The sequence below is a fragment of the Zingiber officinale genome, chromosome 1A, assembly GCF_018446385.1.
Source record: "Zingiber officinale cultivar Zhangliang chromosome 1A, Zo_v1.1, whole genome shotgun sequence".
NCBI lineage: Eukaryota > Viridiplantae > Streptophyta > Magnoliopsida > Zingiberales > Zingiberaceae > Zingiber > Zingiber officinale.
The window spans coordinates 143,034,269-143,163,061 of record NC_055987.1 but is presented as its reverse complement, the minus strand read 5'-3'; the positions used below and the strand labels follow the sequence as shown (position 1 = coordinate 143,163,061).

Genomic DNA, 128,793 nt, shown 5'->3' with positions numbered 1-128,793 from the left:
AAGCGACGTTTTGGGTGAGACGCTATTCACCCCCTCTAGCGGACATCAAGGTCCCAACAACCTTGTCATTCTATCTTGTCCAATGTGTCCTAACCAAGCATGCCAAATTTTAGAATCAAGATTATTATCAGTATTCACCACATAAGACACATGATAATCCAACTCTAATTTAAACAAACCATCCATGAATAAAACATGACCATATATAACATTATTCAAACAAATGTCAACTTGGTTGCTAGCAAAAGAAAAAGAGAAGTCTAATGCCAATAATGATGAGACTGATAGTAGATTATGCTGAACTCTAGGCGCATAGAGTACGTCACGGAGGGTTAAGGTTTGTCCAGTCTTTAACTTGAGTTGATACACACCAACTCCAAGGACTTCCTCGCTGGAACCATTTCCCATGTATACTCTTTGCGATACCGTTGAAATTCGACGATAATCCACGAATCCTGCTCGATCCCTTATTATATGCCTGGTCACTCCTGAATCCACTATCCATTCAGGATTTGTTCGAGCAACTAAAATATGTGAACAAACATGCACAGTTGGAGAGCAAAGAAATTGGAATACCTTTTTTGGTTCAGTGCATTCACGAACAAATTCCCCACGACTTGTCTCTCTTTCCACTGTGCTTGCTGTTGGTGCAACCTTAGGTCAAGGTTGACCCGACTCGAGTTGACTTGACTCGAGTTGTATTTTGATGTTTGACTTGGGAAGATTGTTGATGCAACCTTAGGTCAAGATTGACCTAGTTGAGTTGCATGTTGATGTTTGACACTCGTGGAAGAGTTGTATTCTTGATGTGAGACAAGAATAGATGGTTGGGAGATTATTGGTGCAACCCTAGGTCAAGGTTGACCTGGTTGACCTGAAAAGTCCAAGTATGGAGACTTGGCAAACGGAAAAGTCCAAGCAGGGAGCTTGGCACGCGAAAAGTCCAAGTATGGAGACTTGGCACTGGAAAAGTCCAAGTACGGAGACTTGGCACGGGGAAAAGTCCAAGCAGGTAGCTTGGCACGCGGAAAGTCCAAGTATGGAGACTTGGCAGGGGAAAGTCCAAACAGGGAGTTTGGCAGGAGAAAGTCCCGTGAGTGAAGCCGGGCAGTGGAAAGTCCCGTGAGTGAAGCCGGGCGGTGGAAAGTCCCGGTGAGTGAAGCCAGGGAAAGACCTAGTGAGTGAAGCTAGGCGGTGGAAATCCCGGTGAGTGAAGCGGTGAAAATCCTAGTGAATGAAGCTAGGTGAAAGGGAAAGTCCCGTGAGTGAAGCGGTGAAAGTCCCGTGAGTGAAGCCTGGGAAAGTCCTAACGGGATGTTAGGCGGTGGAAATCCGTGAGAAGTGGTGAAAGGTAGTAAGTGAAGCCGGCAGGAAAATCCAGATGGATCGGGATGATCGGACATCCGGTGTTGAGAAAGTCCAAGTAGGTCAAAGGGATTGACCGGACACTTGGCAGGGAGTTCTAGCAGGTCAAGGGAGTGACCAGATGCTAGGGATGAAGTACCAATAGGTCAAGGTTGACCGGATATTGGTTTGGAAGTCTTGGGACTTGGTTTGGGCCAAACCCAAGCTCTGGATCGGTCACCAGACCGATCAAGTGATACTTGTTTACTCTGATCGGTCTGGTGACCGATCAGCAAGCGAACAGAGGCAAAGAGAGGCAGGCTGATCGGTCCACAGACCGATCAGGCCATGTCCTGATCGGTCTGGGGACCGATCAGGAGACGACGTCGCGAAGGAAGAGCCAGCTGGGATCGGTCTGTGGACCGATCCAGCTATGTCCGTCCACGGACCGATCAGAGTACGCACAGAAGGTTCTGTGCACTAACTGATCGGTCTGGGGACCGATCAGCACAGGGCCTGATCGGTCCTTAGACCGATCAGGGTTCTAGCCGTTGCGACGCAACGGCTAGTTTCTTCGCTGTCTTCTTCGCAGGTATAAAGGGGTCGAGGGCTGCTGCTGCGCGATGACTCTTCTTCTCTCTTCCTGTTCTAAGTGCTGCTGTGCTTGAGCTTTGTTGAGCTCCTCTGAAGCTTCGCGTGAGTTTCATTCTACGACTGGGTCAGCTGCTGCTGCTCGCTCTTCCGTGAAGTTGCTGCTTCGTCAACGGAAACCAGTCGAAGGCAAGCTAGCGTTTGTTTTTACATTCATATTGCTCTTGCTTCTTGCTGTATTTCTTGTACACTTATCTTGCTGTTGCAAGAGACTTTGTGGTGAGGTTTCTCCACCCACAAGGAGTATATTATTAGCCGGTTCTCCGGGGACTCATCCACCGACGGATTGATAGGGCTCGTCCACCTCACGGACACGCCGAGGAGTAGGAGTTCATCTCCGAACCTCGTTACATCCATCGAGTTTGAGGTTTGATTTCTTTCTTTGTCGCTTCTATTGTTTTATTTCCGCTGCGCTAACTCGACATTGTAGAAAGAAACGATCGATTGGGGTCGGCTATTCACACCCCCCTCTCTAGCCGAGTACAAAGGATCCTAACACTTGCCTCTTTAGCGCTTTGGTGTCTGCCCTCTTTGGAAGTGGATGCAACATTTTGCCTCTTCCTCTTGAAGTTCTTCTTTGGACCCTTCTTGCCCTGTTGTCTGCCTCCCTGGGGCAACAAGGGCAGTAGCGCACATAGCTTCCTCGCGCTCAGCCTCTAACTCCACATGACGAGAGATGTCAGAAAAATTCTTAATGCTCTCATTGTGAGTAAGGATTTGTTTCATGCGAGTCCAAGAGTTTGGCAAAGATCTTATGACAGCCTGCAATTGCTGCTCATCAATGAGATCGTGACCTGCAGACTTCAAGTCACGGATAATACTTGACATCATCCTGAGATGCTCAGACATGTTCTGACAGGGATCTTTTCGGAGGATCTCAAATTTCAAAGCAAGAGTCCTTAACCTTGTGGTAGAGGTTACTTCAAAAGCAATTTTCAAGTTATCCCACATATCCTTGGCAGTCTTACACTTTTCAAACTCGCCAATCAAATCATCATGCATGCTTCTTAATAGTGTAAAGCGCGTGCTGCGATCTTTGTTGAACCATGAGTTCTAAGCCTCTTGATCTCATCGGTGTAGAGCAGTGTTGTCTTCTGTAGGCAGGGTCAATGTGATTAAACAACTCTTGCTCGTTCAAGAGATATTGGATGTTTCGATGTCATATGTTATAGTTAGTGCCATCTAATTTATCCTCTTTCGTTAAGTCAACAATAACATTTTTCGAGGCCATGGGTAAATCACTACATTTAAAATAATAATAAGAAGGCTAAATTTACAATTCTATACATCAGTCTATTTGACCCAAAAACTACATTATAATATTAAATATTCTTCATATAATGAGACCGAAAGTAGACTTATAGTATTATAGTCATCTGCCATTTATATAAGAATATTCAATTTTATTAGGATAATTTCGATTAAATAATGTAAAGGGAGAGGAACTAACATCTCTCAATTAATAAGCATGTATCTACTAAACACGAATATTCAAATAAAAATTAACAGCTAATCATGTTAAAAAGATATTCGAATAAGTTTGAATAATAATGAATCATTTATGTTGAAATAACAAGTAATCATGCATGTTTAAAAACTTTCCTTTAATAAAGGGTGCAGCACATGATTTTAAATCATTGGATCATACATAGATTACTGGAATATGAAGTGCATGAAAAATTTTATTATAAGAGCAAACTAACTGAATTTATTGCATGGACTTAAATAAGACAATCTCGTAATGATGAAATTAATAATGATCCGAAGTACTAATAAAATCATGTTTAAAACTGTGATAACATTATAATAGCTAAAGCAATCGTTTGGAGGCGGGTGGGAGTCATAGCACGGTGCCAGGGAACATGTCATATGTGATGCTAGACTTGTCGCATTGCCAAATTGTCATTATGATGGTGACGAGAGACCGGGTCAGTATTCCCTACAGGTCCACGTCCAATAATGTGGCTAAGTTGAGCTCAACCACGAGGCCCGCTCGGCAAAACCACATTAGAGCGACGTCTTGGAAAATGGTCAAGTTCGCGTCGCCGACGAACCGACGCCCTCATGCTGGCCCGTTCCACCAGAAAAATGTGTCTGGTCATGGGTGGACCACCGCCTCACACACCTGTAAAAGCGCCTGGGCCACGATCGCCTCCGCACTCGCTTGGTTGCTAACCTCTTTGCGCGCCACTGGGCCATGGTCACCTCCGTGCCTACGTGCGAGACGTGCAGGACCACTGTCGGGGACGTGGCCGCGGTCTGCACGACCTCTATGCCGGGCCACCTGGTCATGGCCTCTCGCGAGGCCACAGACGCCGCGGCCGTTCGTGCCCGCGTGACGACGAGCATCCGTGGCCTGCCAGCCCGCGTGATCGTGGACTGTGCAAGCTCGCGGGAGGCCGCGGTTGGCATGTTCGTGCGCATTGCCGTGGGTCGCGAGACCTGCATGGCCATGGATGGTGCGCCTGTCCACATGGACGTGAGTCGCGTCCCTCACAAGTTCGCGAGCAGTGTCTGTAGTGTGCTCACGAGCAGTGCCTGCATCCATTTCGCGTGAAGTGCCTCCGCCATGCATGTGAGCGTCGACCGAGCGAGTCGAGGGAGAAGAGCGCAACGCTTCAACATAATCCCTTGCAATCATTAGTCACCGATATCTAATAGGCGCCACAGACTCCTGCGTGGGTGTCAGGCCGTTACCAACCAAGCTATCCCTATTGTCGACGGTGGAGATCTTCGTTGGTTCAAAATCATCTTCTTCCATTGTAGCAAACTCTTGCGCATGGAGATCATCCGATGACATTGTGGGAAGAGCAATGGGAATGCTCTTATATCAATGTTATTTCTTCATCGAGATGATTACCTTATTGGTTCCGGATTCTCGCAGGATCAGGAAGAAGTCTACAAGAGTCTTCTCCGTAGTTCCTCGCTCTAAACACCCTCGGGATCCGGTGGTGATGTCCCGTGAGAGAAGTTTTGTACTCGTGTGATCAAGAGAGAAAATGAGAAAAGTGAGAATCTTGCACCCCTCAAGAGAGAAAACTCTCTTTCTTTTATATACATGGGAAAAGTGTGGTTTGTCTCTTTCCAAAGGTTGCTTTGACAACCTTTGGTCACAGGTTGCTTTGGCAACCTTTGGTGTGGATAATAACTGCCCATAACATAACTAAAATGAGCTAGGAACATTGTGTAGAGCCGATTTACTCACCTTTCAATTTAATATTGATTTAAAATGACCCAATGGAGCAATTATTATTTGCATTTGAATTGATTGAAGTTGGCAGCCCCAGTTGGCTTTAGTGAGTGTCACGTAGTTTGAAACTATCCCAAAACTGTGGTTCATTCAACATATTATGTGTCAGTTGTCTAATGCAGTAATTTGATTTTGAAGTCTAACTATAAAATTTCCATCAGTAGGAGGATATGCTATCGATGCATACTCTTAGACCCAATAGAATGAATCACTATCTTGATTGATGGTCATGCAGATATTACTCTTATATTTCTCTTTGGCTTGTGTGTATGAATACCTGAATAATATTGTGCTATTTGGGAACCAAACTAGCCTTAACAAACCAAGTTACTTCACAAAACAAACTCATTAGAATAAGAATAAATATTCTTATGAGAATATATAGGATGGAGGAGATTTTGATCACTCAGAAACATGACCAAAGACTCATAAGTTTACAAGGGATTAATATTCTAGCCAACTAATTAAACGCACAATTAGCGTTCAAAAGCAAGCAAGCTTGGCTACTTTTGATGTGGCATTTAATAATCTACATCAATTCGGTCCGAGATCAAGGATGAGGGAACTACCAATGAGGAGACTAGTGACAAGTTGGAGATTTTCGAGGTAAATCTTTGCAATAGTCAATTGATGCCAAGGCAGAGACATTGGTACAGTCACTTCGACACTCAAATTAAAATTCGATGATCAAAACAAGAAGAAGCAGAAGTGTTATCTCACAATAAAGTAGTGGCTGGAATTATGAGATCATACCAGTACCCGCGAAAGTAGATTTTCTTGTATACACTTACCCTAGCAGAGGAAGCAGAGGCTATGTCTTTCACTTTCTCGATGTTCAGGGCAAGGGAGTGTCACATCATCCCAAATGTGTGGGCCCACGTAACCACGTTCATAATGAGGGGACGTATCGCCTATCCACATTCTCCACCTTCTACATTCTCCATGTCTTCAATTGACCCCCATCCACCTTGCACAAGGGCCGAATGATATTGCTACCAAAGTCGGGAGTAGAGCGCTAAGTGGTAGTGGACTTGGAGTCAATAGTGACCAAGTGTTGTGAGGTCAACCTTCTATTGAGCAAGGCGTCGAGGAGCCGAAAGTGACTGAGTAATGGGAGGTCGGACTTCTACTAAGCTAGATGTCGATGTTAGATCTTCTGCCGAGCCGCATTATAAAAAAAACCTTGATTTAAGGATGAAATTTAGAGATGAAATTTTTTTATCACAAATCTGTAACAAATTTATTGCCAAAACAAAAAAAAAAAATCGTCACTAATTAGCAACGAAAGAGTTTCGTAGTAAATTAGCAGTAAATTATATTTCGTCGTCAAATTCGTTGTTAATTAGCAACGAAATTTGATATTCGTTGCAAACTTTGCGATGAATTTTAGATTCATTGCATAATTTGCAACGAAATTGATATTCGTTGAAAATTCTAAGCCGAATTCTGAATTTGTTACAAAAGCTTGTGATATGGAATTGATATAGCCAATTCTACGAAGAATCCATGGATTCGTTGCCAATTCTACAACGAATCCATGGATTCGTTGCAGAATGGTCAAAAATAAAAAAAAATATAAAAAAATGTATGTTTATAATGACTGATAGACCCAAAGAGCTTGGAATGATATATATATAACCAGTTTTTTATGCATTCATCTAGTTCTCTTGATTATATGAATGTTCTCAAACATCAATTTGACATAATATATTGAGATCGGTGATTTTTTAATACAAATTTATCTAAAAAAACTAATTCTTATTAAAAAAAATCACTGCTCTTAATATATTGGATCAAATTAATGTTTAAAGGTATTTATATAATTAGAAGATCTAGATGAACACATATAGGAACTAGTTTCATATTATTCCGAACTCTCTAGATCCATTAACCGATCTCGAACACATTTATTTTTTTCTTTTTAATTTTTGACCATTCTATGACGATTCCATGGATTCGTTGTCAATTCTGTGACGAATCTATGAATTCGTAGCCAATTATGTGATGAATATATGGATTCGTCATTAATTCAGCAATGAATACATGAATTCATTGCTAATTCTGCGATAAATATATGGATTCGTCGTAGAATGGTCAAAAATTAAAAATAAAAATAAATATATCCTAAACTAGCAGATAGACCTAGAGAACTCGGAATGACATGAAACCAGTCATATGCGTTCATTTAGTTCTCCTGATTATATGTATACATATGCTCTCAAGCATCAATTTGATCAAATATATTGAGATAAGTGACTTTTTAAACACAAATATCTCTAAAAAATCTAATTCTTGCTTAAAAAATTACTGCTCTCAATATACTGAGTTAAATTGATGTTTGAGTGCATTTATATAATCAAGAGATCTAGATGAATATATAGGAACTTGTTTCATGTCATTCCAAGCTCTCTAGATCTATCAGTCAATTTCTGACATATTTATTTTTTCTTTTTAACTTTTGACCATTCCGTGATGAATCCAATGATTTGTCGTAGAATGGTCAAAAAATAAAAATAATAATAAATGTGTCCAAAACGGGCAAATGGACCTAGAGAGTTAGAAATAATATAAAACTAGTTCTTATATGTTCATCTAATTATCCTAATTATATTCATCCCTCAAACATCAATTTAACCTAATATATTTTTTTCATAGCAAAGTCAATTAGATGGACTTTGATTTACTGATGCCTTAGTAAAAATACTGAAAAGAGTTATTGATTGAATATGTTAGAATTATTTTGATGTGAAAAAATCACTAATTTTAATATATTGAGTCAAATTGATATTTGAGAGTATTTATATAATCAGGAAAACTAGACGAATACAAAGGAACTCATTTCATGTTATTCCGAGCTCTCTAGGTCCATTTGTTGATTTTATACACATTTATTTTTATTTTTATTTTTTTTACCATTCTGTGACAAATCCATGGATTCATCGTAAAATAGTCAAAAATAAAAAATAAAAAATAAATGTGTCTGAAATCAGCATATGGAATTAAAGAGCGTAGAATGACATGAAACCAGTTCTTATATGTTCTTCTACTTCTTCTGATTATTAAATACACTCAAACATCAATCTGACCAAATATATTGAGATCAGTGATTTTTTTAACATGAATATGTCAAAAAAAAACATAATTCTTGTTTAAAATCACTACTCTCAATATATTGAGTCAAATTGATGTTTGTATTGGTGCGGTTAGCATTAACGGTTTAACTCAGATTTTGATGAATGACAAAGTAGGTTAAGTTAGGTTTGTTGTGATCTAACACTTTGACTAAGTGTGCAGGAGAAATCCAGCTAGGTCAATGGGGCGACCAGATGGCTAGTGCGAAGTCCAGATAGGTCGACGGGCTGACCGAATATCTGGCACGAAGCTCAGCTAGGTTGACTGGCCGACCGGATAGTTGGCACGAAGCCCAACTAGGTCGACGGGCTGACCGGATAGCTGGCACGAAGTCTAGACAGGTCGACGGGCTGATTGGATGTCTAACAGGTAAGTTAAGGTAAGTCACTGGAGGGGAGTGACTTGGTGAGGACGTATTCCTAGTCAGGGAACTTAGGCGTCGATCCAACTTAGAACCATTTCAGAAATCTAAGTTGAGATCGTGACTAGATTCTGGTCTCAGGGAGACAGAATCTAATTACTACTCTGTTTGAATATAATTGTGCTAATACTTTATTTTGCAGGGTAGTATTACTTTTATTTTGCCTTAGACTAATATTTTCTTGCAAGAAAATGAGTTTATGGAAAATGGTGGTCCGGGAGCCAGGAAGGGATCCAGACGCTCGGAAGACAAATTATATCCTGACAGCTAGGAGAGCACCGATTGGTCTGATGACGTCACGATCCAGGCGCCCACAAGGGATCCGGGTGCTCGGAGCACTCCTGTAAAAGAAAGCCTCCACCAGAGCTTCAATACAACAACTTCTTCTACGACTGCTCTGTTGCACTCTGCTCCAACGACACTGTAAGGCCTCTCCGACAACCTGCGACTCATTTCCTTTTTCTTGTTGTCGGTATTAGTTAATAATTCCTGTACTTATTTTGTAATCATTTTTGTGAATTATTAGTGATTGCCCAACCAAAGAACTCGACGAGTGCGAGCCTTGGAATATGAGTCGATGAAGGCTCCGAACCAAGTAAAATTGGTTGTGTTAGCGTTGCCCTTACTTTCCTTATTTCGGCTGCATACTCGAATTGATTTTCGAATTCTTAAAGATCGCTATTCCCCCCCCCCCCCCTCCCCCCCTTATAGCGAACTCTACGATACAACAATTTGAAGGCATTTATACAATCAGGAGATCTAGATGAACACATAAGAAATAGTTTTATGTCATTCGCTAATCTGTGATGAATACATGGATTTGTTACCAATCTGTGACAAATCCTTGGATTCATCGCCAAATCTGCAACATGTAAACTAATGTTTCATTGACAATTTGGTGATGGAATACATTTTTGTTACCAAATTGCGACTAATTTGGTGACAAAAATATTTCATCGCTAAAAAACCGTAAAACGCTCAAGTCACCCGATTCGCCCTACCCTATCCCTCTTTTCCCCTCAACGGCGCAGAGGCGGTGACAATTCCTCTCCTACGGCGACGATCTCTGGCTGCTATGCTCCCTCTCTCTCCCCTTACCCTTTTCTCTCCTCTCCAACGGGTAATCAGCCTTGGTTGACCGCAGACGACTAACCTTGGTTGGCTGCGAGTGGCTATAGACGGTTGGCTATTTCTATTTCTTATTGTAATATTGTTTGTGCATGTCTATATTTGATGCGTTTAGAGAGATACTAGTCTTTGTTGGCCGTTGTTAGGTATTCATATATTTGTTACTTTAATAATGAGAGCATTAGTATACTATCTCATGTTTCTTACTTATTTGTTATATTTTCTGTCTATTTGTGTGTGAATTAAGTACATATTGATCATTAGTGTATTGTCTAATTTTTCAATGTCGTAGTTTTTATTAATGTTGTAATAATTAAGAAACAGACAAAATTCAGAATGAAAAAAGTTGGATGTATAAAAATAATTTACCTGACTGTCAAGGTTTAACGGATGAGTTTATGACTAGGTTGAACCAATTTTTAAATTATGCATCTAGTAATGTTGAGTATCTGAATGACAATAAGATAAGGTGTTCATGTAAAAAACATCACAATGGTAGTTTTTTATATTGCGATAAAGTTCAAAATATCTTTGTAAATTTAGTTTTGTAGTGAATTACTATAATTGGACATGTCATGATAAACCGTTTATAGCTAATAAAGATTATAGACAAAACATACAAGTCCTAGTTAGAGGGGATCAAAGTTATTATGATCAATTAAATCCATATCAAATGATGGTAATTAATGCAACAAGTCAGAATTTAATTCCTAAACTGAATGATATAAGTTCTAGTCATCCTCCAATAGTTGAAAAATATTTACTCCTTATGCATCACTGTTGGAGGAGGTATAAATACAAGGTGTTGATGAAAATATGAATAATAAAGCATATCTTCAATTTCAAGAAGTGTTAAGTCTATAAATGGACAAGTGTGGGCTGGTTGTGACAATAACACTAAATTATCTCTCATCGCAAAACTACTGAATGTCAAGGGAGAGTATAATGTGTCTGAAAATTATTTTAATAATTTTATTCAAGTTATTGAAGAGACATTATCACATGATCACATAATATCTAATGATTTTTATAGTATGAAAAAATTTCTGAAAGAATTAAGTCTTTCGGTGAAAAGAATTAATATTTACAAAGATATTTGTATGCCATACTGGGGAGATGATGAGGATGCGGGTATTTGTAAATTCTATAAGCAAGTTAGGTACAAGAGCACTAGAAGAAGTTAACAACGATGTAAATCATACAGCAGTTATTTTATTTGCCTTTAACTCCTAGGTTACAAAGGCTTTATGCATCAAAGACAACTGCTAAACACATGACTTGACATATAAATCATCAAACAAAAGAGGGGCTAATGTGTCATCCATCAGATACAGAGGTGTAGAAAAATTTTGATAGAACATATCCAAAATTTGTAAAGGAGACTCAAAATATTAGATTAGGTCTTTATGCTGATAGATTTGCTCTATTTGGCAAATTAGGAAGAAATTATTCTTGTTGGTCAGTTCTCTCAACTCCATATAATCTTCCAACTGGGAGGTGCATGAAACACCCTATATGCTTTTAACATTGGTTGTGTTTGACCTGTAAAATTCGAAGAAGTTAATAGATGTTTGTATGTAACCATTGATTGCAGTGCTGAAAACAACTATAGGATGAAGATTTTCCTACATATGGTGTTCATACTAATCAAATGTTTATAATGAAGATTGTTCTTCTTTGGACCATAAATGATTTTTTAATTTATGGTATGCTATCAGGTCGGAGTACTATTGGAATCTTAGGATGATCAATATGTATGGAGAGATCAAAGTCAATCAAATTAAAACATGGGAAGAAGCTAAGTTATTTTAATTGTCATAGACAATTTTTACCACCAAAACAAAATTTAAAAAAAAATAAAGATGAATTTACTAAGAATATAATTAAAATAACACCTCCACCATTAAAATTAACAGGTGAATAGATTTGGTTCAGAGTATTTAACTTTTCATTAGTTATTAAAGAGTCAATGATACAACAATGAATATAAAAATACATATAAATAGACAAACAGAGTATATTTTGAGATTTACCATTTTAATTTAGTCATTGGATTCATCATACTCTCGAAATAATACACATTGAAAAGAATGTTTTTGATAATATGATAAATTCAGTGATAGATATCAATGGAAAAAACCAAAGACAATATGCATGCAAGAAAAGATATGTCACTTTGTAAAAAAAACCCACTCTTGATATTGATGAAAGTAGTAGGGGACCAAAGTCAAAGATAATTTATATATTAAATAAGGATCAGAGATGAATTATTTGTGAATGGTTGAAATCATTGAAATTTTAGATGGTTTTATCTCTAATCTTGGAAGATGTGTCGGTATAAAGGAATACAAATTGATTAGTTTGAAAAGTCATGATTGTCATATATTCATACAAAGACTCATTCCTATTACTTTTAAGGAACTCTTACCAAATTTTATTGGGGTGTCATTACAAAGTTAAGCATTTTCCTACATAATTTTTACTCAATAATTTTAAGACATTCACACATAGAGATGTTAGAGAGAGACATTTCAATCCTTTTTTATAATTTTGAAAGGATACATCTACCCTCAGTTTTTGATTCCATGGATCATTTTTTTGTTCACTTGTCATATGAAACCAAAGTTGGAGGATTTGTCCATTTTCGATAGATGTATCCATTTGAAAAGTAAAATTTCATCTCTATACTTTGAAAATCTGGATGTATCCATTTGAAAAGTAAATTTTCATCTTCTATACTTTGAAAATCTGAATGCATAAAAATTTACTTATTTTATTATATATTACTATCTAATATAATTTATTTTATTATCATCAAATTCCTATTTCATTTGAAGAAAAAAAAAATAAGGCACAAGTTGAAACCTCTATTGTTAATGCATACATTATGAAGGAAGTAATAACTTTTGCATCATATTATTTTAAACCTCATGTTAAAAGCAAAAGGCGGAAAGCAGGAAGAAATGATGAAGATTTCAATTTAATTTAAACTCATTCTCAATTTTTAACTATCTTAGTTCACCAAATAGACCATGTAAACAAAGATACTTAACTGGTCATGAATGGTGGCTAGCTAAAATATATATTTTACTGAATTGTCCAGAAGTATCATCATATTATGAGTTAATATATATTTTTTATATTTTATATTTCTTATTTTAAAATTATTTGTGTTATAATTTTTTTATGGTAGGATTTTCTAAAACTTATATTCAGAATTATCGACACAAGAGTTTGATCACTTATACGAAGAAGAATTTACACCTGTTAAAGTGTATACTAAAAGTCTAGTTTTTTGTAAACATTTATTTTGAAATAAAGAATCACATTGGTCAAATGTCTACATTTATATGCTAAGTGCAGTTATTCAATTAATTTATATTGTAGATAACATGGTGTGTGGTGTCACACACAGAAGATCATGTTATTAGTTCCTTATAAGTTATAAATAGTAGCTCACGACTAAGATAGATAGGAACAAACCATTGGAATAGTCGTACTATAATTTGGTATTAGTTTATCTTGACTATAAAATTACACTAGTACACTCTGAGTGTATTGAGCAGGACCATTTAAGGTAGTTTCTTTTTATACTGACTGCATAAAAGAACAAGACATCTGTTATTATGCAAGTGTGTGCTCTTAATCCCAATATAATAACAAGCACATATATTTAGTATTTATTTCTTTAATTTATCAGTGGGTGAGATTTAGTTAGATAAATCAATAGACCCAATAAGTTGGGAAATAATATTATTTATAGTGGGTATTGTTAATTATAGAAGGAAATTGTGTCCTAGCGATCTAGGTTGATGATGCCCCCAAGAGGAGCTCATAAGGATTATCATGTAAACTTTACAAGTGGACTTAGTCCGACATGACAATAAGGTTAAGTGGTACTACTCTTGGAGCTAGACGTTAATTATGTGAGTGTCAGTAACTCATTTAATTAATGGACATTTGATATCTTAAACACAGGGAGACTAACACACTCATGATAAGAAGGAGTTCAAAATGTAATTTGGGATTGGTCCGATAGTTCAATGATAACTCTTTAGTGGTATGAGTTATTATTGATGAACTTGAGTTGGGTGTTCGGGGCGAACACAGGAAGCTCAAGTTCATCGGGAGACCATAATCAATTCCTCCTCTCGGTCCCTATTGTAGCCTCTTATATAAAGTCTTATATCCACCCAAAGCCTAACCTCTTAGCCCATGCTAGGGGCCGACCCCTATCCTTGCTTGGAGCTCAAGAAAAGGGTCGGTCAAGCCAAGCTTGGAGCTAAGGCTAGGGCCGGCCAAGCCTTGCTTGGTGCCCAAGCAAGGGGCCGGCCAAGTGTGAAAGGGAAGAGGGGTTTTATTAAAAATAAAATTTTGATAAAATCTTTCCTTTTATGTTTTTATCCACATGGTTTTAAAAGAGAGTTTTTAATTTTAAGATTTTTTCTTTTATAGATTTTCTACAAAGGATTAAAAGAGTGATTAGATATTTTTCCTTATTTGTAGATATCTATAATGTTAAGAGAAAGATTTTAATTCTTAAGAAAACTTTCCTTTTTTGTAACCATGATATAAAAGGAATTTTATTTTTAAATTTTATCTTTTATAGATATTCATAAAAGGATTTAAAAGAGAGAGATTTTAATTTATAAAACATTCATTTTATAACTAACCACAAAAGAGATTTTTAAAAGAGAAATTTTAATTTTTGTTTAAAATCTTTCCTTGTTTGTTTAAACATGGTGTGGCCGGCCATAGAGAGGAATAAAAGGAAGTTTTATTTTTTGTTATAAAACTTTCCTTTTTTGGATTCACCAAGGATTATAAAAGAGAGGGAGGGGATGCCTTCATGAGACACACAACCTATTCTATTGTTCCTCTCTTCCATCCTTGGTGGCCCAGCCCTTCCTCTTCTCTTTCTCTTCTTCTTTGTGGCCGGCGGCATCATCTCTTGTGGAGCTCTTGGTGGCTGATTGCTTGGAGGTGAAGAAGTAGAGAAAAGAGACATTATTTTCTAGCATCCCTTGGAGCATTGTGGTGGTGGTTGAAACTTAGAAGCAAGGAAGGTTTTGGTGGATTTCTTCTTGGTAGATCGTCACACACACGACGTCCAAGAGAAGAAGAGGAATACAATAGAAGATCAAGAGGTTTTTGTTAACAAAGAAAGGTATAACTAGTTGTCTTGTTCCGCATCATACTAGTTTTCTTTGTACGGATTTTGAATTACCAAACACAAGAGGCTAACGATTCTAGGCAATCGATTTTATGTTTCGATTTTGTATTTCTTTTGTTTTTTGATATTGTGATTCGATTGTTCTTTGTGGTTAAACCTAGGGTTACTGTAAGGAGATTACATATTGAATTTCGTTGAAAGGCTTTGTCTAGGAAGTGGTGGATGATTTCATACCCAAGAAGGTCTAGTGCATCGCCATGTTTAACCTGGAAGCCGATCTTTGAATAAATATTTAATTAACTTTGTAACATGGGTGGATTTGGATCAATAATGTTAAGCATCGTTTGCGATCCAAGTCTAAACCTTTAAGAACAGATAAGTTGAATTTGGAATCAATAATGTTAAGTTCTGTTTATGATTCGAAGTTTAATTTCTAAAGAACACAATAGGTTGTTAGGAAAGATTCAGGACTTGTACAAAATTTTTGTACAGGAGAACCAGTGCGATGTTTCGGGTAGCAACCAACAACACCATGGTTTAAATCATATGTAAGTAAACAATCTAAATTTAGTTTACACATATGCAGAATTTTAACAATTGGCATATTTGACTTTTTATGATAATCAAACTCACCTTGAATATGATTTGTTAATCCATATGTCACGGGGTCCAAAAGCATTGGTATACACTTGATCAACATATTTCATAGATTGGTATAATTTTCATACTCAAGAATATGAAATAAGGAATACTATAATGAATAGTGAGGTTTGTGTTCAACCATCCAATGATGGAGTTGCAAGCATTGATTTTTATAGTTTGTTGGATGAAATTATGGTGGAATACTCTGACCCAGAAATGCGAGCTATTCTATTTATATATCACTGTTTGACCCTTTCAGAGGGATAAAGGTGCATCCATGATATAATTTAGTTGAAATAAATCATAAGAGATTTTATAAGAGATATGAACCATTTGTGTTGACACAATAAGTTATTTAAGTATTTTATGCTTTATATCCTAGTTTGAAACGTGATAAAATTGATTAGTAAGTTATTTTTGTAAAATGAAAGCATGGAAAAAAAATTATGGAATGTTGGGAAGCCATTACATATCAATGTAAGGACGTTGCGAATACATTTCAGACTGAGGAATATATTATTCTAATGTTATGAGATCCTAGCAAAATTGTGATAAACATGGATGCAAGTGAAATTTATGAGAATGATGATGATGAGGAGGAGCTGGATGAACGAGAATGAGAATAAGAATGACAATGATAATGACAACGAGGACTCTGATTTTTTATGATGGATAAGTTTTGTTATCTTAATATAACAAAAATTATGATATTTTATTTTTATATATGGTACTATTTTTTATGAGTAAATTTAATTTTAATCTGTAAATTTATAAAACTCGTAGCTCAATTAGTTAAATATATACTATCTCATTCTTAAATTTATATATTTATTTGTTAAAAAGCTTTGTATTTTTATAGGTTATTAGAGGTGATATCTTATCATCGTATGTTTCGCACACGCTCTCATCTCTTAGATAATATGGCAAGTTTTTTTATATTCTTCATTATACATTGAATTTTTGTTTACTTTATCCTAAATTCAAATTTTCAGAACATCTTTCAATGGGGTGGTCGTGGACAGAGTTCTCATGGCTAGTTTGATTAAGCACCTAGCACTGTAACTACGCACCCCCCCCCCCCAAAGTAGAATCATCCACCTTTGCTTATACCTTCGTCGCTCCAATCGCTAGCACTCCAATACACTTGGTTGTTGAGATGCAAGACACTTGAAAGTCTATAGTCCCTTATGAAGATTCGTAAGTATAAAAAAATATTTTATTTTTTCAACTATCTTAATTATTTAATATTATTTGTTTGTAATTTAATTTTACGATAGGTTTGAGAATTTTATACGCGTTATTCGTGAGATTAATAGTAAGCACTCCAATACTCATAAAAGAGCTCTGGTGGAGCAAGTTTAGAGTATAAATGATTTATTTTATATTTGAAATAAAAGTTAATATATAATGAATTATTTTTTTCTATTTCAACCTTCATTCACTTCAGACCCTAGTGATGAATTAGAAATAAAGAGGGTTTTCAAGAAAAAATGTGACGAACATCCAACATGTACTAAATTATGCTAAGGATAGGGGAAAAAAGCCACCTTGCATCACTGAATAAATTGGACTAGCATCTCTAATTTTTATACAACCAAGGAGAGCAAATAAAGCGATCAACAGAATAAAACAAATCAAGCTTATAATTCTGGAGATTCATCTGCAACATATGCAGGGGACTCTGTTAATATCGATGAGCATAAACACATATTGGTAATTTTTTAATTCTTCCAATAATTTTTTAATCGATTTCAGACTATTTTATTGTTTCTAATAATATTTATTAGACCAAGAAATTGAGAAAGGAGTCTGCACTCATAGATATTTTAATCTGCGTATTTAAAAAAAGACAAAATTTGGAGCGAGGATAGTACTAAATAAATTAAAGTTTGGATTAATATTGGATCTTAATTTATAATTTAAATTCTATTGGTTATGTATGTTCTCTGACTGGGACCGGATCATCTAATCCCCTTGTCCTAGTCCGCTCATGGATCGGGACAAGGGGATTGGTGGGAGGCAATGACCCCCACCTGTTAATAGGTGGGGGGTCATTGCCTCCCACTAATGTAAAAGCTGGACCATAAATTGATCCAGTCTTTACGGACAAGAGGATCCGTCTCCTCTCTAACTTTATATTATATGTGTCTATATTATATCTAATTAAGATTATATGTATTTCCAAAATATTATTATTGTAAATTTATTTTAATTTTTCTTAGTACAGTATAGGATAAATATTGTTATTTTTTTATTTTTTTTTTACGTTTTTTTAACGTTTTCTTTCTGTCTTTCGTTCTTTCTTTCTTTTTTTTAATGTTTTTTTTACATTTTACTTTTTTTGTTTTTTACGTTTTGTTGTTTTTAATTTTTTTTATGCTTTTCTTTATTTTTATTTTTTTTCGTTTTTTTTACAATTTTTCCACATTTTCTTTCTTTTTTTTTTGTTTACGTTTTTCTTTTTTTTCTTTTTTTTTTTACTTTTTTTTCTTTCTTTTTTTACGTTTTTATTTTTTTTAACGTTTTTTTAGATTTCCTTTATTTTTTTTTTTTTACGTTTTTTTAATGTTTTTTACGTTTTTCTTTTTTGTTTTTTTACGTTTCCTTTCTTTTTTTTTTACGTTTTTCTTTTTTATTTTTTTTACGTTTCCTTTTTTTTACGGTTTTCTTTTTTATTTTCAAAAATACAACTTTATTTTTTAAATAAAATATCATATATTTTTATTTTTATTTAATTTTTATAATTTAAAATAAGTTTTTTGTTATAAAAAATTTTAGAGGATATTTTTGGTTAAAAATTTTTGTTAACCCTAGAATCAAGAAAAATCTCACTTTTTCAAGGTTTTCCGATTCTGGGTTGTATGTTCTTTTGTTAACATGTCGGCCATAAATAATTACTAGAGAACCGTTGATTACTTAAACCAAATAGGATTTTCGTTGATAATCTTATTGGATAACCCTCAACCAAACACACTCATAAAGTTGTTTGTATATCTTTTTCCACCTCATCAGTAGTAACGACACATATACATAATTTGACTGAAGATGTTATCCATTTAAATTACATAATATTGGAAAGATATCAGGAAATGAGTGAAATACATTGACAACAAAACTTTATTATGCGATATCTTTAGCTAAGCTCCGTTCTAAGTCAAATCCTCCTGATTCTACATGAATGTATTTTGTTTAAATATTATTTATCTCATAATTACTATTATTTAATTGAGTTTGTTTTTTATTTTAATTAGTACTATTAATTTGTTTCGAACAAGATTTGTACGACCAAGGAAGGTGGTGACAAGTGTAAATCCATCTACGAGGAAGTAAGTCTTTATATATAAGTTAACATTATGATTGAAATTTTTTTTCTAATTTACCGTTTATATATTAAGTTTTTTTTTTTTTTTTCCATGTGATGCCATGTTATATCTTGTTGCAGTTGCTTCTATGTTTTGAGCTTACCTTGATACTTTGCATGTCATGTTTTGCATATTTATGACTTGCCTACTATTAATCCATGTAACGTTACCTATATGTTTCAATGCTTATGTCATGGAGCATTTGATATACATATTTCTTATTACGTGACTTGTAATTTTTTGTGTTTGTTGTTATGATTAGTTTAAAATTTCATGTATGTATATGTTTCATGTAATTAAGGATGAATGATATCTTTTGACATTTAAAGTCAAAACCTTGATTATATTTTACAAGAACTATAAGGTTAATTTATTTATGTATCAAAACATATAGATATAAATGATATGTTATCAAGATAGAGATGGAGCTAGAACCATCTCTCTTATATATCATGAAAATCATCTATAAGTGAATTAATACTGAACTTTTTAATTCTCTTACCATTTTTAAAAATCTATTTTAATATTTCTTTTAATGAAATTTGTGGAACTAATAACTCTATTATATTTTTATTAATGTATAATATATTTTCTATCGAGTTGGTATTACTTATTGCTATATTATATTAAAAATAAACAAAGTGAAATTATTAGAGGAAAATTTTCAAATACCCTGGGCTTTAGTTTCCTTCAGTGGGTATTTTTGAAAAATCTCAAAATTAATAAGATGTCAAATTGGGGCATCATCAAACAGTAAATTTTACGCCTCCAAAAAGGTGACCGTCAGTCGTCGGTCGTCGCTTTCGTTAGGATAAAACACGTCAGTATTTTATCCGCTTTCTCTTCGAGTACTCGCCAAAAAAAAAGTGATAACAGGAGAGAAAAGAAGAGAAAAGAGCAAGGAACGAGTAAACAATGGCGGAGCTGCAGAGATCTGCCCCAACCTTCCGGCGATCGGGCTCGTCGAGACTGATAAGGGTTGGTATAAATTATATTAATAATTTAGTTTTGATATATGATAAATAGATTAAAGTTACATGGATTATTTGTCTAATGTTTTTATCACGTGTGTAGAAGTTGACTAGTTTGAATAATCTGACATCAGGCTGAAATCCAACTAGGTTCGCGGGGTCCGATAGTTGATGGGAAATCCAGTTAAGTCCGCGGGACCTGATAGCTCGTGTGAAGTCCAGATAGATCCGCAGGGTCCGATATCTGACGAAAGTCCGGTTGGGTCCGCAGGACCTGACAACCGACTGAAATTCAGTTGGATCTGCGAACCTAACAACTGACGGGAAGACTTGGTGGATCAGAGACAACTCGAGTAACTACAAGTGGTAAGTAAAGGTAAGCAACTGGAGGAGAGATCCAGTGAGGACGCATTCCTCGTTGAGGGAACTGTAAGTGTCAGTTTAGCTTAGGTCCATTTGGAAAACCTAAGCTGAGACCTAACTTTATTTGCAGGGTAAAATATATTTTTTGATTGTCTGGACTAATCTTTTTGTTGCAAGTGGAAAAGCTGAAGAAAAGGGGTCCGAGCGCCAAGGCAGGGTCATGGGCACCTAGGCAGTTTGGGCGCTCGGACTCGGTCCAGGCTCTCAGATTCGAAAATCGATCCACAAACTTACGTGGAGTGCGTTGATTAGTCCAGCTATGTGGTCTAGGCGCCCAGAGGGGTTCTAAGCATCCGGAACTTCAAAACAATAATTGCAACGACCCGGAACTTCAAAACAATAATTGCAACGACCTTCTCTACTGCTCGGTGCTCCAAAAAGGCTCCCGCAATGCTGCTACACTTCACCGACAACCGAACTTTAGCTTTAATTAATTTTTTTATTATCAGTAATTTTTATATATACAATTCTTGTACTTGCAATTTATAACTATTTCGAACTATTAATAGATTGTTCAACGAAAGAACTCAACGAGTGCGGACCCTGGAGTACGAGTCGTTGAAGGCTCCGAACCAAGTAAAAACTTGATCATGTTAGCATTGCTTTCTATTCTTCCGCTGCATATCTATTTTAATTCCCCCACCCCTCCTCTCTAGCGTTCTTTTCGATCATACAGTATGAGATGAGTAGATCCTCTCTAGGGACCTCGACGTTGATGAAGACATGGGAGGGGAGCTGAGGTGCTCGCAGAAAGTTTCCTCCCTGTATGTTATGATAATGAATTAAGTTTAATTTGCTTGTTATAAATATTATAAATATTAGACACAGATATAAATGATATGTTATGTTGATAAATTAAGTTTGTTTGTTAACAGATAGATACCATAAATAAGTTAGACTTAAATCTTACTTTTAATTTGCTTGGTTTTTTGACGTAGAAAAAAGAAGAAGAATGGAATAAGGAGAAGGAAGTGTGTGCCTACGCAAAAGAGGATGATAATTTCTGTTTGTATCTTTTCGTTCTTTTGATATCCTTCGGTATTTTGTTGAACTATGATATATGTATATTTATGAATCTTTCCGTCCATTTGTAAGCATATGACTTGTATAAATATGTTTGGTTTGATTTTTTTGGGTATGATTTTATTTTGGATATTTGGACTCTTTTATATATATATATATATATATATATATATATATATATATATATATATATGACTTGTTTGGATGAATTATGTATATAGGATGTGTTGGATTGAATATGAATATAACTTATTTAGATGAATTTTGTATATAGAATGTGTTGGATTGTTTAATTGTTGCGTAGAATGTGTTGGAATATTTATTATTGTATTTATATATATCCTGTCTGAAATTAGAGGAGAGAGAAAGCTGGGATGTAGCGCTCACGTAGACCTCTTGTGGACTCCGCTCAGACCTGCAACACAAATTATGTCAGTGCTGAGCTAGGGAAGGGGTCCCCGACGTTGACCCTCCGACACTCAAGTCAGTTATCGACGATGAGGAATGAAGCAGAGCAACAAGAACTGTAGCATAAACAGTGAATATTGTATACCTCCGTCGATGCTTGAACCCCCTTTATATAGGGCTCCGGCAGTGCATGTAAATGCTTCCGAGCATATCTCTGAAGTGACAGTGGAAGTTTCCGCCGTACGATCTTCAGGTAGCCCATTTCCGATGTCGACGGCACCAACTCCCAAAAGGATATCACCGGATATCATCAGGAGTGTATTGTTAGGCCAAGCGGATTGATCGCTCAGCTTCAATTTCGCCACCGTAGTGTCTAGTCTGGTTGGCTAGAACCTTGTTGTTTCTTACTGTGTGTTTGCTTGACCGAAGGTTCACTTTGCTATTGCTGAAGCCTGATGTCAGACTGAGTGAGGTAGTCGCTCTGCAAAAGCCTTTTGCCAGGCCGAGCGGGATAGCCGCTCGGTCGATGTTGAATTCTACACATCAATCTCTATTGTATAGCCGAACGGGATAGCTGCTCGGCTTCTGATTCTGCACATTCTTCCTTGAGCGTCGGTTGTTTGACTGCTCCCCATATCGAAAGCGACGGCGGATCGGAGCTGCCTCCCTGGTCAGTGCGTGCCTTGCTTGATCGACCGATGTCATCTCTGCCTTTGACCTCCTTTGATCTCTACCATGACAGTGGGATGAGACCCTTCATTATCACTGCATCAATATGAAAACATGTTTGAATATGATTTATATATACGATAAAATACATAAATAGATAAGTTACGTGTAAAAAATTTATGTTTTGTGATGAATTTTACAACGAAACTTTTCATCGCAAACTTATCATAATGTTACACTGTGTATCACAATTCTATGACAAAATATTAATCCCTTCTTGTTTCATAATTTATTTTTTTTTCATAATTATTTTTTTTCCATATAGATTTACAATGACTATGACAATAAAAAAGAAAAAATTATCACAGATTTTCAAAATCTATAACGAATCCTAAGTCGTCCTAGATATATGACGAATCTTTATTCATCATAAGTTTGGGATGAACTTTTATTTCGTCACATAGTTATGATGAATATCCTTTTTTTGTCATAGATTTGAGAACCTGGAATTTCTTGACAAATATTTTTATCGTAAATTTATAATGAATTTTATGATAAAAAATTATTATAGATTTTACGAAGAATATATATTATTTCATCGTAGAATTTGATGATTATTTATTCACGATGAAAAATTTTTCATCGCAAATTCATTTTGTGACTATTTTTTTAAACAAACTGTGGCAAAATATCCACATTTTTTTTAGAGTGCCGGATGTCGAGGTCAAGTCGAACTGGCTCGCGCCATCCTGGGCCCTCTTTTAACTTAGTGGGGTCTGATCTTAGTGTTGACTCATAATTTAATTTGACTTTGGACGTGCCACGTTGGGCGGCGACTACCTACCACATCACACATGACAAATTATATTCGAAAAATAAGAATCACAGTACACATATTGAAATTTAGGTAAAAATTTAACATATTGTTATTTTTCAAAATATCCTTATTAGGTGTTATTGTATCAGATTACAACTGTTACAACATATTTTGTTTTATAATCGGGTAATAAAAGATATTTTAAATATAAAATTAAATTAAGGAGAAATGAAGTATTATTTTAATAATAAATAAAAACGAGTTGTAGATCATTCTAATAAAAAGGCTGTCCTTTTGAATTTGTTCCCCTGAAATTTAATTTGTCACATAATCACCATTCATTACTTGCTCGCTTTGATAGTTTGAACTTTGAACCCGCTGAATGATCTCCACGACTTCATCCATGGAGGGACGACTTCTGTGATCATCATTGACGCACCTCTCAGCAAGTTTTGCCACACCGAGAGCGGCTTTCATGGGACACTTTCCCTCCAATGCAGGATCCATCATTTTTGCCAACTTTTTACGATTGGAGAGATGGGATTTGGCCAACTCTACCAGATGGAGTCGTCCAGATCGATTCGCATCGATGGCTCCTTTACCGGAGAGCAAGATCAACAAAACTACACCAAATCCATACACATCGGCCTTAGCAGTCAAATGACCTGCAAATTAATCGTGTGTCTCTGTTATCTCTCAATTCACAAAGAGTTGAAGCGGTTAAAGAGAAATGTATCCGTATACGAACCGGCCGCTATATATTCTGGCGCTGCAAATCCATACGTCCCCATGATCCGTGTGGAGAGATGCGAGTCTGCTTCAGTCGGGCCATCCTTTGCTAACCCCAGACCAGAAATCTTCGGATTGAAGTTCTAAGAAAGAACGAATTATATCGATCGGCGCGTTTACATTACACACAAATCGATTTCAATAGGTTAATTTTGCTGTGCCGTGCGTACTGAATCAAGAAGGATGTGGGCGGGATGGAAGTCGCGATGGATGATGTTGTTCTCCGGAGAATGCAAAAATGCAAGAGCTCGAGCAGCGCCGGCAGCTATGTGCAACCTTTGCTCCCATGAGAGTAGTGCCTTCGCCTCTGCTCCTCTTCCTGTCCATGGTCGTGGTTAATTAATCGCATTCGATCAAATTATAATTCGCAGATAATTGAAATTGGCTCACTTTCTAAGAGGCGATTCTGCAAGCTCCCGTTCTCCATGAACTCGTAGACGAGGAGGAGCTTGTCATCTTCCCGGCAGTAGCCGAGCAAAGCGATGAGGTTGGGGTGGGTAATCCTTCCGAGAACGCTTACCTCTTTCTGCAGCTCCAATTCATAATAAGAACAAGACAAGTAGTAATTAATTAACGGTACGCGTGAAGTGTTAATTAATTAACCTGCCATTCCTCGGATCCGGAGAAGCTATGAGGTTTCCTGTATTTGACAGCGACGGCCATCCCTCGGCCATTGTTGGCCGGACCGAGCGTGTCCTTGTGGAGCCAACCCTTGTAAACCATTCCAAATGATCCTTCCCCGATTTCATTTCCGCCTTTGAAGTTGCCAGTGGCACTCGCCAGTTCCTTAAATGTAAAAACCCGAAGGGTTTCTACGGTGTCATCGAGGTCTCTGCCCGTTGACAGTGCAATCTCGTCGGTGCAGACTGGTACAGAATCATGAGACAGTCCAATATACATTTAAGATCATTCAAAAATTACGATAGAAATTAAAGATGCATGGTAGAATTAATATTCCGTGGTCTGGAAATCATTCTATTCTATGGACATATGCCAAAAATATAATACCTGTAGTTGGAGGCCGGTTGAAGATGCCAGGGCTGGAGGTAGAATTCGCAGTGCTACTCAAGCAGCTTCCCATCTCTATTTGCCTTGGCACGATGACGGTTCACTCAACCTCGGTCTCTTATAAATTGAGGAAGCTTCCTCAGGTAGCCAAAGTGTGTCTTGACTCCTCCTACGAGTCTTCTGACCTTTTCCTCCTCTGCATTAATTTTGTTGAAATTTCGAGCCACTTTTGACTGACTGGAGTTTTGATAGCTATCTCTGTCTCTATTTGATTGTTGACTTTCCTAGCTTTGCTTAAGGGGTTGGAGACTTGAAGTCACCCCTCATTGTAGTCAAGGAACAATCTTTCTCAGCCCGATTCGTAAAGGAATAACAATTATTTATGTATTTATTTAAAAGTACTTGTAAACTCGCAATCATGTTGAGATGGCCGAGTTGGTCTAAGGCGCCAGATTAAGGTTCTGGTCCGAAAGGGCGTGGGTTCAAATCCCACTCTCAACAAAATTTCTTTTTATTATATATTTTCTCAATATCCAATACTTTATTATAAAAACTGAATGGTGAACCACAATCCATCACCATGGGCATGGATGAAATTGAAATCACTTCTCGTTGTTGTTGTTGTTATTTCCTCGACGTAAATTTCAGATACATGAACCGAACAAAATCACAGATTTAACACCCAGCTGCATAGGCAAAAGCTAGCTGGAAACAAAAACCAACAAATTGCAATCAGTTTTTTTCTTCTTTAAAAGGTCGGCCAATCAATCAATGCTCTTCATCCGCCTTCACTTCCTCCTCTGCTTCGGCTTCCGCCGACACCGTCGCCGCCGCCTCATCCAGCGACGACGAGTCCTCCGATGCTCTGCGCTTCATTGCGACCTGGGTCAGGTGGTTGTAGCTTCCCTTCTCCTTGAACAGCTGCGCGAAGTGGTGCTTGCAGTAGAGCACGCCGTCGAGCGCCGCGTAGGACGACGGCGTCAGGGTGCACCCGCCGTGGAAGCACCTGAAGCACGTCTTGTGGTATATTTCACCTTCCACAGAAATCTGCCACAGGACATCGCCAGAGATGAAAGAGATTAAACTGAAACAAGCCTTTTAACTGGACTAATTAATTACCTTCTCCAGTGGGTATGCAGTTTTATTGCAGCTTGCACATTTGTCTTGAGTTCCAGAGAACATAGAGGAGACCTTGCTCGGGGCCTTACCCTGTAAATTCTCTCTACTTTAGCTTCACAATTAAACAACGAAATCAAAGATTAACAGCTCAATTACCTGTTCCTTCTCACCAGACTTTCCACCTTTGCTCATTGAAAAAAAGAAAAATGAAGGATTAATTCATCTGATTTATTAGGTTAGAAACAGAGTGATTGCATATATAATCACCAGATGCCGGGAACTTTTTGCTGAAGGTGCCTGTCTCCTTGAAGAGCTGCTCGAAATGCGGCTTGCAGTAGAGGACGCCTTCCATGGAAGAGTAATTGCACACCTGTCCATTCCATGGATATATATCATCAAAGAATGATCGATTCGTTATTAATGTTTCAATTGTGTATTGTAAAAATATATTAATTATAAGTTAAAGAAATTTGATCAGTGAAACACACAGAAAGAGTCCCTTTGCAGTGGCTGCATTTGAAGCAGGTCTTGTGATAAGAGACTCCATCAGCAGTCAAGAGGTCGATGAAATGCACGGTCTTGTCGCAGGCCTTGCACTTGTCTTGGGTTCCACTGAACGACATGGTGATCGATCGATCGATGTCTCAGCTTCTGTTCGATGCGTGCCAAAGTTGACAGACCTGCGGACAATTTAAGCTGCTAGGAAGCTGCTATAATTATTAGCTGCTGTTCTCCAGCTCCCTCTCTGCAACCAAGTTTTTAAAGAGTGGAGAAAGGAAATGTGAGACCGGGCTTTTAAAGAGTGAGGAGGAGAGGAGGTCCTATTTTGGTGATGAATAATCAGTGAGGAGCAAAGATAGGAAAATCTCTACGTTGACCTTCAAACCTCAAATCTCATGCTATTTGAGGAACAAATTGATTGGCCATTGGTGATGGAAATCCAACTTTGACTAAAATCATCTTCCATTCAATTGAAGGAGATTTATATATGGATTGTCTTAGTAATTGTATTTATTAAATTAGAATTAATTTAACAATTCTTTAAAATACAACTTTTGCAGTTTGCTACGTACAATGGACGGACGTTCATGTATTAATTAGTAATTCCCCCTAATATACTCATTCAAACTCTTCACTTCCTGATGTTGCTGTTCTATTATGATTCGAACAACATCCACTATTGAGATCATGCCAACTAGCCTCTTGTCGATTACTGGGACATGCCGAATGTGATTGTCTGCAAAAAAAGAAAAACAAATCTCAATGATGTTCTTCAGTATTATGCAATTAGGAACAATTAGATATTACCTGTCATTAACTGCATTGCTTTAACAATATTTGTATCTGAGTTCACAGTAATGAGTTTGTTCTGCCATCCAAAAAGAAAAACACAAGTCAAGCAAGAAGGTTATTGACAAGTAATTAACACATCTTAATTGAAAGGACGGCAGACCTCATCAGTCATTATATCTCCAACCCTTGTCGATGTAGCAGATTTTCCTTGCATAATAATTTTCCTGAGATAATCTGTAATGAATGTGAACAATAGAACTACAGGTACAAATCCAATCTCATGTCGAATACCTCTCTCAGTGACAATACCAGCGACAAGTTTGTCATCTCCAGGTTTCAACACTACCAAAGCACCAACGTTGTGTTCTACCATCTGCAAATTAGATTTCCACTAAGTGCCATCATTATGCGGCATCATACTTGATATCCGACAGAGTTGAATGAGTTACTATATACATTCTGTACTGCATCATAGACTCCATCGCTTGTTCGACAAAAGTATACCACTTGGCTTTCATCTTCTCCCTTACTTTTAAGAAGCTCAGAAACTGTGATGTTCTCTAATCCTTTATGTGGTATTCTGGGAGTCGAACTAGCAGAGTCAGATCGAGTTAGTAAACTGGGCAAGCCAAGACCGTCTGTGAAATTTAGGTGCTGCAGAACTGCGTGTTTGAGTCGGTTTCCATGCACAAGTAGTGCTTTAGCTACTCCTTGCATTACCTGACGATCGAGTTGCGCTAAGCTTAGTAAAATAATTGAATTAAACAAATACTGCTTGGAGTTTGTGTGTTTACCATGATCCAAAAGACAGAGCAGAAATGATATGTTCCTTCTCTGAGAGGCTGCAACGGTGAAAAAGCTTCTCTTAAATCATGCATGGATGTATATAAATGGACACCCTGCGTGGCTGCTTTAGGTAGGAAACTAATTCTTGGCTTTTTCCTTGAGGCAGGGTTTGGAATACCCATGCACGAAGGCCTTCCTTGGTCGAACACTGTCAATGCCGAGTCTAGAAGGTTTTGGCTGACGTGAAGGAGCAGCAAAGAAGACTTTAGTTAAATAAAAAAAAATCAGTTTGATGGGTTGGGTTACATACAACAATCTTCCCATTGCATACTAAGAATCAAATGCTTGCTCTTATTGAAGGAAAAGAATGTAATGGGGATTGAATACGTGAGTTTTTATTGCTCAAGTTCTTTAGATGGATCAATCAGGACTATGATATACCAGACAGAGGACCTTCTTTCTTCGTTCTTTTTCTAACTTCCTTTCTGTTACCTCTTATTATATATATCCAGAATTTTCTTTGGTAGATTCAAGATGCTTTATCTGTTTGTCCATTTTTATCCATCTTTTAATTCATTTGAATGCAATAAATTGGAAACAAAAATTTCACATACTCATAATTGGTAATTACTAGTGTCAATCCCAGCCTTTAGACATTAGCATTCATATGCCTCATTAATTCATCTTATTCTAACTGATGCGGTGGGTTGTGTGTGGATCTACAAATAATATGAAATCGATGATCAAGATAATGGGATAGTCAAAATCAAGATAAAATGAAGTGAGATCCTCAATATAAATCTTAGTAGACTTTACCTTGATCAGGGTCACACTACAATAAAATTATTTTTCCGCAGCGTGTAATTAATAGTGCACATTAAAAGTATGCCGTTAATAGTATTATTAACGGTGTGTATATTGATATGTGCTGTTATTGAAATGTGTTGTTAATAACATAAATTTAGAGGAAAAAAGAGATATTAACGACACATTAAATACACACCATTAATATTATCATCCATTTATTATTAACAGCGTGTGGACGCTACAAATGGGACTTTGTTATTTCTCATTCTTTTATTTCTTTTCCAAACCCGTCGCGACTCTCTGCCTTCCTCACGCGACTCTCTGCCCTCCTCGCCGTTCGAGTCTCCGCCGCCTCCTCGCCGCTTGAGTCTCTGCTTCCTCCTTGCCGCTCGACTCTCCACCTCTCTCTGCCCTCCTCACCGCTTGACTCTCCACTGCCTCCTCGTCGCTTCCTCCTCGCCGCCTCCTCCTCGTCGCTCGAGTCTCCGCCTCCTCCTTGCTGCTCGACTCTCTTCCTCCTCCTAGCCACAAATCACCAGCTGCAGGGCATTCCTGCGCAGGGGAACCAAATGGTGGCCTCGTAATTCATGCCATTTCACGGAAAAAGCCGTGAGGTTCCCTTGCTTCGGTGCGAGGAATATCGCGGAGGCGGGAAAGTTGTCTAGGGTTTCGAGTAGTCTGTCTCTCATGGCAGCCAACAACAGAAAAGGATAACAATATTTGACGCGATGATGTAAAAACCCAGATTTAGCAGTAGGGTTTCATACTCGTCTTCGCTAGGAGCTTCATCGGTGTCGGATAGTTTGGCGACGACTGGTGCCGAGAGCAATGGGAGGAAGCGGAAAGCGGCTCCAAAGTGCCAAGGAAAAATCTTGCCTTTGTTTTCCCTCAACATGAATCCTCCCAAGGTACCTATCAAGATTTGATCTTTCATTGGAATTTAGGGCGATGATGGTGCATTAAAGGGAGAATTATCTTACCACAGGAGGGAATTTCTGGTACAAAGAAATGCAAACTGCGCGAGGGCGTGAGCAGAACATCAATGGTAGCCGGAAACTGGGAGAAGATGTCAAATTGCTTGAGCCGCTAACCATGTCAGGGCAAGAAGAGGGCAAGCCACCGACAGCCACAGCCTAGCCCAGAGGGTAAGCAAAGAACACACGTTTCTGTAGTGCTTTGCTCTTCTTATCTCCCTCCTTTGCTAATTTGAGATTGTCACTGTCTTCTTCACCAGGTCAGGAGAGAAAAGATCGGTGAGAGAATGAAGCTTCTCCCAAATCTTGTGCCAGGTTGCAGTAAGGTAAAAAACTTTCCTCCTAGTAGTTTGGAGTTTGTTTACTACAAATAACTTATTCTTGATCTAATGATTTCAAATCCATATGATCTTTAATTGAAAGTGATAGGCAAGGCTGTTATGCTCGATGAGATTATCAACTACGAGTAGTCCTTGCAGCGGCAAGTTGAGGTAGAACTACAACAAATGATTGATTTCTCTTCATCAAACTATATTTCAATCTAAATTATGTTCATCTTGTCTCAGTTCTTGTCCATGAAGCTTTCCACCTTGAATTCCCCGCTATTGTTTGATATGGAGACTCTCCTCCTGAAAGATGTAATTTCTTTCACTCTCTTTGCTAAATCTTATCAATAATGAGTTAGGTTGACCATCTTGTGTCTGTTGAGATGCATACTATAAGCCTAGCTTTTGTATGAATATCTGTTTTGAAATATTTTGAAATGAGAATCACTTTGATCAAATGTCTGTATTTTATATTTATATATATATGTCAATGCAGTTGTCTATTTAATTTATATTATATCTAACATAGTGTATGATGTCACACAGAATATCATGTTATCGGTTCCTTATAAATTATAAATAATAGCTCACAACCAAGATGGATTAGGACAAATCATTGGAACGGTTGTAATGTAATTTGGTATTAGTCTGTCTTGAGTATAAAATTACACTAGTACACTATGTGTGTATTGAGCAGGAACATCTGAGATTGTTCGATTTATACTGACTAAAAACAGAATCTCTGTTATTATAGATGTGCGCCCTCTTAATACCTATATAATAACAAGCATGTATACTTAATATTTATTTCTTTAACTTATCAATGGGTAAGATTTATTCGTTAAATCAATAGACCCGATGAGTTGGGAGATAGTATTATTTATATGGTGTATTGTTGATTATAGAAGGAATCTGTGTCCTAATTATTTAGACTGATGATGTCCTCTTGAGGAGCTCATAAGGATTATCATGTAAACCCTACAGGTGGACTTAGTCCGACATGATAATAAAGTTGAGTGGTACTACTCGTGAAATCATATGTTAATTAATTGAGTTGCCAGTAACTCATTTAATTAACGGATATACAATATCTTAAACACGGGGAGATTAACACACTCATGCTAAGAAGGAACACATATTGTAATATGGGATTGGTGTGGTAGCTCAATAATAAACCTTTAGTGGTATGAGTTATTATTGATGGACTTGGGTTGGATGTTCGGGTCGAACACAGGAAGCCCAAGCCCATCAGGAGGCTAAACCAATTCCTCATCTAAGTTCCTGTTGTAGCATCTATATATAAAGCCTCGCATCCATCCATCCACAACTTGGTTTGGTTTAACTTAACTTGGTTTGGTTTAATTTAACTTGGTTTAGTTTAACTTAACTTGGTTTGGTTTAACTTGGTTATAGAAAGGGAGATTTTTTCTTAACAGAATTCTGTTATTTTTTCTTTCTTTGTAACCGACGACAAGCCTATAAAAAGGAGTAGGTGGTGGCTCCTAAAACATAATTTTCTAATTTTCCCACAAAGCCTCTTCTCTCCTTGTGGTCGATGCCCCCTCCCTTCTCCTTAGCTAGGGCCGGCGCACCTCCCCTTCTCCTTTGTTAGGGTCAGCGCCCCCTTCATCCTTGGTGGCTGGCACCCCTCCTCCTTGGTGGCTAGCGGATTGGAGAAGAGGAAGAAGAAGAAGAGGAAGAAGATTAGAAGGTGCCTCATCCTAGAGCCTCCTTTTGTAGCCGACAGTTTGGAAACCGAGAAGAGAAGGAGGGTGGTGTTGTCTTGGTAGATCGTCATCCACACGACATCCAAGAAGAGGAGAGGAATACTTCAGAAAATCAAGAGGTGTTTAGCTACAAATAAAAGGTACAACTAGTTCTTTAATTTCGCTGCGTAATTAGTTAGTTTTCTTTATATAATTTTTTAGAATACCAACACAAGAGGCGAGCGATCTTGTACTTCAATCAAAGTGTGCTTTGATCATTCAAGAACTTGCTTGATTGATCAAACACATGACTGGTCGAACATACGGGTTGCTAGAAAAAGTTCTGTTCTTGTACAATTTTTCATATAGGGATTTACACAGAACAGAATTTCCAGCGCCAACAATTGGTATCAGAGTGAGTTTTTTGGTTCTGTGTGATTGGTTTTCGGTTAAATTATGCACTATTCATATATAATTTAGGCAGGATAATAGTAGGATATGCAAAATAGATTAAATCTGTGGTTGCAGGCATCCTAGTTCCAACTATTATGGCCTATTGTGTTTGTATGTGATTTGAACCCTCGGGCATGTCGAGGGTATTTTGTGTGTGCATGATTGTAATTATTAAATATAGCCAGAGATGTATTAGTTTATTTTACATTTTGTTCGATCTAAATTACATGTACATTCCTTCGTGGAATATAGGATCGATAAATGTAATTTTTTATTTCTTATTATTGCGGATTGCTATGCGTGGTGCTACTTTGAGGACCGGAGGCGCGGCGGAGAAGGAAGCAAGATAGACGCGACGACTTGATCCATTGGTGGTATATTAGAGGACAGCGATCCATTGGCGGCATATTGGCGAACAATGTTGGATGGGGCTATAATAGTTGGAAATTTTATTTTCATATTTATTGCCTTTATATGTTGTTTGTGTTGGAGGATCGGTGGCCGGCTTGAAGGGGGGTTGGATAGACGGCACCCCCAAATCCTTGCTTTCTACACTATTGTTAGTATGCGCAGCGGAAATCTAATACTAACTATAAATAATAATACAAAGAAAGCTTAAGACAAGAATAAGAAATGGCAAACCAAGCTAACACGTTCGTTTACGTGGTTCGGAGATAACTTGCTCCTACTCCACGGCTGTCCGTAAGGTGGACGATCCCTCAATCCGTCGGTGGATTAATCCCCGGAAACTCCGGCTAGCACAATCCTCCTTGTCGGTGGAGAAACCTCACCACAACTCGATCAAGAGCACTTGGATTGCTAGGGCACTAGTTGACTACTAATTAGAGGTTACCCACCACTAATTTCGTCAACTTTTGCCGGCCAAACCAAGCTCCCTCTTATAGAGCTCGGGAAACCATCTTGTTTTGCAGATTACCGATCGGGTCCATGCACCACCGACCGTGCCACCAACGGCATTCCAATCTATCACCGATCGGTGGTCCCATGACCGGTGATCAACCATTTTGGGCATGCTCACCATCATCGACCGGTCCCGATGCCGGTACAACCCTAAACTTAGGGTTTCCCATCCCAAGTACATTTCACTCTTGGACCCTCACGACTCACTTGACTCTTCTTTGCGGCCTTGACCTCTTGCTTCAAGCCTACTTCCTTTGGCTCTCGTCCCTCGGATGCATCCAAGCCCGCGGTTGTCTCAATGCCATCCTTGGCGTATGCCTCAAGTCGCTTCCCTCGGCCCTTGTCCTTGCCGCCTTGTCCACGATCCCTCGGATGCATTCAAGCCCGGCTTGTCCTCAATGCCATCCTTCATCGGACCAGAGCCATCAACCTGTGTCCTGCAGTTCTGCACAACTCAAGTACACATATCAAATAACGAGGGTAAACCTAACTTAAACCTTTTGCCCAAACACCAAAACACATGGTCCCGCGGACCATTGGGATTGCTCCAACAATCTCCCCATTTTTGGTGTTTGGCAATACGTTTAAGTTAGGGAAAACAAATAGCAAATAACAATGCTAATAACAATGGACTTACGATGCCAAGGCTACACACTTGGACTTACTCCGCCGAATGGACTTACGTTGCCAAGGCTACACACTTGGCAACCGCCGAATGAACATGCATTGGAACCTATCACAAGGCTCCCCCTACACCTAAGCTCCCCGTTGAGCTAGGATTTTATCACAGGGCTTTTTAAGAACCTATCCCAAGGCTCCCCCTACGCAAAGGCACTAAAGGTTTTCCCAACTAAACCTTAATTCTCCCCCTTTGCCTAACATCCAAAAAGTTCTCCAACAATATCCCAATTGTTGAAAACTTATCATCTAAATTGACCCTAAACTCATGTATTTATCCCCCATGGATCCCATACATCTAAGTGAGTTGACATGGTCAAGATCAGCGCTGAAAAACGCTTTCAGGCTGGTATCAGTCGACTGCCCCAAGTGCCAGTCGACTGCCCCCTTTCGAAACCACCATACAGAAACATTCTGTGGTCGATTTCCATTGTTACCAGTCGACTGGTATCTGTACCAGTCGACTGGTACCCTATTTCTGAAAAAATCAGCCTTTTCAGGCCAACTTCAGAAATGCACCAGTAATTCCCTAGACCTCCAAAAATTTCCAAATTTTGTGGAGAGGTCTATTGTACCAGTGTCTACTTGGGAAAAATACATTACAAAATGTATCTATCACCAATCCCAAGATTGACACAAAATCCAAAACTAGCTAAATAGTTCAATTGAACCTTGACCTAAAGTCCTAGTTTTGCCTTCCTTTTGATGTATTTGCCCATACCAACCCACAATGCATCCCTAGCATTGGTTTATATGGCATCTATACATCCAAAACCAATTATCATGCTATATGACCCCAAATGTCATATTTCTTGCATGAAACACAAACCATGTGTGCCAAATCCCTAGGTTTGAGACTCAAGTCCGTCTCTAAACCATTTGGCACACTCCATGGCTCCTCTAGACCCCCAAGTAGAACCCACCTGAGATCCATTGGCCATGGGTCCCAAATTGACTCTTGGAGCTCCCCCTAGAGCTCTTTGCCTTAGCCACCTCCCTAGGTGACTCATCCACAATGGCCAGGCCACATCGGTCCACCCCCGGTGACACTTGGCCTACAAACGTAACTTTCTTAACCTTGGACACCTTGTCCTTGGTTAATTTCTTCTTACCATTAAATGGCTTTCCCTTGCCATTTATTGGCTTCTCCTTGCTATAGTCATATGCAACCCTAGCATAAGACTTTCCCTTAGCTTTGGAGGACTCTCCCTTGCCATGATCATTTGTCACCCTAGCATATGATCTCCTTTTGGCCTTGGAGACACTAGATCGGTATCCCAAACGCGATCTATCATTGTTGGGTTTTTGACTCCCCAACACCATACTTAATCCCTTAGATCCAATAGTGAATCTCTTAAGGAATTTCTCCAAATTATCAAGCTTTGACTTCAAAGCTTGATTTTCCCTCTCTAGGTTCCTAACCCTAGAGTCAACATGTCCACCTTGGACATTCCTAGACCTACCCTTTCTAGGCATATGTCTCCCCTTCTTAGGATTAATGCCTTGGGCCTCCTTAGGTCTACCATTCCTAGGTTTTTCATGAATTGGTCTCCTAGGGTTTTGATCTACATTTACCCTATTCCTATCATGATACTTAAATCCAAAATTTTGCATTGCTACATAATGATAATCATTATTTTTCCTAGCATGCATGGGAACATAAGAATTTGAATTTGACTTCAAATTTAAATTAGGGTTTACCTTACCCTTTACCTTTGGAGCTCCCCCTTAACATGAGCCTCCATTCTTCCTCCACTTCTTTTCCCACATCCTTAAATGCCCCAACCTTTTGAGCTCTCTCTTCCTTGGGCATTTGGTGTGGTAGTGCCCTATTTCACCACAAGTGAAGCATCTAATGTGCTTCTTCTCGTTCTTCTTCTTGGCACCATCATTCCTACAACCCAAATTAGTATCTAAAATAATTTGAGTGGGCTTAGGAGTTACCTTCTTCTTACCCAATGGACACCTACTCTTGTAGTGTCCCTTCTCATTGCACCCGAAGCATACAATGTGGTCCTTTGACTTAGCTTCGGTGGAGGTGCTCACTAGGTTGACCTCCAAGACTTCTTCTTCACTTGTCTTGGATTGTTCTTCAGCCTTTGTAGAGGATGTCTCATCTTCCTTATCCTCCTCGGATGTTGAGCATGGCTCAACTTCCGTTTGCTCCTCTTCAACTTGAGCAACTAGACCCATCTCAATGGGCTCCACATCCGATTTGTCCTTCTTCTCCTCTTGGACCACTTCATCACTTTCTTCGGATTTTCTTTCTTCTTGTGTAGGCATGAATTCTTCCCATGGAAATTTCTTCACTTTGCTCCACAAATCATGGGCGTTCTTATACTCACCTACACCATTTATCACATTAGGAGGCAATAAATCAATTAAAATTGCTATTACCTTTGAGTTTGCCTCCGATCGTGAGGTTTGCTCCTCCGTCCAATGTCGTGTTCGAAGTTTCTTTCCTTTCTTGTCCTTTGGGACTTTGAACGGTTCATTTACCACCATCATGGTGTCCCAATCCGTGTTGAAGAAGATCTCCATCTTCTTCATCCAATAGGTGATGTCCCCAAGGCTTCCTCCTTCAAATTTTGGAGGGACAATCAACCCGGCCATCTTATGCTTCCTTGGCGGTTAGTCCAACGGAGAGCGTCCTCGCTCTGATACCAATTGTTGGAGGATCGGTGGCCGGCTTGAAGGGGGGTTGGATAGACGGCACCCCCAAATCCTTGCTTTCTACACTATTGTTAGTATGCGCAGCGGAAATCTAATACTAACTATAAATAATAATACAAAGAAAGCTTAAGACAAGAATAAGAAATGGCAAACCAAGCTAACACGTTCGTTTACGTGGTTCGGAGATAACTTGCTCCTACTCCACGGCTGTCCGTAAGGTGGACGATCCCTCAATCCGTCGGTGGATTAATCCCCGGAAACTCCGGCTAGCACAATCCTCCTTGTCGGTGGAGAAACCTCACCACAACTCGATCAAGAGCACTTGGATTGCTAGGGCACTAGTTGACTACTAATTAGAGGTTACCCACCACTAATTTCGTCAACTTTTGCCAAACCAAGCTCCCTCTTATAGAGCTCGGGGAAACAACCATGCTGTTTTGCTGCGATCGGTCCATGCACCACCGATCGTGCCACCAACCATTCCAGCGGCTATTTATCGATCGGTGGTCCCATGACCACCGATCGGTGATCCCATTTCGGGCACGTGCTCACCATCGATCGGTCCCGATGCGGTCCCAAGATCCGGTACAACCCTAAACTTAGGGTTTCCCATCCCGAGTACATTTCACTCGCACTCGGACCCTCACGACTCACTTGACTCTTCTTTGCAGCCTTGACCTCTTGCCTTCAAGCCTACTTCCTTTGGCTCTCGTCCCTCGGATGCATCCAAGCCCGCGGCTTGTCTCCAATGTCATCCTTCGCGTATGCCTCGAAGTCGCTTCCCTCGGCCCTTGTCCTTGCTGCCTTGTCCACGATCCCTCAGATGCATTCAAGCCCGCGGTTTGTCCTCAATGTCATCCTTCATCGGACCCGAAGCCGTCAACCTGAGTCATATGTGTCACCTGCAGTCCTGCACAACTCAAGTACACATATCAAATAACGAGGGTAAACCTAACTTAAACTTTTTGCCCAAACACCAAAACACATGGTCCCGCGGACCATTGGGATTGCTCCAACAGTTTGTGTGTGCTGTGATGACGTTGTTTTATGTGTTGTGATGTGTGTACATGTTAAAATTCCTCAATTTAAATAACTAAGTAGGAGAGAGATTATTTAAATAAATCTCACAGTCTCCATTACTGGTTTGTAAGTGATGTATTCAAACTTATGTGTTGGCTTTGAGTGTCTTCTTTCATATCAGATGAGTTTGTTTGTGGATCACTAGATCAAACTTCCTCTATGGATGATTATAAGAAATTATTTAGGTATGTGTGATCTTCTCCATCTGAAGGGGCACAATCCTAATTAATGGATCAAGTATCAAGTAATTGTTAGAGTGTATACTAAAAATCTAGCTTTTTGTAAACATTTATTTTGAAATAAAGAATCACATTGGTCAAATGTATATATTTATATACTAAGTGTAGTTGTTTAATTAATTTATATTGTAGATAATATGGTGTGTGGTGTCACACACAGAAGATCATGTTATCAGTTCCTTATAAGTTATAAAAAGTAGCTCACGACTAAGATGAAAAGGAACAAACCATTGGAATAGTCGTAGTGTAATTTGGTATTAGTTTATCTTGACTATAAAATTGCACTTGTACACTCTGAGTGTATTGAGCAGGATCATTTGAGGTAGTTTTTTTTATACTCACTATATAAAAGAACAATACCTCTGTTATTATGGAAGTGTGTACTCTTAATCATGATATAATAACAAGCATATATAGTTAATACTTATTTCTTTAATTTATCAAAGGGTGCGATTTAGCTCGTTAAATCAATAAGCCTGATAAGTTGGGAAATGATATTATTTATATGATATGTTGTTGATTATAGAATGAAACTGTGTCCTAGTAATCTAGGTTGATGATGTCCCCTTGAGGGGGCTCATAAGGATTGTCATGTAAATCCTGCAGGTGGACTTAGTCCGACATGACGATAAGGTTGAGTGGTACTACTCTTGGAGGTAGATATTAATTAAGTGAGTTGTCAGTAACTCATTTAATTAGTGTACATTCAATATCTTAAACAGAGGGAGATAAACACACTCATGATAAAAAGGAGCACATATAGTAATATGGGATTGATACGGTAATGCAATAATAAATCTTTAGTGAAATGAGATATTATTGATGAACTCGAGTTGGGTGTTCGGGGCGAACACGGGAAGCTCAAATTCATCGAAAGATCAAAACCAATTCCTCCTCTCGGTCCCTGTCGTAGCATCTTATTTATGAAGTTTTATATTCACCTAAACCTACCTTCTTACCCATCTATAGGTGGTCGGCCAAGCCAAGCTTGGAGCCCAAGCAAGGGTCGGCTAAGATAAACCTTGGATGGATCAAGTGGTGGTCGGCCTTAGCTAGGAGCCCAAGCTTAGGTGGACGGCCACAATAACAATAAAAAGGATTTTATTTTAAAATGTGGAAGACATGATTTTAAAAGGGAGTTTTAAAATTAAATTTTACCTTTTATAGTTTCTACAAAGGATTAAGAGAAAGGTTTGATATCTTTCTTTATTTGTGAATTGAAAGGAAGATTTTAATTTTGGAGAAAACTTTCCTTATTGTAATCATCCACATGTTTTAATAGAGAGATTTTAATTTATAAAAGTTTCCTTTTATAACAAACCATGAAGGAAATTTTTTAAAAGAGAAATTTTTATTTTAAAAAATTTCTAGAAACAAATTAGGAAGTTTTAATTTTGTATTTAAAACTTTCCTAGTTTAGAGGACTTTAGGGCCTGACCATTAAAAGAATAAAAGGAAATTTTAGTTACATTTTCCTTTTGTTCATTGGCAAGGGAAAACAAAGAAGTTTTAATTATGTTTTAAAACTTTCCTTATTTGTCAAGACCAAAGAATATAAAAGAGAGAGTAGAGGTGCCTCACCTTACAACAACAACACATCTATTTTCTCCCCTCTCCTCTCTCCTACAAGACGTCCGAGATAAGAAGAAGAATACGATAGAAGATTGTGAGGTTTATAAGCTACAAAGAGAGGTATAACTAGTTGTCTTGTTCCGCATCATACTAGTTTTCTTTGTATAGATTTTGAAATACCAAACACAAGAGGCTAACAATTATAGGTTTCAAATTTATGATTCGATTTTTTGTTTCTTTTATTTTTCGATCTTGTGATTCAATTGTTCTTAATGTTTAAACCTAGGGTTACTATAAGGAGATTAAATATTGAATTTTGTTGAAAAGCTTTATCTAGGAAGTGGTGGATGATCCCATACCCAAGAAGGTCTAGTGCCTCGCCATGTTTAACCTGGAAGCCGATCTCTGAAATAAATATTTAATCGAATTTGTAACATGGGTGGATTTGGATTAATAATGTTAAGCATCGTTTGCGATCCAAGTCTAAACCTCTAAGAACAGATAAGTTGAATTTGGAATCAATAATGTTAAGTTCTAGTTGCGATTCCAAATTTAATTTCTAAAGAACACAATAGGTTGTTAGGAATGGTTCGGGACTTGTACAAAATTTCTGTACAGGGGAACAGTATGATATTCCGAGTAGCAACCAACAGTAATGGTATATACTTAGGCGCATTTATAGTATCCTCCCCATCGAAGTCACTGCTATTATTTGTGTGACCGAAGATGAACCAACAATTAATTTTATTTGTCACAAAGTTAGGTTGACAAGATAATAAAATGAATGGGTAAAACCTCCTCTTACAAATGTTTGAATTAGTATACGTCCACACTATCGTGGCATATGAAATTCACGGTGTTTTGAGGTGTTGGTGAATTTAAATTATATTGTTTGAGGAATTAATATTATTTTAAAATCTAAAGTTTTAACTAAATATTTTATTTTGTGATTCTTAGGATTTTAAAATGGTTTTCAATCCTCTTGCTGTTATTTTAAAAGAAAATAAACTTACTGGTCTAAATTATATTGATTGGAAACAGAACTTGGACATTGTCTTAACTGCTGAAGAATACAAGTTCGTAGTTCTTGAGGTGTGTCCTAGCGTGCCTAATACAAATTCTAGTGAAGAGGAGATAGAGAGACATAGGAAATGAGTCAAGGCAGATGAGATGGCGCGGTGTTACATTTTGGCTTCTATGTCAAATGTGCTACAACATCAACATCAGGCCATACCCACTGTCTATGACATGATGCTCAATCTCAAGGAACTATTCGGACACCAGAATCAAGCTGCCAGGCAGGAGGCTATGAGAAACTTAATGACGATCACCATGACTGAGGGGGCACCCATAAGGAATCATATCCTCAAGATGATGACTCATTTGAATGAGATGGAAGTCCTTGGAGCTGGAATCGATGGGGAAACCCAGGTTGATATCATTCTCTAAACGCTGCCCAAGAGTTTTGAGTAGTTCCGCCTGAACTATAACATGAAAAAAAGGGTTTATTCGTTGGCGGAACTTCTGACAGAACTCCAAGCGGCAGAAGGGCTATTTCATCAAAGTTCTCAAGTTCACATTGCTGAAAACGTTTCTGCCTCTAAGCCGAAAGGCGGAAAGAAGAAGAAGAAACAAGTTGGTTCAGTAAAGAAAGGTACTCGACGAGAAGAATGAAAGAGCTGACGGGCTCGGTGTGTCCGAAGGACGAAAGAGTTGCGGAAGAGTACACCGGTGGACAAGAAGAACGTGCACAACGTTCGAGGGACGAGAAGTCGGGTCGGAAACCTGCTCGAGGAGAAGGCCGAAAATTGGGTTCGGGTGAGCCCTATTTCGGTTGGTCGAAATCAACCAAGCGATCGGAGCTTCGGAAGAAGAGGAAAAAGAGAAGCTGGAAACTATTTATACCATGCACTATTTATACCATGCTGTCTGAGGCGCCTCAGACCAGTCCGAGGCGCCTCCAAGGCTGTTTGAGACGCCTCAGACCTAGCCAAAGTTGTCGTTTGGATTCGGATAAAGTTTTATCCAATCAAACTATTGGAGGCGCCTTGGATCTTCGAGATAGACCCTCTATGAGTTATATAAAGGCCCTTGGAACTAGGAAATGAATATCAATTAAACATTCAACTCTGTATTAAGTTCCTAGCAACCTCTGAGCATTCTAAGTGTGTAAAGAAGGCTTCTCCGCCTACAATAAAGGAGATATTCTAGTAGAGCTATTCGACCGCCTTGGATTAACAATCGTTTTGGTTGTAACCAAGTCAAAATTTTGTCTCCTCTTTTATTTCTACTTTTTATTTTATTAGTGTTGCATTTTTGAATTTAAAGACTTGAGGAGGGTATATTTTATTTTTCAGACAATTTACCCCCCTCTTGTCAGTCCCGCTGCACCAACAAGTGTGGGCCGAGTAAATCAATAGATAGTGTTGATAGTATTGGACATACAGATAGAAGTAAACAACTTATTCTAAACGATAGAGAAAAAAGTTCCTAGTTGGAATCGTATTAGTAATTATAATTTCAATAATGTTGATTATTTATTTGATATTAGGAATATGACTTTTTAAAACTTTATTAAAATCTTTTTGTATCTAAATTTTCCATAGATTTTCATAGATTCTTTTATAAAAACATTATACAAACTTTAAACCTTGGTAAACTTTAAAAAATAAAATAAAATGTCATCTATTCATTCTTGAGATTTCTATGGACTTTTAACCCAACAAGTCTCTCTCTTTTTGACCATAGTCGCCTTTCTTTTCCCTTCCTCCACGATTCTACCTCTTCCTTGCTCCTAAATCGACCTCCTCTACTGTTGAATATGAGCTCCATCTGTTAATCAAGCGCTCTCTTTCTATTTCCTTGACTCTTCTTCAATCTCTCTCTCTCTCTCTCTCTCTCGTAGGCAGGTGGGCATCTATTAGTATTAAACTATTTGGCTTTATTATTTTGATGCATCCAGGAGAAATCGTGGCGCTTTGTATTTTTTTAAATCTACTACTGGAAGCATCTACTCTCGTCTAAGTATCGACGTCAATGTTTGGCTCCATTTTAAAGTGTGCGTTATCATATCCAAGAATTCACTAGAAAGGTCGTCACCTAAAAAATGAAAAGGAATTATTCAATCTTTGTCATGTCTCCTTGAGAAACGTCGTTAAAAGAATATTTGAAATATTTAAATCATAGTTTAAAATATTCAAAATAACTCTTCCATTTTCATATACAACACAAGTCAAGTTTGTTTTGACTTGTGTTGGATGACATAATTTTCTTCACAAGGAGTGTTATTCTAATGGATTTTTTGTTGAATCAGATAATAAAATTCCATCATCTTTACCTGAACATGTTCATGATAGTGATTGTTTTGATCAATTATTTGATACTCATGAACAATAACGAGCAAATATCAATGTATAGAAAAATATAATAGAGAATCGAATACGAAATGATATTCAACATATTGACAATAATGAATCTTAAATTTTTTCTTTTCCGTAAAAAACTATTAAACGTATTATAAATCCTTATTATTTTTTATTATCTGGATATTTGATATTGGTATTATGTATCATTAAAAAATATTAATTAATTAATTATTTTTATTTAATTAAAATTTTAATTTCTAACTATAAATTGAATATGACTTATTAATACGTAAAAAAAATATTAAAATGTGTAAAATCAAAAATAGAATGGATAAAAACGATCCATCTACCTTTTTACGTTTTCCAAATATTTTTTTATAATTTTTAAATTAAAAAAAATGTATGCAGAGTGTCTAGACAATGATTTATAAAATATTATTAAATTATAAAATTCATAAATTTTTATGAAAAAATTTATAAATATCTATAAAATCTTTTAAAAAAACTCATAGAACTTCATAGAATTTTTTCTACAACTCTATACAATTCTATAAAAATTTAAAAATTTATCAAAACTCCCAAAAATCTATCACTAAAAAAAAATTGAATGAAAGTCGTTAAATCTATGGATTGAATACAAGTATTATCCAAATTATAACACAAAATGTTTTCATTTTTTTTTAAATAAAAAACGACCCTTGTGACAAACGAAATCTCATGCTGCTGCAACTTGTTTGAGTGAGCCATCATTGCAACTGTTGCAGACAGGAGGCTTCAGAGTAGTTTTAAGGTTTAAATTGAATTTCCAGATACACAATGCTGACTGCTTTTGGCTGAACCACCGTCAGCTTTGGAGATATTATCATAAGCGATTGGTGGAGATACATACCACAGTGTGTACTTTGACCCAAAACGAGCATAAACCCAATTTTACATGAATCGAGTAATTTAACAATTCATGTGACAAAAAAAAATTCGCTCGCCCTCAACGTCCCCGTCAATCTGTTCCTAGGTCAACACGGAGAAGGTAAATCACGGATAACTATTAGCCATTAGTGCAAATGACCAAGACATAGGGAGGTTATGCTCGGTCATACCAAATTTCGACCCCAAAACCTTATGTGGTAACACCCCATGTCTTAACCATCACACCACCCCGAAGGGACATTAACAATTCATGAAATTATACAACAACGTCACAACACAGGCAATGCCAAAAATCTCAATGGCCCAGAATACTTAAGGCCACTGACATCACTTCTTGTTGTAACCCTTTTTAGTAAGCAATTTGCAATCAGTAGACAGTATGCCATTGCTGGTCGCCAGAAGAAACAGCTGAAGGAGGTAAGTTCTTTGAATTGGTGCAGAAGAATAAACAGGATTGCGGCTCGTGCCTCTCTGACACTGCTTTTCCAATCAATTAGAAAAGAAAAACATAAATTTGAAAGAGCTTCAAAAGCTTTCTCCCGCAAATCAAAGTAAGTGGCTCAAGTGAATAAATTGAGGAAATGAATACAACAATCTAATTAGTGTTTTAGCTGGAGTTTCAATTCAATTTGAACATCTAGGGTATAACAGCCATGAATGTAGACAAGTACAATAATAGTCATTAAAGTCAAGAGCTCTCTTTTGACAGTACAAGAAGACACCCTAAGCCTGATGGCTTTGCTAAGGTGAAATGTATCTTGTCCCAGAGAAACATAAAAGATGAGCAAATCTTCTGGTACCATGAATGTAAGAAAGTACAATAATAGTCATTAAAGTCAAGAGCTCTCTTTTAACAGTACAACAAAGCACCATAAGCCCGATGACTTTGCTAAGGTGAATGCATCAAGTCCCAAAGAAACAAAAGAGACGAGCAAATCTTCGGATGACGAACTATAAAGTTACTAGATTCTCCAAATTCAAATAATAATAACAAGCCAACACATAATTCTCATGACCTATCTAAATACAACTTAAAAGGATATAAACTGATTGTACCAATTTATACACTATGTGAAACAAACCACTCTTCACTAGCAGATAAGACAGTTATGGAAGTCTATAAGTTTCTACAAAAGAAATTACAGATTACTTAAAAAAAAAAAGTGAAAACTTAACTCTCAACAGTTCTTAAACAATAATTTCATCCATAACTGACTACTAGATGTTTTTGCTCAAGTCTTAATAAAAGAAAAGAAACATTCTCCAATCCATCATATCAAATTCAAACTTATCGAGATTTTGGGCATGGTTTTTCTTATTGAATTGATTTGGATAGAGTGGAAAGACATGTGCCTACCTGCATGGGTTTTTACTTTTTAGCGTACCTACACGAGAAACACAAAGCAAATTTATCAAATGATACATTATTTCATGAAAATGGTTTATTTTTCTTGTATTCCTAGAATTAATAATTAAGAAGCTCATGCTTAATTACTTAGATTCTCACTCTAGTTTTAACTGCCATGAAGGAAAATATCAGGAACCTTGATTCAGAGTAAAATAAAATTCTCAATACCTTAATCCCACTGAATGAATTCCTTTCTGTCTGCAACAACTTTACCAAGGGGTTCCAATTCTAGATGCGGTAGCAAAGCGGAACTTTTTCTTTTCCAAAGCTGCAGGCTTCAGAATTTGGAATGAACACATCAAAGTTTCATCCACACTCATTATAGCACCAGAATTGTCAAATTCACCACAGTAGTTTGGAGTTGAAAAGATTGTTACAAGCTGCCTATCAGCAAAGAGCTCATATCCATCCTCCACCACCTAATAAAAAAGGTTAAGCTGAACTTGTTATCCATGACTTTCACAAGATAGTTTAAAAGGAGAGGCTGTTTAGGGAGGATGTCAGAGGGAAACTCTTCTCTAACCTGGTGAGCACGACAAATAAGGTCCAGATCATGTTTCTGAAGAAAATCTATCACTATATTGGAGCCAAAGGTATAAGAAACTCCTCTATTGTTCATTCCCCACCCTTAGACCTCTTTACTGGGATCTGACCACAAAAGATCACAAAGCAATCCACTGTCTGGCACATCAGTAGGGTGCGCCAGATTCTGAATTTGGTCCAAATTATGCAAATCTGGAGAAAGACCTCCATGCATGCATAGGATTTTTTCATCAATAAGAGCGGCCACAGGTAGGCAATTAAAACAATCAGTGAAAACCTTCCAGAGTCTCACGTTGAACCTGCGTTTGCATTCATCGTAGAACCCATATATCCTATTTATTGATGCACATTCATGATTGCCCCTCAAAAGAAAGAAATTTTCTGGGTACTTAAATCTTGTAGGCTAAAAGAAGGCATATGGTTTCAAGGCTTTGTTTTTGTCGGTCCACATAATCCCCTAAGAATAAGTAATTGGCTTGAGGTGGCAGTCCACCATATTCAAAGAGTCTTAATACGTCTCAATACTGACCATATATCACCTGTTTAGATGACAAAAGGACATGTCATGTTTGGAAAATAATCAAATCAAGATAATCTATATCCAGTGAAACAACTAACTCTCATTTTAAACCCAGTTTCCAACAACTTGTTATTCAAATCCATAAATTTGACTGTTTATGAAATCAAAGACAGTAGTCTCAAATTTCATAAATTACTAAAAATAGTTATCAAACATGAACTAAAACCCAATAATTGTTCACATGGTAGAACATGCCTATAAAAGAAAATGTGAATAGACTGGACTATTATCTCTATTTTTCCATAACTACAATGATACGGGGTCCCAAGGAAGGATCCATTATATACAGCCTTACCCTGCTTTTTGCAAAAGACTGTTTCCAGGATTCGAACCCGTGACCTTTTGGTCACCAAGCAACAACTTTACCATTCCACCAAGGCTCCCCTTCAAGTCAAGGGAAACCAGTACCAAAACAAAATAGTTGAAACACATAGGAATAACCTAACATGCAAGGTCTTTCGTTTTGTGATATCCAGCTAAAAGAAATAACTCAAGTTAAATGCAATTCAAGTGAAGACTAGTTATACTTGTCCATAGGCTTAAATGGGTCTTACACCATCTTGGCTTAGACATTTTATCATATACTTCAAGCATTCCTATTTTTACAAGCAGATCCTCAACAAATATAATATACTTACTAGATATGACCATACAGAATGGTATATACATTGTTGTCAACCTCACATACATACATACACATATGCAGTGCTTCACTGCATTGTATAGCTCCGAAATACGCATATGGAATTATATATGCTTTAATCTTTAGTTTCATCCACCTAAACTGGTTTATTAGTTCATCCCAACTTAATATCTTTAGAAAATGTTAAAGTTTACCATGAAAAATGCAGTATATGTTGATAAAGAATCAATAAATGGGAAGGAAATAGATGCCTAAGTTGCAAAATGACAGTATGAGGAAGCAAAAACCATTGGTTGGTTAGGATAACAAAGAGATCATGCTTTAATATGGCTAGGAAATGTAACTAATTGCAAAGGCTTCAACACGGAATTAGCAATTTCCATTGAAGATGTCCAAATTCTGTATCTCATAACAAAAAATCAATGGATCATAACTTGGTATGAGCAAGAGACATGGGGAAATGTAATGGTTTTTGAGGAATTTAATGTTAGGCATTCTTCAAGAAGATTATCAATCTTAAACATTTGAAGCATTTTGCAAAAGCAATACATTTTTTGCCTATTGGTAAATGTTACCTTCAACTTTGTTGTCAATTACATCGGTATTCAAATTATATTTTTGTAAAAATAAGTATTTATTAATACATTATGCATATGCATTGCATATTTGCCAACAATTGTAGATTTATCACACAGCTATTCCATCATACACCTCCAGCAGTTGTTTTTGAAAAGTTCACATATATGACAACAATGCAAAACCTCACCTCAATCATCAAAAGAATGTTCAAAATTTTAATGTATTCTGGTTGATAATTTTTTCATTATGCAATTTCAGGATTCTTCTGGCATGTCGAGTAACCAGAAACACCAATTTGCTGGCATCTCCGTCGTACCTTGACTTGAGAAGGAAACCAAGGTATTAATTAAATAATTTAAGCAGGGGGCATTCAAGGAAAAACCTGACCTAAATAATGTGCAATATCTATTCTATTCAACTAACTAGAATTAGAACACATGCCATAACGCTGCGTCAAAACGGCAGTCTTTAGTGCTCAATCTAAGATATTAATCAGATTTCAGTAGCTTTTCCACCCCCCTCGATATTCACGAGATCAAAACAAATTACTGAACTCCCGCCAAGATAACGAAAAGAAGAAGAAGAAAACACTAGAACTTACCACAAATCTTAATAGGCGCCTCAAGCTCCAAGAGATTGGGCTGCTGCAGAAATATGTCCTTGGACACTAGGTAAAGCTGCCGGATCTCTGCCTCGAGAAGTTGCACCTGCTTCCCTGGCTTGCTCCCCTTCACTCCCAGCAGCTTCTGGATGATGCCATCCAGCGCCATAGAATCCATGAACGAACCCTTGTCCCCTCTCTCCTCGCTTGACCAATCCCCACCACATCACCGCCGCCCCGGCCAATAAAAGCAGTGAAGCCAAGAAAAGGAACCAGAAGACCACGCTTTTCTCTTCTGTCCACCGCTCAATGTTCCAAGATTCCAACGCCTAGAGGGACAAAGACAAAGCCTCCCTTCTATTCCGCCGTTCGATTTGCTTACTCGAACAGCACCATCGCGATTGTTTCTTCAATTGGGCACACCAGAATAGATCTTCGCACTCCGCGACCGTCCAGCCTCTCCCTCTCCCTCCTCTTTCCCTGTCGAAGCGGGGAAGAAAAGGAGCTGCTATTGCGACAAAGTGCCGTCGAGAGAGGTCGTCAGGGTCGGTCACTGATGACGATAAATAATATCTTACCCACTCCTGTAGACCCCAAAGAACACCCGAATAGTTACCATCTGGACCGTCGCCTCACCCGTCGAAGTCCTGGACGGATAGAAAGTATTTAGTACAGCAGCGAATGCGTCCTCCACGTGCCTCGCTAGAAAATACAACGTGTTTATAAAGCCCAGCAATTCTTGCACACCAAACTCCCGATAACAGAATTTTGGCTGGCATCTCCCTGGGCATGGTTAATACCCTGCACTTGCCGAATTTTCCAGATGGCTAATAGTCGAACCGTTCACATAATTAATTGGATCGACAGATCTGAATACTTAAGTTAACCAAATAAAAAAAACAATAAACTATCGGCATCGTCATAATTTTTGTTTTCTTTGGACAAGTAATTAACTAGGATTTTTAAATTGTTTTCAAAATTCTGAATCAGACAAAAAAAAAAAGTGCATCTTGATGTAACTTGAAAATTGGAGGTCCAAAGTACAACTTGTAGGAAAACTAACTCAATGATAAAATAAATCAAGTTCTATAGACTCTGTTCATCACAACCTTTCTCTCCACTTTACTCATTCTTTTCAGCGGCCAAATTATGTGGGTCACTCTCCCTCGAACCAAACCTAAAGGAATCTGCACAAGTAGAAAATGTCAAGTCATTGATCTTCACATTTAACTAGCTCAGTAACACTATCAATTTTTTTTTTTTTGAGTTATTAGTTAAATCCCTTGATATCTGCAGCAATCCATGAGTTTTCATGGCAATATCCAACACAAGGATCTTATTCTCCCAAAGCAATTGGCGTTTATTTATTTTCTTAATGGTTTGCTAATCAAAAGAAGAAAATGAAATTATCCTTCAAATATCACTGCAGTACTCTCCTTTTGAGTAATGAAGTTGGAAGTAGACAAATTTAATGCTAGTTGTGTATGGTCTAAGGCAACCTCCTCAATCCTTTTCATCCAGGTTTAGACAGACATTGGATGATTTGATAATTACCATGTAATAGAAGATTTATAGCATAAACAATCAAAAAGTTACATAAAATATAGAGAGAAAACGTTTCTTTTGGTATGTGTGGTGTTCTGACTCAACATGTTAAATTCAGGTCCAACTGGATTACTAAATTTTGGTATTGCCCTATACTGCATACACTAGCATAATCAACATATGTGCTGCAGGAAGAACCCAAGGTACATGCATTAATCTCAAGTTTAGATGTTTAAATCTATTATTTAGCTACATGAATCTCAGCTTAACTAGCAGGGAAAAATAATAAGAAAGAATATCGTGAAAAGATATCTCACAGGGCCAAAATGTCTCGAGTCCAAACTAGAACTTCTATTATCGCCCTCAACCCAACAATGACCCTCTGGTATCTTCACTATATCATGAGAGTTTGGACATTGCATCCAATCACCTGGCAATGCAATTAATCTTTTAACAAATTCCTTCTTGTGATCAGTTGGAGACCTGAAAAAAAACAAAGGGTGAGAATAAGAGAATGGATCAACATGAGATCGCCATGATGGTCAATAATTTATTTCACTAATGCTAGTATCGGAGTAGGTTATAGTTCATCTCATTAACCCTTTCAACATGATAAGTTTGGTATTTCATAATTTAGGTTTTCAAAGTATTTGCCCCTTTGAATAATAGCTAAGGTTCGTTGATATATTGGGAAGGCTATAGTCTTAGTAGATGATATAAGCCTTTATATTTCTTGCAAAAGAAACCACCAAGAAACTTAGATAATGGGGAAAAAGAAATCCGCCTATGACTCAAGATAATGTACATCAGAAGATGTGATAGATCAATGAATGTCCCTATACATAATGAAGGTAAATTAGTTTTCCTTTTGTTGGCCTACGAACAAGAGTCTCAGTTGTTTTTGAAATTGAAGGAAAGAACAGGTTACGGTTAAATTAGCAACCTTGAACTAAGAAATCATATTCTCGAGGACAATTCATTTGGCACTAGTTTATAGTTTAATTTCAGAGGAAAGAAAAAACAAATTATTAATGTATGAATGCCCAACTTATTAACTAGCCCTACATTTACCTGTGGTATTCCAGTCAAAAGGAAAACTGCAGTGAAAGCTAAATGGTGTTCTACGTCTCATAACTTACTTGAAGGTAATTACATCTCCATGCGAAAGTTTATCATCCCAGAACCTTTCAACCAACACAATGTCACCTGTGGTCAAGTTACTGGGTGAGTATCAAAAGGTATAAATCATGAACAATTTTGTGAAATAGTAATTTCTTCAACATTTGATCCTTTGGTTCCACCTAGTCTTTTTCATGGATACATACCTTTCAAGAATGCAGGAAAGCTACCATTGCTCGTTGTAAATGTAGGATGCATAGAACTACCCGTCACAGAATAGACAGTAAAAAATTTATCAGAAATAGTTAGTCCAAACATAATTCCCATGATTGATTTTTTCAAAGAGAACCATAGAAAATTGGCTGCTTCCATGTCAAGATTTCTGCAGAAGAAAAACCATGCCATGAGAAAAAACACTAAACAGACAAAATAAACGAACCAAAACAACATGAAAGAATATCTGAAATGGATGAAGACATCAAATTTGTCAAAAGAAAACCATCAATATCATATGATGCAATAGAATGTTCTTCGAGTACAAAGAAGCAGTAGAAAATTCTTGTTGTACAAAAGGTACAGGAGGTTGAATGCGACTCAAAACAAACTTGGTGGCCAAAGAAGATTGTCAGTAACAGATTTTGTTATTTTTCAGACTCAATTAAGTGAATGAGGAAAACTTCAAGTCGCACGAAAAAAAAAAAGAGTTATTTGTTCAGCAAATACAATGTACATACAAACAACATGTCAAATCAATTTGATATCACATAAGAGGTTTCACATAGGAAAAAAAAACATTAGTAATGGGAGCTCAGAACATATATTTGTCAAAAATGACCTATTGTGAATTAGGATTTAGAAGCGTCTCTAGATCAAATAGATACAATTTGGTTAGTTTATTAAGAAGATGTTAAGTTACTACAATCAGCAAATTGGGAAAAATGAAAACCTGAGCTTAAAATAAATTCATTGAACTTAAACTTACAATGGATAAGCTCAACTATTGAATTTACTCAATAATTGTCATGCCACTGGGTGTAATTTCCACTTACTAGGAAGGTACTCCACTTGATGATAGTATGAAAAGAAGGAACCAAGAGCCACGCACCCAAATACTAACTCAAGGTAATTGGGAAATTCAACAATGTTTACATGGAAGTAAAAAACTTTGTATCTACAAAAAAAAATGAAATAACTCTGAAAACTCAAAATAATATTCAATAATTATAATAACACAAAAATCTATAAATTAATAGAAATTCAATCTCGATTGATCAAATTTTGATCCTGCTACCTAAGTATAATCTCAATTCCCCTCAACTACCATCAAATAACAAATTTATTTATTTTCTATTCTAAACTAGATATGTCAACCAAAAATGAAATTATAATAAAATAAAATATTTACCTTTACAATTTTTCCCGGATGGAACACAATAGGTGAATGAGCCTAAATAGCACATCGTGATTAGTCCGAAATAATAATTATTCTTCAATATCAACATACAACTATTTACTATCTTCACCTTTAATTGGACAGCGTACGATAAAAACCTCGTTCAACAAGGATACCAAAAGGCTAAAAAAAATGAGGAGGACCAACGATCCTCCTTGGTTCGGGCAAAAGACGCCAGAGAAGAAGGATAAGAGTTGTGGACGGCGGCTGGAAAAGGGAAGGAGAGCCTACTGATGGCTATGGACACAGGGGAAAGTAAAAAAGAGGGAGGGAGGAGAGTTCTCTTGGCTAGTCGCCGTCAGCGGGCTCCCTTAACTCCGGCAACAACCAGCGGCGATGCTTGCTGCTGTGCACGGAGAGAGAGAGACGCTGGAATTGGAAGAGGAAGTAAGAAGAGGGATAGCGGTGTCGACGGTGATTGACGGCCGGTGGTCCTCTCCCTAGCCTCAACGGCGGCGGCGCGCGGAGGAGAGGGGGGCGCGGAGGCCGTAAGTAGGGTTTCTAGTGTTGGCTGGAAAAGAGGAAGAAAGAAGAGTTGCTAGTATGAACTTGGCTAAAAAATTAATATGAACTTGACGATGTTATTTGTCAAAATCAAGTTACGATGGTTATGAAGGCCATTCATGATCTAGTCGTACTTGATGTGAACTCTAGTCGGCTTATTTTTGGTCTAGCTTGGTTACCTGAACCCCCCACCATGATTTGAACTACCGACTGCGTAATTTTAGGTTCAATTTTAAAGGATAAAATAGTCAAAAATATATATTTTTTTTTGGAATTTTCGAGAGCATTTTGGAAAAAAAGGTAGAAACTTAATCGACCACTGTGTGCACACATCAAAGATATCCAATCAGAAAGGAAAATCAGTTCCTTTAATTCAATTACTTGCTGGTTTATTATCGAAACAATTAGCTCAGGATATTTGTTATGCAAGTGAAGATTTCCATGAATCAAAGAGGTTGGAGTCTAGATCTACATATGAACTCATCCATGGAGGGGAATATGATATCAATTGTTCAGATGAAAGACGAAACAAGAGTGCTGCTAAAATAGAAGTTACAAGCATAGTATTACTTAACAAACTAATCACAATGCAAAGAAGTGCTAAACGATTATAAATCTAGAATTGAACAAAACATTCCAAGCAATTAGAAAGCAAGATTGCAGGGATTTGCAATCACACACGGTCATCATTTCTTCATAGTTTGTCCATTCCAAGCAAAGGGGGAGCTTAATCTACTTATATTTTTACTGAGTAGGCGTCATCACTCGTCACTTGGGGAGGACTTGTGCGGCGTGAGCGTTGGCCGCGGCCTGGTTCTCCTGCTGCTGTTGATAGTTGAGCGGTCGCCGGAAGAGCATGATATGCGGCTCCGGGCGATGGATCGCATAGTGCACCCATCCCCTGCTCTGCTGCACCCCAATCGCCCGCCACTCGTTCTAATAATGTACCGATCATAACCATTCAATCATCATTAAAAAAAAAGAGACGATTTTGTGAGAAAAAACTAGGGTTTGGAACATTGATTGACTTACCTCGGAGAGGAGGCGGTTCTTCGGCATCGCTTTAGACACCTCCGATGGGAGGACGACATGCCTGCACACAACAAGGAGCGATTGGTGAGCGACGGATCTAACTACTGTATCTACCACAGAAAAAAAATGGAAGTTGTTACAAATCAGGACTCTATTGAGATCGATGGCTACCTGTACTCGTAGATATCGTCGAAGTACTTCTCGGAATACTGGATCTGTCCCATTTCAACCTACCTCTCGGTTCTACTTCAATCGAGATGTGACTGCGCGATTCCAGAGGATGAGAACAACGCACGAGATTTTTTTTAAAGAAAAGAATAGAATCTCATACAAAAAAAACTCCGATGAAAACCAATAATTAGATTAGAGGAAACAGATAGGGGGAGAGGCAAACCCTAATTTGGAAGCGAAAGGGAAAGAATGCGCCCCAGCCCGGAGAAAGCGCTCGAGGGCAGAGATACCGGAAATTGAGAACTAGGGCTAAAGAACGGCATGTATATGAATACATTGGACGGTTACGATTTGATCACGAACGAGATAGATCAACGTTATGGATGCGTCGTTTGAAATTTGAAATGCAACGGCATGGAACTAAATGGCGCCTTCCCAACAATGATTTAGGTGTTTAATTATTGAGCAATTAGTAAAGTAATGCTGGAAACTATACAAACTACTAAACTAGCCCCTTGCCTGCCAACTAGAGCCATTAATATGAGTTGAATTCTTCGTATTAACCTATCACATCAAATAATTTAATTGGATTGGATTAAAATTTTTTCAACTCATTTAAAAGCGGACTTAAACAGATTAGCTCGCACGGGTTGCGTGTCTAAGAAGGTCAATCCGTGGCGGGCTCGAGTTAGCTCACGAGTTGAAAAGATTTTTTTAAATTAGATTATGGATTATGAATTTTTTAAATGAAAATTGTGAATTTTTTATATCAATCACTTTGGCTAACATGTACAAGTGTAATATCAAAAATTAGAAATTTTATGGGGATTTTTTTAGAAATATTTATTCATGAATTGATCAAATTAAATGAATTGTAGCGATTTTTTATTTTATTTTATTTTATCTTTGATGGTCTAGTCCTTCTAACCCACAACCAAGTTTGGGTTTAGTTGGATTAAGAATTTTCAAATCCGTTCCGTCCCATCCTACCTGTGATGAATTTTTGAAAGTCAGCCATCTGACATTTCAAATTTCAACGGTCGCCTTTGTTTAAAAAAACAATATTATTTAAGAATATAAAAGATGTGCATACGATTTTTTTTAAGTTTAAGAAGCTTAGACAAATACAATATTATTTATATGGATAAGTTAGGTGGTGTACTTATTCATTAATCATTACTAGTGTTAAAAAAAATGCTTACATGATCGTATAACCACCAAATACATTTACATACAGCTAATTACTTAAGATAAATTTAGAATATTAGTTAGAGTTCTTTATCTTAATGCAAAACTTAAAAATATACATCGAAGGAACATTATAACAGCCTAATTTGGTTAATGAAGAGGCGCAAAATATAGAAGCGCCTAACTGTATCGTGTCCGATCCAATCGGCAGTTAAAAATAACGATAAAACTCGTGATTTTTGCTGGTTACCAACGAGGCATGCAGTGTTTTTTTTCTGTTATATAAAGTGAATGGCGATCATCCTTCTTCCATCAAGCCTCTCTCGTCGATTGTAGTACTCATATCACAGTCTACAATCTTTTCCTCTCCGTTTCCTCTGCGTCGTCGACGTAAAATGGCGGCGAACGTGACGAATAATAGTGTTCAGTTCCAAGATAACATCTTCATGGACGGGATTTGGAGGGTCAAAGAGCCCGAGATCGCCGACTTTTTCCACTTCAAATTTACTCTTATGATCATTCAGAACCTACTGATTGTGATAACCACCCGCTCCGTCGCCTACCTCCTCAAGCCTTTCAATCAGCCTCGCATTGTCGCCGAGTTGATTGTAAATTCCGACGCTGATATTTGGTTTTTCTAATAATTGGAACATTTCGATCGTGTTTGATTGTTTTTTTTTTAAAATCAATTTTGATGATTCAGGGTGCCGTACTTTTGAGCCCGACGATCATCGACAAACTCGATTTTCGCAGCGAGTCGACGCAGCCGGTGAAGTCGCTGTACGGCTTCATCTTCCCCCCGATGACATTTTCCATGGTGGAAATTTTTGGCTTCTTGGGGCTCATCTACTACGTCTTCCTCGTCGCCGTCCGGCTCGATTGCAAAGTAGTTAGGGAGAGGAGCAAGAAGGTGTTGCCCGTGGCCGCCGCCACCGTCGGCCTCCCGTTCCTCGCCGTCGTTATCGCCATCGTTATCTTTGGCCTGTCCGCCCCGATGGAAGGCAAAAGCCAGGCGGAGAAGGCCTCATTCACTCTCATCCTCGGCTTCGCGCTCTCTGTCCCTGCCTTCCCCGTCATGGCGCGCCTCCTCGCCGAGGTCAAGGTCCCCAACGGAGAGGTCGGCCAGGTCGTGCTCCCGGCCGCTGTGGTCGGCGACGTGGCCTCGTGGATCGTCCTTGCGGTGTGCTTCGCCTTCGACAGACCCGCCAACGAGGCCCTGGCACCGATGTGGATGGTTCTCGCCGGCGCATGCCACGTGGCGGTGTGCGTGTGGATGATCAGGCCGCTGCTGGTGTGGCTCGGGCGGAAGGCGATGGAGGCCGATACCGTGACCATTGAGTTCATGGGCTTGGTGGCCGGCTTCGTACCGGTGGCAGCGCTGTCGGCATCGGCCATCGGCTTCCACCCTGCCTTGGGTGCACTTGTGCTGGGGCTGTCGGTGCCCAAGGGACAACTCAAGGCGGCGCTGACGCAGCGACTCGAGAACTTCGTCATCATTGCTCTGCTGCCTTTCACCATCATCAGCAGCGCCCACGCGACCGACATGCTGGAAATCTTCAAGCAGGAAGAGGGCGAGCCGGAGCACTACGTTCTGAGGTTGGCCTGTGTTTTGATGGTGGCTACGCTGGCAAAGTTGGCGGCCGGCATGATGGTGTCGCCCCTGTTTTCCTTACCCCGAGCAGAGGGTTTGTCTATCGGAGTCTTGATGAACACGATCGGACCCTTGGAGCTCATAATCCTCAACACGGGCAAGGATCGGAAGGTGCTTTAAAATTTGACACAAATTTACCATATAACAATTAATTCGCACCCAAAATTTAACTCCATCGCGGTCATGGAAACAGATCTTCAATGAGAAGATGCGCGTAGTGCTGCTGGTCGCGTCGGTGGTTTCCACGGCGACGGTGAGACCGATTTTAACGGTGATCGAAGCGCGCAAGCTCCGCCGGGCTCCTGCTCCTGCATACAAGAATCGGAACCTGCAACTCTCTGGCTTCGAGTCCGACCTGCGAGTTGTGGCCTGCGTCCACACTTTCCGGAACGTCCCCTCCATCACCAGCCTCCTCTACCTCGCCAACCACTTCCCTATCTCCGTCTGCGCCGTCCACCTCGCCGAGCTCATCGGCTCCGCTCCGCCGATGCTCGTCGTGCACGACGCCGTCGACGGTCAACGCGCCATTCCCATCGACGACATTCACACCACGACGTCCTCTACGCCGGACAACCCGGTGGATTCGCAGCTCATCACTTCCGCCTTCGAAAGGTACCAGCAACGGTCGACGAACGTCACGGTCTCGTCCCTCACCGCCGTCTCCGCCTACGTCTCCATGCCCGAAGACGTCTTCCGCATCGCCGAGGGCTACCAAGCCACCCTCATCGTCCTACCCTTCCACCAGCTGCTGACCGTCGACGGCGAGATGGAGGACATGAACCCCCATGTGCGCGTCGTCAACCAGGGTATCCTCGCCGACGCGCCTTGCTCCGTCGCGCTCCTCGTCGACCGCGGTCAACTAATCGACCACGACTTCAAGTTTGCCATCTACCACGTGGCGCTCCTCTTCTTCGGCGGGCCCAACGACCGCGAGGCGCTCCTCTACGCCAGCCGCTTCGCCAAGAGGCCCGGCGTCCACCTTACGGTGGCGCGGTTCGTGGTGGCCGTGGATTCATCGCAGGCGGCCAATGCGATGCCGGGGCTCTCAGGGGCCAGGGTGGAGCAGCGAATCGACGACGAGTACGTAAGGGGGTTCAGGCAGCTGTTCGCGAGCCACGCGTCGGTGGCGTACGAGGAGAAGGTGGTTCGAGACGGCGAGGAGACGGTGAAAGCGATCAGAGAGATGGGAGACGCGTACAACTTGTACATTGTAGGTAGGGAAGGGGGAGACTCAACTTCGGTGCTGTTGGCGAGCTTGTCGAACTTCGTGGAATTCAAGGAGTTGGGGCCAATCGGGGACTTGTTGGTGTCGGCGGAGTTCTCGGCGACGTCGTCGGTGTTGGTGGTGCAGCAGTACGTGCGGGATCAGCAGACCAGGTGGAACACGGAGGGGTCGAGCCGGAGGGATAGAATGACGCGGCGCGACGGGTACAACTCCCTCCGCCGGTGATCGTCTATGTGGACGATGTGGTCCACAAGCATTCACAAAATTTGTTTATTTCTTTTGTTCTTTGTCTGACAGAGAGAATTTCGTTTTACTCTCCCACATTTGTTGAATTTCCCATGCGGCCAGTAATTCGATCGTCCACTTGTTAACAATATGTCTTCCTCATTAGTTGTTTTCTTTGACCAAATACTTTAACACTTCCGACTTTTCAGTCACCAGCGTAGAACTTCAGTTTGATCAATGTGTCTAGTGACTCTCACTATGCCTTTTCGTCAAAAAAAATTTATCACAATTTTTTTTTTTGTTTGTCATGATTTAAGTTGAGATTTCAATCCATGAGTTCCGCTGATCAACTTGGTCCAGGGAAAAATTTTGCAGACTCCGAAGCTACATAAGGATCTCTAATCCTTGCTCAAAGATAGATGTGCTCAAGACAAATTCTAGTCGAATTTGTTAATCCAACTTTCATCAATAATCAATTGATGGCAATGCTTTTCTACAGAATGAAACTGAAACTATAGCTACCCAATCAATAAAGATGATGAAGTCTCCATTTCAATCAAACATGTTAAAACACTAAAAGTGATCAAAAACTGATTTAGAGATCAGATTGTCTTGATGGATGGAAACATCATGAAACTAATCCAATACGGAATGTGTTATCCGTCTGGTATTTCTTGAGGAAAGGAAATTTTCCAGTTTCTTAAGGCTTATACAGGATTGTCAATAGAACTTATTGTAACAAATTGGAAACTAGAATAAAATCAATAACAATTAGGCCTTCACTGGTAGCATAAAATTACTAGAGACAAGCAATCGAAGAAAACCTAGAACTTGAAAATAGCTGCACCACTTGACGGCTTTGATGCAAACAGATAAAGACCGATGTCATCCTTTCTGATGACTCCTTTCTCAATCCTCGACTTGTAAAATGACTCCTGCACAACAACATATGATTGCTAAAATTAAAGTAATCCATGTTAAAAGTGTTGGTCAGTAATAAGAACATCGAAAGCCCCATAACAAAGCAATCCAGAGGAAAAATCTACAACGGTAAAATATTGGATTACCCTCAGAAGCAGCTGCCCAACATTTAGCACAAACTATAATCGACCGAGGGGCTAGAAATTGGATCAGTACAAGATAAAACAAGATGCAGAGGATAGAAACTCAAACAGTAGAACTGCCATATGACAGGAATATGCAAGCATAGGCGTGCTCTATATGGCCCATGCACAAAATGTACGAAAGATGGCCATTCTCTCTTCTATGAGATAAACAAATTACAGGTGTTTCAGAAAGATACATATTATATCTTGCTAGTGAAAGGTATGAGAGTTTGATAACAAAGCCTCAAGTATAAAAAAAGGCATGACCTTGTAGAGGGATTTTCTTGGGACATTGCAGAGAAATAAAAACATAATTTTTTTTCTAGTAGTGCATGAATGAAGCATATGCTTTTTCCCTTTTCCTTTTTTTTTTGAAAAAAAATCTCACCTTCACATTTTGAATGAACTGAGGAAGGATACTTTCCTTCACCAGAGCAACTGCACAGCCACCCCAACCAGCACCTGTAAGCCGTGCTCCAAGTGCTCCATTATCTCGACAAATCTTTACAAGTTCTTCCAACTCCGGGCAGCTGATTGAAATGTCATTCAGTCAATCATCATTTAATATATTTTACATTGAGCGTGAGAAAATTCTCACTAACAACCTAAATGCAAAAAGCAATGATACATTAATGACAAAAAAAACTGAATATGTATAAAACTAATTGAAGTTTCATATTCTTGATGTATTGGACTATTGGGTCAACAATAAGTTATGATCCTGCAAATGAGTTCTCACATATACATTATAGTACACAATCCAGACCAGTAAATCCACACAAATGAGTGAAATCTTCTATGGTGCAGAGCAGCAAGTTAAGGCTAAAAGTGTGTTCAAAGCAAGCACTTTTAGCCTGTGTTTCCTATTAGGTAAAGAAGTGGGAAGATTAACAGAGTGAGGGAAAGAGCGGTTGAAGCCCAACATAATCTTTGTTTAAAGTATTCCTCCATAACCCAAATAGGACAAAATTTTACATCAATTTCAGACTGACAATTTCATAATTTTTTTTATAAAAAAAAGTCCATCTACTTATTAATTTTTAAAGGTTTTTGAAATTTTTAAATTTGAGAAAATAAAGTAACTTCCCTCTTTCTTTCACTCAAAAAATAACTAAATGGAGGAAAAGACTTCTACTTTGGTTTCATCCCAAGGATACATAAATAAGGAAATTTCTACCGCTTCTCCCTCCATATTTCTTTCCACTCATTCACTCCTCTCATCCTTGTAGGGGAATCAAGGCGAGATTTGACTTCTGAATTAATAAATGATTGGTCATAATACTTCAAAGACAATTCAACAAGCATATAGAAGCAGTGAATTAAGACAAGCATGCAAAAAAAAAGACTAAGCTCCTACCTGCACTCATACAGTACACTGCAGCTACTGTGGCTCTCATTCATTAGTTCACCAAGCTTCTTAAGCTTATCATCATCACTGAAAATAAGACAAGCTGAGGTATCAACTCAAAAGATTAACTGCAAAGAATTCTAATCATGGCTGGAATTTGCAACTTCTTTTATCAGAAGAACCATCACAATATAAATAGAATGACTTGATAAACACCAAAACTTTATTTTCTTGACAATGAAATAGAACAGTATCAAATGCTAATTTGATGCATGGCCTAATATCAAGTTGGTACTGGCTCTGGATTCACGATTGACAATCCAGATTATTCTAGGCCTACAACATCACTGATGTGATCCTTATACACATTTGGGACTACAGATACTCAGATACAAATTAGTCATCAAGAGTGAAGATCTACGCCAAGGCTCAATTGACGACCATAGATTGCTTAGAGTTTCATATTAAAAAGGGTAAGTTGATTCCCATGTGTAGACCTAGAGTAGCATATTAGCCATACCCTAGATGCCATACTCACAATATGATTAAATTTTGCTTCTTTGAGATTGAGTCATAATTGCTTGCATGAAATGAGATAGAAGTCCAGAAAAATAAAGTGAAGTGGCCAAAAAAAATTATTAAGAGTAAATTGTATATTGTAACTATTGACAATTACCCTGCCATAAGAAGAAAAAAAAATTAAGCATTCAACTTATTTGGATTATCAGATACAATAACATACTGGAATAGTTATACAGGAAGGGGAATCACAACAATTTACAGGATGGAACTGTCAAAAGGAAGATATAATTGGAAAGTAGTAGAAAACAAAGAACTCTACAAATTTCACACATAAAAACAGTTACCAAATGCTTATGAAAAGCGATAACAGAAAAGGACGTGGTGAATGAAGATGAAGTTATAAGCAGAGTTTTGTAGTACTGACCTGAGCTTTGACAAGACAACATCTCTAAATGAATAGACACGCTTCGCTTCTGAGTAAACATGTGAAGCACGCTTGACAATATAATGAAAGAAATGTCTCAGACATCAACAAAAATATATATGTATAGCAGATATTTAATCACAAAAGTGACTGGATATACACAATTACGTCACAAAAGAGTTGAACCAGTATTGTTCGCTTGAAATCAAAAGAATACAGTTTCATCTTTATTAACGTCATATAGAGCTATGGGTCTATTCTCTCTCCTAAATTTGAGATCTTTTACTTTTCAAACCCCTGAAGGTGAAGGACACAAGTATTTGTGGTGATGAAACAGCTTCCACTCCACATTCTCTGCATGCAGGATTTTATTAGTGTACATCAAAAATCTAACAGTGAATTACTTGAACTCAGCTGATTCCACAAGGAATTTGTCAAATCAGAGCATCTCGGCAAAGGTTACAACCAAGGCCACAAGTCCAGTCAAGACAGGCTCATGCGTGAATCCTACCATCCAAGTGAGTGCTAAAATAGATACAACACAGAGCATAAAGAGATATTCCAAGAACTGCAAATATACTCAGCTCTCATTAACAATCTATGGTGGCTGTGAGGGGTGCCTAGGGTGAGAGTAATCACCTTTTGCTATAATAGAATTATAAGCGTGAAAACTAAAACGACAGTATAAAGCAACCTGAAAAATCTTAAAATGTTGAGCAGCCTTTAGGACATCTAGTGATGACAGTGAGTTTGCAAAAATGGATGTAAGATTCGCTCCTATGATCTTCTCAATATCTTCTGCTGTGTAAGGCTCCTCCTTCAAGTGTGCCTGTTTAATGGAAAGTATATGAACAAATAAGTAATAAACTTAGAAAATATATGCTACACCAAACAAAGAATATAGCATCAAAATCATCTTTATATGTGTGTGACACAGCACTGATAAATAAAATTTCAAAGGGGGAGCAGAGAAGAGAAGAGAGGAGGGCAAAAAGAAATAATAATTTCAAATTTCTATAAACATAGGTTTGATGTAGCATTAGATATATGGATGAGGAAAAGAGAAAAGAGGGGAAGGGAGAGGAGAGGAGAGGAGATGAGGACAGGAGAGGAGAGAAGAGAAGAGGAGGGATGACAATAGGGATCCAAAAAACTCAATTCAATATATTCTAACATATTAGCAAAATACAATGCTATATGCCTTATCTTGGCATTACAACAACTATGTCCTAGCAAATGTATTACCCACTATCACATACTCCAGGCCTAGTTATGTTACATGCTCATTAGCATACTACAGAAAAAGCAGTATCACCAATTAAATCTTTAATCCATTTAACCTTAAATTTACTCGATTCTTTTCTCGAACCAGGATGAAGAGTACTTAAGTCAGGAGGGCACCTAGTATCAATATAAACTGGAAAATCCCTAGAGTCATGAAGTATGAAGCATAGCTACCACTTACTAATTAGCAATACCATGACAGTGATGTAAGTATACCCATATAGATACTTATATATCAGTATTCAAATAATATTAGAAATTCTTTTGTAAATTTGCTAAACTAATAAAGGATTGGTGTAGCTGTTTGGAGCAATAGCATGACTATAAATTACAAGACTAGCATTTGTTGATTCCAAGAACAACAGTTAAAACTTAAAACCATTACAAGGGAGAATCCAAGCATGCTAAACATAAACAAGAGAAGTAAACAATAGAGATCATATGAGCCAGAATCAACCTTAACAGCAAAACAAGGATCTGAAGATCCATGTTTACCAGCAAAGGATACACATAGCCCCTCAACATCGGACAGTGTTTTCACTTTGGAGATGGCATCATTTGCAGCCATCCCTAACTTTATGGCAAGGACAATCTATACAAGATCAATACAAGCAGGTGAGGTTCGGATTTAAAACAAAGCCTAACAACAAAAATGGAGATTAAAATCATTTGACGGTAAACAATCATGAAACTTAAATATGTAGTTCTTGATCTTTTGATCTGATTCATAACAAAAACAAATTTAATTTCGGAGAAAAATAGTGGAAATAATTTATCTTCTTATACCAATATCATAAACTTGTAACTTGTGCATGTCTGAACGTGTAATTTCAATCTTCACCACTAAAGTAGTAGTTATCAAACCAAGTTTAGATTATTCAAATCCAAGGATAGTGAAATTTAGCATCCTAAATTGGTGAAGTATATGAAATGCAACCAGAGTCATCAAATACATTTAAGTCTCTCTCTCTACTCGGCTCAATAAATCCTGGGAAACACTTACAGTTAAGCAGCAGCAAATTATGCTAATACATAAGATTTGCACTGCATAATAAAATGCACATGCAAAGATATTAGGCATCTTATGCTAAGTTTATTTTCATGTTACATAGAGCATCAAAAATTGCTCAAGTTCAAGCTAATACATAAGATTACAACACAGAATGAAATGCAACTGCAAAGATATTAGGCAACTTAATTTATGTTAATTTTCATGTTACATGGAGCATCAGAATTTTCTCGGTGTTTGATTGCTTGGATACTCTGTTGCTTCACAGATAAAATTACAACAAACCATCAGATCAGCACCAAGTATTTGAGGCATGAAAGTCAGATGAAAACAGATCCCAGTTCCACAAGATGAATCAACATAAAGATGGTGAAATGAACAGACAGATTAGTATACAAAATGAGAAACAAAAATAAACACACCGCTGCCAAGCGACATTCTACAACACGATTGTTGTAGTTTGTTGCAGCTGTCACAGCTTTCTGAGATTCCGCAAGAGAATGTGCAATTACAAAAGTTCCACCATCTGGTAATTTCACATCAGTAGCACGTATAGGATTAAAATCTATCAACTCAGCAAATCCAGTTTTTGCCATGACGGATATCGCCTGCCACAATAGATTAAATGATAGACTAAATTGCTGCGACATTAGATAAACAAGTTACAAAATGGTAAATCCAGTTAAAAATAACAAGGTTGAATATCATTCCATGTTGCAGTTTTGATGGAAGACAAAAAGCATGTGAGTTTTGTATAAGTTGGACAGGGGAAGAAAGAGTATGAAATATTCTCATAGCAAAAAATGTGAAAATAAAATTAAAGATCTACAAATCCCCAATCACCCTTTGTTTTAGAAGTACGCTTCTCCAAGGTAAGTCTATCTCTCTTTATGGAAGAAAATTCAAGCAGATAGAAACTTTGCACTTGAGAACTACCACCGTTTACTATCTCGCCTCTATGCTAGGCCTAGGCAATAAATTGTTGTCCCTTGAAAAGTGAGAAACATCTTGGCAATCCAAATTCCTCCAAATATCACTCCATCACCATAAAACAAACCTGGGTACCCACCTCCCAAGAGGTAGGAGGTGGAAATGGTGGATAAGCCATTGCGAAATTAATTGGACTCATTTACACTGGGTTAGTTTCAAATCCTAGCTGACCAATGGCTAGAAGTAAACCCAGACATAGTCCAATTCTTAAAGCAAATTGGAGAGAATATAGATATGGATAGATGATACTAATCTAGGCCAAAGGATAGCCTAATACTGCAAAACAAAATTCACCAGTTCCCTACTCCCTTATTTCAGTTCTATCACCGATCTAAGTCACCCAAGTTGATATACAACACTATAGAATCTCACAGAATTATGACTGAACATGTGTTTGGGATTCTGATGGTTTTGGCAAGATGGAAACAGTAGGCATATTATTGATATTGACCTACTGTAATAAGTGATATACCAAGGTGGCATGAGTGTTAAATCAAGCACAAAAATCAAAATAAGAAGATTTGACATGTTATTTAAATTTATGATTGTAAAACAGAAAATTGACAGTTTATACCATACAAAACTCTCCTTCAGAGGAAGTGTATTACTACAATAGCAATATTAGATGCAGAATGTAAATAGCAGCAGACAATTTACCTGATCCATACCACCAGATTGTGTTCCAATGTACCGTTCACATTCACATGTAAGTTGAGCAATTTCTTTCTGCAAAATATATATAAGATAAATGGGAATAAAATACAAGTTTACTGTAACTCTCTCGCCCACAACATATATTTTGAACTATAATATGATGCATTAATTCAAGCTTAATCATCAAAGAAGATGGAAAAATGGATTAATAAAGTATTCTTTCACAATTACTGACTTAAAAAAACTTACAGATTTTTGGTTACCTAAATATATTAAGAAAGCAAAATTCTTTATTGAAGTTCAAATTTTGAGCACAGTTATACCATCATTTGTAAGTTAATGCAACAAAAGATGATGATGTTTCAATTGTCATAAGAACAATGAAAGCTAACAAAATTTATAGATGCAAACCTATGTAGATTCTACAATTCTGCAATATACAGCACCCAAAGAATCAAACTTCAGACTCATGCAATTTCAGCAATTAACAAAATACCTTTGGGAAATTATTATCAAGAACAGCCATTATAGCAATCGTTGCTGAACAGACCAAAGCTGCAGAGCTGGAAAGACCAGACCCTACATGAGATTGATAAGTATTTTTCAATGCTATAGAATGCTCATAGGAACTATACCAAAAAATTAATAAATCAAGAAATTGACGAGGGTGGCACCTGTTGGCACAGTCCCATCAACAACTGCATCAAGGCCAAAGGGTAGACCAAAGTCTGTTCCTTTAGATTTAGCATAGTCATATATGCCTTTGTATCTGAAAGTCGAGGGATTTTATTAAGTCTTAGTAAAAATAACAAAAATATGTCACATTTTAAATAAAGAAATGGTTGATACATTGTAAATAGTGAATAAGAAATGGTTGATGCATTGTAAATAGTGAATAAGAAATGGTAGTTATTTAACATGTTTTGTCATGCAAGGGAGAGAAACAATGATAGCATGTTCAATCAAACCAACAAATTATTTGATGAAAAGCAAAATGACCATATTATTTCTTGAGTGTTCATTGTCATCACATCATGTTTGTCTAAGCTATATATAGGTAAGTTCATACATATTAGTAGTTGGTTTAAGAGGAAGGCTTAGTAACCATGGGGAATAATCGTCTACAAGTGAAATGAGTAGAATGCAGCAGTAACTTAATAGAATCATAGATGGGATTGTACAAAAAACAGTTCATTTTTAACAATTATAATATCGTGACTTGTGAGTTCAACTTAATCATGTCTTTGCAACCAGATGGCTTTGGAAGAGTATGGGTGCCCCCACGATATACATGCCCTTTTGTATATGAGTATTTGCAGCACTTGAAGCTATAAGCAGGTAACGTCCATCCCTACCCCTGCAATTAGCACATGCTAGTGAACTGAGGTGTTGACTATTTTGGGGGGAAACACAACACCTACAGCCTCGTCTGCTTATAATGCAAGTGAATTTCACTATCTTGATGTTTTTCCTTTACTCTTATCAATGCCCTAATTGAACCATTAGAAAACACTGAAACTAATTTTAAAAATAATATATGAAAAAAAATTTAATGTTAAAATAAATCATAATATGAAAGTTCTTAATGCTACAGTTAATACTGTAGAAACTAGATAATAGAATTATGTATTCTTCTTTCCAATAATAGCAAGTGAGGAGTTCTACTACAAAAGTAGAATTTTATGTGCTTCTCTTTACAATAATAGTGAGTGACAGGTTGGAAATAAAAATTGGAATTGGATGAGAACGAGGCAGAGTGGTTCAGAGGTGGGGTATTTGTACAGAACTTTTAGCAATTTTTATTTTTTTAAAAAAAAATATCGTGTTTGAAAATTATATACCCAGATGACCATTATGCTCTTTTGTCTTCGATTTAAAACAAAAAAAAAATGGGAAAGGTGATTTAGCGTGGTAACGTGCGTCCATGCTGTCCAGGCAAACAGAAATTAGTTCAGGCTGATTTAGGCCAACGGTCAGGAACTAGGGCCCTCTTATAACATAGAGTTCCATTTCCTCTTATAACTAAGTTCTAAATTCAATCATGTTAACCAATCAATCACGAATTTCAACAGAAATAGTATGTTAAAGGAAATTTAGTAAACGATCAAGTATTATTTTCAAAAAAGGACAAGTATTAACACGATGCAATGACATATGGCGGCAGGTGTCCTCCAACTATAGTAGTAGGAGTAATTTCTTACCCACAGATAAAATAATGGCCCCATTTATGATTCTTCAAATCAACTTCCTGGTCATAAGGAATAAGAAAACCCTTGTTCATCTTCCACATGATAATCACCAGTATAGGATAATGTCATCCAAAGAAAGGACGAATACCTGATGAGGATCAGCAGGATAAGTACACACAGAGTACTTCGGGTTCACGTTCCCAATCCTAACCTCTTTGCTCGACTCGCCGGCATCACGCTTCCCAATGGCCACGATCGTATCTTGCCGAATAGCCATCGGAAGCACCGAATAACCCTCATAATCGATGTGCTCGCCGATTAAATTAACCCTACCTACAGAAGAAACATGAAGCAATAACGATAAACAATACAGATTAATAAACTCCCCCTTGAATCGGAATCGTCATCGCCAACTGACGGTCAAAGAATCCGCGACAAACAACAACGTCACCTGGTGATCGAGCGTAGAGTTGTGGCTCACGGCCGAAGAGCTCGACGAACTTCGCCTTGACGGTCTGGAACCGGATCTGCGCCTCCTCGAGCAGTGACCCATCGCCATAGACAGGGTCCAGAGACGAGTAGAAAGGGATTGGAAGATCCTCGTGCGCCATGATTGATCAAAAGCGACGGCTGGGGATGAAGTTTCTCGCTTTCACAGTAATCTGCTCCGACGATGGACTGTATTTAATTAGCCGTTCTTTGCAGCGAATATGTGACAGCTGTTACATTCTATCCTTGACAGACCGCATAAAACACGACACTCGCGGGCGTAGTCAGAAAAACCTCCGGGCATTCCCGTTCGCCCGTAATGCGGACGTAAGATCTCATAATAATAAGAATTAATAATGATAAACAATAAACAACGACTGGAAGCGAAAGGATAAGGACATATTTATTCATTGTCTTCAAAAATTAATATCATTTATTATTATTGCCATAGATCAAAACATCTGATTGGGAAGTTTCCCGATCGTAATCTCGTGAAATTTTAAAAATAGCACCTTCAATGATTAAATGGGAGAGTAGGATTTTATTTTAGTCCTTGAAAAAAATACTTAATTTTTATTTTTATCTTACAAAAAGTATCAAACGAGATGATTTACCTTTGTTTTTCTGATCGTCGGTATTTCTCCTGTAGATTTCTTCTGCACTGCGAGCGATTTCTTCATCTCTAGCAACTGATGGCGCGACAGTATCACACTCCAATCGATCCAAACATTCCGATGACAAAACAGGGATCAATTAACAGAGATTCAACATGAGCATTCAACACACAACATGTTCTCATGCTGACCAAATCTTTTTCCAACATGTTTCGCCAGCTCTATAAGATGCATGCATACCTTCACATTGAACAAGCGAACTTCAATCGATCATCGAATCAAACAAAGAAGACTGGAAGTGGAACAACATCAGACAGTCATCTGAGTTCCAGAAAAAGCGGCAGTGAAGAAGATCCGATAACTAAAAGCAGTCGGGTCTCACCCACTCGTACCGGCCAGGGAGCGGGTTCTCATTAACAAAGTCAAAATTGTACCTGGAATATCGTATGATGAAGACAGTAAGGGTCTACAGAATGGCGTTGAGATACTAAAATCAGTGAAGAGGAGAATCATATATACTTCTCTTTTAGATTTCGTTGGTGATGCTGCTCGATGTTAGCAAAGAACTCGTCCATGTCTTGCTGCGTCGGAAAGCGCTGGCACACGGTATGCAAAGCTGAAGTGGTAGGTCTGGCTGTAGAACCTTGAGTTCTTATGATCCTGGAGCTCCTAAGAAAAAGTAAACCCGCTGAGATATGAATTTATTATTGATCATCAATGAGATTGAGAAAGATACAATTATTGTTTGGTCATCTTCAATGGAAAAACACCAAAGTTAGATTTTATATTTTTTTACGTGCCACATCCTTACTAAAAAATCTCGCTATTCTCTTACCTAGAAAAATCTTCCTATAACATTTTTTTTATAAGTCTCACACTTAATAATTCACATATCTTTAAATATAAAAAAAAATCTCAATTATTTGTTAATAGACTACTCGTATATCACATAATTTGTTAAAAGGTAACATTGAAAAATTATAAATTTTAAAAGAAATACAACCTTAAATAATAAATTATTATAAAAAATTTATAAAAATTAATATTTTTTACTGATTGCACTAGCGTGTCCAAATATATTTAATCAAGTCGGCATGATATGCTTAATTATCAAGTACCTTGCAATTTCTCCGAAAATATTTTTTAAACTCTAGGATAAAATTCTAAAATATCTCTATTGGAGAATCTTCTTCACCATTTGACTAATTAACTATACATCTCCTTATCTTCAATAATCATATTGTGCAAAATAATATATGTATATATAATATTCTTCAAGTTCTTGTACTAAAATCGTCTTGGACTTTTTATCATTGCCCAACAAGATTGGAACACCCTAAATACTCACTCGGCGTCCTTTCTTACAATTTCTTATCTTTGCTTAAATGTCTTTCTCTTGGAATCCTATGGGTATGGAAAACTCTGGGCAAAAGTAGTCCATTTTGTGTAAATCTCATAAATTAAATAGTACCCTAATCTCGTCCAGAAGCTAAGTAGATGAACGACCAGTGAGGTGGCTGGAATGTTGATAGAAGAGGGATCAAGATCTAGAAACCATGGATCTGGACACACCACCGAGAGAACAAACAGGGTTTTAGAGCGAGAACCAATGAGGAGGCCTTGGTGCAGGTACTCTGACGCTAAGTCAGAATAGTAGTCCGACGAACAATATGGGAAAAAGATGAACAGTAGTGTAGATGCGTGCGTGTGTGTGCATACTTGGCCAATGAAGAGAACCCCTTTTTATACCATCTCTAATAACCTCCACAATAATGAGGTGATAGAAAATATCCGATGTCAGAATATGTTAGGTGATCGAGGATGTATAACAACCTTTCCCTAAGCGAAGGAAGGTTTCATTGTGGGTATATGTCAAAGTAATGGAATATTCTTTAGTGAGCAGCCACTATTCTTTGACAGGTTGTTGTAATTTTCTGACAATGTTGTCTCCAAGAGGGAGCCCGATAGGTGATGTGTCTGTCCGGGTTCATGCTCGGAGTCGTGCCCATGAGAAGTGGGGAACTGAGCCTCCTAGATCTGGCCAGATCTAGGGTCGTCCGGATTTATGGTAGGAGTTATACACATGAGAAGTAGAGATCCTAAGCCTCAAAGGTCTGGTCGGATCTAGGGCCACCCAGGGTTTATGCTGTGAGTCGTGCCTATGAGAAGTGGAGAGTTGTGCCCCGTATGCCCGACTGGTTGTAGGGTCGTCCCGGTTTATGCTGGAAGCCTTGCCCATGAGAGTAGGAAGCTGAGCCTCGTATGCCCGATCGGCTCTAAGACCACCCAAGTTTATACTGGGAGTCTTGCCCATGAGAAATAGGGAGCTGAGCCCTGTATGTTCGGGCGGCTCTAGGGTCGCCCGATTTTATGCTAGGAGTCATGTCTATGAGAAATGGGGAGTCATGCCCTGTATGTCCAGCTGACTCAAGGGTCGTCTGAGTTTATGCTGAGAGTCTTGCCCATGAGAGTGGAGAGCTGAGCCTAGTATGTCCGATCGGCTCTAGGGCTGCTCGAGTTTATACTGAGAGTTTTGCTTATGAGAAGTGGAGAGTTGAGCCTTGTATGTTCGATTAACTCTAGGGTCACCCAAGTTTATGCTGGGAGCCTTGTGCATGAAAAGTGGGGAGCTTAGCCCCATATGTCCGCCTAGCTCTAGGGTCGTTCGGGCTTGTGTTGGGAGTTTTGTCCCTGAGAAGTAGGGTGTTGAGCCCTATATGTCCGTTGGAGGTGGTTCGTTTGGCTACATACACCCTAACTTTGACTACCATCTCGCGTTGACTTTAACTTGCCACATCAGCTTGACTATCGACCCTTATTACTTTTGGAATCACTCACAACCCTCATACGCTTTTATATATTGTGTCATTTATTGTAAAATAAACCTTTGGCATGTTTCCTTGTAGAACATTATTGAATAATGATGATTTATTAAGCACATTAATATCATTATGTAACCCTGTAATTCTCAAAAAAGGGTGTAATATCCACATGTTTGCAAATACAACCGTTTCAAGTATAATTGTTGAGACCCTATAATTGTCGTGAGTAAACTGACCTTTCAAAGTAACAGGATATTTTTTTTATTCTTAATGTATATAATCAAAATTACCTAATATGATAGAGAAGATGTGTCATAAGGCATCCAAAACTAGTCATGGCAAACGATAGGACAGAAACGGTAGGCAAAAATGATAGGGTCAACTATGCCTTTTCACACAAATTCTTTTAGGCCAATGTTTACTGCAAGAGAGATGGGAGAAGAGAGAGGAGCGGAAAGCAAATCTGTCGTTCCCACAGCCTCCAACCGCTCATCCTCACGAAATGCTCGTCCGTCTCTCTCCCACACCGAACACTCACTCGTAGCCTTCGACAGCACTCCCTCACCCGTACCGCTTGACCTTTCCATCGCCATGCACTCGCAATGAGGAGGGAGTGAGGGATTTGCCCTCCAGTCTGTGCAAGAATCTCGCATTGACCCAGTTCTGGGCAGACTTATTTTCGAGCTACAGTCGCTCAGCTTGAGCAGCACTGAGTCCTCACTGCTAGCTTTCCGTGGGGTAGATGAGGAAGAGCTCCTCGAAGCACAAACTCACCTCTCCTCTCGGCATGAAAGTTATGCCCATAGATCACGTTGTCATCAAGAAATTGTAAGGTGCTTCCTAGACAACAAGTGTTTCTCGTAAAAAAAAGGTGTCGGCTTTCTAGGAATTTCGCAACCAAAAGCACTAGGAGCTGTGAAGGGAGAAAAATAAAGATGAACAACAATGCAGGGAAGAACAGAGGAAACTATTCGCTTCGAGCATCTAAAAATAACCAATTAAAAGATGCTAAATGGACCAAATATATATGGCGATAATCATTGAATATTATATGTAAAAAAAAAAAAAACTGCAAAATCTCACCTTTCAGTGTCTTGGACACTATGAATGTTCTCCGCAAACGACACTTCCAAGTCCGGCACCGCATCGACTTCTGCCTCTGTTGCTTCCCCTGCTTCCTCGCGCTTGTCGGAGGCGGTGATCGACTCTGAACCCTTCCTCAGACTTCGGTTAGCTCGCTCCAAGCTAGTAGCTTTAGAACGATGGGATTTAGTAGAAATCTCGCGTGAGTCAGCTGATGGAAGAGGGAGCTTGGAGAGGCGGCGGCTCCGGAGCTCGAGGTAAGCCAGCGATGAGTCCACCGTGGCGGAGGGCGCTAGGCTCCGGTCTCGTGTACAACCCCCGTGGGCGGCCCTATGGTGGGAAACCTCCATGAGCGATACCTCGCCGGAGAGCTTATCTTTCCTCGTAGACCTCCCCGTGGCGTCTCTGTCCAAGCCACCGGGGATGGGGAGGAGGAAAAGTAGGCGAGAGGAGAATTGAAAAGGAAAACAAAAGGTAATTTTGCAGGGAGAAAAAGAGAGAAACTTGCTTTTAAAACTGCACTATTCGTTCCTCAACTTGGATACGTGGTAGGTTTATTTACTTGAAGGCGATCATTTTACTTTACAATTCATCAGTGATTTCAGGAAATACATTTTATGAAAGCTGGAAGAACTGGCTCGACGTCCAAAGCCTTGGATTCTCTTCCCAAAAGACCAAAAGCATTAACAGAGAGATTCACTGCAAGAACCAACACCCTCTGGCCTTTTCTCTTTCCTCATCTCCTCACTTCGGAAGTTATTTTTGGAAGAATCAAGTGGAACTGCGTTTGCTGATCTTCGTCTGCTTGCCTGTCCAACTAAGTTCATCTCAAGGCTGTAAAAAACTAAATGGTATTTTTCATAACAATCCCCACGTGAACTCCTACGTACTTAATTCCCTCGTGGGAGTGTCACCTCAACGCGATACTGACGAACACAAACAAAGGCCATCACTTTCGCAATGGATTACAATACCCATCTGCGCATTAAATAATACAAGCTTCAGGAGATCAATTGAACTCTTGCCTATGTTTCGTTTCTGTCATTCTGTGTTCACAAAGTCTATGCAAAAGTGCCAGCTTTTCTTTTCTTTTCCGAAGATCCACCTTATGCAGGATGGCGTGCCCTTCCAAAAGGAATCCTATGTATTGTTTTCGCATGAAGGGCACGGTGCGCATGAGCAGCAGCCGTTTTTTTACCTTGTGAATTAGATTTGATGCAGTAATGATATACATGACTCTTTGTTTTTTTTTTCGGCCCTTTTGAATCGGAAAATTAAGACAGTACTCTGACGATCACAGGGGCCATGCCATTGGAGTACGCGCAAGCAATTTTTTTAAAAAATATATTTTGCCTGGCATTATTTTTCTAAATTTAAAAAATTTAAAATCCAGACTTTCGTCTATATTATTTTAATTCAGATAATTAACTTTTTCAAACCAATTAATTTGCAAACGATCAACTTGGTTGACTGAATTTTTCTACCTCAGCTAGCAGAATAAATTAAGAAGTACTACGGAACCCGTCCAAACAGCCCGAAAGCCTATCCAAGTTATCAATGTGCTTAGATTTATCATTCCACTAACATCTTCTCTTTATACTTTTACAACTCTTCGATGATCAATTAGAGTGCTAATATATGGATATTATAACACTCGAATGGTGTTATACTAATATGAGTGGATGTTATAATACCAATATATTAATTCAATTCTTTCAACGTAACAAATTTTATTAAAAATTCAAAAAATAAAAAAATAAATTTTGTAGAGAAGTGAAACTTGGTTTAATGATAGAAGAGATAGCAAAAACTTAATACATGAGAAAATATAATTACATTCATCTTGGAGTTATTGTTTTTGATCTACGAGGCTTAACAAGGGCAAAGTTAGGAGGAAAAGTTTTATTAATCTTATATAACATCCATTTTTCTGATACTAAAAACACCCCACTAGCTATTGTAATTTCAGATCTTGTTATCGTCAAATATATTAAACACCTCACAATCTATTTGTAAAGTGTGGCATCAACTTTCTTTCTTCCAATATTGTTATGTAACTTCACTCCAAATTCAGATGGAGTATTAACGGGATTACAATCTTTCATTTAAAACCTATCCAAAATTTTTTGCATGTATCTTCTTTGAGAAATAAAAATTCTAATGAAAGCTTACACCACTTCAATACCAAGAAAATAATGCATCATATCAAGATCAGACATTTCAAATTCTTTAATCATAGATTTTTTTTAAATCTCCAAATATAAACATTTCCAGTGTAGATTAAGTCATCTACATATAAATAAACTATCAATATTTTTCCTCCATTATCAATCTTAATAAAAAGAGTAGGTTCATAAGAACATTTTTGAAAACCTTCATTCAAAAAAATAAGTTTCTATATGATTATATCAAACCCATGGGGCTTATTTTAATCCAGATAGAGCTTTCTTTAATCTATAAACTTTATGCTCATTACCAAATTTCACATAACCCAAAGGTTGATCGATAAATATCTCTTCTTTCAAATCTCCATGGAGGAATGATGATTTTTACATTTAATTGAAAGATGGACCATGAATTTTGTACTGTCATAGCTATCACCACTCTAATTGTATTATGCATTGCTACAGGAGTAAAAACTTCTTTATAACCAACACCAAACTCTTGCTTATAGCCCTTTGTCACCAAACGTGCTTTGTACTTATTAATCTCACTATGTTAATTTAGCTTTGTCTTGTAAACTCACTTTGCACAAATTGTCTTTGGCCTTTTAGGAAGATCATATAACTCTCATGTATTACTTTTTTTAATTGATATAATTTCATCATCCATAGCCTTTCTCCATTTGATTCTTTAATAGCTACTTCAAAATAGTAGGGCCACAATTTGAAAACAAAGCAAAATGTGTAAGAGGGTCATCGCCTTGATCAAATCCAATCACCTTGATCAATTCTAGTCACCTCATAATTAGACATTCATGTTAGTCTTCTTTGAACACATTATGGTCTTTGTGATTCTGCTTCAACTAGACTTTAATATGCTATAGGAATATTTTGAGAGACTTTCTCATGTCGCTCATCCTCTATAGGCTATTGTACTTTCGCATCATCACCAAAATATACAGGGATAATTTTTTTAAAGCTATTTTGATTCCATGGCCAAGTGTCTTTTTCATCAAAAAATAACATCACGACTTATAATGATTTTCTTAGTGCAGAGATTATATAATCTATAAGCTTTTGATGTATTACTCATACAAAAAAAAATGCATTTATCACCTTTGCTATCTAGCTTCTTTCTCCTTTTATCTAGAATATGAGCATAAGCGATACATCTAAAAATTTGAAAATGATCAACAGTAAGTTTACTTCCACACCAAGTTTCCTCCAATGTCATATTTTGAACATATAATATGGGACTTCTATTGAATATTAGACCAAAATTTTTTAGGAATACCACTTGTCGTCAGAAGATTTCGCACTATATTCATAATTGTGAGGCTCTTCCTTTCACATATACCATTTTGTTGGGGTGTGTAAGCTGTTGTAAGTTGCCTCTTGATTCCATGATTCTCATAAAAATTTACAAATTCATGTAAGTTATATTTTCCACCACGATCTGTAAACAAAATTTTAATAGAGTTGTCAATTTCTTTCTCGATAAGTACTTTATAATTTTTGAAAGCTGTAAAGGCTTCAGATTTTTCTTGCAACAAATAATCCATATTACCTCCATTATAATGCAGTGTTATTGGCCCGCAAATATCTGAACGGACAAGTCCAATGTCACCTTTGCTCTCCAAGATTTTCTTTGTGAGAATTGATTACGGTGTTGTTTGCTAATAATACATTCTTCAAAAATTTCAGAAAGAGTTGCAATTTAAGGAAGATCGATCACCATATTCTTCTGTTTTAATATTTTCAATCCACCAAAATTTAGATATCCATAGAAAAAGTGTCAGAACCATGCATCATCATAAAATTTTGTTGAAAAACATGAATGAGATATAGTATGAAGATAAAGGAAAAACATACAATTTGTTGTCATGTTAACTTGCACAATTAAACTCAACTTCACATCTTGAATCAACAAACTTATTCTTTAATAGCAATTTCATATCCCTTTTTTGTAATTGACCCACACTAAGCAAATTAATTTTTAAATCTGACACAAAAGGAACATTAGAAATAGTATTGGTAGAATCCCCTTTTTCTTGTATGGTTACCTTTCCCTTTCCCATAAAGTTGTAGAGTTGTCGCCAAATTTGACATAACTGCAAAAAGATTCATCTAAGTCTGAAAATGTATCCTTCTCTCCACACATGTGATTGTTGTAACCTGTATCTAAATACCATATATTCTGTTGAGTTTTCTCTTTCTCATGACATACCATTAAAAGAGACACTTCTTCTTCTTGTTTGCTGACTTTATTTTATTAGTTGTAGAATAATGGTCTCCACATACTCTATCTTTTCTTTGAAAATAGCTTTCCTGATGTTGTTTTTGTTATTGGTTCCCATGATCATTGTTGTTTCTACCTCCTCTTCCTGACTTCTACCTCTTCCTTGTCCTCTATCACTTATACCAATTGTAGAATGATTTTCTAATAAAGCCTTCAATATTTGCTCCTCTTTTTCATATTAATTGATTTTCTGTTCATGAACTAATAATGAACTTTGTAATTCTTCAATTGAAAGTAGACTTACATTATTTGTTTCTTTAATGGCGCATTCAACAAAAATTAATTTTGGTGTCATAGATCGAAACATTTTTTCGATGGTGAGAACATTCTCTGTCTTGTCGCCAAGGATACACGTTTTGTTAATGATTGTCATCGTTCTTGCAAAATAATTTGAAACTGATTTTCCTGATTTCATTCGGAGCATTTCGAATTCCGAATGAAATGCCTGAAGTTGCTGCCTCTTCGCTCTTGTCATACCTTGGTATTTTTTTCATAGAATCCCAGATATCTTTGACGATATTCTTACATAGAATGATTTCCCAGATTAAGCGATAAATAGCTTTGAAGAGATAATTCTTTTGTTTTAAGATCTTTCAGCAATATTTTTTGGATCTTAAAAAATTCTTCATGAGCATGCTCCGATGGTCATAATGACCATCAAATCAAGGAATGACCGGCTGTACAAAACTTTTGGAAGAGATAACTCTCTTCGAAATCTCACTCGGGTACCACTGATGAGAAAAATAATAAAAGAGTCAAGGACACAAGAAGGATAAAATCAATTTTCACACACTATTTCATTGATAATTAAACATCCTGTTTATAGGCTAATACCTAACACATACTAAAAAATCCACTAACACCTCAAAGTTAACCACTAACACTTTATGGTCCTCATATCCACATCATCAATTAAATATCTCATTCTTTAAATATCTTAAATTTTACAATTAAATATTTTCCAACTAAATATTTATGAATTCCACCTATTAAATATCTCCCAATCTCATCTATCCAAAAAAAATAGAAGAGTCACCGTTGTAGAGAAATCATCGAGCACAAACTCATTTTGTCTCAAGCGTGTTCACGTTGTTGTTCTGCACTCGTCAGTACAACCCATCACTTCAGATTAAACATGGTACTGGCCGCTTAGGGCGTTAGCTGAAGAAAAATCGGTGTACAACTCCAAAACATCTAAAAGCCTGGAAGAGTTTTTGATCTCCCTCTTAGGACCCTAAATGGATTGAACATTCGTGAATAATATTTGGTTTGCTAAAATTTATTTATATTTGTTCAATACATAAGATCAAGTAAATAAATAAGCTTCAACAACTCATTATACTAAACAAACAATCTTGAACATATGTTCAGCTTGTTAATATTCATAAATGACATTTATAAAACATATGTTCAGCTTGTTAATAAATGACGTTTGTAAATCATATTCATTAATAAAAACTTTTATCAACATGTTAATTAAAAATAAATAAATAAATTTGAATTAACTAAACTTAAGCTCATAAAAATTAAATCATATAAATTTGAAACTTAATTCATTTTAAATTCTGCTCGAGTCAGCGGACTAACTTATGCTACAGTTTTTTATCGAACCCAATAGATAAGTTTCTAAAATATCCAAATTATATATTATAGTTTCAAAATTACTAAATCATGTACCCCACTTCCCATTTTACCCTCGTCCTCAAATCAATTCAACTGGAAAAAAAATCAATAGACTAAATTTTTTTCCCAATCGAATCGATTTCTTTGTGTGTTTGAAAAAAATTCATCAATGTTTCAGTCAAAATTGGCTGATGGACCTAGAGATTTCGAAATGATATAAAACAACTCTTATGTATTCGTCTAGTTTTCTTGATTGTAAAAATGTTATCAAACATCAATTGGACCGAATATATTGAGAGCACTGATTTTTTAAACACGAATATATCAGTAAAATTAATTTGTGTTAAAAAAATAACTGCTCTCAATATATTGTGTCAAATTAATATTTGAGGGCATGTATATAATCATAAGAACTCATAGGATCTGGTTTCTCTTCATTCCGAACTCTCTAATCCCATCAATCGATTTTGGCTGAATGAACCTATATTGATTTTATTTAGGTTCATTCGGCTATAGTTTCAAAAAAAGCATTGCTCTCAATATATTACGTCAAATTGATATTTGATTTATTTTTACAATCAGGAGAACTAGATGAACATATAGGAACTGATTTCATGTCATTTTAAGGTCTCTAGGTCCATCAACTGGTTTCAACTAAAATCGGCTGATGGATCTAAAGACCTCAGAATGATATGAAATAAGTTCATATGTATTCATCTAGTTCTCATGATTATTAAAATACTATCAAACATTAATTTGACTCAATATATTGAGAACAATGATTTTTCAAATACGAATGTGTCCGAAAAATTAATTTGTGTTCAAAAAATCACTGCTCTCAGTATATTATGTCAAATTAATGTTTGATAGTATTTTAATAATTAGGAGAACTAGAAGAATACATAAGAATTAGTTTCATATCATTCCGAAGTTTCTAAGTCCATCAGCCGGTTTGAGCCAAAATCGACTAACAGATTTTTCTAAATACACAGAATGAAATCGATTCGACTGGAAAAAATATCAGTCGATTGATTTTTTTTTTAATCGAATTAATTTAAGGATAAGAATAAAATGAGAAGTAGGTACTATGATATAATAATTTTGAAACTATGGAAGATATTTCGGTAAAAAGCTGCTTATGCTAACTTATCAAACGAGCGTTTGGTTCTCTCCTAGGAATCGGAATGAGAATGGGTATCATAGTATTATGGAATGGGAATGGGTATGAGCTTGGGTATCATTCTTAAAAATGATGTTTGGTTAGTTAAATATTTTCAATCGGAATGAACCTAAATTTCCTTTTTTACCCTTACAGGAAAATAAGAGAAAAAATTATATGGGAGAGAAAGTTGATTGTGGGAGAAAAAGTTGAATGTGAGAGAAACATATGATGAGAGAAAATGATGAGAGAGAAAGTATGATCAGAGAAAATGAGGAGAGAGTGCATGATAGGATAGATTGAGAAGAGAAAAGGTATGATGAGAGAGAAAGAGTGATGGGAAAAAATAAACAGAGAGAAAGTATTATGAGAGAAAATGAAAGAGTGAGGAGAGAGAAAGTATGATGAGAGAGAAAGTGGGTTGAGAGAGAAAGAGTGATGGAAAAAATAAAGAGAGAGAAAGTATGATGAGAGAAAATGAGAGTCTAAGGAGAGAGAAAGTGGGTTGAGAGAGAAAGAATGATGGAAAAAATGAAGAGAGAGAAAGTGTGATGAGAGAAAATACGAGACTAGGAGAGAGAAAATATGATTAGAGAAAAAGTGTGATTAGAGAAAATAAAGAGAGAGTGTGTGATGAGAGAGAATAAAGAGAGAGAAAGTGTGATGAGAGAAAATGAGGAGAGAGAGTATGCTGAGAGAGATTGAGGAGAGAGAAAGTATGATGAGAGAGAAAGTACAATGAGAGAGAAAGTATGATGAAAAAATAAGTAGAAAATGTGTAATGGGAGAGAAAGTGTGATAGAAGAGAATGAAGAGAGAGAAAATAAGGAGAGAGAGTATATGATGGGATAGAATATAGAGAGAAAATGAGGAGAGAGAAAGTATCTTGAGAGAGAAAATGTGATGATAAAATAAGGAGAGAAAAAATATGATGAGAGAGAGTGTGTGAAATTAAAAAAAAATTGAACAAATATACTAAGGATATTTTTGTTTAAAACTTAATTCACAATCCTATTCCATCAAAACCCAAGGGAGGGGGTGGGTTTCATCCATACCCAAATTTTTGGGTTTCATTCCAAAATCTTGATTTCATTCCTATTAACCAAACACAAGGTTTGAGAATGAATCCATTCCCTCATTCCCAAACCCATAAACCAAACGCCACCTAAGTTTAACAAACAAACGCACAGCTTGTTTACAGCCCTACTCCCTCCCTACTTTTCTACTTGCAATACATCACGATTCTAGTTTACTCCTCCTCCTCCTCCTCATCCTCGGCGATCTCAATTCGCCGTTCCCTTTAGTCGCGGTACTGTAAACGGCGATGAGGGAAGAGACAGCGTTCTGAAGGTTGGAAACATCAGTAACTCAATTGTCATGAAAGATTAGTGTTTGCATTTTTAAAATGATTGGAAGTTTTCCTACGCGGTGGTATTAAGTCAATTTTGGTTCCTTTTTTCAATCTGATTTTTGCCTTTTTGCGGTTCATTGCTTGGATAACTGATGAGTTTCTTATGGAATGGTGGTGAAGCGTCAAGACAACCGGAAACTTACATTGATCTCTTCGGGTATCAACGCCTGGAGGTGAAGGCATGGCGCAGATTAATTGGGCTGCGGAAAGATGTAAGTTTTGTAAATTCTGCTTCTTCTCTTGGTTATATTATTCGCTGGGTTTTTTTTTCTAAAAAAAATTCAGAAATCATTGGTTTATTGCCATTTGTAATGTCACACCGATTGATCTCTACACGCTTCGTGTTATCTGTCTGGACTCAACAAAAACTACCCTTACAAAGATCAGATGAGAAGTCCAGAAAAAGGACCCTTTTCCCTATTGATGGTCTACAACTGCAAGCTTGTTTGAATTTGGGGCTTCAAAGTTGATTTTGTCTATGCAAATATGTTATATTGATGTGATGTCATCATCTCTATTAAATTGATAATAACAGAATTTGTATAGAGATAAATTTTGTTTATATAGAATGATACAAAGTTGTGGAAAAGACAGACTTCCCCTATGAATTTTTTTCCTCGAGTGTCTTCAATTGGATGAATACTCTATCAGATGTTGAATATTATATTTCAAGGGAAAGAATTTAAATAAGCATGTAATATTATTGTGTAACTAGAAATTTATCATATGCTTGCATTTTGTAGTAATTCAAAGAATCAAAATTGGCAATAGAAATTGTATTTGGAGGAAAGCAAGCACATTCTTTTGAATGTAATTTCACTTCTGCAAAAAATTTCATTTGTCTGCATTTGTTATTTTTAGACATCACTATAGGCAACTCAAAATGGCTACATTGATGTTATTCAGGTTGATAGTTTTTTAGACATGGGATCCATTTTAAATGCTGCTCATGGTTTGGTCATACAAGTTGCTCTAGCAATTCAACTTAAATCTTAGTGTATTTACTAACAAATTTCATTATGTTCTAGTGGATGTTTTGAAAATTATTTTATACTGCTTGTTATTTGTCTACATAATTTTTTGTTGTTCTCTGTCTAAATAAGATTTTCAATTTAAATTACTAATGTTTCTGAATTCATATTCACTATCAATATCTGCCACAAAACTTCAGATGGTTAACATGCAACTTGGCATTAACTAGTAAAAATGGTGTAATATTTTATTATTTTCATTTATTTATTTATGTTTTATAATTATTTTTTTTGAATAATAGATTAATTTTCTTAATGAATACTATTTTGGTGATGCTTCAGACACCTACTTATCACTAGATAGTCATTATGTGAATTTGGCATAAGATTGTGGATAGATAAGAGATATTGAACCTTATAGCTCATTCAGTTGTATCATACTATTTTTGGTTGACTAATAAATTTTATTGAACAAACTGTACTGTTTAATTGAAATCCCAGCTCTTCACAATCACTAGGAAAATTGTTATATTATCATCAAATAACCATTTTAGGCTTTACTCACTTTTAAATAATAGACAAGGAAATAACCATATGAAAACTGAAAAGAGAGTCGAAAATTATAATGCAAACAATCTTTCAATCACTAAAAAATTGCAAAATAATCATATACTTGGTCATATTTTTCGGTCAGGTTTTAAATTTTTTTTTCTTCGGGATATAACTGAACAAACATGTTGAATTATGGCCGGCATAAGAGATGCACTTGTCCTTTCAGAGCTTAGCTCTATTTCACGATTCTATAAATATTTTTCAGAATATGTTGAATGAGGTGGAGGACCAGTATGCCATTATTCGATTAATTAACGATATAACACCTTGATGCTTGTCCTGATTCCCATTTCTCAGAATTTTCTCTCTTCTTCTTTCACATCTTTCTCTTCCTTTTGCTTTCTTTTATCCTGTTATAGGCGATTGTTTTTCCCTCTAATATTTAAAGGTCCTTTAGTAACAATGAAAAGTCAAATTTAACTTATTTTCCTTCCTATAATGTTAAATCAAAATATAGCTAAAAGTTTCTTTTTTTGTTGAATATTATCATTTGCTAAGATGATTTTAAATACCCTACAAGAGTTCAATTTAAGTAACTAAGGTAAAACAAATAGTTTATTTATTGGATCACTGACTTAGGTTTGAATTTCTAGAGTTAGTCAATCAATCTCTGAGTTTTCCTTGGCATCTCATGCCACCTTGATGAATCTTGACCAAGTTTAAACAATCAAGCTGCACTTTATCTGACCTTGATAGTTCTTAAGAAATTCCTCATCCTTTCTGATTGGTACTAGTTTGATGATCTGATTTTCACTGGGTTAGTTTGGTATCCTGAATTTTTCCAGATTCATTTCTAATATTCTGAATCATCTTATTATCTTCATCGTGCTACATGATAATACTCCGCCACCAAAGTTCTGTAGATAACAACCGATTGTTGCTTTAATATTTTGTGTGTTTTCTTTCTTGTCTTCTTTGGAGTAATCTAGGAGATAAGGTTAGATTTATGGATTGTCGTTGATCATTCAAACCCCACATCCTAATTTTTCATGTTCAAATGTATGATATGCTATTCTGCATTTTGGTTGATGTGGGGTTTGAATATCTAGATTCTGAAGTTGTGCTTCTCCAACCATGTATGAATTTCTCTGCAAGCTTAGATGTAACTTATTGACATGTATTTATTGAAAGATTCAGTTTTGTCTAATTCACAGCAAGTGATGCTCCTGGTGGTTTTCTTTTTGAGTGGTGGTCAGTGTTTCGGGATATCTTCATAGCAAGAACTAATGAAAAGCATTCATGGCGGAAGTTATATTCCTAGATTTTTAGGATTCAACGTATCAAACTCCAAGATAATGAGCTCTATAAAAAAAAAACTTTTGTTATCTATTTTGCTTAACAGTCATAGCGAGCAAAAGCAAAGGAAGAGCATCAAAGACAGTTACACATGCACTGCAACAAAGAGGTGTCAACCATCCTACTGTCAATGGGACTATGAATTCTACAAACACAAATGGCATTTTAGGGCCACCTACTGCTAGTCTATTGGCTGCTAAACTGTACGAGGAGCGAATGAAGCAACCACAACCTGTCAATAGTGAAATATCCTCACAACTTATTGATGCTAATAGTGTTGCACTTCTCAAATCAGCAACCAGCCGCCCAGGGTAGTTTTTAGTATCTGAAGTCTGAACCTGACAAATCTAGGTTTTTTATCGACCTATATTTCCTCCAAATCTGGTGGTGCAGACAATTTATCCAAAGCAACAAAATCAATGGATCTTCTGCTACGCAGCTTGTTCAAGGGCAAAATCAACAGACATCAGTACCATAAGTTCCTTGCATAATATTATTCATTTTATGTTTTCTCTTGTATATGTACTTCCTTCTATGAGCTTATCTGTAACTATTCCAGGATGTTTAAGGCATCATGGGTGTAGCGCAGCCACAACAATCTTTGAATATGGAGCCCTCTTCATTGTATAGCCATGGAATAATGCAAGCAAAATCTGGACTAAGTGGTATTGGTAAGTAATTCCTAAATGAAACAGAAAAATCATATCCATGTAATAGGATGAAAATTTGGCATTTTTGAGTGACTGGTTGTTGGATAATCGGTCGGAGATTTTACGGAATTAGCCGAATTGAAATTATGCCAAATCAAATTCAATTTATCTATCGAGATGACCTGAGCATATAATCTTAGATTGCCAGCGAGACTAGTTTCTGCCAAGTGCTAAGTGCAGAGTGGCTGAGTGCACAGTGGTAGAGTGCAGAGCAACCGAGCTGCTGAGTGAATAGCGGCCGAATGCAGAGCAACTAAGTGCAAAGTGGTTGAGTGGCCGAGTGGCTGAGCAACTGAGTGTGGAGAGACCGAGCGGCTGAGTGCAGAGCGACCGAGTGGCTGAGCAACCAAGTGATTGAGTGCAGAGTGGTCGAGCAGCAGAGTGACTGAGTGCAGAGTGGCTGAGCGGCTAAGTGATGAGTGGCTGACGATTCTGAGGTCTACAATGGACGCGGTTTCCTTGAAACAGATTCACTCCACCTCTAACTGTGCTTTGAGATTTTCTCAAGTCGTTTGTTTCCTATGATACAATGACTAACCGTGATGCACACCAAACACTAGTGGTCATGACGAACTGAGAGGTACCTGACTGCTATCACGAGTACACCGTCGAGCAAGAGATGCATGACAGAGAAGAGCGAGGGGGAACGTAGATAGAGAGTTTCAATTTTTTTCTTTTTTAACTTATGTGTTCGCCTTTTGCCACATCAGATCAATGAACAATGTTTAATGATAGATTAATGATTATTACTCATTGAGTTTTGAAATGCCAACGTTTCACTTGACCGTTTATAGATTTTGCATTATTTTTTAATTTAATGCATCCGTTACACACTTAGATAAGCAGCAAAATGATTTATGTGACAAAATATTGGTTCATCCGTTTGGACAAGTTTTGTCCCGACTGTCCCAATCCGGCATTCGGCGTGTCCAGGTTGTGCTCGTACACGAATCAACTTGGTTCAGTGCAATTCGGACCTTGGATTTGTACTCTTTGTGCACCTACGCGTGAGAGAGAGTCTCTCACCATACATTTATTCATATCACCAATACATGCAAATTAATATAAACCAACCAATATACCTTAAAACTCCCAATGTGGCCCGCTCTGCACTCAATTGCTCGGTTGCTTAGTTGCTCATCTGCACTCATCCGCTCGGCCGCTCTGCACGGCAACTCTACAGTTTACACTCAATACTTGACAAAAACCAGTCCTCACTGGCAATCTGAGATTATTTGCGAAAGTCATCTTGACAGCTAAGTTAAATTTTGTTTGATGTAATTTTAATTTGACTAATTCTCCAACATCTCCAACGGGTTGTCTAACATTAAGTTCACTCGGGCCACACATTCAAGCTTTCATGAAGGTCAGTCTCTTGTGATCAAGCTTTCTCACTTCTATCGCAACGTGTCTTTATTTTCTGCTTATTCTGATTTGTCTTTATGATAAAAGAAAATTTTTTAACGTGCAATATTTACCCCTCTCTATCACATCTTTCAATCCTTCAGATATTTCACGGCGATCTAAGTTTCATTTTCTGCAAATGCAAGTACCTCCTTGCAATCAGTGTCGTTGATCTTTGGTTTGTTAGGAAAGGTTAAATTATTTTCTAATGCCATATGGTTCTAGGTTGCTAATCCGCCAGCATGTAATACAGTATTCTGCAGTTTGTAATTCCTAATGTCAACATAAACAATGTGCGTTCTTGGTGGACAATCCTTGTGACGATTTAACATATTTGTAATTGAATCCATCAATACTCACATTCATGATCATGGGATAATAGTGCTTTGTATTTTTCTCAGAAAAATACTAATTTTCATAATTTGCGGTTATGTTTTCTAAGTGAACATGTTCATCTCAAATCCTCACCTTTATCCTTCATGAGCTGCCTAGGAGAGTGATGTCTACCCAACAGGTTTTGTTATCTCAATCGTAATGTTGATTGTATGTTTGATTTCAAGAGATTCGAGTTGTTGCATTTATGGCAACTTTGATGTAGATGTTTATAGTCTGTATCTGCTGCATTCATTGTTGATACATCAAGAGAATAACCGGGACATACAACTTCTTGCTTTGTGATGCACTAAACTTTGTGCACATCTATAAGGACTAGCTTTCCTTGGTGTAGTTTTGTGAGGAAAAAAAATTCTGATGGATTTTTCAGTATTTTAATTTGCAATTAGACAGTAGACATTGGATAAATTACTTGGAGATTATGCAAACCACATTTTCTGTGGACTGATCATGGAATATAAACTAAGTGAAATTATTTGGTTCCTTGAATCTACTTGAACAAGATAATCGATTTTATGTAAGCAAAGTTATTGGCTTTATGTATACAATAATGTACTGGGCATATTCAAGGAGATTCTTTAAATAAATCTCCCTTGTTTCTATATACAAGGTTTATAAGCAACTAAAGCCTATCAAGTCTAGTGTATTTAAGCTTTCCCAAGAAACGCTGTAGGCTGTATCGCTAACTAGAAAAGGTATGTAGTGAATTATACATCCTCTGTTATTTCTTGTTGAAGTTTATGGTATTATTTGCTGTTCTAGTTTTTCTGTTATGTCAATATTGCACTCAAGTTACAGATTATTGAGAATCTTCTTGTGTCTTACACTCTTCGAGAAAGTTTAAAATAATCTCCCACCTATGCTGTATCTGATAGGTTGTCCTATGAAACATGGAATCCCTGCAAACTATGAGCAGTTCCCAGAGACACTCGTATCGTTACAGACAACCGTGCGACAATGGAGTACAACTGAAGTATGTTCTTTACAATTTATCATCTTTTTATATTATGAGCTATAAGTTCTATTTAAGAATTCTTTCACTGAAGAACAGTAGTAATTTCTTTATTATTTTAAATTGTTTTGTTTAAAGAACTAACCTAAAAGGGTGAAGCTAAGACTCAGTTTGGACTTTTGATGGTAGTCATACCAATTGTTAGTTCTTCAAAATGATGAGTCAGTATTATGTTATGATGAGCTCTAAAAAATAATTCCAATTATACCATAATTTAGTTAGTTTTTTTTTTTTTCAAATCATTAGTACTATCTGAATCTCTTAAATGCTTGTTATTGTATTACTTACCCTTTGTTTGGATAGAGTGAGGGAAGGTTCATTAACAAAAGAGGAAGGGAGGGGAAGGAAAGAGAAGTGAAGAGAAATTAAGTATTTAACTTCTCCTTGTTTGGGAGAGAGGGAAGATTCATTAACGTAATATCTATTACTTTGTTTGAGAGGAAAGAAAGGGGAATGAAGGTTAAATAGGTAAAGTTACAAAAATACCCTTACTTTTTAAATTAGACATTTTTCATAATATTAATATTTATTTTATAAATATAAATTAGATATTTTTAATAATAAAATTAATTTTTTATATTATCATTTAAATTAGTTATTTTTAATAAAAAATTAATCTTTTTATACTTATTTATAACAAATAATGAATTACCGATAATCAAGTAATTAAATGAGAAATAGTGAAAATAATGATTTTAAAAATCTTAAATAAAAAATTTTGAAAGATAACGTTGATAACGAGAATTTTTATTCTTTAAAAATTTATTAAATTTTGATAAAAAAATTAAAAAATAATATATATGTTCTTAAATTTTGACGACAAAAATAGTTTCTCCCTTCAATTCAGTTAGAAGACGTGTCGGAGACCCTCCTTTAATAGTCTGACAGTAAGCGAGCTGTGAAGAATGTGAGAAAATTGGACTCATATAGGAAAATTAGGAACATTTCTTAAACTATTAAGAACAGGGATAAAATTGAAATAAAAAAATCTTTTGTTTTCCCTTCCCCTTCCTTACACCTCAATTCGGGGTGTAAGAAAATTTCTCTTTCCATGGATAACGAAGGTTAAAACTTACCCTTCTTTACATTTCCTTCCCTTTCCTCACTCATTCCCAAACAAGATTCAAAGTTTCCCTTCCCCTTATTTCCCCTTCCTTCCCCTTCCCTCACATCCTCCCAAACAGTCCGTTAGAGTTTTGAAGATCTTCCTCTATTCCTTTCACCTTCAACACCACTTTGATTGATTCAATCTTGAGTATAGATTATATGTCATTGTCAACAATGTCGATTGTTAATACTATTTCAAAATTCAAACCTCATTCTGTCATTTTATCACCCACTGAAAGCACACCTAATTATCCCGTGTAGTAGTATTTTTTGAGTTTTAAAATAAGTTTCAAACGTTTTATAATTAATTTTTGCTGATTTATTTCTTTTCATTTTTGTAGTCAGTTAATTGTTTACATGCCTTAAGTGGGCACAATTCTCAGATAACTTCACTTGATTTTCATCCAAAAGTGACATATTTTGTTCTTGTGATGACAATGGTGAGATTCGGTAGTAGAATACCAGTCAATATGCATGTACTCCAGTTGGCAAAAGATGATTGTGTTCGCTCCTAGCATCTCTGTCAATCCATACCAATACATAGGAGGTAAATTACGGATGACTACTAGCCTTTGAAATAGTATTTGGCGCATGAGGGAAGCATTTATTTCGATTATGCCGAGATTCAAATCTCAGATCTCAAATTACTAGCACCTTATGTGCGGGACAATATTCATGTACTTGAGTTTCTGAGGTTAGTTTACATTTGCCTTCAAGATTTCTTTGATAGTGAGTAGTCACAGAGGTTATTTCTAAGAGTTGGGACTTTCGGGCCGTAAAAATCGCTTTTTGCGTTACGGAAACCCCGAAGTTCCATGCCACCGGATCCGTGCGAAGATTAAAAATTTCGTGTACATGTTTTCTAACCTAGATCTACTCTAGATCTACATGGTAGAGATTTATACCTTTGATGCAAAGCCCTTCGCTTATCCCGCTCGTCCAAAAAGATGTCGGATCTCAAGGGTGTCAAGTGAACACCCCTTTATGTGTATCCACATGAATAATAGAGATGGAGAAAACACTTAGAGTGTTCTAGCACTCTAAAGGTGTTCGGCCAAGGAGGAGGAGAGGGAGAGAAGAGAAGAGAGGAGGAAGAAGATGGAGTTACACAAGCACACCAAATGCACACTTAAGTGGTCGACCACTTAATGGAGGAGTTTTTATCTCCATGGGATACCAAAGGTCACAACTCTTGGTCTCCCTCATGAGGTGGCACACACTCATGTAACCTTTGATGATGTGGCACATCATCATTGGCCGACCCTATGCCAAGTCACAATGACATGACATTTGGTCAAGTCAAGGTCAAGTCAAACTTGACTCTTCATCTTCCCTCTCAAACCAAGTCAAACTTGACTTAAATTCTCCCATGGTTGATCAAATCCAACCTTTGATTCAAGTTAATTTAATTTAGTAAATCTCTATCCATTAAATTAAATTGATTCAATGAGTCATAATCTAAATTAGACTCATTGGATACATGAATCAAATTGAGTCCAACTCAATTAGTTTCCTAATCCTCTAGGTACATCAAATGAACCTAATCTCCATCTAATTGCCCTTTGTGTGTGACCCTATAAGTTCTTGTAACGCTGGCAATGCTCCTAAACCCATTTAGAAGCATAAGTAATGAGCGGTATCTAGCAACACATCATTACTACCCAAGTTACAAGAATGTTGAGATCCAACATCACCTTGTGACTACTAATTGTGACTCTTCACAATATATGACAATATCCTTCTATCCTTGACATCTAGATTGATCAATTTGAGACATAGACGGTATCATCCTCTGATCAATCTAAATCTTGAACTCCAAGTAGACTCACTATAATCAAATGAGCTCAATATCTCATATTGACTAATTTGGGCATGGGCATGTACTTAGTGGTCTCATTCTATCAAGAATAACGATGTCACTCCCGTTATATAGGAGGGATAGATCTCATCTACATACTCACATCCCTCCGCATAATTTGTTACATACCCAGTAATCGCCTTTATAGTCCACCCAGTTACGGGTGGCGTTTGACGAAGCCAAAATATGCAACTCCTTATGTAGGAAATCATGGTGACTTCAGGTCTAAGGACTAATAGTCATACTAATAGCCACATGAGAAAGTATATGACACTCATATAACGATCCATGATACTTTCTCATGGCGGGTCATTCAGTATACATTCTCCAATGCATACCCATGTGTCAACTTGGTATCTCTATATCCATGACTTGTGAGATCAAGTCATCGAGTTGACTTACATGTTAGTCACGTCGCATTAACATTGTCCCTGAATATTAATATTTAACTAGGAATGATTAAGAGTAGTGTTCTCTATATCATCTCACTGTCGATTTAACTAATCGATTGATATAGATAAGAATCTTATACTCAAGGATGCTATTATACTTAGTTATTTGGCACCAATACAAGTAAGTATAATAACCAAAATAAATGCCTTTATATACATAGGAATATGATACAATGAGTCCATACAACAATCATCATATGATTGGCTCTAGGGCTCTAACTAACAATCTCCCACTAGCACTAGTGTCAATCAGTGTAGGCTCTAAGGCCCAATGACCTAGTGTGACCATCATGCTTTCTCTATGCCAAAGCCTTGGTTAAGGGATCAGCGATGTTAGCCTCTGCAGATACTCTGCAAATCTTCGCATTTCCTCTATCGATGATCTCTTGAATGAGATGGAAGCGCCGTAGTATGTGTTTGGTCCGCTGGTGTGAGCGAGGTTCCTTAGCCTGTGCAATTGCTCCATTGTTGTCACAATAGAGCTCTATCGGATCGGCTATACTAGGAACCACCCCAAGCTCAATAATGAATTTGCGGACCCAAACTGCCTCATTTGTTGCTTCTGATGTAGCAATATACTCGGCCTCTGTTGTAGAATTAGCGACTGCGTCCTGCTTCGAACTCTTCCAGCTCACAGGACCACCATTCAAGCAAAACACGAACCCAGACTGCGATCTATAATCATCCTGGTCAGTTTGGAAGCTGACATCACTGTAACCCTTTACAACTAGCTCATCATCACCTCCATATATCAAGAAATATTCTTTAGTCCTTCTTAAGTACTTAAGAATATTCTTGACTGCTATCCACGCTCACCTGGATCTGACTGGTATTTGCTCGTCATGTTCAAAGCATATGAAACATCAGCACGAGTACATAGCATGACGTACATGATATATCCTATGACTGAGGCATAAGGGATCTTATCCATGTTGTCTCTCTCCTCTCTAGAAGAGGGACTTTGAGTCTTCGAAAGACTCACACCATGTGACATCGGCAGAAATCCTTTCTTGGAATTCTGCATGACAAACCGTAGTAATACCTTATCAACATATGTACTCTGACTTAGGCCAAGCAATCTCTTACATCTATCTCTATAGATCTGTATACCTAGAATACGAGCTGCTTCACCTAAGTCCTTCATTGAGAAACAATTCCCTAACCAAGTCTTTACAGACTGCAGTAAAGGGATGTCGTTCCCAATGAGTAGTATGTCATCCACATACAATACAAAGAAGACAATTGTGTTCCCTCCAACCTTCTTGTAGATACAGGGTTCATCTTTATTTTTGATGAAACCAAACTGTTTGATCGCATCATTGAATCGAAGATTCCAGCTCCGAGAAGCTTGCTTTAGTCCATAAATGGACTTATGCAGCTTGCATACTCTGCTAGTATGCTGTGGATTTACAAAACTCTCAGGTTGTGTCATGTACACATCCTCGAGCAGGTTTCCATTCAGAAACGCGGTTTTGACATCCAGCTGTCAGATCTCATAATCGTGGTATGCTGCAATAGCAAGCATGATCCGAATGGACTTAAACATTGCTACTGTAGAATAAGTTTCATCATAGTCAACAGTATGAATTTACTTGAAACCTTTAACTACCAGACGACCCTTATATATAAGTCCATCCATGTCAGTCTTTCTCTTAAAGACCCACTTACACCCAATGAGTTTTATCCCTTCAGGTGGATCAACCAAAGTCCATACTTGGTTGGTCTACATGGATTCCATTTCGGATCTCATGGCCTCTAGCCATTTCTCAGAATCTGATCTCATCACAGCTTCTTGATAAGAGATAGGCTCATTCTCAATGAGCATGGCGTCATCATGGTCAGACAAGAGAAATGAGTATCTCTCAGGCTGACGACGTACCCTATCAGACCTGCGAAGAGGTATGTCTACTTGAACTGGTTGTTGTTTCTCAACTCCTTGTAGAACAATCTCATCATCCACAACACTTTGTGGTTCCAGTTCAACTTCCATCAAGGCTTCAGTGCTATGGTCCATATCCTGAACTTCTTCAAGTTTGAACATACTCCCACTAGTTTTCTAGAAACAAAGTCCTTTTCTAGAAAAACCCCAGTCTTAGCCACAACTACTTTGTGTTGACTAGGAATGTAGAAGTAATATCCCTTCGTTTCCTTGGGATATCCAATAAAATAGCACTTTTCGGATTTGAGTCTCAGTTTGTCCGAGACTTGACGTCGAACGTAAGCCTCACAATCCCAAATCCTCATAAAAGACATCTGGGCATCTCTCCCAGTCCATATCCTATATGGTGTCTTTATCACAACCTTGGATGGAACACGGTTGAGTATGAAGGCCGCTGTGTCCAGAGCATAGCCCCAAAGAGATATAGGAAGATCTATGTGACTCATCAACATCATAGACCGTACCATATCTAATAGGGTACGATTCCTCCTTTCAGATACACCATTCAACTATGGCATTCCAGGAGGAGTAAGTTGGGATAGAATCACACACTCAGCTAGATAGTCACGAAACTCATGGCTAAGGTATTCTCCACCTTGATCTGATCAAAGTATCTTAATACTCTTGCCAAGCTGGTTTTGTACTTCATTCTTGAATGCTTTGAACTTTTCAAAGGATTCTGACTTATGTGTCATCATATACACATAACCATATCTACTGAAGTCATTAGTAAATGTAATGAAGTACCTATAACCACCTCTAGCAGCGACATTGAAAGGGTCACATACATCATTATGTATAAGTCCTAACAAGTCAGTCGCTCTTTTGCTGTATCCACTAAAGGGAGTCTTGGTTATCTTGCCCAGTAGGCATGACTCGCATGTCTCATATGATTCAAAATCAAATGAGTCCAACAAACCATCTTTATGGAGCTGAGATAAGCGTTTGTCATTTATATGACTTAAGCGACAGTGCCAGAGATAGGTTTGGTTCATTTCATTTGATTTGAACCTTTTGGTATTTATGTTATAGATGGGGGTTCTCTAAGTCTAGAATATAGAGTTCGTCCATCAGAGGTGCACTACAATAGAATATATCGTTTAAATAGATGGAACAACATTTGTTCTTTATGATAAACGAAAAGCCTTTCTTGTCTAAACAAGAAATTGAAATTATGTTCTTAGTAAGAGCAGACATATAACAACATTCATCTAATTCTAGTACAAGCCTAGATGGCAGAGATAGAAAATAAGTCCCTACAGCAACAGCAGCAACTCGTGCTCCATTGCCTACTCGTAGGTCTACCTCGCCCTTCGTCAATGCCCTACTATTTCTCAATGCCTGCACATTAGTACAAATGTGAGAAGCACATCCGGTATCTAATACCCATGATGAAGAAATAGAGAGATTAATTTCTATAACATATATACCTGAAGTAAAAGTCTCACTTCTCTTCTTCTTAAGATCTTCCAGGTACACTTTGCAGTTCCTCTTCCAGTGCCCGGTCTGCCGCAGTGGAAACAGGTAGCATCCTTGGCAACCACTCCTTTGGGTTTTAGTGCCTTGCCTTTGCCCTTGGCTTGGGACTTTCCCTTACCTTTAGGCTTGCCCTTGCCCTTATGTTTTTGTACCATCAAAATGGAGTTGGGCTTAACCTTCTTAAGGTTGAGCTCAGCAGTTCTTAACATGCTAAGCAGCTCGGATAGTGACTTGTCAATTTCGTTCATGTTGTAATTCATGACAAATTGACTGTAGCTCTCCGGCAAGGATTGCAAGATCAAGTCAGTGGCCAGCTCTTGGCCAAGGGAAAATCCCAACCTCTGTAGGTTTTCTATGTACCCAATCATCTTGAGTACATATGGACCTACGGGAGTCCCGTCTTGTATCTTGCACTGAAATAGTACCTTAGAGATCTCGAATCTCTCGTGTCTAGCTTGTCCTTGATATAGTTGGCGAAGATGTTCAACCATATCATAAGCACCCATCAACTCGTGTTGCTTCTGAAGCTTAGAGTTCATGGTCGCGAGCATGAGACAGGACACATCTAATGCGTCATCTTGATGCTTCTTATAAGCATCACGGTCAGCTCGCGTGGTAGTGGCAGGAGGTGCCTCGGGAATGGGCGTCTCCAGGACGTGCAATTTCCTTTACTAAGTGAGAACAATTCTCAGGTTCTTGTACCAGTCCAGAAAATTAGCTCCATTGAGCTTGTCCTTATCAAGGACAGAACGCAAGGAGAAGGTGTTCGTGTTTGACGACATGACAATCTACAACAGAAAATGTAGAAAATAAATATCATATTTCACTAATCATTTAATTAGGTCTTTAACTAAATGATGCTCCCATTGAATTATAGAACTTTTGTAGAATCAAGTCATGAAAGTGGTCAAACCACACTTGCTAGATTCTAACCAACTAGTTATAATTCTTGCGGGACAAAATCCACATCATACTAAGCCTTGAGTTAGCTTTGGCTAAATCGCCCAAGACTTAGTATGATCAGTAGGTAGCTAATTACCAATTACATCTCTATACAACTCTTGTTTATAGGATCAAGATCCGCATGTATATTAAAACTTGAGTTAGCTTTGGCTAAATCGCCCAAGAGTTAATATAAATGTGATTTTGACCTATCTACCAACCATTGGAAAATGTCTATAGTTAAACCCGATCCAATTGAGTTTAACTAGTTTTACTCAATTTGATTGAGTTTGTACTCACCCACGCGTTGATAGGCGGGACCAAGATTGTCCCTCCGCACCCTACCAAGATAATATGTGTTGCTCTGTTTTGGCAGATTCAACAACAACATGTGATCGAGGTAGTGATGGGTATCACGACATGATAGGCATTTTGAGTTGACGCGATTAAGATCTAATCTAATCGTTGATGTGTATCATATACGCGATTTAGATCTAATCTAATCGTGGTGCATCATATACGCGATTTAGATCTAATCTAATCGTTAAGATACTAATTAATTATTCTACTCTAGCATGCATCACATACACACACACATGCAATTAATTAAATTGTGATTAGGTCATGGCCCTATTACGATCTTCTCAAGCCAATGAGAAGATCGGACGGTCGATCCTAAGGTCAACAGCTTCTCCAAGCTCCTCCCTTTGACCGCCATGTGTTGCTCGCACCCTCCTCGTAACTTCTCCTCGAGTGGACCTTCCACCGCCTTATTTTGTACATTACAAAAAGGTGAAACTCGAGTTACATTCGAGTCTAAAACTATTTTACAACAGGAATATTAAAATAGAGAAAGGCACGACGCGCAGGTCGCATAGCAAATACAACACGCACAATCACACAAAAATGGCGCGCAGGTCATATTATGAATTAAAACACATGTAACCAATCCAATTGGGGGGTTTTTGGTCATGACCATCACAAATCATACATAATTCTAAATTATGTATTTTATATAAATTTCTGTAATTTTATTACTGTTTTTACGATTTTATGAGTCGCAACTTCCCGGCGGTCCCGTTTAGCGATTTTCGGACGCGATCGTAGGACAATGCCCCTTGCGGGATTAGGGGCAGCACCCTTTCTCATGAAATGAGTCTCACGAGTGTCCCACGATGATCTTACAACGCCCTAAGCCGCGGTCCCAAAATATTTTGGGCAAGACGTTGCCGTTTCGGAAGGTGTTTCTCGGTAGTCGAAGCCTACAAGTGACCAAACACTTGTTGCTTCGCTTCTACGAGAAAAATACTCATAAAATACATAAAAACAGTAAATATACAGAAACTTATAGATTTGTAGTTTTTCATAAAAACCAAAATAAAATACGTACACACTTCGCACGTGGCTCTGATACCACTGTTGAGACTTTCGGGCGGCAAAAACTGCTTTTTGCGTTGCGGAACCTCGAAGTTCAAATTTCGTGTACATGTTTTCTAACCTAGATCTACTCTAGATCTACATGGTAGAGATTTATACCTTTGATGCGAAGCCCTTCGCTTATCCCGCTCATCCAAAAAGATGCCGAATCTCAAGGGTGTCAAGTGAACACCCCTCTATGTGTATCCACACAAACAATAGAGATGGAGAAAACACTTAGAGTGTGCTAGCACTCTAAAGGTGTTCGGCCAAGGAGGAGGAGAGGGAGAGAAGAGAAGAGAGGACGAAGAAGATGGAGTTACACAAGCACACCAAATGCACACTTAAGTGGCCGACCACTTAATGGAGGAGTTTTTATCTCCATGGTATACCAAGGGTCACAACTCTTGGTCTCCCTCATAAGGTGGCACACACTCATGTAACCTTTGATGATGTGGCACATAATCATTGGTCGGCCCTATGCCAAGTCACAATGACATGACATTTGGTTAAGTCAAGGTCAAGTCAAACTTGACTCTTCATCTTCCCTCTCAAATTAAGTCAAACTTAACTTAAATTCTCACATGGTTGATTAAATCCAACCTTTGATTCAAGTCAATTTAATTTAGTGAATCTCTATCCATTAAATTAAATTGATTCAATGAGTCATAATCTAAATTAGACTCATTGGATACATGAATCAAATGGAGTCCAACTCAATTAGTCTAGTTTGGATGACTCTTAATCCAATTTGGTTCATCACATGAACATAATCCTCTAGGTACATCAAATGAACCTAATCTCCATCTAATTGCCCTTTGTGTGTGACCCTATAAGTTCTTGTAATGTTGGCAATGCTCCTAAACCCATTTAGAAGCATAAGTAATGAGCAGTATCTAGCAGCACATCATTACTACCCAAGTTACAAGAATGTTGAGATCCAACATCACCTTGTGACTACTAATTGTGACTCTTCACAATATATGATAATGTCCTTCTATCCTTGACATCTAGATTGATCAATTCGAGGCATAGACGGTGTCATCCTCTGATCAATCTAAATCTTGAACTCCAAGTAGACTCACTATAATCAAATGAGCTCAATATCTCATATTGACTAATTTGGGCATGAGCATGTACTTAGTGGTCTCACTCTATCAAGAATAACGATGTCACTCCCGTTATATAGGAGGGATAGATCCCATCTACATCACTCACATCCCTCCGTATAATTTGTTACATACCCAGTAATCGCCTTTATAGTCCACCCAGTTACGGGTGATGTTCGACGAAACCAAAGTATGCAACTCCTTATGTAGGGAACCATGGTGACTTCAGGTCCAAGGACTAATAGTCATACTAATAGCCACATGAGAAAGTATATGACACTCACATAACGATCCATGATACTTTCTCATGGCGGGTCATTCAGTATACATTCTCCAATGCATACCCATGTGTTAACTTGATATCTCTATATCCATGACTTGTGAGATCAAGTCATCGAGTTGACCTACATGCTAGTCTCGTCGCATTAACATTGTCCCTGAATGTTAATACTTGACTAGGAATGATTAAGAGCAGTGTTCTCTATATCATCTCACTATCGATTCAACCAATCAATTGATATAGATAAGAATCTTATACTCAAGGGCGCTATTATACTTAGTTATTTGGCACCAATACAAGTAAGTATAATAACCAAAACAAATGTCTTTATATACATAGGAATATGATACAATGAGTTCATACAACAATCATCATATGATTGACTCTAGAGCTCTAAATAACACTAAGTTATCTTATTGGCGATCCAGGGTGGTAGTATACAAATGAGACTTCAACCTAGAAGCGGACAATTCCTAGCTGCAGCTGCAGAGAACATGATATATATTTTTGATGTCCAGACCCATAAAAATATACGGGGATTACAGGTAATCTTGTTCATAACTAATGATTATTTTCTTTTATTATATGTTAAAATCTCTTTAATAACTCTAGGGTCGTAAGCCAGCAATATGTACAATATATCTGCTGGGATCAAAATGGCCAAACTCTTGCATATGTTAGTCAGGATTTGGTTAAAATATGGTCTACACGCACATGGGATTGCATCAGTGAACTAAGTTCCTATGGTAATCAATTCCATTCATGCATCTTCCATCTAAGATACCCACAATCTCGGTTATTGGAGGTTATCAAGTAAGCCCCTGTGCGCTTAGAATACACTTGTTGTCTAGTGTATTCTATGGTATAGAGACAAGAAACTAAGCATCACTTTCTTGTATCCTAGTAGTTAGATTTTCTTCCATGTTCTGATCAACGGTAAATCTATGTGCGTTTACAGTCAACATTGATTAATCACCAAGATGATCTCTGGAACTCAGCTTCAGAAAAGAGAACTTTTCAATGTCGAAGACTTGCATAAGAAAGTCATTGTACATGCTTTCTGGTTGCACAGAATCATGAGAACTATAATCTTAGACCAAACTGAGCCCACTAAAGACTCAGAACGTTGGGGATCCTCTTATAATTTTGTAGACTCCGACTGTGTATATACACTCAGTTATGAAATACATGCATCTATTAGCTGTCTTGATGGGTACATGAGCATTAAGTAAACCAATTAGCTTAATTGGATATTAATCCATACCTTGCTGATTTGAGTTAATGGTTCCAATTTATGCAGTCACTGGAGCTATGGAATAGGATTGAGAACCAAACCATGACTTCCGATTGCAGCTTGGGCGCAGTCGAGATCAACCGGGATGATGGTCTCCGCTAGCCATGACAAATCTGTTAAATTATTCAAATGCTGTGTGGAGGAAAACAGAAGTGACCAGTGGATGAACGCGATTCTTGTTACATCTTCCGCGATTTAATTTGCAATATAACAAGATTGTATGGGAAATTCACCATGTTGTTGGTGGGTTCCAAGAAAGGTCATATCCTGTAGTAGTACATCCTCTCAAGTCATCTAGATCAAATTAGATATAATCCTAAAAGTCAGTAGTCACCTAAATGATTGATCGGGTATTTTATGTTTCTCCTTGTTGTCAGCCAATAGCTTCACAGATGTATATAATTAACTCAGACTTAGTGCATCTTTTGATACGGTGCCAATATGAGGGGCTTATAATACTAGAGAGTCCATGGTTAAGAGGATGTGACCATTAATAGTTGTGACCGTTAATAGTTAAGGAGAGGTGGCGGTTTAGCTTTTTCACTTTACCCTCCATATAATTCCTGATCGAACACAGATAAGTCGGGTCCTCAGGGTTGAGCACCGGGCAGGGATTTTAATTAGTTTCAGACCGATTACCTACTGTTCAGGTTATCTAAACTCAGGGAGCTCAGTCTCTACGCATGGCCCTGGCACCTATGCCAGATAATCCCCGATCGGCTATGCTTCAGTTGGATCATGCATGCTTAGTTCTCTGTCACAATCTCAGATGATTCCCGACTAGTTCTGCACAACTCATTCTCTTCAACTCGATCCGGCATAATCCCTTGATAGCCCTTGGAAGGCTGCACATGGGCCAAGGCATCAAGGCTCAGTCCTTGCACCGCATTTGGACAATCATCTCGAATTGTCTACAGTTAAACCTAGGAGAAACGCATAACGTCAAATGATAACAGTGTTAGAGAATCGTAACCTTCCGTCATGACTGTCGTAAGTCAAGGAATATTTTAGTATTTTACCACACACTAAGAAGGGAACCTTCCTCCTACCAAAGGGAGGTTGCTGGACATCCTCCCTCACCCGACACGTCATGACATTCGACATTCTCTAGCAGCGTGCAAGCTCAAAAGGCAAACAAAGTCGTATGGGGGGTGGGGTCTGTCGTCTCAAGCAAGGGGAGGCCGTCCCACTCACCAATGTCACCGACGCTCCCCTCCTTTTCTCGTCGCCATCTCCGCCCAGGAAGTTCCTCCCGATGCCAATAGCTAGGATGCATGGGAGGGTCGTCGCCACAATGGTGGCAGGCTGGTCGCCGCCCATGCCACCTCCGACTTCACCCCCTGCGGTTGTCGTCCCTCACAGTGGTCGACTCCCCTCTTCCTTCTCCATCCCAATCACACCGATGCCGCCTCTCCTCTTCTCTCCCGTGATATACTGCCGCCTCACGCCGAGGAAGACCGCCTCACTCTCGTGAACGCCGCCTCCGACGTCGTTCATCGTAGATGCCTGCCACCTCCGTGACTGGATCGCCCCTCTCCTCTCTTCCTCTCTCTCCAGCGGCCGTTGCTACATCCATCGACTACCATCTCATCCGACCACTAGGACACACCTTGTCGTCATCTCTCGTCACGTAGGCAGTAGCTCCCGTTTCCCTCACGCACGCCACCGGCTCCCTTTTGTCGACACCTCCTCTCCACACCAACAGTTGCCTCCCAGTTGCCGCCGGCCACCCACGACGCACTCCGGCGCAGAGGGTGTCGCTGTTGCCCACCACAGCCCTAGCCTTCGTGCCATAGTCGATGCCACCTCCACGCAAATGGCTGGTAGTCGCCATCTTTGAGAATCAGACGCTTATCCGATGTAGAGTCCTTGTTGCCGTATGCCTATGGCTGGGGTGCCGTGATCGCGTTCTGACCTTCAAGCCTACATGTTGTTATCTCAAACCTTCGTGTTGTTATTGTATCCCGGCCAGTGTGCCGATTTTATATCTCGGCCTATGCACCGATGTCCTATCTTGGTCTGCACGTCGATGTCATATCCCGATCTGCGTGTTAATATCATATCCCGATCTATGTGTCGATATCATATCCCGATCTACGTGTTGTTGCTAGACTCTGATTTGCATGTAGTCTTTCAGATCCAAATCGTGCTCGACAAGGTGCCGTCAGATCCAACTTGTTATCATGTTAAAGTCATCTCCAAGTCACACTCAGCTCAGTCCATTCGAATTTAAACCAATTGCTCATCCTATTGATGCACTTTAAATTTGGCCGTGGTAGTTACATACCTAACAAACACACTTGTTCAATCCATGCCATTCGAACTCGCTGCTGTGTCTATTCTATCCAACACATCCCATTCCCAGCTCTTCACACAGAATGTTGCCCAACTGTGTACCTATAAATCTGAACAATCTCCTCTCTTTGGTCGGCTGTCTCCAAAGGACCCTGCACACTTAATGGAGGAACATCCAATGAATCTATTGGTTCACGGCACTGCATGCTTGACCACAAACACTCACATGCAAATAGATCTTACTGCACACTCCAGTACCTTGATAGCATACATGAAATAGTTAGCAGTACTTGTTTATTTACGATCAATAAGGTACCAAAAACATAACTATTTACGATACTGAAAGGACGGTTGAGGATTTGTTTATTAACAAAAAAAAATGTTTATAACGTCGTGACGTGATTTAAAAGCCACACCGGGGCATGTAAAAGGAGATAGAGAAAACAATGTCGAGGTAAAGAGAGTTGCTCGGCTCCATCTCTGTCAGTTGGCGAGCTAGACAAGGAGAGGAAGATAAAGGAAGAAGGAAAGCAGAAAATTAACAAACATACGGCACCATCATCCTTTGCTTGTTCCCTCTCCATGTGACCTACATGGTCCCAACCCTGGCTCCTTTTTAACCTCCCTGTCCACGATGCATGGACCAGAAAGCGGAGACCACTCCAAGAATGCTTCGTTCTTTTCCGAAGACACACACTTGATGCCTCAACATGGCTTGCCCCTAAGCTTTCTTCTCCTGACTTCCAAACAGAATTTGTCTTCTTTCTTTCTTTCGTTTCTTTTTTTTTTTCAAAAAATCATTGTAATTAACAAATGGTTGTTGCTTCGTGGAGCTATTTGCCCAGCTCAGATCCTCTGGACCGTTTTTTACGATCCAAGGAATGGTCCCTTGATGTGGATTAGTGGGGATGAATGATCCTCACCTATTTTATGAATGATGATTGATCCGGCGGTAAGAATGGGGGACCCATTTTTTGAAGGGTCTCAGCTTGAGGACCGATAAAGGGCTGACTAAGCGGTTAATGGCCACGCCGAGCAGCTGAGTAAGTCCGAGCGGAGCTAGACATAACCCATCCAAGGGTTTGGGTTTCCGACGCCAAGTCAGGAGGATCGAAGGGCCGAACGGGATGCCGCTCGGCTGGAACCGAAGGGCCGAGCGGGTCGTCCGTTCGGCCAAGATAAGGGCGAGGGTACAAAGGGGGCCGAGCGGCCTATGCGCTCGGCTCGGGATATGGGATATCAGCTAAAGCATGTCTGATGATTAGGCCGTACACAAGATCGCACGATGGAGGACCTTGCCGTCACATCATGGAAAGGTTGATACAATAGCAGTATGGCCTCATGGACATCTTCCTGACATATCCATATATGGGCAGATACAGTAGCAGTATGGCCTCATGGACATCTTCCTGACATATCCATATCTGGGCATGACCCTTCTGACAGACCCATACCTGGGCATGGTCAAAGGCAGGTGGTTACTTTGATTGGTGCGCCCAGGCTTCTTCGGGAGGTCTATATAAGGCCTCCATTTCTTCACCGGAGGTATGAGAAATCTTGATCTGGAGACCACCTTCTTGTTATTCCTCGCCTGACTTGAGCGTCGGAGGGCCGTCGCCGGGACACCCCTCCCGGCTTGGTTTTGCTGCAGGTTCACCGGAGCCCTCGAGGACCCAGCAAGGAGCGCCACATCCCCAGCGTTCGTTGACCCTTGGTTCGAACAGGATCAAATTGGCGCCGTCTGTGGGAACGCACCTGCATTCGAACAGGAACAATGGATGAGGCTGGACGACAACACACCGTGACGCTTTCAACAGAAGAACTCGATGCTCTAGTCGAGATGAGGGCCACCAAACTTATGGAGCAAAAACAAAAAGCATCAGCCGAACGGCCGGAGCAACAAGCAACATCTGCGTCGGTCGGGGCGGAAGCACCTCAAGCCACCGTCGCATTCCATCGGGCCTTATTTCGCACCCCCGAAACCAACTCGAAGAGATAGAGGCTCTTCTTGACGAAATGCCAAGGCGGGATGACAGGAAGGAAAGCCGAGCGGACTCATCTCCGAGCGGATCAATCGTCAATTCTGGAGGTTATTCTACGAGACCCTCTACCCAAGCACTACGTGCCTCCGACGATCGGCGAGTACAACGGAACAACGGACCCGGATGATCATCTGGTAAGTTTGATAACATGCTACGCTCCATCAATATACTGATGGAGTAAAGTGCCGCGTCTTCCTTACAACTCTCTGGGATCGGCTCAACGGTGGTTTCGGAGGTTGCGGACGGATCCATCACTAGCTTCAAGGACTTCGAACGGCCTTCCTCCACCACTTCGCTAGCGATCGGCGTTATCGAAGACAAGTGTCAGCTTGTTTGCCATCAAGCAAGAGTCGAGAGAATCGCTTCGAGCCTACATCGATTCAACCAAGTGGCGATGGATATCCCAACGGCCACATCGGAGACGATGATGAATGCCTTCACTCAGGGCCTTGTGGATGGGGACTTCTTTGGTCGCTCATCCGAAAGCCGCCGAGATTATGATCATATGCTACATCGGCCAACGAATACATAAACGTGGAAGAAGCACAAGCCGGAAAAGGAAACTCTTCCGGGCACCTATTCATCTGAGCGGAAGCAGGCAGCTCGGCCACCTAGAGGACCGAAAGTCAAGCAATCCGATCCCCACGCCAGGTCGAACGTATGAAGTGGGCCGCTCCAAGCCAAAAAGAGGTGGACCCTATGTTCTGCTCCCACCAGACGAATACGCACAACACGAAGGATTGTCAAGTCTTCCCTTCGTGGCCAATCCTGTTCCCAGGAATGCCGAACGGTCTCCTCCCATCGACAGGAGACAAAGGACCCATGAAGTCGACCGGACCCGCACAAGGCGACATCAACAGACACCCGATCGACACCGATCTCCGAGACAAGAGAATCGCCGGGCGTCGAGAACGGTCACGACCGTCCGCTCGGGAAGAGGAAAACAAGCAATACTTCCGGGCGAGATTAACGTTATTCTGCGGGCCGACCGGGAGACTCCAACCGAGCCGTAAAGGCGTCCGGCTCTGATCCACGCGATCAGTAGCTAAGAGCGGCAAGTGGACCGAAATCACTTCGGTCGAGACTTGGAAGGAGTAGAAGTGCCCCACGACGCTCTGCTCATTAAAGCGGTAATAGCAAATTATATTCCACATATTTGTTGACACAGGAAGCTCGGTCAACATCATATTCAAGAAGGCGTTCGATCAGTGCAAATTGATCGTGGAAACTCGCCCATGACGACCCGCTCTCACGGGTTTACGAACGAGGTTCACGGTCGGACAGATCCGATTGCTACCTCAGGGAGAGGAGCCGCCAGAGGACCAGGACAATAAACTTCGTGGTGGTCGACTCTCCTCGTCCTACAACGTCATTTTGGGACGGCCGGCGCTCCGATCGGTTGTCTCAACCTTCCACGAAGATAAAGTTCCCGTGGAGGACAAAGTAGGAGAAGTACGTGGAGATCGCTCAACTCGGCGGTGCTATATAGAGATGGTCCGGCGGAAGCTTGCTCCGCTCCGCGGATCGAGGTACACGCCATAGCCGAGAAACCTCCTCCTTTAATTTACGATGAAAAGGAGGAAGTTCAGATCCATCCGACCGATCGGAGGCCACGACTTTATCGCCTCCGAAGCGGAAGGAGGAGGCGATCCAATGCCTCAACGAAATCATGATGTTTCGTCTGGTCGACACATGAGTTGCGAATTTCGAGCCTAGCGCGGATGAGTTGCATGTCCGGAGGCTCGACCAATGAAGCGGAGAAAAGGGACTTGCGGCGAAATGCCATTATCCGGCGGAAGTAGAAAACTTCGGGAGGCCACATCGCGAGGTGGTTCAGTGGGCCAACGTGGTATTGGTCTCCAAGCCGGGCGGCAAGTGGAGAGTCTGCATCGACTTTCGGGACTTGAACAAAGCATGCCCCAAGGATTTTTATCCCTTGCCCCGAATAGATCAGCTGGTGGACTCTACAGCCGGTTGTGAATTGATTTGCATGCTCGATGCATACCAAGGCTATCATCAGGTGTCGCTCGCCCGCGAAGATCAAGAAAAGGTTAGCTTTGTGACTGCTGACGACACGTATTGTTACAATGTGATGCCGTTCGGATTAAAGAATGCTGGGGCCACCTATCAACGCTTGATGAACAAAGTGTTCAGGGAGCAGATAGGGCGAAATCTGGAAGTCTACGTGGACGACATTCTTATTAAATCCGCCCGAGCGGCCGATCTTTTCAAGGATATGGAAGAAACCTTCCGAACGCTGCGCAAATACGGAATCAAGCTAAATCCCCAGAAATACCTGTTCGGAGCCAAAGGAGGGCGTTTCTTGGGGTACATAGTGACTGAGCGGGGAATCGAAGCAAATCCCAGCAAGGTGAAAGCTCTGCAAGACATGCCGCCCCCAAGAAATACAAGAGAAGTGCAAAGGTTGACCGGTCGGATAACTGCTTTGTCTAGATTCATCTCCAAAACCGCCGACCGGAGCCTTCCATTCTTCAAGATTCTGCGCAAGGCTACCAAGTTCCAGTGGGATGAAGAATGTGACCGAGCATTTGAAGAGTTGAAAACATATCTAAATTCTCTGCCTGTACTGGCCAAGCCGATCGGGGGTGAGTCACTTTATATGTATCTGTCGTCAACTGAGCATGCTGTAGGCTCAGCACTTGTGAGGGCGAGCGGTGAAGAGCAGCCGGTGTATTTTCTAAGCCACATTTTAAAAGATGCTGAATCTCGTTACACCGGGCTCGAGAAGTTGGCCTTTGCTTTAGTTCTAGCCGCTCGGCGCCTTCGACCGTATTTCTTGGCTCACACCATCATTGTCCGGACGAACAGTCCACTCGGAAGAGTACTGTTAAATCCAGAAGCGTCCGGACGGCTCATCAAGTGGACGACAGAATTAAGTGAATTTGACATCCAATATCAACCCCGCTCGGCGATCAAAGCCCAATCCCTGGCTGATTTTGTGACCGAAGTGCAAGGCCAGAGCCGGAAGCTATGTGAAAAATATATGTGGATGGGTCCTCTACTCGGCTCGGAAGCGGGATTGGAATATTGCTGCTCTCACCTCAAGAAGAGAAGATGCACCTATCCGTCCGGCTGGATTACAAAGCTACCAACAACGAAGCAGAGTATGAGGCCCTCATAGCCGGATTGCAGGCAGCCCAGTTGGCTGCTCAGCAACTTTCTGGTACCTTTGAAATCAACAGTGTTCGGCTTAAACTCTACGTTGAGGCCTTTGAAAAACTCAAAGCTACTTTCCGAGAGGTTCTTATACAGAAGATCCCCCGAACGGAGAACCAGGCAACAGACGAGTTAGCCAAACTCGCAAGTTCAATAACACCAGTTGCCATTCAGCAACCAATTGAAAAAGTACTGTTGGTGGCACACGTCGATCGGATGCAAGGCCTCACGTTTCCAAGCGACTGGAGGACACCTATTATAGAATTCCTCCGTTCGGGCACCACACCCTCCGATGAATATGCAGCCTGACTCCTCAGGAGAAGAGCCGGTCGGTTTACACTCATTGGAGATCAGCTTTACAAGAAAGCTTTCTCGCGCCCATTGCTGAAATGTGTAAGCTCGGAGGACTCAACACATCCTCCGAAGTACATCAAGGATCATGGGGGTCATCCGGGCGCTCATTGGTCAAGAAGATCCTCTTGACCGGATACTTTGGCCAACTTTACAAGCAGACGCCGCTCGGACCGTCTTTCATGAAGTATCACAACTTCTCCCACCGACCTACAAGAAATGAAGGTCCAGCGTTCATGCCCGTTCGACCAATGGGGAATGGATATTGTCGGTCCATTTCCGATGGCGTCCGGACAAAGGAAATTTTTACTAGTGGCGGTCGACTATTTCTCCAAATGGGTGGAAGCCGAGCCGCTGGCAAAGATCACTGAACAAATGGTTAAAAATTCATCCGCAACACATCATTTGTCGTTTCGGCATCCCTCGTCGACTAGTGTCCGACAATGGGCGGCAGTTCACAGGGAAGATGTTAGAGGATTGGTGCAAGAGCTACGACATTGAGCAACATTTCACATCCGTGGCCTATCCTCGGAGCAACGGTCAAGCCGAACCGGGAAATTCTCCGTATCCTGCGCGCTCGGCTCGACCACTTGGGAGGAAGTTGGCCAGATGAAGTGCCGAGCGTTTTATGGGCCATCCGAACAACTCCTAAGGAAGGAACGGGCGTTACACCTTTTCATCTGGTGTACGGAGGTGAAGCGGTCATTCCGGTTGAGGTCGGCGTTGAGTCCATCCGGGTCCAGTGTTATGATGAAGGCAACGCCGAGCGGAGGAATATGGAGCTGGATTTGGTCGACGAAGAGCGTGCCAAGGCATCCGTTCGGTTGATGGCGTACCGTCAACGGATGAAGCAAAACTACAACCGGCGCGTCATCCCCCGATCATTCCAGGTCGGCGACCTTGTTTGGAAGAAAGTCAAGCCGGTCGGCGACGTCGGCAAGCTTGAAGCTCCGTGGGCAGGTCCCTTCAAAATCATCGAAAAGCTCCGCTCGGGCGCGTATTATTTGGAGGATGAGGACGGTCGGCAGTTAGATAGGCCGTGGAGCGCGAACCACCTCCAGCCTTACCGGGCGGGGTGAAAGGTGTGCCAATGTAAATCATCCTATGTACTTTTTTCAACTAATACTGGAAATGCAGAAATGAAGAATCAAGAGAACAGATATAAGGCATTGGCAAGAAACGAAGGCCACGAGCCGCTTAGCCGGAGGTAAATGGGTCGAGCCAAGCGCTCGAGGATCAAAGACCCAGTACCTTCCGGATGGAGATAAATTATCCGAGCCAAAATGCTCGAAGCAGACCCTGAGCCGTTCGGCCAGGAGTACGTTCTCCAAGCTGGGTAAAAGGGGCATATGGATTATCCGAGCCAAGCACCCGAATAAGTGAAGGCCTCCCAGCCGATTAGGTTCGCAAGCAAATGACCCATGCCGTTCGGCCGGGCACAAAGACTGTTCAAGCGCGAGATAAGTTATGAAGGCCAAGGTCGCTCGACCTGGTAAGGAGTTAGCCTTGAAGGCCGTCTAGCCCAGACATTAAACCGTAGAGCCGCGCCGACCGGCTATAAACATCCGCGCCGACGAGCACCATCGTTAAAGATCGAGAGCCGCGCCGACCGGCTATAAACATCCGCGCCGACGAGCACCGTCGTTAAAAATCGAGAGCCGCGCCGACCGGCTATAAACATCCGTGCCGACAAGGATCGAGACGGCCGGCTATAAACATCCGCGCCGACGAGCACCGTCGTTAAACATCGAGAGCCGCGCCGACCGGCTATAAACATCCGCGCCGACGAGCAACATCCGCGCCGACGAGCACCGTCATTAAAAATCGAGAGCCACGCCGACCGGCTATAAACATCCGCGCCGACGAGCACCGTCGTTAAAAATCGAGAGCCGCGCCGACCGGCTATAAACATCCGCGCCGACGAGCACCGTCGTTAAAGATCGAGAGCCGCGCCGACCGGCTATAAACATCCGCGCCGACGAGCACCGTCGTTAAAAATCGAGAGCCGCGCCGATCGGCTATAAACATCCGCGCTGACGAGCACCGTCGTTAAAGATCGAGAGCCGCGCCGACCGGCTATAAACATCCACGCCGACGAGCTCATGATCATTCACAAGTACTAGATTGATTAATGTCGGTCGGCCGTCGGTTTGCCAATACTTCGCGTGCACTGAATGCAAGCAGTATGGTTAAGCGCTAAGTGCAAACAATATGGTTAAGCGCTAAGTGATTTTGAGGAAGCGAGTCAATTGATTAACCCGATCGGTCATTTAGTAGGAAACCCGGGGAGCCCAACAGATTATACGAATGAGCAGCAACGCATTAAAAAGGGGCAATGAAAGGCAAACAAAAAATACAAGGCGCATAAGAGAGCCGAACGGCACGTACAAAAATTTTACATCCGCCGAGCGGATGAAATACAGAAAGTACTTGAAATAACCCGCATCACTCCAGATCCTCAAAATTAAAAAAGGTGTCCGGGATGTCGTCAATCATGGCTGCCAGTTCGGGAGGGGGAATGCTCAGGTCAGCAGGAAGATGCCGTGGTGACCTTGACCGCCTCGAGGAAGGTTGAGGAGACGTTGCCACCAAACTTTTCGCCAAAGCGCTCCGAGCGGAGGTATTCCTGGCGCGCTGCGGCTAGCCGACTTGGCTCTCCCTCCTTATATTTCTTGAGTGCCGCTCGGGAAGCGGTTAAGGTATCTTGGACAGCCTTCAAGTCCATCTCAGCTTTTGTGCGTTCGGCCGCACGGATCTCCCGCCATTCAGATCGGCCTCTAGCTTCTTAGACTGCTGATCTAGGGCCGGACTTCGACTTTCATTTTATCCAGATCAGCAATCGCCCGCCTCTTCCGCCAGGCGCGTTTCACGTCCCGTCCGCTTCTTCACCAAGTCTTGAGTCGGGCCACCTGCTGCCGGATCGTGACCTTCTTACATTCGGCCTCGAGATGGATCCCCTGATACTTGGAGTTTTTCCAGGAGATCCTCCACTCGGCCACCGGTGGCTGGTGGCGATTTGCTCAGCCCAACGCTGTAAGGAAATAATAAAATCGGAGTCAAACAATAACATGACACATGAAGAAAGATGAATTCACCTGTGTGGCCTGCTGCATATTCTTATCGCCGAGCTGCTTGGGCGTCATGAGGGCAACCTGAATCAGGGCGTCGGACCCGTCAAGGTTATTTCGTGAACAGGGCTCGATGGCCGATCGGCAGACAATAAATATTCCTCCGATGGGAATCGGAGGGTGGTCTTGATGGTCGGATGGCCGGACGGCGCTTCTTCAGTTGTAGCCGTGTTGCGAAGACTCTATGGTGGAAGTTTCACCCAACCGACGTAAACGGCGACGAGTCCGGAGGAGAGCGGTAGGCGAGGCCGCTGGAGTCCCGATCTATGATGGCATGCTAGCAAGCGGTTACGCGATCGGCACTGTGGTGCTCCCTCTTGTGGCGGAAGGTGGAGTCTCTTGACGCTTCGAACTTCCAGGTGGATCCCGACTGAGGGACCCCACTCGATGGGGGAGGAAACAGGATCCGCCTCAACCTCTGTTGAGCGGATGGGCAAGGCATCTGTTGTGATTGCGCCCCCTCTCCCGTCTGCCGGGCGGGAATGAGACCCGCTCGGCGAGCTCCTTTTTGGTGCCGCCTCAATTTCCACGGCCTTCAGTTTCAAACGAGCGGTAGCCTTAGAGCGCCACATGACTTCAGCTGCAGTAAACGAAATTAAAATCAATTAGACAAAAAAGACTAAGAGAGTAAAGAATCCTTACTCATGCGGACGGGGAGATTTGCCCGAACGGGAGACAATCCGAAAATATACAACACCCCCTTGAGCAGCAGCTGATCGATCTTGTATCGCTGACCGGACAACCAGTTTGCCGCATGGGTTGATTCTGAACTTGCCGAGCTCCGGCTGAGTCGGCACAGCGGTCTGCCATTTGGTTCGGAATGCTGGCCGCTCGGGAAGTCGGATATAAAAGAAAAACTCCTTCCAGTGTTTGTTGGAGGTCGGCATATTGTCAAAAAATTTAAAGTTTATTCTACTTTGGAAAATAAAAGTCCCCAGCTCGGATTGTTTGGGGTAGAAGAAGAAGTGGAATATTTTAGGGTCAAGAGGGATACTGTGCAGCTTGAAGAGGACGACCATCCCGCTCAGCAGCCTAAAGGAATTCGGCACAAGTTGGCCGAGCGGGATGCGAAAATAGTTACAAACCTCTAAAATAAAGGGATGGGTAGAAAATCTAAGGCCACCCTGGAATTGGTCTAAAAAGAAACAGATTGTGCCGATCGATAGGTCATGTGGTCGGTTGGTCGGGTCGGCTACGACTATTTCATAGTTATCGGGAATTCCATACGTCCGAACAAGACGCCGAGCACCCTCCTCATCAAATCGACTCTCCATGGTCAGGTACCAAGGGCCATGAACACCAACAGCGGGTGCAGAGGAGCTTGCCATCTCGGAGAAGCGAAAGAATGGCAAGAAATCGAAGGAAGGGAAAACGAAAGGGGCGAAATGAGCAGAGAAGATCTAGTAAGTGAAGGAAGAAGACTCACTGGGAAGGAAACGGGTGGAAAGAATCACCGATGAGATGATCGCCGCCTAAAAACAGACACTAGATCGCCGGAGACCGCAGCAACAGAACGAGGCAGAAGGCAACGCGCGAGCTAATATGCGGCCAAAAAAGGGAAGGAGGCTTTATACGGCCGAGGACAGCCAGCCTCCGCCGTCCGATCTAGGTCACGAGAAACGAGGACGCCCTTGGGCCGTCCATTTCAAACGGGGGCGTCCCATCGTAAGTGACGCCGCCGTCACACAATGGTCGACACGTGGCGCCCTGTCGCCAGGCACAATTAATGCGCCCATACCGCGCATGCTTCGACTTAATGGAAAAGATTTGCGTGATTTTCGAGAATATCTAGACAAGCAAACATCCATGTTGAGCGACAAGACAACCGGAATGAAGAGCCGAACGGCTGAATTTGACAGAAGGGTCGAACGGCCCCAGGGATATTATAAGCTACGGAGAGGCGGCGACCGCCCGCTCGGACACATATAGTCCAGTCAGTCGGACTCACTGCCTCCTTCGACTAGACTTGAAGGGAAGGCAAGTGATCCGGCGGTAAGAATAGGGGACCCATTTTTTGAAGGGTCTCAGCTTAAGGACCGATGAAGGGCTGACTAAGCGGTTAATGGCCACGCCGAGCAGCTGAGTAAGTCCGAGCGGAGCTAGACATAACCCATCCAAGGGTTTGGGTTTCCGACGCCAAGTCAGGAGGATCGAAGGGCCGAACGGGATGCCGCTCGGCTGGAACCGAAGGGTCGAGCGGGTCGTCCGTTCGGCCAAGATAAGGGCGAGGGTACAAAGGGGGCCGAGCGGCCTATGCGCTCGGCTCGGGATATGGGATATCAGCTAAAGCATGTCTGATGATTAGGCCGTACACAAGATCGCACGATGGAGGACCTTGCCGTCACATCATGGAAAGGTTGATACAGTAGCAGTATGGCCTCATGGACATCTTCCTGACATATCCATATATGGGCAGATACAGTAGCAGTATGGCCTCATGGACATCTTCCTGACATATCCATATCTGGGCATGACCCTTCTGACAGACCCATACCTGGGCATGGTCAAAGGCAGGTGGTTACTTTGATTGGTGCGCCCAGGCTTCTTCGGGAGGTCTATATAAGGCCTCCATTTCTTCACCGGAGGTATGAGAAATCTTGATCTGGAGACCACCTTCTTGTTATTCCTCGCCTGACTTGAGCGTCGGAGGGCCGTCGCCGGGACACCCCTCCCGGCTCGGTTTTGCTGCAGGTTCATCGGAGCCCTCGAGGACCCAGCAAGGAGCGCCACATCCCCAGCGTTCGTTGACCCTTGGTTCGAACAGGATCAATGACTATTCATTTCACCAATCTATACTAAAGGACCATCCCCTGGACCGCAAAAAACGGTCCAAAAGATCTGTCCTCCTGTTTACCTCACTATGCTTCTCCTATTAATAAGGCCAGTCAAATGTTATTAAATAAGTGGTATTCAGTTTGGTAAGAATTTATTTATATTTATTTAATATACACCAGATTAATTAAATAAATAAGTTTGAACAGCTCGTTAATCTAAACAAATAAGGTTGAACATATATGTATTCAGTTCGTTAATGTTTGTAAACAATATTCATGAACAATGTTTATGAATAATATTCGTGAACAACGTTTGTGAACATTGTTCATGAACAACGTTCACGAATCATGTTTATTAATAAAAATTTTATTAATATATTAAATAAAAAATAAAATAAAATAAAATAAATAAATAAGTTTGAATTATCAATCTCAATAACTAATCAAACAAGTAAAAGTTTCAAACAATCAAACAAATTTGAATTAAGAACTCGATAACATTTAGGTGAACCAAGCTTAAGTCAAGCTTGTTAAGCTTAAGTCAAACTTCAAACAAACACAAACTCATAAAAAATAAACCCACTCAAGTTTGAACAATCATTTCAAAAACTTATTCATTTTAAACTCGATTTTAATTACCTTATAAAAAAAAAAAAGCTTGAATATCTAAAGATTGGCTTATTTATAGCTCTGGCTATTGATACGACCGAGACCATAGGGGCCATGTGGCACAGTACAAATCAAAAGTTAAATTGATTTAGAAGTCAAGTCAAATCGAGCTAGCTCAAATTGAGTCACATCCGAGTTTGGTCCGTCTCAATTTTGAACTCCGACGCAACTCGGTAATTTTTAAAGGGTCGATCACGGAGAAATGCCTCTCTCAGTAGAAAGAAAAGATGTGTCCTTTAGAAATTAGAGTCTTTCCTTCCCGCTCTATTTCCTCCCCTCTCTGTCTAAAGGTAACAGATAGCAACATCAAGACAAGTCTTCACATTATTACTCTTTACTTCATTAATGTTCATTCTCCTATTGTTTTCTTTCATCATTTTTTTTGAATTCCGATTTGAGCATATGGGAGGGCCTTGGGCACCCTTGTAACATCTTTCTCGAGTCTCTCCGGTCCTCTTAGCTGAAGATTCCAGGGGTACTAGGCCTTTGAAGAGCCGACCTGCCTAAAGGGAAGCCCGACTTGCAGGAAGTCCGACTGAAGGAAGCCGATCTCATAGATATCTGGGATCACCCATAATCCATATCTTTATCATTAATTAAGTCTGAAATTAATCCAGCTTGCAGACCCTTCCTTAATGAAGAACTCCTCCTTTGGAGCACTATGAAGGGAAATTATCTCTGAGAATGAGTAGTAGATAAGATTGGTGACAGACGGCCATTAATAATCTGCACTTTTATATATATACACTCACACGCACAGTGAAATCAGGTTGGTTTTTGTTTAGATCGGGGCTTAACAGACAGTGGTCCGTATCGATATGCGTGGTCAGTGCAAGTCTGAAGCAGGTGGGAGGATGCATCATCTAACAGCTTCCATAAATTCATATTCCGTTAGATGAATCTCTGAATTTTTTTGCACAATTTTACAGCGAATGGCTTAATCAAACTATAACTTCCAACTTTCATCATTAACAAATGTTGGAATTCGTTTGCAAAATCTGTCATATTAATGTATGAATATAATTATTGAACCCCTTTTTCAGGCGTGGAATGATAAAATCTATGTATATCGTTCCTAAATCCCAATCTTAATATATCCAAAAAAATAAAAATAAAAAGGAACAGGCGTCGTCTTGGATCCGAGAAATCTGTTCTTGTGGAACCCTCCATCACATGCCTCGTCCCTGTATGGATTTGATGCGAAAGTCAACAAGAAATACAATGGAAAAAAAATAAATTAAAAAAGAGTGCTCAAAATTATTGTTAATTGGAACTCACAATCGACTTTTTGCAGTGAAGAATGGCGTCGTTAACGGAGATATCAGCATTGCTGCCACGGCACAAGTCCGCGCTCGACATCGCATTGCTGGACCTCGGGGAACTCCTCGCCGAGTCCTTGCCGGTGCTCGCGGACTTGAAGGAAGAAGAGGAGGAGGAGGAGGAGGAGGAGGAGAAAGAAGAAGTGAAGGAGGAGGAGGAAGAAGAAGCGACCAGCATCAAATCCTTCACCGTCTTGTACAACGGCGTCAGGAAGCAGAAATACTTGCGCGCCGTCTTCTTCGCCGACGACGAGCTCTTCGCCGGACCCGGCGTGCTACTCCCCGCGCAGATCCGCCGCGGCGAGTCGAATCGGTTCGAGTTGGCGGACTGAGACTCGGTGAGGCGACGAGCGGAAGGGGTAACGGCGCCGGCGAACTGCCGCTGGCGGTCGAGGAGCGGGAGGAGGTGTCCGCCGGAGAAGATTTGGTCGGCGTGGACTTGGTCGGAGCACTGAGGCGGCGGGAGGCTGAAGTCGAAGTCGAAGCCGTCGTTCGACGTCGACCAACGCATGGAGAAGAAGCCATCGGGATCGATCTCGATGAAGGAGCCGGCGCCGTCGTCATGCGATCGTCGGCTGTCGCCGACGACGACGGCTGCCGCGGCCGCAGCCGAGGAGGAGGACTTGACGTCGATGAGCCATGCGTAGGAGAAGCTGTCGTTTGGCTGGAGGAGCTGGTGGGAGACCTCCATGGCGATGGGAATTAAGGAGATGGGCAGGGAGAGCCCGTAGATATAGAGTCACGACATGGTTATGTGAACCCAACTCTTCTTTTACCCGTTCGTCAATCGTCATCGATCGCTCGTCGAATGGATGGCCTGCGGATGATCGATGGCCTTCCACGTTTGGTTTAATTTAGGAAATATGAAAATGCATTTATTATGTAGACCTTAAAAACATTTTGTGATTAAAAGAAAATGTTGGGCGGCATTCGAGGACAAAGAGGAGAGAGACGATGTTTGTGGAATTTGCTTCCCGCTGCCCGTAGTCGTATGCAATTTGATGTCTGCACTGTAGCTGTTGGCTCCCCCAGCGGTCGGCAACCGAGTGCAACATGACGTGACATCTCCACAGCCCTGCCTACCTGGTGCACCCGATAAGCCTCAGTAGACCCAACCCCCAGGCTGGGTCTGACCCGGACTAGGGATGATAATTTCACCTGATGAGAAATTTGATATCCGACCTGAATGGAAGAGGGTATAGAGGTAGTTTTAATACCCGATTAGATAATCAGGTATTCGGGTATGGATATTTTCGGATATGAATATGGAGACGGATGTTATAAAATCCTACCCATACCCTATTCGATACCCGATATATATATAATTAAAATTTCGAACTGCATGCAGCCATGCAGTTGACACTTCTAATCTTCTATTTATTTATATTATATTATATATAAAGTTATAAAGTATAAACCCTACCGTGTATATTTCGATTTTCGAAGTCGAAGACTCGAAGCGTTGAAGCGGACATTTCCTTTCTTCCTTTTCTCTCGAAGTCGGTCGACGCCTCGACGGGGGGAGAGCGAATAAGCAAGACGAGGAAGACGCTGCGGAGGCAGGGATTAAACAGTTCAAGCGACTCAAAAGGTTTGTCCTTGCTTCCAACTCCGCCTCTATTTTGGATGAAAAGGAGCAACCATCTCATACTCTTTCGTCGAATACTATCTAGGGTTTAGGGCTGTCAAGGTATTTTTTTTTTTTTTAATGATTTTGGTTTTTTGATTTTATTTGAAAATAAGAGGCCAAAGATGAGAAAGGTTAATGATTATTCCATTTATGTAGTTTGAATGAGAAAGTATTTTTGTTTTCTTTATGTTGTCTTTTCTTTTCATTTTTAACATACATTACAACATCATATTTAGGTCTATAAAATGAATCCAGTAGATCCTACAACAGAAAATGAAGTGCCACTATCTAACGTAAATCATGAGGTTCCACAAATTTCTGAAGTAAATAATGAGGTTCCACAAGATCAACCAAATATGACATCTGTTGCTGCCGATGCTTCTTCTAGTACTGATGCTACTCCTAGTGCAATAGGAACGAGAAAGTTAACATCTGATGTTTGGAATCATTTTCGAAGAAAGAAAATTAATGGAATGGATAAGGCAATTTGCAATTATTGTGAGAAATCCCTTTCTGGCAATAGTAAATATGGGACAACACATTTGCGTGAGCATTTCAAAATTTGTCCAAGACAAACTGTTAGTGACATAAGGCAGAAAATCCTAATTAAAGAGAAAAACAAGAGAGATTTTGTTATTAAAGGCTTTCAATTTGACCAAGAAGTCTCAAGGTGCATGCTTGCTGAAATGATAATTTTACATGAGTATCCATTAACAATAGTGGAGCATCATGGATTTCGTAAGCTTTTAGCAAGTCTTCAACCTTTGTTCAAGGTTCCATGTCGCAATACCATTAAGAGTGATATATTGAAATTGTATGATTATGAAAAGACAAAAGTATTGAGCTTGTTGGAATGTAATAGAGGTAGGATTGCTTTAACTACCGACATGTGGACTGCATCTAATCAGAGGAAGGGGTTTTTAGCTTTGACAGCTCATTTCATAGATGATAATTGGACTTTGCAAAGTCGTATTTTGAGGTATACTTTCCGTTTATCACTCAAATATGCATTATTTTTCATATATTTTTTTTATGTTTTTAATTGAACAGATACTTAATATCTACACTGTTTTTTTTTTTTTTTTTGCATTATATAGGTTTGCTTATGTTGCTCTCCACATACTTCAGAAGTCCTTGCTAATGTGATAGTTAAATCTATGATGGATTGGAATATTGATAGGAATATATCCACCATTACTGTTGATAATTGCTCCACTAATGATTCTCTTATAAACAATGTGTTGCATAAACTTGATCATTCTACACTTATGCTAGGAGGGTCTTTATTTCATATGCGTTGTGCTGCTCATATTTTGAATTTAGTTGTGCAAGATGGTTTAGATGTCATTGCACCTAGTGTTGAAAAAATTCGTGAAAGTGTTGCATATTGGAGAGCATCTCCTAAAAGAGAGCAAAAGTTTGATGATGTGGCACGGATAGTAGTACACAATATGAATGTTAAAAAATTGGTGCTTGATTGCAAAACCCGTTGGAACTCAACATATTTGATGCTCATAACTGCTATATCTTTTAAAGATGTGTTTGCTCGTCTGAGATTTCATGATTCATCTTATAAATGTTTTCCAACAGAGGAGGAGTGGTTGTTAGCAGAAGAAGTATCTCAAATGTTGAAAGTTTTTTATTCTATGACTGAAATATTTTCTGGAAGAAAGTATCCCACAACAAATATCTTTTTTCCTAAGGTTTGTGAAATTAAAGCTTCATTGTTAAAGTGGGTCACATCTCCTAATAAGGTTATTTCTTCTATGGTTGAACGAATGCTTTCCAAATTTGAGAAATATTGGTCTAATATTCATGGAATTATGGGAATATCTACTATTTTAGATCCAAGATATAAGTCAAAGTTGGTGGAGTATTGTTTAAAAAGAACACAGGGAGAGATTGGCTTTAAAGAACCTCTTAGAAGGATTCAAAAAATGTGTTATGATTTGCTTGAGGAATACACAAATAATAATGGTCATGCTAGTGTTGAAAAAAGATCAATGGAGACTAGATTGCATACAAGTACAGATGATTTTTTGGATAGTTTTGATCAAGAAGTAGCACTTGAGTGTGACATTAATACTGATATGAAGACCGAGCTAGATCATTATTTAGAAGATAAAGTGTTGCCGAGAAATGTGGATTTTGACATATTGGAGTGGTGGAAGACCAATGGAACCAAATATCCCACTTTGATGAGGCTAGCATAAGATATACTTGCCATTCCAATATCGACCGTTGCTTCAGAATCTGCATTTAGCACAAGTGGTAGATTGGTGAGTTCTCATCGAAGCAGGCTTCATCCGAAAACCATAGAAACATTGATGTGTGTTCAAAGTTGGTTATCAAATGAGAAACAAGGTGATATAAATTGCAAATTAATCTTCATTATTTTTTTATGAAAATATTCTTCTTTTATAATCTCCGATAATGATTTATCTTTTTCATTAAATTTTGTAGCTACAAGTTCACAAGAAACAAAAGCATATTACTCTTCAGTCGAATATGATGAGGATACTATTGATGTTGATGGGGTAAGTTTTTAATATAACTTAAGTTCAATAAATTTAATACTATTGGGTCAATTATTTATATTTTTCATTATTCTATATTTTTACAGGGTACTACAATATCAAGTGATGAAGAAAGTTATGATTAGTTCAAAGTTGAAACTGATCTATTTTGCTTTTTGAATGACTTTTAAATATGATTAAATTAGGAGTAACATATAGATGCTTAATATGTTTTTGTTGAATTATAATTTTTTGGGATATGATGTGAATTCTAATATATTTTTGTTGATCATAAAGCTGTAAGTTTGGTGGATTCCTCATAGTGAAACTTTTAAAATCTTTTCTATTAATTACAACTTGAAACTTTTTGTTCTCATAGTGATTTTATTTGGAATGGGGTGCCGTGGTTTTAGCAGATGACAACGTAGACTGTATTAATGATTTAGACAAAATGATGTCTAAAGACAGGTAAATGTCTATCGCAATGCACTTAATTGCTTAACTGTTATATCTGATAAATATAATCATTTATTTTGTTCTAAATTTAATATATCAAGCTTGAAAAATGGTTTGCTGACTTGGAGAAGTTCTATGTCATTTTGTCTTAGTATTTTTTGACAATTGATATAATATAGTCATCAACTCATATTTTATTTCTTGCTATGCAGTTAGAGATGGTTGACGAATGCCTTTCACAAGATATGGATATGAGTGGATTGTTGCTTCTTTACTCGTCCCCTGGTGAAGTTTGCTTTCTATTCTATCTCATATTTTTTTGTCCTGTGAAAGTTTGTCTTATTTTATTAGGGATCCATATTTTACGATAATCGCAATATCACATTCCAGACGTTGCACTAATGGCAAGGTCATTTCTTCCAAGAAAAGTATCAAAAATTGTATCATTTTGGAAATAAAATACAAGTAGTAAGTCTTCATCTTGACAGGAATTGTGAAATAAAATAGATCTCATAAAGTTACAGTATAACTGGCATTGTCTTAGTTCTTATTGTGCTTCTCGGATTTGTGCGTTTCTGAGTGTTGGATTAGGATTTGTGAAATTAGCTTTTACCATTACAAAATGTACATTTGCAGATCGAAAAGTGAAAATGGGCCATGGAGTTATCTGCGGAGGGGGTCAAAGTTCTCTTGGCTACCTATTTGGTAGTGGTGAGGCTCCTAAATCTGCTGGAGAGTCTGCTGAACCTGTTCAGAAGCCAGCTTTTAAATCTACTGGAGAGCCTGCTGAACCTCTTCAGAAACCAACTCCTGCAACACAAGTTGATAACAAGCATATCCCTACTGGTATCCAAGGGAATCTAGCAAACAATTACCAGTGAGCTAATGGGCAGAACTGTGGAAACTTTATCACGGCAAGCATTCCTCACTTAGATCCCTATAGTTAACAGAAGAAGCTTACATTTTGCATGGAATATATATTTAGAGAATATTTAGGTTATAAATTCATTATTGATGAGATTTTGCATGGAAAAGCACCGTGGATAATTGTGGATAACTGGCTATATATATGTTCTTTTAGCATTTTATGATTTATGAGATTCTTCATTTATATCTAACTTGTTGATTTTACTGTATCCATATAACCTATTATAGTTATTACTTGATTTTCTATATCATTTTTGAAATCTATAACTCTTGATTTATATTTCTTCAGTTGACGAAAGTGGTAAATAGAGCTGTTTTGAAGCAAGTTCTTCTATGATTCTCCACATTTGAACAAATGTAACCCAATCCTAGTAAATTATGTTTTTTGAGATCACACTAAATAATATGCTCACCACAAACACTTAAATATGTAAAATATAGTTTAGGCATTTTGACTTGATCAAAAAGAATTTGAATATTAGCTATTTTATTTGTTACAACATTAAAAATTTTGAAATGAATATTTTGTTGTCAGATCAACATGATGAAGAGAGGAGCACAAAAGTTTAGTAATGGATAGAGGGCACCTCAAGGCTGTTCAAATGCCTAGGCGTGCTAGGTAAGTGCATATGCAGGCTAACCAACCCTTTTGATTGTATATTTTGAAATGAGCACACTATGGAAGTTGAAATAGGTCCAGATTCTTTTTCAGCAACATAGTGCTTTCTCTGTCATCCCATGTAAACAATCCTAAGCTTTCCCTCCCCCTTCCACTCTACCCACTCTAAGAAATATACAAGAAACTTTGTTCACAATTGTTGAACAAGTCCGTAGTTAATTGTTGAGGAATGACTCTTGTGTTCCATTCATTGTTTAAACATTACTTAACTCCTATGACATATGACAACCAATACACATGCAGGTGCATACATTTTCACTTTTGATGGCTAATTTTGAAAGTCATGCTTCAGTTTACTAGTTATTTTTTAATCAGTGTCAACGTCGTTCAATCGGCATTTTGGAGCTAACTGTGAATTCCTCACCATCCAGGAACGCCCTTCAATGAAGGTGCAAGCTATTCCGGGCGGAGGCTCTTCCCTTGGTTTCCTGTTTGTGTGAAGGTCAATCCAAAAGCTACTGATTCTTTGGGCGATCCTGAAGAAGTACGTACCTAATTTGATGACTAATAAATTGATTTAGATTTATTTCCAACAGCAGCTGAATTATAATTACAAGTAGTAAGTCTTCCTCCGAGTAGATTTCATTTTTTTAAATGAGAATTGTAGATAGTAATAGGATGATGGGTAGGGTATGGATACCCGATCATCCGATGGGTATGGGGATGGGGATGAAAGTTAAATACCCGATGGGTATGGAGGTGGGTATGGGGATGAATATAATAAATGAGTATGGGTACGGAGAATATAAAATCCAACCCATTGCCATCCCTAACCCAGACCCGGACCCGGCTCGTAATTGGGTCAACGGGTTGGTTATCGTTGACCTGGTTCGTCGGGTCGAACCGGAACCGGTCCGGCAAATTCGTTGGTACAAAATCAGCGGACCGCCGGTTAACCACCGGTTCAATATTTATTTATTTTTTACCGGCTTGAACTGGCGGTTCATAGCCGTTGGAAGAGGGGGGGGGTTGGATATTTTTTTCAACGGTTAGGATTATTTGATCAATGGCTATGATTTATTGTTCGTTACTATCAAAACTCTATAAATTGAGAACTTATTTATCATTTTCACACACATATTCTCTACTCTTAATCTCAATTTCGTATTCTCTACACGCTTTCGTTTCCAATTTTCAATTATAATGGAAGGAGGTCACGGAGGTGCGTCATCTCGAGCTCAGAAGGGAAAGGAAATAATGAATCCGCGGGAGGAGGACCCCAACATTCAATCCACAGATGATGAGATCGAGCATCTTTCGAATCCAACATCCGAAACGCAAGGAAATACCGATGTAATTACTTCTAAGGTTCGGGAACTTCCTCCTCTAAAGTCTTCTATTTTCACTAAACATTTTAAGAAGGTCACTCTTCCGTCGGGAGAAATGCATGCAAAATATAAACACTGCAATGGTATACACAAATTCCAAGCCGGCGGTGGCTATGGGTCATTGAAACGACATGTAGAAACGAAGCACCCGACGGAATTTGGACTCGACCGTTCTCAAACACAATTATCAAGATTTTCTTCAACTAGCGGTAGTACCGATTCCGGTTTATTTTTATATTCGGATAATAAATTAAGAGAATCGTTAACTAAATTTGTTTCCGTAGAACATCTTTTTTTTTTTAAATTTTGGATCTAAATGCACATTTGAAGATTTTTGTAAAGAATCTCTTAATGCATGTGCTAAACGTGTTCCTAGAACTACACTTACTCGTACAATTAAAAAATTAGTAAAATAAGGAAAAAAGAATTTAATTAATGAATTTAGTAAATTAGATAATAAAATTTCTTTATGTTCCGATATTTGGAGTGATCATTGACAAACACATTCGTATATGAGTGTGACTTGCCATTGAATCGATAACTCTTGGAACCTCCAAAAAAGATTGTAAAGTTATAGAGTTTTTGATGAATCACATAATGCTCATAACATCGCACAATTATTATGTTTAATTTTAGAAGAATATGGCTTAACTCATAAAATATTTTCAATATCATTAGATAATGCTAGTTCCAATACCGCTTGTATAGATGATCTAAAATTTGTTTGTCAACTTATTATTGGCGGTTTAATTTTTCATATTCGTTGTGTATGTCATATTTTAGATTTATGTGTTCAAGATGGTTTAAAAATTTTAGAAAGTTATATTAAACCAATTAGAATTACAATTTTTTATTTATGGTCCCGCCCATCTATATTGAAACAATAGGGTAGGTTTTATAAAACTAATTGAATGAGACCTAAAAAATTTTCATGTGATATACCAATACGTTGGAATTCAACATACCAATTATTACAAGATTCATTTGAATATAAAGAATTATTATGTTCATTTTTTGTATAAAATACTAATACTAATATATATTTATTTTCACAACAATAAAATATTTGTAGTAGTATTTGTGAAATTTTAAAAGTATTTAATGATGCAACCAAACAATTTTATGATGTTTATTATCTCACTGTTCAATTAGTTTAAGAAAATTTTTCTAATATAGTATTAGTAATGAACATATTAATAATGAATCTTTTTCTCCTTACATCTTTATAAAATACGGTACCCAAATAATAATTAAATAATAAGGTTATTTGAGAAATAATCTTATTGGAATTTTTAGAAAAATTTTAGAAATTTTTTGAAAATTTTTAGAAATTTTCTAAAAATTTTTCGGAGCTCGTATGACGAGTTTAAGGGGATGAATTTATAGGCTTAGGAAAAAGCCTGTTTGAAATAACGAAAAGTGAGAGTTGATTGAACAATAAATTTAGGTTTTGATTTTTCCTAAACCTAAGTTCAAGGCTTATAAACCTAATCCCTTCCCCTCCGTGAACCTCTCCACCCGATCCTTTCTCCTCCTCCTTCGACGTTTCTCCCCTTCCCCTTCTCTATGTTGTCGCCGGCTTTCACAGGCCGTCGCCCGTCGCCGGGTACCATGAGAGCCCTCCTCTTCCTCTTCCTCTCCCTCTTGCACCGACTCTTCCCTTCTCTCGATTCCTCTCCATCACTCTTCTCTGCCGACATAAACAACTCGCGGAGCATCCCTAGCCCTTCCTCTTCCCTGATCTTGCGCCACCCACTTCCGAGCGACCCCCTCGTGTTGCCGTCGATTGGTGCCACTCAACCGTTGCCGACCATTTGCTTGAGACTCACTGACAATGCTGCAGCCGTCGAAGGAGGCGATGTTGTCGGCTTGAGCGAGGATCCCGATTCCTCTTCATCACGATCTTCTTCGCGGTCTGATCGTACCGGTGCCACCTGATCGCGCTCCCATCACTGGATCCAGTCGTTGGCCATGTGAGAGTCTCCCATCGCTTCCCCATCTCTGCTCTGATCGACTCCGTTGTTTGTTGCCTCTAGCTGATCACCGTTGGCGACACCATCTGTTCACCACTAGCATTCTGTTGATGGGAATTCACTACCGCCTACTACTAGAGAAGAAGGAAGTCAATTGGGTAACGAATTCTTTGATACAAGCTTTGTTGACCTATCTTAGTTCTGATTTGGGGATTTGGTTTGGATGACAGTAGCTTCACCTAGCATCAGCCACCAATCTGGCAGAAAGGTCTTCGGCTGTGTGTTCACAAGGAGCAACCAGATTAAGGTAAGATGTGTATGGAGATTAGTTTGCATTTCGATAATGGTGTTAGGTTCATATGAATTTGTATCAGATTTCTTTTTGGAGGTTATAATCTGTGTAGATTGGTTAATGAATGATTAGTTGTTTTAAAACATGGATTAAATGATGGGTTGATTAAGGAATTGGGGTTCTAATGTGATGTGTTGATTTGGGGGAGTTTTGGAGATATGCATGTATAAACCTAATCTAAGTAGGTCGTAGAAGGGTCAGGGTTAATTGAAGAGATTAAACCTAATCTAATGAAGATGATGGATTGAGTTTTCGGTTTAGCTAGTCGTTGTATACATGATTAGCTAAACTGTATATCATGTGATTTGCAGGACGTTGATTCAAGACGAGCATCTCGAAATGAGATTTGTTCCGATACAATCGACAGATAAAGGCGGTACCTTTGACTTATCTCTTTTGATATTATCATTCTTATTGGCGTAGCGGGGTCGACAAGAGGGGGATGAATTGTCTGCAAAATAAAAGTATACCCTCCTCAATTCTTTCAACTCAAACAGTGAAATAGTAATAAAGTAAACTAACAGAAATAAAGAAAAAGACTCAGCAATTTATTTGGTTATAACCAAGAAGGTTGTTAATCCAAGGCAGTAGAAAAATCTCTGAAAGATCTCCTTCTTTGAAGGCGGAGAATCCTTTTACACACTAGAAGCTCAGAACTATTGCTATAAATGAATACAGAGTTGATTGTTTGATTGATGTTCATTTCCTAGCTCCAGGGACCTTTATATAGCTCCTGGAATGTCTATCTCGAGGGTCTAAGGCGTCTCCAACAGGGGTTCAAGGCGCCTCCAATAGTTTGTTCGGATAAAACTTTATCCCAATTCAAATGACAACTTTGGCTGGGTTTGAGGCGCCTTAAACAGCCTTGGAGGCACCTCGTGTTGGTGCAATATCCCTCAGGTCAAGGTTGACCTGGGTAACCAAGCTGAGTCTTGGTTTAGGTTTAGATGTTTGACAATAAGATATTGATTGAAGAAGAGTCAAGTAGGTCACGGTTGACTGGATACTTGACTGGGAAGTCCTAACTGGGATGTTAGGCAAAATGAAAGACCTAGTGAGTGAAGCTAGGCAGTATGAAAGTCCTGGTGAGTGAAGCCAGGCAGAAGGAAGTTCTAGTGAGTGAAGCTAGGCAGATGGAAATCCTAGTGAGTGAAGCTAGGCAGATGGAAAACCCTAGTGAGTGAAGCTAGGTGAAAGTCCTGGTGAGTGAAGCCAGGCAAGGGAAAATCCAGATGGATCAAGGATGATCGGACATCTGGTGCTGGGAAGTCCAAGTAGGTCAAAGGATTGACTGGATACTTGGCATGAAAGAAAAGTCCAAGTAGGTCAAGGGGATTGACCGGATACTTGGCACAGAGAAAAGTCCAAGTGGGTCAAAGGGATTGACCGGACACTTGGTAAGGGAGTCCTAGCAGGTCAAGGCAGTGACTAGATGCTAGGCATGACATACCAACAGGTCAAGTTTGACCGGATGTTGGTTTGGGAGGTTTGGGACTTGGTTTTGGACAAAATCAAGTCTTGGATCGATCGATGGATCGATCGTTTCTGATCGATCGGTGGATCGATCCGCACTATCTGGACAGAGCCTCGGATCGATCCGTGGATCGATCCAGAGGTCCCAATCGATCGATGGATCGATTGGGGGTTGCCTTCGAGCGATAAGCGCCGGATCGATCCGTGGATCGATCCGGTGCGTGAAATCAGAGGCTCGGATCGATCCGTGGATCGATCCAAAGCCTCCCGATCGATTGGGAACATTGAATCGATCGGGATCCAGCCGTTAGCGTCGTTTATAGCCGCGCGTTCATTTCCTCGGTATCCTTTCACCGATTCACCCTGAGCTCTGCCACTCCTCCACAAAGCTCGGATCGCTTCTTGAAGGATCTTGGAAGCTCTCCAAGTCAAGAGGCGGATCAAAGCCAAGAAGAGAAGCTAGGGTTAGGGTTTTGTACTCATTGTAAGATTGTAAGCTTGTATGTCTTGTATCCTTTCCCTCTCTTCTTGTATTGAGTCTTGTAGGGCTTCTCCGCCTTGGTAGTTACCATAAAGGAGAGTTTTATTTAGTGGAGGGTGTGTGTGTTGGTGTGGATCCTGGATTAGTCACCTCTTGTGAGGTGGATACCAAGTAAAACCAACCGTGTTAGCGTTGTGTGTTTGTTTACGTATTTCCACGCACATCTTTGAAGGAACAAGCAATGCCGAGCTACGAGCGCGTCGAGCTATTCACCCCCTCTAGCTACTTTTGGTCCTAACAAGTGGTATCGGAGCAAGGTTGCTCTTCACCGGAATCACTGCCGGAAGGATATCAAGAAAAGCTAGAGGGTGAAGAAGTCGAGCAAATTCTTGAGTTCAAGACTTTATCAAGCTCAACTTCAAGATGCAATTCCAAGATGGGCTTGGATTTGACACAAGGGTGGCTCCACCATACACTTCTACGAGTTTCGATTCTTGGAAATCAAGAATCGAAAATTTTCTTATGATGGAGATAGAGCAATGGTTTGCTCTAATGGAAGGCTTCAAGACTCCAAGAAATTCAAAGGGCAAAGATCTAAAGAAAAGCAAATGGAGCCCGGAGCAAGTCCAAAGGTGCGAGGCAAATGACAAAGTGACCAAGCTTTTGTTTATTGTCAAGCACCATTCTTTGCAAAATTGGAGAATTTGAAGATGCAAAGGAACTTTGGAGCAAATTGGCTAAGCTTCATGAAGAGATCCCTGTACAAGATCATGAAGAATCCAGAGAGGGTGACTCTTTGGAGCAAGACCAAGAAGAGGACTCCGAGGGATGCTCGACCAACCTCCGAAGAGGAAATCCAAGAAGCTTCATCCTCAAGGGAATACACCGAAGGGAACAAGGAGGGAGCATACTCCTTGTTTCATGTTCAAGATGATGAAGCCTCCACCTCTAGGATTGAGGGGGAGCAATTCTTGGTGACGCCGGATCAAGAAGAAGGAGAAGCTTCTACATCGGGTCAAGTGAAGAAGAAGAAGATGGTGCCACCTCCGAAATTCAAGAAATATCAAATGGAGGAGCAAGTGTCATCCCTATACAAGAAGGTATAAATGTTTCAATTAAAAATAAAAATCATATAATATGTTTTGAGTGTAGGGAAAGTGGGCA

At 39.2% G+C, this 128,793-nt stretch overlaps 9 protein-coding genes, 2 long non-coding RNA genes, 1 other non-coding gene and 2 pseudogenes across 14 annotated transcripts; 5 read left to right on the top strand and 9 right to left on the bottom strand.

The window, feature by feature from the left end:
- Positions 1 to 23,554: 23,554 nt before the first annotated feature.
- LOC122010723 (probable serine/threonine-protein kinase PIX13) lies at positions 23,555 to 25,296 on the bottom strand. The gene is made up of 6 exons (XM_042567220.1): positions 25,212 to 25,296; positions 24,807 to 25,069; positions 24,594 to 24,729; positions 24,374 to 24,522; positions 24,163 to 24,286; positions 23,555 to 24,079 (listed from the first exon to the last, which is right to left on the bottom strand). The coding sequence occupies exons 1-6, from the start codon at positions 25,282 to 25,284 to the stop codon at positions 23,730 to 23,732; spliced, it is 1,095 nt and encodes a 364-aa protein (XP_042423154.1). The 5' UTR covers positions 25,285 to 25,296; the 3' UTR covers positions 23,555 to 23,729.
- A 335-nt stretch (positions 25,297 to 25,631) lies between these two features.
- TRNAL-AAG lies at positions 25,632 to 25,712 on the top strand. The gene has a single exon. It is a non-coding gene; the product is annotated as a tRNA-Leu (tRNA).
- A 261-nt stretch (positions 25,713 to 25,973) lies between these two features.
- Positions 25,974 to 26,953, bottom strand: LOC122010714 (LIM domain-containing protein PLIM2b-like). Its single transcript, XM_042567212.1, has 4 exons — positions 26,819 to 26,953; positions 26,575 to 26,700; positions 26,331 to 26,420; positions 25,974 to 26,258 (listed from the first exon to the last, which is right to left on the bottom strand). The coding sequence occupies exons 1-4, from the start codon at positions 26,951 to 26,953 to the stop codon at positions 25,980 to 25,982; spliced, it is 630 nt and encodes a 209-aa protein (XP_042423146.1). The 3' UTR covers positions 25,974 to 25,979.
- A 474-nt stretch (positions 26,954 to 27,427) lies between these two features.
- On the bottom strand, positions 27,428 to 28,503 carry LOC122010702 (CBS domain-containing protein CBSX3, mitochondrial-like). Its single transcript, XM_042567204.1, has 6 exons — positions 28,418 to 28,503; positions 28,080 to 28,343; positions 27,915 to 27,996; positions 27,784 to 27,857; positions 27,639 to 27,699; positions 27,428 to 27,567 (listed from the first exon to the last, which is right to left on the bottom strand). Exons 1-6 carry the CDS (start codon positions 28,499 to 28,501, stop codon positions 27,428 to 27,430), a joined length of 705 nt encoding a protein of 234 aa, XP_042423138.1. The 5' UTR covers positions 28,502 to 28,503.
- A 965-nt stretch (positions 28,504 to 29,468) lies between these two features.
- Positions 29,469 to 30,968, top strand: LOC122010696. Its single transcript, XR_006119909.1, has 5 exons — positions 29,469 to 30,124; positions 30,202 to 30,361; positions 30,451 to 30,516; positions 30,614 to 30,681; positions 30,757 to 30,968. It is a non-coding gene; the product is annotated as an uncharacterized LOC122010696 (long non-coding RNA).
- Positions 30,969 to 44,929: 13,961 nt separating this feature from the next.
- LOC122036869 lies at positions 44,930 to 49,103 on the bottom strand (annotated as a pseudogene).
- Positions 49,104 to 49,476: 373 nt separating this feature from the next.
- LOC122036844 (mitochondrial inner membrane protease subunit 2-like) lies at positions 49,477 to 53,437 on the bottom strand. Of its 3 annotated transcripts, XM_042596280.1 has the most exons (7): positions 52,672 to 53,437; positions 52,554 to 52,595; positions 52,131 to 52,319; positions 51,355 to 51,530; positions 51,169 to 51,235; positions 50,347 to 50,512; positions 49,477 to 49,671 (listed from the first exon to the last, which is right to left on the bottom strand). In XM_042596280.1, exons 4-7 carry the CDS (start codon positions 51,518 to 51,520, stop codon positions 49,564 to 49,566), a joined length of 507 nt encoding a protein of 168 aa, XP_042452214.1. In that variant the 5' UTR covers positions 51,521 to 51,530; positions 52,131 to 52,319; positions 52,554 to 52,595; positions 52,672 to 53,437; the 3' UTR covers positions 49,477 to 49,563. The 3 variants fall into 3 exon arrangements, with proteins under 3 accessions (XP_042452214.1, XP_042452198.1, XP_042452205.1); XM_042596264.1 differs by having other exon boundaries at positions 51,355 to 52,319; XM_042596271.1 differs by lacking the exon at positions 52,131 to 52,319.
- Positions 53,438 to 53,574: 137 nt separating this feature from the next.
- On the bottom strand, positions 53,575 to 54,656 carry LOC122036863 (cyclin-dependent kinases regulatory subunit 1). Its single transcript, XM_042596291.1, has 4 exons — positions 54,532 to 54,656; positions 54,309 to 54,400; positions 54,138 to 54,198; positions 53,575 to 54,041 (listed from the first exon to the last, which is right to left on the bottom strand). The coding sequence occupies exons 2-4, from the start codon at positions 54,359 to 54,361 to the stop codon at positions 53,874 to 53,876; spliced, it is 282 nt and encodes a 93-aa protein (XP_042452225.1). The 5' UTR covers positions 54,362 to 54,400; positions 54,532 to 54,656; the 3' UTR covers positions 53,575 to 53,873.
- Positions 54,657 to 55,891: 1,235 nt separating this feature from the next.
- LOC122004354 (cation/H(+) antiporter 15-like) lies at positions 55,892 to 58,597 on the top strand. The gene is made up of 3 exons (XM_042559258.1): positions 55,892 to 56,104; positions 56,200 to 57,258; positions 57,341 to 58,597. The coding sequence occupies exons 1-3, from the start codon at positions 55,892 to 55,894 to the stop codon at positions 58,595 to 58,597; spliced, it is 2,529 nt and encodes an 842-aa protein (XP_042415192.1).
- A 637-nt stretch (positions 58,598 to 59,234) lies between these two features.
- On the bottom strand, positions 59,235 to 69,346 carry LOC122036820 (galactokinase-like). The gene is made up of 14 exons (XM_042596247.1): positions 69,227 to 69,346; positions 68,575 to 68,785; positions 68,272 to 68,456; positions 68,136 to 68,182; positions 66,609 to 66,703; positions 66,431 to 66,513; positions 65,938 to 66,006; positions 64,713 to 64,898; positions 63,739 to 63,873; positions 62,692 to 62,826; positions 61,998 to 62,068; positions 61,061 to 61,138; positions 60,092 to 60,233; positions 59,235 to 59,532 (listed from the first exon to the last, which is right to left on the bottom strand). Exons 2-14 carry the CDS (start codon positions 68,732 to 68,734, stop codon positions 59,422 to 59,424), a joined length of 1,497 nt encoding a protein of 498 aa, XP_042452181.1. The 5' UTR covers positions 68,735 to 68,785; positions 69,227 to 69,346; the 3' UTR covers positions 59,235 to 59,421.
- Position 69,347: 1 nt separating this feature from the next.
- LOC122036833 (cyclin-dependent kinase inhibitor 5-like) lies at positions 69,348 to 74,156 on the bottom strand. The gene is made up of 3 exons (XM_042596256.1): positions 73,132 to 74,156; positions 69,746 to 69,895; positions 69,348 to 69,660 (listed from the first exon to the last, which is right to left on the bottom strand). Exons 1-3 carry the CDS (start codon positions 73,479 to 73,481, stop codon positions 69,588 to 69,590), a joined length of 573 nt encoding a protein of 190 aa, XP_042452190.1. The 5' UTR covers positions 73,482 to 74,156; the 3' UTR covers positions 69,348 to 69,587.
- Positions 74,157 to 115,444: 41,288 nt separating this feature from the next.
- On the bottom strand, positions 115,445 to 116,505 carry LOC122004348 (probable membrane-associated kinase regulator 6). The gene is made up of 2 exons (XM_042559253.1): positions 115,774 to 116,505; positions 115,445 to 115,679 (listed from the first exon to the last, which is right to left on the bottom strand). Exons 1-2 carry the CDS (start codon positions 116,503 to 116,505, stop codon positions 115,665 to 115,667), a joined length of 747 nt encoding a protein of 248 aa, XP_042415187.1. The 3' UTR covers positions 115,445 to 115,664.
- Positions 116,506 to 121,056: 4,551 nt separating this feature from the next.
- On the top strand, positions 121,057 to 122,462 carry LOC122004340 (annotated as a pseudogene).
- Positions 122,463 to 124,824: 2,362 nt separating this feature from the next.
- On the top strand, positions 124,825 to 126,214 carry LOC122010688. The gene is made up of 3 exons (XR_006119908.1): positions 124,825 to 125,481; positions 125,554 to 125,630; positions 125,987 to 126,214. It is a non-coding gene; the product is annotated as an uncharacterized LOC122010688 (long non-coding RNA).
- The last annotated feature ends 2,579 nt before the right edge of the window (positions 126,215 to 128,793 follow it).

Bases quoted from the DNA above. Each gene is read 5' to 3' on its own strand.
- LOC122004348 (XM_042559253.1), bottom strand. From the start codon at position 116,505: ATGGAGGTCTCCCACCAGCTCCTCCAGCCAAACGACAGCTTCTCCTAC.
- LOC122036863 (XM_042596291.1), bottom strand. From the start codon at position 54,361: ATGGGACAGATCCAGTATTCCGAGAAGTACTTCGACGATATCTACGAG. The intron at 54,199-54,308 runs GTAGCCATCGAT...TGTTGTGTGCAG, and splicing joins GACGATATCTACGAGTACAG to GCATGTCGTCCTCCCATCGG. The intron at 54,042-54,137 runs GTAAGTCAATCA...GTACATTATTAG, and splicing joins AGAACCGCCTCCTCTCCGAG to AACGAGTGGCGGGCGATTGG.
- LOC122010702 (XM_042567204.1), bottom strand. From the start codon at position 28,501: ATGCATGATTTAAGAGAAGCTTTTTCACCGTTGCAGCCTCTCAGAGAA. The intron at 28,344-28,417 runs GTAAACACACAA...CTCGATCGTCAG, and splicing joins GCTCTGTCTTTTGGATCATG to GTAATGCAAGGAGTAGCTAA. The intron at 27,997-28,079 runs GTATATAGTAAC...TCTAATTTGCAG, and splicing joins TCTATGATGCAGTACAGAAT to ATGGTAGAACACAACGTTGG.
- LOC122004354 (XM_042559258.1), top strand. From the start codon at position 55,892: ATGGCGGCGAACGTGACGAATAATAGTGTTCAGTTCCAAGATAACATC. The intron at 56,105-56,199 runs GTAAATTCCGAC...TTGATGATTCAG, and splicing joins GCATTGTCGCCGAGTTGATT to GGTGCCGTACTTTTGAGCCC. The intron at 57,259-57,340 runs GTGCTTTAAAAT...TCATGGAAACAG, and splicing joins ACACGGGCAAGGATCGGAAG to ATCTTCAATGAGAAGATGCG.
- LOC122036833 (XM_042596256.1), bottom strand. From the start codon at position 73,481: ATGGAGGTTTCCCACCATAGGGCCGCCCACGGGGGTTGTACACGAGAC. The intron at 69,896-73,131 runs GTGAGATTTTGC...ACTTTTTCTTAG, and splicing joins AGTGTCCAAGACACTGAAAG to GAGCTCCAGGATCATAAGAA. The intron at 69,661-69,745 runs GTATATATGATT...ACGATATTCCAG, and splicing joins CAACGAAATCTAAAAGAGAA to GTACAATTTTGACTTTGTTA.
- LOC122036844 (XM_042596264.1), bottom strand. From the start codon at position 51,598: ATGTTGTTTTGGTTCGTTTATTTTGTCTGTTTAGTGTTTTTTCTCATG. The intron at 51,236-51,354 runs GTATGTATCCAT...ACTTGACCACAG, and splicing joins CTTTCCTGCATTCTTGAAAG to GTGACATTGTGTTGGTTGAA. The intron at 50,513-51,168 runs GTAAGTTATGAG...GTTTTTTTTCAG, and splicing joins GGAGATGTAATTACCTTCAA to GTCTCCAACTGATCACAAGA.
- LOC122010723 (XM_042567220.1), bottom strand. From the start codon at position 25,284: ATGGGAAGCTGCTTGAGTAGCACTGCGAATTCTACCTCCAGCCCTGGC. The intron at 25,070-25,211 runs GTATTATATTTT...ATTCTGTACCAG, and splicing joins CAACCGGCCTCCAACTACAG to TCTGCACCGACGAGATTGCA. The intron at 24,730-24,806 runs GTTAATTAATTA...TTGGAGCTGCAG, and splicing joins CCGGATCCGAGGAATGGCAG to AAAGAGGTAAGCGTTCTCGG.
- LOC122010714 (XM_042567212.1), bottom strand. From the start codon at position 26,953: ATGTCGTTCAGTGGAACCCAAGACAAGTGCAAGGCCTGCGACAAGACC. The intron at 26,701-26,818 runs GTGTGTTTCACT...TGGAATGGACAG, and splicing joins ACTGCAAAGGGACTCTTTCT to GTGTGCAATTACTCTTCCAT. The intron at 26,259-26,330 runs GTAATTAATTAG...GTCCTGTGGCAG, and splicing joins CTGCATACCCACTGGAGAAG to ATTTCTGTGGAAGGTGAAAT.
- LOC122036820 (XM_042596247.1), bottom strand. From the start codon at position 68,734: ATGGCGCACGAGGATCTTCCAATCCCTTTCTACTCGTCTCTGGACCCT. The intron at 68,457-68,574 runs GTGACGTTGTTG...TTTCTTCTGTAG, and splicing joins ACTCTACGCTCGATCACCAG to GTAGGGTTAATTTAATCGGC. The intron at 62,827-63,738 runs GTTGATTCTGGC...TCCATTAAACAG, and splicing joins ATCCTTGTTTTGCTGTTAAG to GCACACTTGAAGGAGGAGCC.